Source organism: Phocoena phocoena, chromosome 3 (assembly GCF_963924675.1).
Source record: "Phocoena phocoena chromosome 3, mPhoPho1.1, whole genome shotgun sequence".
Taxonomy (NCBI): Eukaryota; Metazoa; Chordata; class Mammalia; order Artiodactyla; family Phocoenidae; genus Phocoena; species Phocoena phocoena.
In genome coordinates, this window is record NC_089221.1 from 98981054 (window position 1) to 99125232 (window position 144179).

The window sequence follows — 144179 nt, forward strand, 5'->3', positions numbered from 1 at the left end:
ATATTCCATTGTGTATATATATATATATATATATATATACCATACCTTCTTTATCCAGTCATCCGTTGATGGACATATGGGTTGTTTCCATGTCTTAGCTATTGTAAATAGTCCTGCTGTGAACACTGGGGTACATGTATATCTTTGAATTAGAGTTTTCTTCAGATATATGCCCAGAAGTAGGATTGCAGGATCATACGGTAACTCGACTTTTATTTTTTTAAGGAATCTCTATACTGTTTTCCACAGTGGCTGCACCAGTTTACATTCCCACCAACAGTGTAGGAGGGTTCCTTTTTCTCCACACCCACTCCAGTATTTATTATTTGTAGACTTTTTTTTTTTTTTGTGGTACGCGGGCCTCTCACTGTTGTGGCCTCTCCCGTTGCGGAGCACAGGCTCCGGACGCGCAGGCTCAGCAGCCATGGCTCACGGGCCCAGCCGCTCCGCGGCATGTGGGATCCTCCCGGACCAGGGCACGAACCCGTGTCCCCTGCATCGGCAGGCGGACTCTCCACCACTACGCCACCAGGGAAGCCCTATTTGTAGACTTTTTAATGATGGCCATTCTGACTGGTGTAAGGGGATACCTCATTGTAGTTTTGATTTGCATTTCCCTAATAATTATCAATATTGAGCATCTTTTCATGTGCCTGTTGGCCATCTGTATGTCATCTTTGGAGAAACATCTATTTGGGTCTTCTTCACATTTTTTGTCTGGGTTGTTTGTATTTTTGATAATGAGCTGTATGAGCTGCTTATATATTTTGGAAATGAATCCTGTGTCAGTAGCATCCTTTGCAAATGTTTTCTCCCAGTCTGTAGGCTGTCTTTTCATTTTGTTTATGGTTTCCTTTGTTGTGCAAAAACTTTTAAGTTTAATTTGTTTAGTTCTGTTTTTGTTTCCATTACTCTAGGAGACAGATCCAAAAAAGTATTGCTGCAATTTATGTCAAAGAGTGTTCTGCCTATGTTTTCCTCTAGGAGTTTTATAGTATCCAGTCTTTCATTTAAGTCTTTGATCCATTTTGAGTTTACTTTTGTATATGGTGTCAGAGAATGTTCTAATTTCATTCTTTTACATGACCAGTTTTCCCAGTACCACTTACTGAAGAGACTGTCTTTTCTCCAATGTGTATTCTTGCCTCCTTTGTCATAGATTAATTGACCATAAATGCATGGGTTTATTTCTGGGCTTTCTATCCTATTCCACTGATCTGTTAGTCTGTTTTTGTGCCAGTACCTTATTGTTTTGATTACTGTAGCTTTGTAGTGTGGTCTGAGGTCGGGGAGGATGATTCCTTCAAGCTCCATTCTTTCTCAGGATTGTTTTGGCTATTCGGGGTCTTTTGTGTCTCCGTACAAATTGTGAAATCTTTTGTTCCAGTTCTGTGAAAAAATGCCATTGGTAATTTGATAGGGATTGCATTGAACCTATAGATTGTCTTGGGTAGTATGGTCATTTTAACAATATTGATTCTTCCAATCCAAGAACAGGGTATATCTTTCCATCTGTTTGTGGGGTCTTTAATTTCTTTCATCAGCATCTTATAGTTTTCAGAGTACAGGTCTTTTGTCTCCTTAGGTTTATTCCTCTGTATTTCTTTTTTTTTTTTTTTTTTTTTTTTTTGCGGTACGTGGGCCTCTCACTGTTGTGGCCTCTCCCATTGCGGAGCACAGGCTCCGGACGCGCAGGCCCAGCGGCCATGGCTCACGGGCCCAGCCGCTCCGTGGCATGTGGGATCCTCCTGGACCGGGGCACGAACCCGTGTCCCCTGCATCGGCAGGCGGACTCTCCACCACTGCGCCACCAGGGAAGCCCTGTATTTCTTTTTGATGTGATGGTAAATGGGATTGTTTCCTTAATTTCTTTTTCTGATATTTTGTTGTCAGTGTATAGAAATGCAACAGATTTCAGTGTATTTGTTTTGTGTCCAGCAACTTTACCAGATTCATTGATGAGCTCTAGTAGTTTTCTGGCAGTGTCTTTAGGATGTTCTACGTATAGCATCAATCCCATTTACAAACAGTGACAGTTTTACTTCTTTTCCAATTTGGATTCCTTTTATTTCTTTTTCTTCTCTGATTGCTGTGGCTAGGACTTCCAAAACTATGTTCAGTAAAAGTGGTGAGAATGATCATACTTGTCTTCTTCCTGATCTTAGAGGAAATGCTTTAAGCTTTTCACCATTGAGTATGATGTTAGCTGTGGGTTTGTCATATATGACCTTTATTATGTTGAGGTATGTTCCCTTTCTGAAGTGTTTTTATCATGAATGGATGTTGAATTTTATCAAAAGATTTTTCTGCTTTTCTGAGATGATCATATGGTTTTTATTCTCCAATTTGTTAATGTGTTTTAGCATATTGATTGATTTGAGGATATTGAAAAATCCTCGCATCCCTGGAATAAATCCTACTTGATCATAGTTTATGATTGACAGTTTTATATCCAACTGAATTATCATTTAATACTGAGGGTGAAATGAAGATATTTTCAAGTAAAATAGTAAGAGTTTATCAACAGTAATCCCTGTTGGTGCTGCATTGTGTTCCCTCAAAATTCTTCTGTTGAAACCCTGACCCCTAGGACCAGAAAATGTGAGTGTATTTAGAGACAGGGCCTTTAAAATTAAGATTAATTTAAAATGAGGCTGTTAGAGTGGGCCCTAATCCAATCTAACTGGTGTCATGTAAGAAGAGGAAATTTGGACATACAAAGGAACACCGGGGTATCTGCTGCAAGAAAAGACCATGTGAAGACACAGTGAAAGGCAGCCATCTGCGGCCATTAGGAGAGGCCTCAAAAGAAACCAAACAAATCGACACCTTGATCTTAGCTTCCAACCTCTGCAACTGTTAGAAAATAAATTTCGGTTTTTTAAGTCACTAGTCTGTGGTATTTGTTATGGCAGCCCTAGCAAACTAATGAAGATTCTTATAAGAAGTACTAATACTTTAACTCCTAAATATTTTCAAATCGCAGCACACATATAAAATATTCCTGCAGTATTCTGACAGAAGTACACAGGGGTTGGGGCGCTGAACAACACAGGGGTTGAACAACCCCTTGAACAGCACAGGGGTTGGGGCGCTGACCCTCTGTGCAGTTGAAAGTCCTCATATAATTTATAGTTGGTCCTTCATATCCATGGTGCCACACCATGGATTCAACTAACCTCAGATCTTGTAGTACTGTAGCATTTACTATTGAAAAAAAATTCACCCATAAGTGGTCCTGCACAGTTCAAACTCATGTTGTTCAAGGGTCAACTCTAGATAAGAATGGTCACAGGTCAGAGATCAGCCAGGGCGTTCTAGCCATTCTGTTCTCCACAGCCGCACTAAGGGTTGAGGATATCAAAATTTCATGCACATCTGTAATCCATTCATGACACCTCATCTGGCAAGCTCTTTTCTAAAGGATAAACTTCAGGAAGAAGTAAAATGATCTCATAAGGAATGTCCAACATTCACGGAGGAAGTTTCTTTCTATGTATCAACTGAACCCCAGGCAGAGTTTCAGGATGGCTATTAAAAAAAATTGTTTTTTAACAGAAGGACACTAGCTGATGACTTCTCAGAGAGCTGAGCCCCAATCTCCTTTATCACCTTTACCTTCCAGGTATATTTTCCTGCTTCTGCACTTGGATTCCAGTAAGTTGTGAGGATAGATCTGTGAGTATAGCCCCATTCTCTGCTTTGGGTTTCTATCTGGAAATACAAAGATTTTTATTTGATCCTAGCTTTATAATTCTCTTTTTGTATTTTATTTATCATCACTATGTCTTTTTTAAATTTTTTAAAATTTATTTTATTTTTGGCTGCGTTGGGTCTTCGTTGCTGCAAATGGGCTTTCTCTAGTTGTGGCGAGTGGGGGCTACTCTTTGTTGCAATGCATGGGCTTCTCATTGTGGTGGCTTCTCTTGTTGTGGAACACGGGCTCTAGGTGCCGGGGCTTCAGTAGTTGCAGCACGTGGGCTCAGTAGTTGTGGCTCGTGGGGTCTAGAGCACAGGATCAGTAGTTGTGGGGCACGGGCCTAGTTGCTCCACATCCTGTGGGATCTTCCCGGACCAGGGCTTGAACCCATGTCCCCTGCATTGGCATGCAGATTCTTAACCACTGTGCCACTAGGGAAGCCCATATCATCACTATGTCTTTTGGACAGAGATAGTATATTGAGAGTGTGAACAAATGGAGACTTAATCAGAAACCAAACATAGCTATTACTCAAAAAGTTTCAGATTCCTCTTTGCCTAAGATATTGACTTATGAGACACCACATGAAGATTCGTATGTTCAATTCAGTTCTGTTAAAATGCGTGACAATATCCAAAATGAAATTTCACGCTTGAAAATTGGACACCACTGAAGCTATTTAGTAACTATTTAGAAAGCATTATTTTCACCTTGGAAAATAAACATTAAAGTTTATATTTTCTAGTAAAATTATGTTTCCAAAAATGTTACTTCTGAGGCTTAGTTTATCTTATTATAAACTAGTTGTTCTCATTCAGGGATTATCCCCACCCCACCCCAACTGAGGACATTTGGCAATGTCTGGAGGCAATTTTGATTTTTGTGACTTGGGGGGGTGCTACTGGCATCTAGTGGGTGGAGGTCAGGGATGTTTCTAGACATCTTACAGTGCACTGAACAACCCCACATAACAAAAAAATTATTGACCCCAAATTTCAATAGTGTCAAAATTGAGAAAACCTACATCATTTGACTGTACTCACCATCCAAAAGCAAAAATCATTTAGGAGCACCTGTTGACATTTTTTTGTCCCCTGAGATTCTGTTACCAAGGCTGTTGCCCCAGAATCATATCCCTGCCCCTCCCTCGAATGGAAACCAGTTGTTCTTATCTAAGTTTAGGAGGAAGCTGCAAAGAGAAAAGCAAGGACTGGTTAGAACAACTAGACTCAAGATGACAGAAGATTTGACTTCTAGTAGACCTTGATCCTCATTATATGCGTTAGCATGCTAAAGGACCCATCCACCAGTACCATGACAGGTGACGATCGCCTTGACAACATCTGGAAAAGCCCATACAAGGACTGAAAAAGTGTTGCATCAGTTCTGTGTCCAAACCACAACCCTGTTCTCAGATAAGACGTGAGTATGCCTCCCACTCTTTCCAGATCCCTCCCTTTTACCTCGGCCCTCCTAAACATATGGTGTCTCTGTCCCAATTGGGTTGTGAAGTTGATTTGCGAACTAAATTTGCGCTTCTCCATTCTTTGGCCGTTAATTAAAGCTTCTGCTGTTCCAGTCTCAGCATAGGTTTCATGATTGGCTGTGCGAATCTGAGCGGAAAAAGAACCTCCCTGGGTGTCGGCGCCTGGCTAGGACTTTAGTGAGGGTCCATTGGTAACGGTTCCATTTGGGAGGTCAGCCTGGGGGCCCAGGACTCTGCGTCTTTCCAGATGGTTTCCATCCAAGAGATCCAAGGATTACATTCTAAGAAATCCTTTTTACCCCTTGCTATATATATATATATATATATATATTTTTTTTTTTTTTTTTTTCCTGCGGTACGCGGGTCTCTCACTGTTGCGGCCTCTCGCGTTGTGGAGCACAGGCTCCGGACGCGCAGGCTCAGCGGCCATGGCTCATGGGCACAGCCTTTCCGCAGCATGTGGGATCTTTCCGGACCGGGACACGAACCCATGTCCCCTGAATCGGCAGGTGGACTCTCAACCACCGCGCCACCAGGGAAGCCCACCCCTTGCTATTTCTGAAAGCTACTTAGGAATAGGGGCTGCATCCTCGCCTAAATCCAGAAAACTCTTGTTGAGTGAATGACAAAACGATGGATGAAAGTATGAATGAAGTTAGGGTAGTCAATCATTTTACTACACAGTTCCCAGCAGCTCCCATTACTTCCGGCCGCAGAACTGGCCCTTTCAAGCCAAGCTTCTTGGGCAGGCTCTCGCCGCGACTGGAGGCATGCTGGACTACATTTCCCAGAGTTCCAAGGGATCGCTGCGCAGGCGCACTTGGAAAACTTCGGCGTTTCTCTCCTCCGCAGAAACTGGCAGGTCATTGCCGTCCTGACCCAGCCTTACCTCCTGTCCTCCTTGTCCCGCAGTCTGAACTCCAGTAGTTCTGCTAGTGTATGTGTGTCGCTGCAGGCTGGACTTATGGCCGTGCCGTTGAGGTTCGACGGGCGGGTGGTACTGGTCACCGGCGCGGGGGGAGGTGAGTACGCGAAGGCTGGAGGGCCGGCGTCCTCCAGCTCGCTCTCGTGCTGGGAGTCCCCCTTTTTTGGTCTGGAATCTGCACGCAGGCGTAGTTGCGATCTCAGCATCTGGGCTGCGGGCAGCGGTGGCGGGGCGGCTTGGGGAGCGAGCGACTGGACTCGATGGGGTTGAGGGTGGGAGGACAGACAACGATTGTTCTCCGGGCGCCTAATCGGCTGAGGATGGAGAGAAGGGGCTGGCCAGCCTTGAGTGGGGAGCCAGAAACTCCTGGTGCTGCCCACTTCTCCACCCCCCCAACCCTGTGGGAGCTTCTCAAGGCTTCAGGTCATGAGAGGAGAGAGGCCGGGCTCGGCTGCGGGTTGCAAAACTAGGTAAAATTCATCCCGACGCCCGTCTGTGCGTATCGATTGCGACTCTTCCTGTTAATAGACTCCCTAGGCCTCTGTCAAGTGTTTTAAACGTGGCTGAAAAGCCGTCTGGGGACTGGAATCACCCCCGCAGGAGTAGAAATGTCAGCCCCTTGCCTTTGAAAAGTCAGTCATCTTTCCCTCTGTCGGATGATTTTAAGTTCTTGAGAGGGCCTTCTTTAAAAAAAGGCATCTGATAAGAGTCCTCCGTTTTGGACTTTGTGTGTTTATCAAGCGGATTGCAAACTCCAATGCCTGCAGGACTCAGGCAGGCGATAGAGGAATAAAATAAGAGTGGGGTGGGGGCAGTAGGAACTGGAGAGCAGAATGCCTGCAGGACTCAGGCAGGCGATAGAGGAATAAAATGAGAGTGGTGTGGGGGCAGTAGGAACTGGAGATCAGAGGCCTTTCTGAAGTGGACCAGATCTTCCTGTATTTCAGAAGCCAAGCGGAGATTGGTTATGTGAAATAACCCTATTTTTATTTCTATTTATTTATTTGTTTATGGCTGCATCAGGTCTTTGTTGCGGTGCGCGGACCTCTTTTTGCGGTGGCTTCTCTTGTCGCAGAGCCGGGCTCTAGGCGCTTAGGCTTAGTTGCTCCATGGCATGTGGGATCTTCCCGGACCAGGGCTTGAACCCGTGTCGCCTGCATTGGCAGGTGGATTCTTAACCACTGCACCACCAGGGAAGTCCCAGAGTAACCCTATGTTTAAAGGACAAAATTTAAGACAAACCACTCATACCCACACGGATGCTTTGCAGTGAGGTTTTACACTATTTCCCACCTGTCCATGATCTCTGTAATCTCCAAGTGCAGGGACCTTGACCTTATGGGCCTTTGATTACCCACTGGTAGTGCCTTATACCTAGAATGGACTTAATGCAGAATTAATTTGAATTATATATTAAAAGTCACAAACAGTGGAATTCTGACAGTTAATTCATACGTATTTTCATGTCTCCATTTATAAAATGGATTCGCATGCTTCCTTTCAGAAAATATCTTTAGTATTAATTGGTGGCCAAATGTTTTATATCCATAGCTATATTTATTCTAAAATGATTATGTTTTGGGGAAAACATTTTGTTTACACTTTGCTTTTGATGGAAATAAGTAATGCACTCATGTTTTAAACCTCTTTTGACAGTGAGTGATTCACAGTATGAAATACATTTTATACCAAGACCTGGTATACGCACACACACTATATTTGAAACAAGCTCATGACACGGTACATAGTAAATGCAGTGCACTTTGAACTTTTCTATTCTTTTTCATTAAGTAAATGCAGATTACAACCCACTAAGTTGATTTTGTGAAGTATTAATGGGTTGTGACTAGACAGTTCTGAATTTAGCACCTCCTGTTCATGAACTGATTCATATTTTAAAGAGCCTGGATTATGATACAATTACTAGCCATTAGATTTGAATACTGATCTGGGGCAGATATAATTTTGTGGTAAAGTTGAGACTGTCATTAGGTCTACAGTGGGCCATCATTATGAAAGAGAGATTGAGATCTAATTCCAGTCCTATCATGAAGACTGTTGTCCTTGAGGTCTTGGGGTTCTCATTTAAGGATACATATCTGTAGAATTGAGGCACTGCTAAACATCCCAGGAGGGTGTCCGTGAATGCCTGCCAGGCCTGTGTCTGGGAATTAGTCTGACTCCAACCCATGCGTGTTCTAGAGATGAATAGAAATATCTTTGCACTATTCAGGTGCTGTTGTTTAGCTTGGAATATTGAATAGTTTAATGGGAGACCTGGAAGGAGAGGTTTAGAATTGTCTAGGATTAAGGTAAACAATTTTGCCATGATGGGTGGGATAATGGGAATTCGTATTTATTAGCTGATTGTAGTAGTTGCTGGGGATGTAGTTGTGAGAGTGGTGGAGGTGGGCCATGGAAGAAGGGAGTCTGGCCATTGTGAATTTGAGATGGTTATAAAATAGCAAGCTGTAGATCTGGAGATAGTGAAGTGAGAAGTGTGTGAGTAGTTGGAGATTCTGGAGTCAGGAGAGGTTTCGAAGTCATTTGACTTCCTTTGATTGGTAAAGCTAGAAGGTGAAATAGTCCAGGAAGCTAATCTCAGAGGCTCTGTCAACTTGAAGCAGAGAAAAGTCTAACCCACTGAAGAGAGCACTGAACAAGCACTGTGAGAAAAGAATCAACTGATATTTGACAATGCTAAAGAAGTTAAGGTCTGAAGAGAAATGGGGAAGAGAGGACAGTTGACAATGAACTTAGGTGTGGGAGAAAGTTAAGACAGGATTTAAAAGAGGATTAAGAGAAAATAGAGGCTCTTGGATTTAACTTTTTGTGCATTTTGACTGTAAAGATGTGCTGGGCATTGTGGGAAATGTAAAAGAAGGACATAATCTCAACCTACAAGGATCTTCTAGTTTAGTTGGGGAGACAGACTAAGACACATAAAGTATTTAAATAATGTTTATGTAAGCACAGATATAAAAACATGGGAGGACACTTAGCGAACCTGTTAATGGACAAGTGGTGTTACAGGGAAACAGGGAGGAGAATGTCACTTTTAACTTTATATACAGATTTGTGTACAGTTTGCATGGGCCTTTATGGTAAAAGTAGATTACTTACATATCTTTTCAGAGTATTGTATAGCTTGGTTTTGAGATAATTCTCTGATTAACTTAGATCAATCTGTACTAGAGACATACCCCATTTCTTTCATCTGATGATTTTCCACTTTACCATTTTTTTTTTTTTTTTTTGCGTTCTGGTTATGAGTATTTGATTTCTCTGAAAACCTCATGTTTAGAGCAAATGCTTCAGCCTAGATCTGATAAAATATGAGGAGACGTGAGTTATTATATTGGGTGGGTTCTCTCTCATCCATTCAGAGTGGATTAAATTTTAAAATAAATTATTTGGTGATCTTTTAGTTTTGGAAAACTTTATAGTTTGGGTTCTTTTTAGAAGAGCCTGATAATTTAGCCATCTCAATATTTGTTTACTTGTTTATCAATTCAAATTAAATTAACTACCAATTAAATTTATCAATTACATTTTAAAAAACGTATGCATGTTAAAATGATTTAAACAATACAGAAGTAAGCTTTCCACCCCTTGTTGCTAGTTACACAATTCTGTTCCCCAGAGGTAACCACTAATTGCCAGTCTCTTATATAGTCTTCCTGAGATATTCTCTGCCTATAAAATTTATATAGGCACGTATCCATTTTTGGATGTATAAATTTACACCTCATACCTTTGAGTCTGAATTAAATATTTCCTGTGTTTGGTGATTATGTAGTCAAGGTTCTGAGCAGGATATAGAAACCACTAGATATTTGAAACAGGAAAGGACTTAATTTAGGCAGTTGGGTTTTAGGCAATTCCTCTTGGAATTCCTTGTGGAACAGTATAAAACTGGTCCATTAGTGGAGCCACTACCTCTGAGGCTACCATTGGAACTGCCACAGCCCAAATAGCCACTGGCCCCAGGGATCTAGAGAATGGAAGCTGCCATCCAGAAATTAGGGAGCTAGATCTAGAAGCTGCCACTATATCTGCTTAATACCTAGGTAGCCTCAAGAAATCACCTTCTTAACCAACAGTAACATCCAAAAGTCACAGTAAGGTGGCTTCTGCCTCATTTCCTCCTTCCACATTTCATGCAAATGCGTTTAATGGTGGAACCCAATTCACATCTAGCATCCATCCTAGAAGCTAGGTAGAATGATAGGAAATGGTAGGTAGAATAGGTGGAAAATACAGTTTTAAGCTTTCCAGCCCCTCAAAGTAGAAGTAGGTGAAGTAGAGGCTGAGAGTGCCAATGAAGGCTCTACCCTTGTAATGTAATTAATTGTTCACCAGTTACTTTGCAATAGGGATTGAGTTGAGAAAAATTATGCTAACATTTGCTCAACCTTCTGATTTTTTTCTTTTTTTTTCAATAGGATTGGGCCGAGCCTATGCCCTGGCTTTTGCAGAAAGAGGTGCATCAGTTGTTGGTAAGTTGATATATTTTTCTTTTCATTCAGTGGCTAGGAACTAAAATACACAGGTCACAGGTTGAGCCCATGTCTTCACAAGCCAGAGGCCTTTGTATTCACATCAAATAATTTGTCAAGGTCAAATTTCATCACTATTTTTTTCTTCTGCCAACAAAATTTTTTTCCCCGTTGCAGCTAACTTTGTAACTTACTTTTTAAAGTAAACTAGTTTCATAGAATTTGCAACTTAATAGAACTGAGAAAGATGAGCCGACATTCATTATATAACAGGAAATTCTTGAATTTGGTATATTGTGGGCTGTAATTTTTCGATGTAGAAGACTGGTGCAAGATGAATCTTTGTAAGTGTAAATATATTGATAAGGTAAGAAATAAGTGCATGTTCATAACTAAATGTTTGGAATCGGGGAATCCAAAGTATTATTTTTTAAATCTCTTTCATAAAAATTTTTCAAATGGAAGCTTTTATAACAGTTAAAATTTTTTTTAATTAAAGGGGCACTTGCATGAGTTTTATTGTGGGGGGATCAGTTGGAAGATGGTGTATTGAGGAATACACCAAAAGTGGGAGGTTTTAGTAATCTCAGTGGTTTGCCTGATGTACTTGGCAGTTGGTACGGACATAGGAGTGGATTTGTGTACAGCCAAGTCTTTGTGGGGAATATCTAAATGAGTGCGGGGTAGGTACGTAGGGCAGATGTATGGCCCAATATTTATTAATATCTTTCCTGGGCTAAAATTGTTGGCCCACATTGACCTCCCAATCCCAGTTTTCCTACATCTTATCAGGGAATACAGAGAGACAAATTTCTCCCAATTTGTTTACGGAGATGTGTAATAAAATACTGAACAAGCAGCCAGGTTTTCTAAACAAAGAAGACCTAAGCAGGATATTGAATATACTTTTCTTCCTCAGCATATATCTTTTTTTTTTTCATTCATGAGATATTTATTAAAATAACAAATTTAGGGAAAAAAATCAATACAATTGTATACATCATTACTGAAAACTGTATATCATCATACAAAAAAGGATTTTATTTTGGGAAATCAATTCCTAATTTATGGCAGATTTTACTTTCAGAAATAAAACCACAAAACAACACAATCTAATTCAGTCTTAAAGGCTGGCATGCTGAGCAAGGAATGTTCTTATTCTTTGTAGGAGCTCTTTCTTTACACCGTCAGGTACCAGGGCTCTGCCTCTTGGTGTGATTTCAGCCACCAAGTCATCAACAGCAACGTGTTCTAGTCCTTTTTCTTTAATTACCTTTACAGTGTGCCTTCAACTGATCCTTCCAGCCACGTTCAATTAATTTAGCTCTCAGCAACTCTTTGAGGCGTTCTCTTTCTCCAGTTTCTATCAACTTTTGGTTAGTTGCTGCTCTCTGCGCATCTTTGTTCATCTTGCTAACCACACTCTTCGGCTGTCCAGACCTAGCATATATCTTTATGGAAGGGACACAGACTTTGGATATTCCTTGTTTAAGGTCATAGCCATTCTCTGTTAATCCAATCTACTTCTTGGGGCAAGGACAAATTTTGATATTGTGGTATTTGGTCAGGGGGTGTATAGTTCAGGCCTTTTTTGCCAGATTTTCCCCAAAATATTTCATGTCAGGGCCTAAAGGCACATGTTGTAACTTTTTTTTTTCCTTTAAAAAAAATATATTGCTATTTATTTATTAATACTTACAACTTTTTATTTATTTACATCTTTTCCACTCAATTCCGTAAATGCAAGTATCTCATTTTATCTTTTGTATCTCCTAAGGGACCTAGAATATTGCCTTTTGTAAAGAAGGGACTTTGTTCATTCGTTCCTTTATTGTTTGATGTAGCCCTTTTTGGGGGGTGGGGTGGGCTGGGGAGTGGTTGGTGTGTCTTTGAGATTGGTTGAATAAATTCCTGCTGTTTTTGTTGTGACGAATTTATAATCTTAGTTTATAAACTTGTTTTGTAAAACCTTTTGCAGCAATACGTGTTTATGTGGATCAGTTTTCCTGTATTTATTACCTTTGAATTTGTTGAACTCAGATTGGAGTTTTTCAGTTCTAAGAAAAAGGTAAACAGGGACAGTGTATCTGTTTATTTTGTCATTGCCTCAGGGATGGTATTGCAGCCAGTGCTTGTGAAAGTCCCAAAAGGCAGAAAATTAGTGTTTTGGGAAAAATATTTGCCAAACTTGGCTGGAGAGCCAGGTTTAGTTTAGTTTAGTTTATGTGAAAATGTAGAATTTTTCACTGATATTTTCTACCACTTTTTAGCCTGTGACCTAGCTGTGAACTTTCTAGGCTACCAATGGGTTTTGTTCTTCCCTAACCACCACTACCCTCTGCTTTAACTTTTTTAAAACACAGATGCCCTGAGTTCAGGTTTTATCATGTGCACTAACATTTCTCCTGCGTTAATTTTGTTCTGGTCAGCATATTTTTACCTGAGTAAGCAAAAAATAGTAAAGAGGAGTAAGCAAACCTAGGATTTATAACATTGGAGTATCTTGTTTGTGGAAAAATTACTAATCAGTTAATCCTATGACTAGCTCAGAGGCCAGTAAGAAGTAAGACCTTAAGAAATGGAGTACCTTGTTTCTCGTATAAGTCAACTTTTACTAGGTTATGCTGAGTTAACAGACAAATCTCAATGGTTTATAATAATAAAGGATAATTTCAGGACTTCCCTGGTGGTGCAGAGGTTAAGAATCCACCTGCCAATGCAGGGGTCACAGGTTCGAGCCCTGGTCTGGGAAGATCCCACATGCCGCGGAGCAACTGAGCCTGTGTGCCACAACTACTGAGCCTACGCTCTAGAGACCATGAGCCACAACTACTGAGACCATGGGCCGCAACTACTGAAGCCCACATGCCTAGAGCCCATGCTCCGCAACAAGAGAAGCCACTGCAATGAGAAGCCCACGCACCGCAACGAAGAGTAGCCCCCGCTCGCTGCAATTAGAGAAAGCCCACTCACAGGAGGGAAGACCCAACACAGCCAAAAATAAAAATAAATAAATAAAATAAATTTATTTTTAAAAAAAAGGGTAATTTCATACCTACCTGACCTTTCAGCTTCTGGTCAGCTGTGTCTCTGCTTTATGTGTCTTAATAATTTCAGGATCCCAGCTGAAGGAGCAACTTTCATCATGGCTGTTCTTCCGGCAGAGGGAAAATAAAAATGGATCCCCTTGGTGTCTCATAAAGCTTCTGTTTAGTAGTGGCGTGTCACTTCTACTCACCTTTCATTGGCCAAAGGAAATCACCTGGCCAAGCGCAAAGTTAAGGGTATCACTTAAGATAGTCTCTTCATGTAAATATGATTGCTGTGTTTTATATTCCATAATATAAAGCATTATGGGAGATTTAAATCTGGATATAAGAACTGCTAAGCCTTTGGCTGATAATTACAACAAGGGACATTTGGTTTCGTACACATTACATCTTTCAAGAAATGTTCGCACCTATCTGAAGGAAATGTTGGGAATGGAATAGGTTTGAGGTTTCCTCAGTAGGTGAGCTGTATCGAGTTCTCTGAATATTAAGTTTTGTCTTGAGGGCGTGAACACAAAGAATATCGAAGTGTTCCAGCAAGGAGAACCTCTTTTTTGGACAGTAAGAAAGGCAGAATGCTTTCTATTCTTGAACTGGAGGAGTAGCACTTTTGGGTAATTGAAACTGCAATCTTTTGAAGTAAGATTGACATGATTTCTTTTCTGTACTGCAGTTGCATAATAACTGGTAAAGATGAGTTACAAGTTCCTGTGGTCTGATGCCAGAGCCTGTGTTTTTAACGGCTGTGTGATCCTGACAGCCAGAAGGTGAACTGCAGTGGGGAAAGTGAATTGTCTTTGAAGTTAGGTCAGGCTATAAATCCTGTTTCTGCTGTCTAATTACATGACCTCTCTGAATATTAGTAGCCACCTTACCTAATAACTTCCAGGATTATGATGGGGATTAAATGACATCAAGAATTAAAACCTTTTGTAAAGGGGGTAAAAAGCCAATAATAGTGACTGTGTGCTGGGCACTGTGCTCAAGTTGATGTCAAAGTGAGCTTAGGGGGCATCCCAGGCTGGAGTGAAGTCATCTAGGGGAACAGAGTGAGAGATGAGAGATCACAGGAGGTCAGGTCATGTAGGACCATTTAGTTCAGAGTAAGGACTGGCTTTTGCCCTGATTGAGATGGGAAGCCATTGGAGAGTGTGGAGGAGCAACATGACCTCATTTAAGGTTTAAATGGCTCATTCTCAGTGCTGTGTGAGGAATAGGTTCTAGGGGAGCAAGAGTGGAAGTGGAGAAGTATGTTGGGCATATTGGAGTTTATTATCCTATTAACTCTTCTTGTCCACACTTGTAATTTTTCATTAAAAAAAAAGAAGTGAAAGCAGAGAGATCTGTCAAGTTATCGCAGTAATCTGCATCAGAGATGGGGGTGATTCAGACAGGTGGTAGGGATGGAGGTGGTGCAAAGAAGTTAAATTCTGGAAACATTTTGAAGGTCGCTATGGCAGGATTTGCTTATTTGCTGATGTGGGTTGAAAGGGAGAGAGAAGGATAAGGTGGTGGTTTACCGAGATAGGAAAGACTGGAGGAGGGCCGGATTCACAGAGAGGGGACATTCCCAGTAGATGTTCAGATGGGGATAGTAGGTAGGCAGTGGGGCATAGGACTCTGTAGTTGGGGGGACAGGTTGAAGCTATATAGATCTATTTTCAGTTTCTAGGTGGTATTCAAAGCCAGGAGACTGGATTGGATTACCCGGGTGGTGAGTGCAGATAAACAGGAGATGGGGTCCCAGGACTGAACTCTGGAGGGGACTCAGTCTCTCATTTTCAGTTTCTTCTCCCTTTAAGGAGACCTTTGATGCTTTCTTGTTGTTGAGACAGATTAAGTCCCTTAAATTAAAGGGACCTAATTTAAGACGTTGCTTTCTAAACTATCACAACATTTTGGAGGCCTTCAAATATTTAGATACATTTATGGCCATTCTGGAAAAGACTCTGATGAACTGGGGTGATTGTGTCTTTCTACCAAACAGTGAAAATAGTATGGCAGCTCTGTGTTTTCTGCCTTTTCTTTGGCTGTCAAGAAGCTTAAGGGTAAACCTGACACTGTCCCCAAATAGAGTAACTACCATTAGCATATGCTTTGAGTAGGCTTCTCTTTCTCTGATGTAACGTTTTCTTAATTTTTCCATTTTTTAATAGTCCTTGCACATTTAAGGCATCTTAAATACTTTTTGGTAGCAGTCAGGACATGAACAGAATACAGGAAGAAATCCCCATTGGGCCCACAGCTCTAAAATCAATGAAATGATTCTTAATGCTGTTGTTTGCTGTCGGAAACTTTATCAAAATAGGAGGAAAGGCATCAAGCATAGAAAACAGAAATGTCTGGAAGAACATCCAAGAGATGGTTAATAGCAGTTACCTCTGGGATAAGACAAGGATTAAAGACTTTTTAATCTGCGGGGTTTGAATTTCTTGAAAGCATAAAAAAAAAGTAAATAACCTCTCCAAAAAATAAGTACACTTGTAGTACAATATTGCCCATGTCATATATATATATATTTTTTGCGGTACGCGGGCCTCTCACTGTTGTGGCCTCTCCCGTTGCGGAGCACAGGCTCCGGATGCGCAGGCTCAGTGGCCATGGCTCACGGGCCCAGCCGCTCCGCGGCATGTGAGATCTTCCCAGACCGGGGCACGAACCCATGTCCCCTGCATCGGCAGGCAGACTCTCAACCACTGCGCCACCAGGGAAGTCCCTGTGTCATCTTTTTATATGCTTCTCAGATTACTCATTGTAAAGGATGTCACAGAATCAATACATATGAAAGTTATTTTGATTTTGTAGATTTGGAAGCACTATTTTACTTTGGAAATAAAAGTCGTTTATAGATATGTCATTGGTAGTGGATATGAATCAGCTGGTGTCAAACCCTTGGATTGAATAAATATATGAACAGGAATATGTGTAAGCACAGTTATAAAGCACTCTTCAAATACAAAGCATTATAACATTACTCTTGATAATTAAATGGCAAGTTAGAAACTGCTATATAAGCAATTTCCCTCACTGAGCTACAGCAAAAAGGGTGAACTTCTTATAGTAAAGTGAAGCAGTAAAGTGAGGGCAGACTTTAAGGGATCTTGAAAGTTAGGCAGTGAATAACAGGGTTCCACTGCAGATTTTGAGCAAGGGGATGACTTAGTATAAAGGCTGCCTTTGGGCCATTACCCAGCAACAGTCTGCTGATTGCCTGGAAATATTAAGATTGGAGGCAGAAGACCACCGGCAAGGCAACTGTAGTAATCTGGGCATGAAATTATAGAATAGGAAAGAAATGGCAGTAGACGATTCCTCGAAAGAACTGGAAACTCCTCAGTGCACAAACTATCTACCTTGTGAGCTCAAAGCACCTAGCACAGTGCTGGATACAGAGTGGGAACAGAGTAAACATTTGAAGAATCATAATGAAATTGATGTCAAGCCTTGATGGCTAGTGACATGTGCTGTTCAGAAACGGGAGAAAGGAAAGAGTACCTGGGAAATAACTCACCCAGCAAAGTGATGTTGAGAAGGTGGGACAGTTTGAGGAAGATGATAATCAGTTTGATTTGCATTTTTTTTTCTTTCTGTCAAACTAAAAGTGACATATATTCCCTCAGCTGGTTTAGCAGCCCTGATATCAGGAGACCCAAAGCATGTTTCTTGCTCTAGTCTTTGGAGCCAATAGTCAGGGCTGAAGGATAGCAAGAAAGAACAAGAAAACCAACTTCTTAGAGCAAAGTCCTGTACACAAATAGGATTACTAAAGACAAATCCAGATTTCTCAGTCTGGTTTATGTAACAAAACACTGAAAAACAATGTAAGTAATGCTCATCAAATAATATTAATGCTCCAGTGTTAACCTCTGTTTCTCTTTCAACATTTCAATAAAGGAACTTATGATTTGCAACACATATGATATAGAATTAAAATCTTTTATAAGTAAGGGACACGTACACATCTGTAAGAAAGAAAAGCACCCCAAATGAAATGTGATTTAAGCAGGCAAAACAATAAGAAGTATAAATGACCAATAAGCCCATGAAAATAATGTTACCTTACTAGTGCTCAAAGAAATGTAAATTAAAATAATGAGCTACAACTTGTAATCATTTAATTGTTATACTGAAAAGAATGATGATGTCCAGTGTTGGGAGGATATGGGGAAACAGGCATTGTCACAAACATGGTTCTGTTTTCAGGCTTCAGTAGCTGGTAACCTGGTACTTTGTATTTAGGTATCCATTTACCTATTAGTAGAGTACTTTTACAGGCTCCAAGTGTGTTTTAGAATTCTCTGGATTCTTATATCCCTGCTCTAGTGGTTAGCATATTGCAGGTATTTAGTAAAATCTTGGGGTGGATTTTTAGTAAAAAACCTTATGTAGTCTTTAATAGACCATCCAAGTCATTGATTTATTTAAAATGACAGAAATAGGAAAAAGATTTTACATCTTAAAAAAACCCAAAACTCTTCAGAGCTGTAAACTGGATTTTATATGGAGGATTTACAAATATATCACTTTGGGGGATGTTTTGATGGTTTTAGCTGAGAAGACTCTGTCCTTAACTATCATAATCTTAACCATTTTTACTCCCTATTTTAAAGCTATTTGTTTGACTGGGGTGCCTGATTTACTGTTCCTTCTATATTCTCCCCAAGCACATGTGATTTTTTTTTTTTTTTTTTAGTGGAAATAATTAGGATAAAAGAAACTTGTTTGCAGCATTAGAGGAGCAGAATGGTATTGTGGTAGGTCAAAGTTCTAGTCTGAATTTTGCCATTTCATACAGCCTTGGAGCCTGGACAAGCTTTGGAGCCTGGAACAAGTTACATAACCTTTCCTAAACTTTCCTCTTCTGTAAAAATAGGAACAACTGTTTCTGCCAAACTCCTAAAAAGCTGTATGGAGATCAAATGAAGCAGTGTACATAGATGGGTCTTTGAAAATGCAGAGTATATACATACCAGTATAAGGCGGTAATGGTATTTTAAAATATTATTGTGATTAGGATTTTAGTCATATATTTAAGCGGAACAGTGTCACATAGTGTGGATACATTTCTTTTTGTATACAGTCTGTTAACATTGTTGCTATCCAAGCCCTTCAGTGTGTAACCAGTGCTTTTCTAGTTAAGCCTGTAATCCCTGTGGTTTAGCTCTGGTGATAGCAGGATAACTGAGTGGGGTCAGTGTTAAGTTTGTACTCTCTACTCTCAAGACTTGTCTTGAATAAATCTATTCTGAAACTGTTTCACTACACATCATTGATCTCAATAATTATTTATCCAGTCTTCAGTTCTTAACCTTTGATTGCACTTGGTTGCACTTTGAACAGTTTCCACTTGGGGTAGTGTTTCATTTCACAATTGAACAATTCTTTCTTAAGTATGGCCTTTGCCAGTTTGTTCTTGAACTTTCCCTTGCTTAGTTAAAAAGGGTCTTAAAAGACTGTTAGCAGCATGTTTTAAAATCTTGATTTTTAAAAATTGTTTCCTGTCATTTGAGTAATTGTACAGAAATAATTAAGAGGAATTTAGTCTTGAGAATCTTAACACTTTTTTTTTTAAATGTCGGATAACGTAAGCCTTTTCCCCATTATTTTATGTCTTTGCGGCATTTTTTATTTACAGTAAGGCTGTTAAGACTATATTGTTAGAAAAAATATATCCCAGTCCACATTTTGAAAAACTCATTTCCTTTAAGCGTAAAAGCACATTAGGCTAGCTTTGCTCGGTATCATCCCTGTATCTCCCTTTACCACCCAACCCCACTTGCAGCCCTCACCCCAGCCCCCGCAAAAGAGAACCATTCTTGAAAAGAAAAAAAAATCTTGTGGGCTTTCTTTTTTCCCCAGTTATGGTAATTATCAATTTGGTAATATTAAGAGACTTTAAATTTTAGTATAAACCTCTATGTCATTTATTAATTAATAATTTTTAAATTCCACACAGTATGTGCAATAACCCTACAAAAATGATCACTTTGCAATGCAAATTAAGTCTTTGTCCCAGGTATTTGTTTTAAATTCTGTTTTTTCCAAGTTATTTGGCATTGATCTATATATCTTTTCATTTGTTTTTGCATGTTATTTTGTAAATAATTAACCTATTGTATAAATTACCTTCGTTATATTATTTAGTTATGTTGGCTTTTCTAAACTTTATGATGCAATTAGTGCATTATTGTAGTTACCACATACTTAACTTTCAGTAGATTATAAACTCTGAGGATAGGCACCATTCTTATACATCTGTAGATTTCTGTAGCTTTCCTTGCAAGTAGTAAATGTGCAATTAATGTTTGTATCTATATAATTGGATATAGGGAGATGTTATGTGGTAAGTGTGGTCAGTTGTTAAACCTATAAATTACATATATGGTATAAATTAGTGACTGAACACATATTAGTTGTGTATGTAAGTTTTGACCTCTTTCAATAAATAGTTTTTATTTCTTTTTTTGGTAGACCATGACACACTATGTTTTATAAAAATTCATGTGTGCTTCTCCAAGAGTTTAATACTGTGCTTGTTCTGTATCACCATTCCTGTAAAGAAAGTCTTTCTTGACATGGAGAAGATATTTCACATTGTGTATTTAACCTTTCTTTGTTTCTTTTTTTTTTTAAATTATGGTAAGAACATTTAATATGAACATTTAACAAATTTTTAAGTGTGCAATGCAGTATTATGAACTACAGGCACTATGTTGTGTGGCACATAAGATCTCTAGAACTTAATCATCTTGCATTATTGAAACTTTATGCCCACCGATTAGCAACTCCCCATTTTCTCCTCCCCCTAACCTCTGCAACCACCATTCTACTCTCTGATTCTATGAGTTTGACTATTTTACGTACTTTGATGTAAGTGGAATCATGCAGCATTTGGCCTTCTGTGACTGGGTTACCATATTATCTGCAAGGCTCATCCATGTCGTTACATATTGCAAAATTTCCTTCTTTTTTTAAAGACTGAATAATAGTACATTGTATTTATGTACCACATTTTCTTTATCCATTTTTATCTGTCAGTTGATATTTAGATTATTTCTACATCTTGGCTGTTGTGAATAGTGCTGCATTGAACATTTGGAGTGCTGTTATCTCTTTGGTTGCTGATTTCAATTCTTTTGAATAAACACCTGGAAGTGGGATTGCTGGATCGTGTGGCAGTTCTATTTTTAATTTTTTGAAGAATGTCCATACTGTTTTCCTGTGCATTTAATCTTAAAAGTGATCTTTAGGTTTTTTTCTTTTCTTTCTTTTTGCTAAAAGTGGGTTGAATCATGGTATTTTTCTTTCCAAAAAAGGAGAAGCATTGCACAGTTAAAAATTTCATGACATGAACCTGTGTTTAAATATTTTTGCTGCTTCATATCTGTATTTAAAAGCAAAGAGGCATGTTTTGAAAGTACGTATCTCATGGTGTGTTCAGTAAGATGGGAATATGGTAATAAGGAATTAGGAAGATGACTGAAGAAATACACTAATAATATAATTTCATTTCCAACTCATATTTTTAAGGTCTAGAACTGAATTCTTATTTGTTTATTTTTACATTGCAGTGAATGATCTAGGAGGGGACTTCATGGGAGTTGGTAAAGGCTCCTTAGCTGCTGATAAGGTTGTTGAAGAAATAAGAAGGAAAGGCGGAAAAGCAGTGGCCAACTATGGTACAGTATTTGAGAGAACTGTACTGCTTCTTTTATATTTCCTCAACTAATGCTGTTTCTCATGTTAATAATTATTGAGTAAATATCTTGGCATTCTAGTATAATTATGAAATTAGATTTTATCTAAGTCTGCCAAAGATGTTTAGTGACGTATTTTTTAAACTTTTGATGTAGATTATTTTATGAGTCTAACTTTTATTCAGTTGTTTATTTAATATTTTTAATAATGAGCACATGATATAATCAGTACATTACTGTAGATGTGGATATGAATATGCTCTTTTTTTGAAAGACCTGTCTTAGCTAAAAGGTCTTATGTGTTTCTTCAGAGTTCTTCTTTTTAAAATTGCTTTTAAAAAAAATTTCTTAAAGTAATATAGTGTAAGAAGTGAAGTGCCCCCCTTCTGTACCCAGCCTTCATATTCCATTCTGCACAGGTAATCATTGCTGTATGTAACTTTCTTATCTTTATGAAAATGTAAGAGTCAAAGTTAGGCATTAAAAATAAAGAAAAAATAACGACAGCAAATACAACCTTTATGTTTGATGTATTGTTTCTAATAGTATTTGTAAGGAATCTTCTTGAATAGATTTACTTTAAAAAGATAGTGCTTACTGACTTTTCTGAAAATTAGATTGTTTTTATGGGCCAGGGAGAAAATTAGATTGCCAATGACTTTATTCTGAAATTTTAGAGGAAAGGAAATAGGCTATGATTTGTTTTGAGAGTTCAAGGGAATAATGAGACAGACATTTTAGTATCTTATTTCCACATTGAGAGTCTAGAAAAATGTTTTCAACTTAAAAAAAATTTCTGGGGTTTTAAAACCTATTTTGTAAAGATAAAGATTTCGGATTCTCTGCCCTGCCCCTCACTTTTGATATTCAACCTGTATCAATCAGGATTCAGTCAAGAAAACAGAAGCCCCTCTCGGTTTTCCAAGTGTGAAGGGTTTTATACAACGAATTAGAGACTTACCATTGGAAGGTCTGGGCAGGTGCATGTCAGGGAAACTGTCGATGACCGTCTCAGCCTGTGGCAGGTGGTTTTCAAGAGCTCACCTAGATGTGCTGTCAGTCTCACATCTGCAGCCTGCTCACAAGATTGCCTGCATTTACAGTCTCCTCCTACTTTTTCTCCCTTTAAGCGAGTATCTCTTTTTGGCAGATCTAACTCAGGACCTTATGGGTCCCAGGGAAGGGACCTGGCTCCCCCTGTGATTGCAGAGGAAGTAGAAAGAGGCAGTGGTGATGTTGAGTCGACAGCTGACCATTTGACACACAGCTCTGGGGATATGAGCCCTTCTCCTGGGCTCATTAGCAGAAAATAACAAATCCATAATATTTCATTGAGCTTTACTTTTTGTAGTTAGTATTACAAAAACAGTAGGTTTGTTTTCCAAATGTAATGATACAGAGTTGAACATGCTTTTTCAAATTAAACACGCTCCTTCTTCCCTCTCTCTCAAAGTCTCATTTGCATCCTTAAGGGGAAGTGCTTATGTGGCTATTTAAAATTCAATAGAAATGAAATAAAATAGAATATTCCATTTGTCATACTAGCCACATTCCAGGCCACATTTCAGTAGCCACATGTGGTTCGTGGTTACCGTATTAGTGCAGAAATAGGGCATTTCCATCTTCACAGAAAGTTCTATTGGACCGTGGTATATTGTATATTATTTGTCAAATACTTCTCATTTACCCCCTCTCTTTTTTTTTTTTTGTAGGTTAAAGGATTGTCTTAGGGACTGAATTTCTTTTGTAACATGTATCATTTATATTTTAGTTTTTTATGTGCCTGCAATATGAATGTATTTTCCTTGGAAACAGGTTCTGTTGAATGAATAGTATCTGTCATGTGCTCTGAGCCACAGAATCTAGAAGTCATTTGTAAGGGATATTACTGAAGTTTTGTCCTAATTTCCCTTTCCCTCAGATTCAGTGGAAACAGGAGAGAAGGTTGTGAAGACAGCACTGGATGCTTTTGGAAGAATAGGTAATGTTTCTTTGCATTTATGGTACTAACAGAGCAGCTTCTACCTTTCTAATGAAATATTTTTTATTTCCCTTTTGTTTATTAAAAACTCATTTTTGGTAATCAAATTTTTAGATTTGTTTTAAATTTTAATTTTTTTTTTTTTTTTTTTTTTTTTTGCGGTACGCGGGCCTCTCACTGTTGTGGCCTCTCCCATTGTGGAGCACAGGCTCTGGACGCGCAGGCTCAGTGGCCATGGCTCATGGGCCCAGCCGCTCCGCGGCATGTGGGATCCTCCCGGACCGGGACACGAACCCGTGTCCCCTGAATCAGCAGGTGGACTCTCAACCACTGCGCCACCAGGGAAGCCCCCAATTTTTTTTTTTTACATACCCTAATCTTATTCCACAGAGGGCTTGAGGTGACAGTTTTTATGCATGTATGTGTTGAGTTTGTTTTATATTTTTTTGTACTTTAAGAACCTTTAAAAAAACTTGTAAGTATTTTCTAAGTTTCCTTTTTATAATAATTTAATCATACCCCAAATATATTTAGAAAATAAAAAATAAATCAGTATTTTGGCAATAGAAGACCCAGTGGAATATTTTAGATAATTATAATGATTCAGATTAAAATGATTCAGTATCTTGCAAATTAAGATGAATTATATAAAATAAAAATCTTCATTTTTAAGAAGCATTTCAAATATATTGTTTAATTTTCCTGACTTAGTCCCATACATTGTTAGTAAAAGGTTATTGGATTACTAGAGGGAAACTACTGCAGATAAACCCAACATGTTTATAATCTGAAAAATGTTAATTTTTGTAGTTTGAATGTGTTCCCCTCCCTCCCCCTTTTTTTGGTCTAGCGTATATATGTTTCTAGATATATTTGGTTGAGCTTATGAGAGATGTGTTCACATAGTGTCTGACACAGGGATAGAGACCACAAAGTTTTGAAGTCATAAGGTGAAAATAGCCACAAGATGGTGGTTGAACCTTAAGAAACAATCCCTTTTTTTTTATAGTGAGAATGCAGTTATGTATTAAGATAGGCCATCAGTTTCTAACTCTAATGGTTTCCTTTCTGGGCTTTTGACCTTTGAGTGGCAAGGAAAAATCTTTTAACTTTCCCAGTGAATTTTGAAGTTAATTGAGAGATGCCTTACGATTACCACTGAGTTCTAAGAACCTAAGAGTTGTGTGACTGCTAATTCTGTAAATAAGCTCACAGAATTTTGGCAGAAGGTAGAGGTGGAAACATTTAGGTATGTAGACTTGAGAGGAAAGCACTGATATAATGGGGTATTTATTGTGCTTTTGTGAACCAGATTTTGTTTTGCTATAGGTATAAAATTTTGTTCTGCTAGCACTTGTTACCTATTATATCTACTTTTCCATGAGCGGGGGGCAGGCAGGGAACACTTTTGAAAGAAATGTGAGTTGTAAGCAAAGGCAAATTAATATACTTGCTTTTATATTTGTGACTTGAATATTTTTATATTGTAGATGTTGTGATCAACAATGCTGGGTGAGTATTTCTTTTTAAATTTCCAATAAAGTAATGTACATGCAAACTTTTTTTTTTTTTAAGTGTTGACTTTCTCTTCTCAACATACGTAATATCAATTTTTTAGAATTTTGAGGGACCGTTCCTTTGGTAGAATAAGTGATGAAGACTGGGGTAAGTTATTTTAAATATATGTTCTCTGGAACATACTTATCCATTTAGCCTTCTAATATTTGATATATTTATACACTTAAGGAAAAACTTGCTTCTACCTATTTTTGCTTCTGCTAATATAAGTGATGAATAAGCTTTAAAACTGAAAATGAACAGTTGGCAGAAAAGGCTTTTGTGACTTTCGTCTGTTTCCCTTTTTCTCTTTGAGAGATTGTCAGCATTTTCTTGCAGTATTAGCTGTTTCTAACAGCCTTTTGCATGCTTGTCTGGCTGTATGATTCTTATTTCAAGAGCAAGAGCAGGCTATGGAAGAGAGTCTGAGGCACTAAAAATGATGGAGATCGGAGAAGTGGGTGGGAAAAACCTAGATATAATTTTGAAACTTCTAATAAGTAGGAAAAATTTCCATTAGGAATGTCATGTTGGAAAGATTGAGTTTAGATGATGAACAATCACAGTTATAAAATTTTTTTATCCTGTTTGCTCTTTTTTGCCCTTACTTTCACTGGCTATCAGAACTAAAACAAGCATTGGTGGCTGAGATGGTGGCAGGCATAGTAACTGAGATGAATTACATCATTGTTTATAGAGTGTGTTTCTGGGAAATATTGCCAGAAGTTCTTTTGGAAGAAGCAAGATATCTTTCTGACTTAGAAGTAAGCAAAGACAGGCTTTTAGTTTCCAATTCCCTTACAATAACTGAAGAAAAAAAGGAGCTGAGAAAGATAGAATTTGTTGGCAGAGGAGACTTAAGCTGGTGCTTTGCTTTGAGCTCTCATGGGGCTGGAGTGTGTCCTCTTCTGGTTTCATCAGAGTAAGATTAAGTCTAGAGTTGTTTGTTTATCTGAATCATCCTCCAAGTTGTCTGTTCATTAGATTGACATTTCAGAAAGCAGGCTTCTCTGTCTCTTTTTTTCCCTCTTCCCCTCCCCCTCTTTCCTACACCTCCGTGCCCCAACCCCCAGCTCTCTCAAACTCATTTGCAAATCCTGTTAAAAATAGGGATTTAGGGATATACTGAACATTTTATAAACATTTCTTGATGAAGAACTGAGTGGTTTTTGATTATGCTTTAACTCATGTTTGTGTTGAGTCCCAATTATATATGTACAATTCTTGGTTATTTGTATTAATGAATTTTTATATAAAATAGGCAAAAATTAAAGATGGCATTGTACTTAGATGTGCATAGGCATCGTATTTAGGTGGCATTGTATTTATGATAAAGTTAGCTATATTAGATAATAATCTAATCATAAATTATAGGCAAAATGGGTATGAATTATTGGTTGGTTATGTAACTGGAACTAAAGCTAAAATGATTACTCGGAGTGCAATGTGACAATAGTTGATTTTAAATGCTAGGTATAAAATGAACATCTTTGTATAAGTAAGTCATTGCTTATGTTGATTCTGAGATAGCTCTGTCTAAATTTGACAATATTCATGATAAAAATTTCTTATTTTAGATATCATCCAGAGAGTTCATTTGCGGGGCTCATTCCTGGTGACCCGGGCAGCGTGGGATCACATGAAGAAACAGAAATTCGGAAGGTAGAGTTGTATGTGGCTGTCAAGGGGGATTGGAGATGCCGTGTGTGGGTTCTTATGTACAGAGGAAAAGAATTGCTTTGACGTTGAAAAATACACCTTCAGATATGCACAGGCTTTTTAAATGTAGTTTTGGCAGATGCCTCCCCGTTACACTGGTGTCAGTCATAGATTAACGAGCTGGACAACTTAGTATTTCTTTTTACCTCCTACTTTTCATTATTAATGATTCTCCTGCTATTCTCTGATATTTTAGCAGTACAAACATTGAGGATTCAGCAGTACTTTATTCTCTAACCAAAATATCATTTTTTGTGTCCAGTGACCAACTGGGGAGAGATGAGTGGATGTTTTCTACTAGCTGGCACTGGTCAGACATGAGTTAGTCTTTGTAAACTAGGAACGGTAAGACTCTTATAGTTGCGTCTGTGTGACTCAGACGTGGCAGACCTAGTAAGTGGCCCTATGTGCTCTAATGTAAAAGTTATTCCTGTTAACTTAGGGTTCACACGCATCTACTAGATGTAAATTGCGTGTGATAGCTGTTCTTATTGGAGAGTTCTAGTATATCCTGATACTAGCAGTTTCTGAAAGTAAATGATAGGATTTACTTGTTCTACTAAGTAGAGTAAGTGAGATTAGGTCAGGTTATGAGATGGTATTGTTTTAATATGAGGCATTTAATATTATCCAGAAAGGGAAAGGAGCAAAGTGATGAGGACTAAAGAATTAGAACTTCATGATCTAATACTTCTTACTAAAATTTTAACTTGTAAATTGGCAGTTTATTTTGTGTTTATAAATACTTATTGTTTTCAGTAGATAATGAATATACATTCTTACACTTGAATTCATTTGATACTGACCAGGGATTCTTTCTAAAACAATAAAATCTTGCAGTTGAATTTTGAGAGATTGCTTTTATTATTTATATTAATTTAGATATATGAATCATGACTTTAAGAACCTAATGGCAGTATACAGAGTTGCTTTTGACAGATATAATAGTAATGAAAAAGAAAAAAAAATGCTTAGAGTTGCAACGTTATCAAAATATAGAAAAGAGGATGGTGAGAGATTGATTTTCCTTTTAGGATCATCATGACTTCATCGGCTTCAGGAATATATGGTAACTTTGGCCAGGCAAATTATTGTGCTGCAAAGCTGGGTCTTCTGGGCCTTTCAAATTGTCTTGCAGTTGAAGGCGAGAAAAGCAACATTCATTGTAACACTATCGCCCCTACTGCTGGATCACGGTTGACCCAGAACATTTTGCCTGATGGTAAGTAGTTTAGATTTTTTTAATGCTGTTCCTCACATACCTGTGTGGTGTGAGCTTTGTAAAAGTATTTAATTTTTTGAGTAGCTAAAAAAATTTCCTTACAACTTAAAAAAGCATTATGTGTAGTTTATGTTCATTATAGAAAATTTAGGACAGCACAAACAAAATATGACCCATAATTCTACCACACTGAGATAAACTTTCTCTTTGTGTAGGTAGACATACATACATTTTTTCTTTACAGAATGAGGTAATAGCATTCTTACTGTTTTATAATAATAATTATTTAAAACAATTAATAGATTATGTTTTTTAGGGCCGTTTTAGGTTTATAGAAGAATTGAGCAGGTAATAAAGAGAGTGCCCGTATACTCCTCCTCCCACCCAGTTTTACATCAGTGTGCTACATTTATTATAATTGATGAACCAGTATTGATCAATTTTTATTTATTTATTTGGCTGCATCGAGTCGTTGAGGCATGTGGGATCTTTCGTTGTGGTGCGCGGGCTTTTCTCAAGTTGTGGCATGTGGATTTTCTCTCTCTAGTTGTGGCACATGGGCTCCAGGGTGCGTGGGCTCTATATTTTGTGGCACACTGTCTCTCTTGTTGAGGCATGTGAGCTCGGTAGTTGTGGCACCCGGGCTTAGTTGACCCTCAGCATGTGGGATCGTAGTTCCCTGACCAGGGATCGAACCTGCATCCCTGCATTGGAAGGCGGATTCTTTACCACTGGACCACCAGAGAAGTCCCTGATTGATTATTATTAACTATAGTTAATAGTTTACTTTAGGGCTCGCTCTTTAGGTTGTATGATTATATGCGTTTTCACAAATGCATGATGTTATGTACCCATGATTATAGATCATACAGAATGGTTTCATTCTAAAAATCCCCTGTGTTCCATCTCTTCATCCTCTCCTCTTTTTCACAAATGTCTGGGAGGATTGAAGCTCATTTCTTTCTATCACTACATAATATTACATGGTATGTAGGTGCCACAATTTTTTTTTCATTCACCTATTGTGGAACATTTTGATTGTTTCCAGTTTTTGACAGTTGTGAGTGAAGCTGCTATAAACATTCATGTGCAGGTTTTTGTGTGGACGTAAGTTTTCAACTCATTTGGGTAAATATTAAAGAGGATAATTGCTGGATTGTATGGTAAGACTATCTTTAGCTTTGTAAAAATTTCCAAACTGTCTTCCAAAATGGCTGTATCATTTTTCATTCCCACTAGCAGTGAGTGAGAGTTCTTGTTGCTCCACATCTTTGCCAGCATTTATTATTGTTAGTCTTTTGCATTTTAGTTCTTTTAATAGGTGTATAGGGTATTTCATTGTTTTAATTTGCAGCTCCCTAATGACTTATGATGTTGTGCATTTTTTTCCTGTGCTTATTTGCCATTTATTTGTCTTCCTTGATGTTTCTGTTCTTATTTTTTGCTCATTTTTAAATTGGGTTCTTTGTTTGCTTTTTTTGTGGGGGGTTCTTTGTTTTCTTGTTGTTGAGTTTTAAGAGTTCCATGAATATTTTGGAAACAAGTTCTTTATCAGATATGTGTTTTGCAAATATTTTTTCCCAGTCTTTAGCTTATTTTTTTATTCTCTTTAGTCTCTTTCACTTTTTTTTTCGCCCCCCCACCCAGGTTTATTGAGATATAATTTAGTCTCTTTCACTTTTGAAGGATAATTTCACTGGGTACAGAATTCTGGGTTGGTAATTTTTTTCTTTTAGCACCTGAAATCTTTCACTCCACTCTTCTTTTGCTTACATGGTTTCTGAAGGAGAGTCTGACATAATTCTTCCCTTGTTTCTTTATGCATAAGGTATTTTTTCCCTCTGTGTTCCTCCAAGATTTTCTCCTTGTTTTTTTCTGCAGTTTGAATATAGTATGCATAACAATAGGTGTAGATTTTTGGCAATATTCTACTTGATGTCTTCTGAGCTTCCTGTATCTGTGATTAACTTTGGAAAATTCTCAGCCATCACTACTTAAAATATTTCTTCTGTTGTTTTCTTTTTTTCTTCTACTTCTGGTATTACCATTATGTGTCTGTTCTTTTTATTTTAATTAATTGATTAATTTATTTGGTTGGGCCGGGTCTTAGTTGCAGCAGGTGGGCTCCTTTAGTTGCAGCTCGCGGACTCCTTAGTTGTGGCTTGCAGGCTGCTTAGTTGCAGCACGTGTACTCCTTAGTTGTGGCACGCAAACTCTTAGTTGTGGCATGCAGACTCTTAGTTGCAAGATCTAGTTCTCTGGCCAGGGATTGAACCCGGGCCCCCTGTGTTGGGAGTGTGGAGTCTTAACCGCTGTGCCACCAGGGAAGTCCCAATATATCTTTTGTAATTATACCACAGTTCTTAGATATTCTATTCCCTTTTATTTTTTTGTCCTTTTTTCTCTTTGCATTTCATTTCAGTTTGGGAAGTTTCTATTGACATATATTCAAATCAAGCTTACTGAGTTTTCTTTTTTCATTTCAAAATGTTTTATATATATATATACATATATATATGTATATATATATATATACATATATATATGTATATATATATATATATATATTTTTTTTTTTTTTTTTTTTTTTTTCCCTGCGGTACGTGGGCCTCTCACTGTTGCGGCCTCTCCTGCTGCGGAGCACAGGCTCTGGACACGCAGGCCCAGTGGCCATGGCTCACAGGCCCAGCCACTCCACAGCACGTGGGATCTTCCTGGACCGGGGCATGAACCCGTGTCCCCTGCATCGGCAGGCGGACTCCCCACCACTGCGCCACCAGGGAAGCCCTGTTTTTGTTTTTGAGCATTTCCTTTTGATTTTTTTAGCATTTACTTCTGTCTGCTTACAGTAGTCATCTGTTCTTGTAAGTTGTCCACTTTTCTCCATTAGAGCCCTTAGCATGTTAATCACAGTTACTTTAAATTCCTAGTTTGATAATTCCAAAATCTCTGCTATATTTCAAGCTGGTTCTGAGGCTTGCTTTGTTTCTTCAGCCTGTACTTTTCTTGCCTTTTAGCATGCCTTGAAATTTTTGTTGAAAACAGAACATGATGTATTGGGGTAGTAGAAAGTGTGGTATTCAGAGCTTTATTGTGAGGTTTCATGTTTATCTAGCTAGGAGTTAGGTTGCATTTATTGGTTGCTGTAGCTGTTGGTGTCAGAGGCTACATTTTCCTCTTTGTCATTGTTTTTGTGTCCCCTGTTGTCTTTGGGTTTCCCTAGGTACTCTGTGTTTGCAGCTCTCTCAGTTGTAACCCACTGTTGTTATACTGGAGCCCTGTTGAAGTGGCTGTAAATTATGGTGAGGGGAAGTGTTCTATAATCTTATGATTAAATCCCCATGTTTTTTAGCAGATCAAAGTCTCTGGACTCTCACCTTCAGTAGAGTTTTTTAACCTTTTTTTTTTTTTTTATCCCCTTATTTGAGACAGGAAGGCTAGATGGGTTCCACTAGTCTAATTGCTCTTCCCTTAAGTCAGATAAGGCTCTGGTAGCTTCCCTTGAGGATAGGCCTTTGTTAAGGAGAACAGAATGCTCTGGGCATATTTCAAAATGATTTTGTTTTATTGATTTATTTTGTTACCCTCTCCCTTTTTCTCTGTAACATTTCAAAGCAAATCTTAGATGTTGCATCTCACCTAATAAATACTTGGAAATGTGTCTCTAACAGATATGGACATTGTAACCACACTGCCAATATCACACCAAATAAAATAATTCATTAACATTGTCTAATACCAAATTTATATGAAAACTTCCTCATTATCTAAAAAATATCTTTTTAGAGTTAGTTTATTCCACAGTGATCTAAACAAGGTTCACAGTCGTTTTGTTACTGTATCTCTTAAGTTTTATTTAACATATAATAGCTCATTCTCCTTTTTAAAAAAGTGCCAATTATTTGTGGAAGAAACTGCGAGTTCATTTGTCCTGAAGACTATTCCTCATTCTTGATTTGGATTGCCTTTGCACTTTTGTGGAAAATCAATTGACCATGTATGTATGTGTGGGTCTATTTCTGGATTGTCTGTTCTGTTGTATTGATCTATGGGCCTGTCCTTTTACCAATACCATGATGTTTTAATTACTATAGTTTTACAGTAAGTCTTGAAATCAGGTAATGTGAGTCTTCCAACTTTGTTCTTTGAAAACATGAAATACAGAGTTTTAAATTTAAAAATTTAAATGTATGATTGAGAGCCAATGCTTATTTATTTAGTTATATAATAAATAGAATACTTGACTGGTGGAAAACTGTGTACGGTTTTTGATACTCCTGGTTTTAACATATTTCTAAAAAGAAAATATCTATAATACTTTAAAAGTAGTTTCTGTGAAACAGTACAAAACAGTTGATGAGTGAAATTACTTTAGAATTAGCTACTTCATGGCACACAAATGCTTTTTCACAGTACCATTTCACTTTCCACGTTTGAGCTAACGTTCATTTTAGAACTTGGAATTTGTAATACCAAACAAGTATGTACTTGCTAGCTTTTCCTAAGAGCTGTGCCTAACCAGTTTGCTTTAGTGTAGAATAGCTATTTGTACCTGAGATCTAATTTTTTTCCCTTTTCTTTTGTCAACAGGGCCATTTAAAAAAGTCCCTTATTTTAAAAACTCTTATACTCTCATATCTTATTGAAGGAATTCTTGTTAAAGAACTGGATTATTTAAGTATAATACTACATACATATGCACAACAGTGTAGGTTACTGGCAAGAAGTAAAGCATCAAAATGTAATGCATAGGGGCTTCCCTGGTGGCGCAGTGGTTGAGAGTCCGCCTGCCGATGCAGGGGACGCGGGTTCGTGCCCTGGTCCGGGAGGATCCCACATGTCGCGGAGCGGCTGGGCCTGTGAGCCATGGCTGCTGAGCCTGTGCGTCCGGAGCCTGTGCTCCGCAACGGGAGAGGCCACAGCAGTGAGAGGCCCGCGTACCGCAAACAAAAAAAAAAAAAAAAAAAGTAATGCATAGTCATGAACTCACTGCGCAACCCAAGAATTGGAACATTACTTGCATCTAACTTTATACCTTCTATTCTATTCCTCTGCTTCATGCCAAGAGACAACCACTATTTAGAATTTTATGCTTATCATTTCTGTGCTAGACTCCTACCTAAGTCACTTTTTGCCATTGGCTGTAGACTTTCTTGGGGAAGCAGCAAGTTTTCAAGAAAATATTGAAAACTTCAGCTTTTAAATTTGCTTTCCTTTGAGAATGTAACTTCCATTAATTTTGACCTCTAGAGATGTTAAGTCACTGTTTAATGTAGTATCTTTTATGCCCACCAAACCCTAGTCTAGTGAAAGATGTTTGGAGAATAAGATGTACTTTAGACAAATAATTTAATCTTTCTGGACCTGCTTTCTCTTCTGTAAAAGAAGAGAGTTGTTACAGATCATTTTTAAAAGCCCTTCAGATTCTGAATTTCTGTTATTTTAAATTTTGGTATTTTATTACTTGTTTAGAAAAAGCTGAAAATTTATTTTGCCTCAGCATTTTTCCTCTTTTCCTCTGAAATACTAACTTACAGGCTGTTAAAGGAATTATTTGTTAAAGAACCAGGTGTTAAGAGTAATGTGTGGAGACATTTGCAATTTCTTTTCCCCCTTTGAAATATATTTGAAAAATGGAAAGTCATATATGTGACTTACATGTTTCTTACATGAAATGAAACATAATCTTAGGATGAATACTCATGAACTAACTTCCCAAGCTGTATTAGTTATTTACTGCTGTGTAATAAATTACTTCAAATTTTGTGGATTCAAACAACAAGTATATATTATGTCACAGTTTTTGGGGTCAGGAATAGTGTAAAGTGAAAGGTTTTTAGAGCTGCTCTTTAATTTACAGGGACTGTAAATGTCATCTTTGTCACTTTAAAATATAAAACTATATTTTGCCCCTTCACAGTTAAAATTTACATTTATTTGATTCTTTAAAGATTATAAGATGTATTTACAAATCGTGTCTCATTTGAGCCTTGCAACAACTTAGTAGAATAGGCAGGTAATGCATTTTAATTACCATCTTACAGATACGGACACACCTCCAAGAGAGTTGAGTGCTGTGCTCAATGCCCTAAACTGCCTACATGGCAGGGCCAGCAGTAAAATCTAGGTGTTCATGCTCTTTGTGTAGTACATTTCTGCTCTGTTAAGTTGCTCACAGAAAGTATGCAACAGGAAAATAGTTCTTACACTTTGTGACTCATCAGTAATGGTTGCAAGGTCCATTTTACATCATCTTACTGTCATTACAGTGGTCAAGGCTGTTTTGTACTGTTCTAGCTTCTGGGAGAGCAAAATAGTTTTGGGAATGAATGGTACCTAAGTTCATTATGCTATGTATGCCTTTGCTCACCAGTCTTTGCCAAGGCAGCTTTAATATGTCTTCTAAACTGTACGTTACCCATCTTGGAAAGGTATATCTGATGCCTTCTATGTTAGAAGCCTGAATGTCTCCATTGGGATGAAAAGATTCTTCTAAAAGCCTTGGATGTTCATACTAATTAATTATGTATATCTAATTTTTTTCTTGTTTATTTAAAAAGTCTCTGAACCTATAATTTTATAAGTGAGGAATTTTCAGAAAGTAAAATGATTGATTGAATATGTATATATTCTTGTTGATAGATTTTTTTTTTTTTTTTTGGCTGTTTATTTCAGATCTTCTGGAAGCTCTGAAGCCAGATTATGTGGCACCCCTGGTCCTTTGGCTTTGCCATGAGAATTGTGAGGAAAATGGTGGCTTGTTTGAGGTATTCTGCACCTTTGCACTTTCTCCCAAAGCAATATTTGTGTAATTAAATATAAAAAAATGATTCAAAAATTAGTGTTTTCCAATTGTTCACATTTGTAAAAATCTGCATCAGTTGGTATCACTTGTATATTTTTTAATATTATGTATATGTTATAATTAAGGAACAAGTATGACTAATGTCCTTTTTTGAGAAAGTAACAGCAACTTTGTAAATTGTTCTTCCCTAGTTCTTCATTTCTGATATTCTTGTCAAATGAAAATGTGACTGACTGGTTTGATGTGTTTAGTCAGATACAGAAAGTCTCATTTGGTTAGAGATGCTGAGTAGTAAAGTGGAAGGACAGAGGTGATGGTTTAAAGTCAGCCAGGCCAGGTTTTGATTTCTTGCTCTGGTAATTGCTGGCTCGCTGGAATATTGTACAAATTAACCTCCCTGAGTTTTAGTTTTCTTGGGGTTTTGTTGTGAGAACTGGAGATCATATTTTTAAACTCTTAGCATACAGAGCAGTCACCCCTCAATTTTAACTATTATATCAGTATAGCAGGAATTCAGTCTGGGTATGATAGATCAGTAAACACAACTTATTATTTGTATTAACTTTAAAAATAAACTTTGCTGTTTCCCTGTTGCAAAGCTTTACATGTTTGCTATAAAAATAAAAACCACACATAATCCTACCATCCAGTGAGGTTCAGTTTTCACTCTATAATCAAAGTCCCTTTAGATCTCCTTATGCTGACTTATACATTTTTTAGTCCTCATTTGAGTTTGATCTCTTTTTTCTTTTCTAGCATGAACTGTTATATTTTAGACCACCCCCCTTTATTTGATTCTCTGTGGTAATATAATAATAAACCTGTTGCATGTGGAATACATGACATCCAAAGATATTTCTTGGTAGCAAAATTACCTGGCTCAGTTTGAAGTGAATGATATATATTAGCCTGATTTATTTGAATAAAAAGCTGTTTGGTAAATGAAAAACAGTCCACATATGTCTATGCAGAGATAGGTGCATCTGCTTTCTTAATCACAGTCGTTGATTGTGAATTGTGGAAAATTAGAGGTGGAAAGAACTTTACAACTCTAGATTTACAGAAGAGAAATTTAATAATATCAAGCCATGTGGAGGTCAAAATTTGGTCTGCCTGTCTTTTTATCTCATTAAGGAATTTTTAAAAAATTCTTTGTCTTTTACATTTATGTTTGTTATTAATTCTGTGAACAAAAATAATATATGCTTTTGTAGAAAACTTCAAATATATAGGGGAGTATATAGAGGAAAATAAAAATCACCCACATTACCACTATCGAGAGATAACTCCTATTAATATTTTTGTGGATATTCTTTTCCAGTCTTTTATTAGATGTGCATTTTACACGAATAGGCTTTTTTTTTTAGGTATACAGTTTACACACACACCCAAACATACACAGATAACTAGGATAATGCTGTAGATGAAGTTTTGTGTGTTGTTCTTTTATTTTACTATATTGTGAACATTTTTAGTAAGGGACATTTGCTGTGTGAGATTGAGTACAAAATACAGTAAGAGAGGTGTGTAATATCCTGACTTAAACCCTGAATGTAAATTAACACTTTGTTTGCCAAGTTTTGATAGATATCTAGAGTGGCAGATAGAGATTTTTTGGATCGACTGGAGCTGTTGTTTCTAGCACCTGTGAGGAGTTTGCAGCTTGTTGCTTCACTCCCCAAGTATAGTAAAAGATGATATTTTTCTTGCCTGTTATCAGTACCACTGCCACTTCAACTACTCTGACAGCATCAAGGCCGATTGTCTGTAAAAGAATGAGTGATTAAAAAGCCATACCCTTGAGCATAGAGCCACTGAGAAGTGTGCTGTCTGCTGGTACAGTTTCTTCCGTTATATGCATATGGAACACTGTAGTTGTGGTATTTGAAGATATGACAAACAGATTTTCTTACATCAGACATTTTCTTCTGAGGATTTCCTTGAATGGCTTCTAGAAAAAATGTCATCTTTCTGTACGGTGATTAATGTATTTGGTCATTTTCCTTATTTCTATATAAAGGTATTTCATTAAAATTAGTATATGTAGTTAATTAAGTCAAACCCTGGCTTTATTTTTCTTTGCTTTTTATTTATTTTTATTCATTAAGTCTTTCTAGAAGACCATGTATTTCAAGTGATGTGCTGGGCAGATTTGGTATTTATATTGTTTAATCTTCATGGTTACTTCATGAAGAGTGTATTATTATCCTGATTTTACATAAGGGGAATCTTGAGTTTAGGGAAGTCAAATTATTTAACCAGGATCAGACAGCTAGTCTGTAGAAGAACTGGTATCACACCTTGGTTTCTGTGCAAAGTCATGCTTTTCTACTACATGCATTTCTGCTATATTGTGTTGCTTTATTTTTCTACTCTGATAACATGAATAGTGCAAAGGCATGCGGGCCAACGGACTTTTGTAGAGCTGCATTATTTTCATCCATTGTCATCTAGCATTCTGATACTCGTAAAAAGATAGCTGCCTGTTTTGTTAATTTCATAAAAATTTTATTAGTAATTTCACATTAGATGGTATAACTTCTTCCTCCTCTTTTTGGTAGGTTGGAGCAGGATGGATTGGAAAATGTAAGTCTCTTTTGGTTTTTGGTTTGCCATACATTATTTCCATATCTTTAAAACTGCATATCCGGGTAGAGCTGGATAAAGACCTTGTCAAATGCTGAACCATTGGATTTAGTGCACGCATAATCAAACTCAAACATTGTTACAGCAACAGGTCTTCTAAAACATGGAAGTTGCCCTGCAGGCCTGTGGTATTTTCAAGGATCTTTTCAATTTTTTTCCTATTAGCAGTGCTTATTCGATATTTGTTGTGTCCTATTCAGAACTGGCTGTTTCTTCAGACAGCACAGTCTCTCTTTATATTGATGTTTGTCTTCCCATGTCTCCGACACCCCACATGCCTGTTCAGCAGAGTAGTGAGTGGGAGGGAGGGCATTTTTTGAAGATGGGAAGAGCTGTGTCCTAGGCAAGTTCTCCAGTTCTCTCAGTGATTCTTTTCTTCCTTGGAGCATGAGACATCAGGAGGAGACAGTGGGAAATCACACTGGACAGCTTTCTAGAAGCGAACTTGCAGCTGAGCTATAGAAATTATTCTCCTTCAGCCCAATAGTAAATTCATCTGGCTTAAATCCTCTCTTCCCCCAGTTCTTAAACCTTGTGAGCTCCAAATTGGATAATTACTGTATGGTGTTTAAAAAAAATTGTGAACATTCCAGTATCCCAATTCAAGTTTTCAGTTGGATGCTGGTATCAAAATTAATTGAATTATTTAAAAGGCTGCCATTACTGGATGACATTGTTACAACATATTGTATAGTATTATTAATGACTGTTCTCTAAGTTATGAAGTAACTTACTCAAACATTTTTAAGTGTCTTGTGACATCTTTTAAGAAAGGAAGATCAGTTGCAATAAAAGCTGTATATGGGACTTTATCAATAGGAAATCTCTAGAAGCTTCTGTCATTCCCCAGGACAAACCTTCAATTTAGTAATCATCAAAGTCTGACCATTCGGGGCTTCCCTGGTGGCGCAGTGTTTGAGAGTCTGCCTGCCGATGCAGGGGACGCGGGTTCGTGCTCCGCTCCGGGAAGATCCCACGTGCCGCGGAGCGGCTGGGCCCGTGAGCCATGGCCGCTGAGCCTGCGCGTCCGGAGCCTGTGCTCCCCAATGGGAGAAGCCGCAACAGTGAGAGGCCCGCGTACAGCAAAAAAAAAAAAAAAAAAGTCTGACCATTCTGTTTAAATAAGATTCTCTTTATTCCTCAGGCTTTTTAAAAAAGAAACAGTGTTAAAAATTATCTTCATGGAACTTATGCAGCAATGATGATTTTTGTGAATCTGGGCAATCTAGTTGACTTCCCATGGAAAAGGAGGAAGAGCAAAGGGAGGATAAGGGAGAATTATGTGGGGTTTTCTGGTATATTAATTTGATTATCTGGAGTCTTTGACCTGTTATCACCACTAGTTTTCAGTTTGCTATTCAACAGAGCTCTATTCTGTTCTGTTACCTTGAAGTGTATTATCTAAGTGATCTGTGGTGATGAAGACAGTCTTTTGGTGTGATTATATATAATTTAACTTTCTGAGTCAGCATTTCATCCTACCTTTAGTAGTATCTGGCATAGTCAGAGGAGAGAGAGGTTTTCCATTCAGCTTCAAATATTAGAAAAAGAAATTTGACATCCTAATGGGTTTGTTATTTTTTTTTAAATTTGTAGTAAAAATCTTTAGAAGTTAGAATCTTTTTTCCAAATTCCGTTTTTCTTGATGTTAAAAAAAAAAAATTCAGGGGACTCATGAATTCTACTTTCTGTGTCCCTCTTAAACTATGTGTTCATTATCTTGGTTTTGTTTCTATAACCAGTACGATGGGAGCGGACCCTTGGAGCCATTGTAAGACAGAGGACTCAGCCAATGACTCCTGAGGCGGTGAAGGCTAACTGGACGAAGATCTGTGACTTTGATAATGCCACCAAGCCTCAGAGAATTCAAGGTAAAGAGTCCCAAGTCAGTTTAGTCCTGTTGGGTAATCAGAGGCAACAAAGCATTCTCTTCTCTTATGGAATTGTCTTCTTAATTGTGATAACTTAGATGCTCAAATCATCAAGAGCACATTTTCTGCTCCAGTAGGTATTAGAACTCTCCAATTTAAGGTATGTATGTTACTCCCACTGTCAGTTTTTCAGTTTTCTTATGATCCTGATTTTTTGGTATATGTGTGATTGAGGGGACGGTAGGAGGTGTTTACCCATTTGTGCTCAATGCATCTATTCCCCATCTGATGGTTGGTTTCAAAGACTTGCCTTATCTAATCACATACTCCTTATCTGATCTGATTTTTCTTTATTTCCCCAAAAGTTTATTTAAGTCTTATATTATTTAGGCTTAGGTCTTTTCTCTCTAGTGAATAGATTTTGCTTTGTTTTAGCACTTTGTCTTTGCTACTGTTTCTCTGCCTTTCTAAGATGCCTCTTATTCCTTTTATCACCTCTGCTAATCTCGGTGCTTCTTTAGAAAAACTCAAGCCCCAGATGTTCAACAAAACCTCCCCAGATATTCTGGGCTTCATGTTCTGGGCTTCAGCTCTTTCTTAGCTGAACTCTTACCACTTGAGCATCTCATCATGACTGCTTTCCACTGCTTTTGTTTCATAAGTGTGTGGTTTCTTAACTGCATAATAAGTTCCTTTGGAGGCAGAGAATGTATCTTGTATGTCCTTTTGTATTTGGTGCTAGCATAGTGCTGAACTCATAGAAAGGATTTAGTAAATGCTTGTTACCTTGCATTATTGAATCATCTATGATATGCCACAGGAAGAGATGGCCAATAAAAGTCACATTATTTTTTCTAGTATAACTCACATATGTATATAGTATATGAAATTTAAAGGACCTTTCTGGGAAGGATCATGAATCAGGATTATTTTACAGAAAAATCTTTTTTTTCCCTTCCTAGTATTATATTTAATGTTTGATAGAAGAATATATCTGAAAAATGACTGTTTTTTTTTTTTTAATCCCAGTGTTACTTTCCTGTCTGCTGGTACACTCACTGAAATTTTCATTATACTTTTCTCAGTCAGAGGATAACATGATTGTTATGTCATTAGCGGTAGCATTTTCTGTATTCTTTTTTTTGTTATTTGAGGTAAATTTAGTCTACGAGTAGCAGTCACCTATCAATGAAAATTAGGAAAAGGAAAAAGGAAGAAGTATCTTAAAAATTCTTCTCTGGGGTCAGAATTCCATTTTATTGCCTTAAAAGTATTAGACTAATATAAAGAAAAAGCTAATGATGAATTATATAGTTATAAATGAAAAGATACCCCTAGTATTTGAAGTACAGTTAGAAAAAAATTCTTACACTTTCTGTAGAATCACGACTTTCCAAGCACTCATTTCATCATTCTCATTTTACAGATGATGGAACTAAATCCCAGAAAAGCTGAGTAAGTGGCCCAAGCTTTCTCAGTGTTTGAGCCAAGAGTTAACTCAGGTGGTCTGTCTTTGAGTGCAGTACCTCCAGCCTGTACCGAGGTTAACTTTCAGTTAAATAGCCTCCCATCTAGGCAGCAGCCTAAAGGGGGTGGTAAGAGGAGGATTGGTAGGCAAGAAACCTACCTAGTGTCACCAGGAATGGCAGAGAGCCCTGGTCATCTCACATTCTGTAGTTTAGTTATAGTTTTTGTCTGAGTTTAGAAGGAGGCCCATATATCTAAGGTTTGTTAGAAAGGCCCCAGAGCTTTTGGAACCTTATGGCATATGTGGATACTCTGTGAATCTCCTTTATTAACATTTTAGGCTCCAGAATAGCAGCTTCTGAATTCTGTCTGTAGTCACTGGTCATGACGGTGGTTTTCTCTGGAAGAATTTTTAGTAATGTTTTCTGAGCAGTTACCTGTACAGAGACCTGGGGGGTAATCTTGACATTGTTGCATCCTGGAGGAGGGGTGATGGTGGGGAGAGAAGGAAAATTAGTTGTCCCTCCACCAGATGGAAATTGAACATCTGTGGACAAGGATCTGACTTTACAGAGTTGTAAAATCACTCAAAGACTTTGCAAAGCTCAGAGCCTCTTTGGAATCATAACGTGGGGAGAGTATGTTGGAAACACCCAGTTGTCTTTGGTCTATTCAGAGTCTTTCACGATTTTTTCCTGCAATAGCCTGACATCATGCAGTCAGTTCACGAATGCCAGTGAAGGTTCTGCAGCAGGCTTGCTGGATGAGATAGGAATGATTGTCCAAAGCATTGTAGCTTTTCTTAGTCACGTCTGTAACAAAAGCTTTTTTTTTTTGGAAATAGCTTACATTTATTTGGATTTCACCAGGGGAGTATTAGCTCTTTAGGATATTTGAAAGATGATGCTTTTATGATCTTTATGTAATAGGTTTACCAAAGCACTCTGTCTTATTTAAATTCCAGTGATCCTAAAGAGAAAATTCAATTCGTTCATCCTTATTTATCCTGAAGTTGATTGACTTGAATCATTCATGATTTAAAATTTTTTTCAGTACAAATGAAATATAGTTCAACTATATAGGAAAAATCTGGAAGTTTGTCCTGTAGGTCACTTTAAATAGCACTGTAAAATAACTGGCTAGATATTTCACATATGCAAATTGCTCTTCCCACTCCATAGTGGGACTGATTTTTTTTTTTAATTAATTTTTATTGGAGTATAGTTGATTTACAATGTTGTGTTAGTTCCTGCTGTATAGCAAAGTGAATCAGTTATACGTATACATATATCCACTGATTTTTAGATTCTTTTCCCATATAGGTCATTATAGAGTATTGAGTAGAGTTCCCTGTGCTATACAGTAGGTTCTTATTAGTTATCTATTTTATATATAGTAGTATGTATATGTCAATCCCAGTCTCCCAATTTATCCCTCCCTGTCTCCCTCCCCACTTGGTAGCCATAAGTTTGTTTTCTACATCTATAACTCTCTTTCTGTTATGTAAATAAGTTCATTTGTACCATTTTTTTAGATTCCACATATAAGTGATATCATAGATATTTGTCTTTCTCCTTCTGACTTAACTTCACTCAGTATGACAATCTCTAGGTCCATCCATGTCACTGCAAATGGCATTATTTCATTCTTTTTTTATGGCTGAGTAATATTCTATTGTATATATGTACCACATCTTTATCCATTCATCTGTTGATGGAAAAAGCATTATTATTGTTATTTATTCCTTTTTTTAGAATCAATTGGTGGTATAATTGAAGCTCTAAATAAAATAGATTCAGATGGAGGAGTTTCGGCAAATCATACCAGTAGTGCGACATCAACAGCTACATCAGGATTTGTAAGTGGAAGAGAAAGCCTAGCGCTTTGCCTTCTCTGGAGACTTTTTTCTTTTCTTTCCTTTTCTTTTATGCAAAAAATACTTTTCCAAGCTATTAATTTATTGTTAAATAGGAAAGGTGAGTGACCATAAAACTTTATAGAACATGTACTGAATGTTTATAAAATTTGAATGAACATAAGGCTAAAATATTAAATGTAACTTTTACTTTCTCTTCTTCAGTGTAATAAACAAGTGTCTTTTTTGTGTTTTGGAGCATTTTTGAAAATCATCCTTCAGTCACTTTCTAACTCTTTAGAAAAGTATATTTAACTTAGTGCCTCTTTTGAGTCATTTCTTTTAAGGAAAAGCATTGATAGATTGTATTTTGGAAATATTTCAACATGGCTGCAAAGTAAAAAGTCTCCCATTGTGTCAGAAATTCTAGTAGAGCTGTGGTTATAGCTCTTGTGAAGTTTGCTGATTACCTATCTCCAGTACTTCTTTTTTTAAAAAAAAAATTATAGTGCATAAATAATAAAAAATAAGTCATTTGACACATTCAGTTATGGTGTTTGACTCAGGGGAGACATAGTGATGAAATAAACAATCTAATTGTAACCCTGAGAATATGATCAGTTTATAAACGTGATTTTACTTTAGAGTAGGGGTTGGCAAACTTTTTTGGTAAAGGGCCAGATGGTAAATATTTTAGGCTTTATGGACCACGTACTGTTTCTGACACATAATCTTCTTTTTCTTTTTTTAGACCACTCTTAAAAAAATGTAAAAACCATTTTTAATTCTCAGCTGTTGTTTGCTGACTCTTGCTTTAGAATGAAAGTGATCAAAAATTGGACATGATTCTTTTATAACCTAACATATGCTTCACAAATTGGCTAGGCATGTCATCACTAAATAGAAAAATACAATATCCAGTTAGATAAAGGACAGTCCTAGGTAGGAGCTTACAGTAAAATCTAATTATAACCAAAACCATTATGAGGGAGTCTGATTTACAAGCATTAAGCAGTGTTTTGCTCATCTGTTTATACTGACTTTTATAAAATAGATCTTATAGAGCCATTCATTATCCCTGTTTATAATAATTTTTTTATTTTTTGTAATTTTGAGTAGCTAACAGTCACTGTATTAATAGGCTTTTCCATCATCAGAGACAGGAAAGTTGAAAATGAGATATACTATCTGTTAACAAGAAGTGGACAAGAAAAAAGTACTTATTTGTCAATTAAGTCTTTTTCCATACAATTGATTTTATTAAGAAAATATAGTGAAACAATTATGATACCCTATCAGATTCACTAAAATGACATTCTAGTCACAAAGCTAAGTGTGTAGCAGTTAATAGTTTTGAAAAGTCAGAAATTTAAAGATTTGACAAGAATATCAGTGAAAAAATAATTTTCTACAATTGTTCCATAGGCTGGAGCTATTGGCCATAAACTTCCTCCATTTTCTTCTTCTTATACGGAACTGGACACTATTATGTATGCCCTTGGAGTGGGAGCATCAATCAAGGAGCCAAAAGATTTGAAGTTTATTTATGAAGGGAGTTCTGATTTCTCCTGTTTGCCGACCTTTGGAGTTATTCTAGCTCAGAAATCTATAATGGGTGGAGGATTAGCAGAGATTCCTGGGCTTTCAGTCAACTTGGCAAAGGTATGCATAATACGAAACCTTTATTTTGCTCTTCTTCTCTTCCTTTAAATATGATTGGTAAATGTCACATACTCTGTGTGTGTGTGTGTGTGTGTGTGTGTGTGTGTGGTGTCTTAATACAATAGTTTATAGTGGTTGATTCAAGAATAAAGATTTAGCATGTCTTTCAATTTTTCTTAAAAAGAAAAAAAGGGTAGAGAGTTCGTTGAAAAGGCAAGCAAAAAGACGGCAACAGTAATTATGTACAGTCCGTAACCCTGGCATGTTATTAATTCTCTCTCTGCCATTACATGCTATTTGACCAAGAGTTAATAACTTCTCTAAGCTTCAGTTTCCTTATCTATAAAATGGGTATGATAATCCTTACCTGACGATAGTGATGAAGGAGCAAGAGCGAAGAATATTTGAAGCAGAGAGAACAGGTGTAAAGGGCCCCGAGGCAGGTGCACACTTACCTTGCTTTTGGTTGATACAGCTATAGAATGAGCAAGGGGGCAGCGGTAGGAGAAGAGGGCCTTGTAGTCATCATAAGAATTTCAACTCATACTCTGATTAACATGGGAGGCCATTTATAGTGCTTTGAACTGAGGAGTGGTATGATCTGGCTGTGTTCACTCACAGGCTCATTTTTGCTCCTCTGTGGAGAATAGATTTATGGGAGCCAAGCATGGAAGCAGGGAAACCAGTTTGGAGTTTATTATGGTAATTCCAGCACTAGTCTGGATATGCATGGAAAGAAAGAGGAGTCAAGGCTGAAGGTTTTTGGTCAGGTTAACTGGGATGATATATATGCATATATACCCGTATATTCATAATTAATTATGTACAATGTATTTAATATGTATAGTAGTTACATATGACATATTACTATGTATAATAAAATAGATACATACAATCACTTTAAGGTGGGGATGATCAGGAGTTGGTTTTGGACAGATCTGAGATGCCTATTATACATTCAAGTGGAGATATAAAGTGGGAAGTTAAATGTGTGAGTTTAGAGTTTGCGGGAGAAGCCCTACTGGGATTTGTAGCATTTAAGTGAGATTAAAGACATGAGACTGGGTGAAATCACCAATGTGTGAATGTAAGTAGCGAAAAAAGCCTGAGTTTGGTGAGAGGTTGAAGAGATGAGAAGGAGTTAGCAAGAGAGACTGGGAAGGAGTGGCCGGTGAGGTATGAGGCGTATCAGGAGAATGTGGTATTTGAGAAGCAAAGTGAATAAATTGTTCCAAGGAGGAAGGAGCAAACAACTGTGAGAAGGCTTTGGGGTTATTTTATTTCTTGAAGTAAGGGTCAGGCCATGAGTCCAGTTGATAACTGTTGAATCGTAGACTTTTGAACTGGTTTCTGTGATTTTGACTGATTGGAGAACCCATTTACTGGAGGATTGATTAGCTCATTGCTGCTCTGAATCTATGAGAATCTCCGGTTATTTTATTAAAGTATTCGATGAAGTAGGGAGGGAGGCAAGAGATAGATGCCAGGCAGTTTGTCGCTTTAGTCACTCTCCCGTGGTATTCGTTGCATACAGTTCTTCTGTTTGGGTAATGTCGGTACAAACAATTAAAGTAAATGTTTCAGAATTCTTCCTCAGAGTTGGAAGGAGTTGGAAATCATGAATAGTGTTCAAAATCTGTCCCTGGGAATGATAGCCGTCTTGGGATCTGAATCCCAGTCTTCCTAACCTTGAGCTTCCAGGTCGTATCATAGTGAGGCAGTCCTTCATTTGTCCTCCCATCACTACCCTCACCCCTTTTCTTTTTCCCTTCTGGGTTCTGAGGAAGACTGGGAATTAAACTGTCCCGTAGCAGTTGAGTGTGGTCATTCGGATATATGGGTCAGGTTTTGTTTTTACTGTCCTGTAGTATTCCTACATATATTTTTATATTCTTGCTTTGATACATTGAGGTTAAGTGGCTATGAAGTTGCACAGGGTCTTTAGTATTTACTCCTACACTAAGGAAATGTTGACATTGCTTTTACTTGAATGTGGTTGTAAGATTTATATTAATGTTTTGGTTGTGTCATTTGTATTTGGCAGGTGTGACCTGAAATTACTTTTTTAGTACTGACCTATTTGTTCATTTTTATTCAATAGATATTTACTGGATACCTGCTATGTTCCAGGCACAGTGATGAACACTGGAAATACGCCTAGTTTAGTGTCTCCATTGGCAAATAATCCACAGTTATCAGTCAACAAAAATTTATGAATGTCAAGAAAGAACACAAATGTATCTCTTCTATTCTAGAGAGCTGACAGTCTTTAGATTGGGGGACTGATTATTTCTGAATCATATAATTAAGAAGTGGGAGCCAAATTGAGACAGATAATTTGGGGGAAGTAGTAACGTGGACAGTGAAATGCCACTTGTGATTAGCGGTATCCACAGAAGAAGCTGTGGAAGAAGAAAGTCTACTAATAAAATTTTGCTTACCCTAACGCAGGTTCTTCATGGGGAGCAGTACCTGGAGTTATATAAACCACTTCCCAGAGCAGGTGAGTTCTTGATCGTTTTATTTTCTGACTAACCTTCCAAACTGTGTCAATGTGTTAAACTGGCATAGAGCAACCTAAATAAACTATAAGTTATTTATGTGCATGTCAGGCATATACCATGCCACTCCCTTCTGGCCTGCAGAGTTTCTGCAGAACAATCAGCTGATAGCCTTATGGGCATTCCCTTGTATATGCTCTTTGCTTTTCTTTTGCTGCCTCTAGAATTCTCTCTTTAAGTTTTGCCATTTTTATTATGCTATGTCTTGGTGCGGGTCTGTTTGGATTCATCTTGTTTGGGACCCTCTGTGTTTCCTGTACATGGATATCTGTTTTCTTCTTCAGACTTGGGAAATTTTCAGCCATAATTTCATTAAATATATTTTTACCCCCTTCTCCCTTTCTTCTCCTTCTGGGACCCCTATAATGGAATGTTGGTATGCATGATGTTACCCCAAAGATCCCTTAAAATGTTCTCATCTTTTTTCTTTTTGCTGTTCTGATTGGGTGATTTCCATTTTCTATATTCCAGATCACTTATGTGTTCTTCTGTATCACCTAGTGTGCTGTTAATTCCTTTTAGTGTGTTTTTCTTTTCAGTTGTTGTATTCTTCAGTTCTGATTGGTTCATTTTAGAATTTTGTAGTTCCTTGTTAAAACTCTCACTGTATTCAGCTATTCTTTTCCCTAATTCAGTTAGCATTCTTATTACTAATGCTTTGAATTCTTTATCTGGTTAATTGTTTATTTCTGTTTCATTAGTTGTTTTTTTCAGGAGTTTTCTCTTGCTCTTTCAGTGGAAACAGATTCCTCTGTCTTTTCATTTTGCTTATCTATATCTTTATCTATTGAAATTTGGTGAAATAGTTACCTATGGTGGTCTTGAAGGGGTGTTCTTTTGTGGGCGTGTCCCTATACAGTCTGCGTGTGCCCAGTGGCATTGATGGGAGAGCTGGATTTGATGTGAGCACAATTTATGTCTTTTCTCAAGGTGTGCTGGCAGCTGTCATCTTGGTAGGGGGTGGGGCTGGAGATGGAGGAGTAGGGCCAAGCTAGATGTTAGGTAGAGCTTCCCCTCTGCTTAGTGGCTGTTACCCCACTATTTGGTGCGGGGGCAGGTCCCAAGTTGCTGGAGCAGAAGCCCTGAGGGTCGGGTCTGAGCTGGCTAAATTTCCTTTAAGTGTGTGCTTTCCCCCCCTCCCAGCACTCTCACCCTTACCCCAGAGGGGAGCAGTGGTGGAGCGAGAGGGGCTGGGGTGGGTAGTCAGTGAGGGTCGGAGCATGGATTTTGTTTGGCATGGCCACCATCAGAGATCTGGAGCCCCTGTGCAGTCACCAGTAATGGCTGCCCCCTCGCCACTCAGTTGCCACTTAGGGTTTGAACCTCCTCAGTGTCTCATGGCTGAGCCTTTTCCTCAATCACGGCAGCCCAGAGTGTGAAGCTGCAACACGAGGCAAATGGTGCTGGTGTGTTCTCTCAGCTCAGGCTGGGGACCAGGGCAGTTGTAGGCAACCAGTCAGCTACCCAAGTGGTTTCAGTCTGCCCTCTCTGCCCTGCCTCAGGAGCACGTAAGTGTTCACATGCTCCCGGAGTCCAGGCTTCCCACAGCCCTCCTGTTAATCTCACTGGCCCTGCAGCCAGCCAAGGGGACTCGTGTTCCCTCTGTTGGACACCAGGGCTGGGGTGCCCAATATGTGGCTTGAAGTGCTCACTCCCCAGGGAAGGTATCTTCCTGTGTAATCTCCTTTTTCCTCTGAGTCCCCTCTCAGGGGCACAGGTCCTGACCTGCTCGCTTTTCTTCCCTTTCTACCCAGTTACCTGTGGGTCTTTCTTACAGTCTTGGTTGTACAGGTCTTTCTGGTAGTCTCCACTTAATTTTCAGGGAGAATTGTTCCACGTGTAGATGTATTTTTGATGTGTTTGTCGGCGGGGAGGTGAGTTCTGTGTTCTCCTGCTCCACCATCTCAGTTTGAGTCTTCCGTTTAGTGTTACAGCCTAAGTTTTCACGGAGCTCTTTTTTATCTGAGGCAGTGTGCAGTGTGTGGTCAGGTGAAGAAGTCTGGCTTTTATTTTAAAGACAATAGATAACCACTGAAGGACTGAAAGGAGAGAATTATATGATCAAACGTGGATTTTAGAAAGCATCAACTCTGGCTCATGTTTGTAATGCTTGGATTCTAAGGGAATGAGATAGAAGGAGATTTTGTAAGAGACTGTTGTAATAATCTAGGTTAGAGACCGTGGTTGATTGAATAGGATTGTGGGCATGAGGATGGATATAAGTGGAGAAATTATAGCGATATGTAGGGAGTGGGCTTGGTGTTTCATTGGATGTGGAGTTGATCACCTGAAGAGATCATCAGCAATTTGACAATTATTTATTGATTACTTCCTAACTTCTAGGCTTTCTGCTAGGGTTGTGAATAAATGGAGAATGGAAGCAAATCTGGACTCTGCCCTCATGGAGCATATAACCTAGTTGGTGGGGAGGGCAGCCAATAATCAAAAAGCCACACAAATAAATGTACACTTGCAACTATATGTGCTAAACATTACAGATGAAACATACATGATACCATTAGAACTTAAAATAGAAGGATTTGGCATAATCAGGTTGGTAATCAGGTTGACTTTGGGAAAAAATAACTTCAGACATAATAGGAGAGCAGGTTTTAAAGTTGGTCAGAGTGGACATGCAGGTACCTCGTTAGAAGTCTGTTGTGGTAGTTCAAATGAAATGATGGTAGCTTAGGCTAAGGTGGTGGTGGAGAGATGGAGAGAAGTGGGAGAAGCAGAGAGAGATTTAGGAGGTGAAAGTGACAGCAATCTATTTATCCTTAGCGTTTCTTTTACCATCTTTCACACCTAGGCAGGTACCAAGTTCTTTGCTTCTCTCCCTTCAATACATTTAGAATCCTATTTCTGTCCACCTCACTTCGACCACCGTCATCTCTCACTTTCTAAGTGTTCTCTCTGCCTCCATTCTTGCTCCCTTCAGGTCTGCTCTTCTCACTGTAGCCAGAATATTATTTCCAAAATGGAAGTGTATTTGTCACTTCTCTATTAAAAACCCCAGATGGCTGTTCATAGACTTCAGGATGAAATCAGAAACTTTTCATATAATCTAGTTTCTCCCAGTCTCTGCATACTCAAGTCTTGCCACATACTTAGACACTATTTTATGAGGCTGGGGTCATGCTGAAGTTTCTGGCTTGGCAGTTGGGTGGATAGTACCATTCATTCGTATAGGGAACAAAAGAGAAAAACAGCTTGGAGAAAAAGATTATGAGTTCACTCCCAAACAATTGTTAATCCATCAAGATTTAACATTACCAGTTAAATAATGGGACAGTCCCTAAAAGAACGGAGTAGTTAGAAAGAAACACTGTCTAATTGAAGCCCGTAGAGATTTGAGAAGGAATGGGGTAGATGGTGTTGGCTGTACGCTTAACAAGTGTTCATTGAATGATTGAAAATTGTTACTTTTTACAACCTAATTTATCAGAATTATTGATGTTTCAAATTTGGTGATTCAGGTATTCTGATTGCTTTTAATGTTTATGATTCAACATTATATTGAAAATTATTCGAAATCATGATTTTTTAGTTTTGCTGAACTTACAGTGGAAGTTATGTTAATTTCTCTCATGTCTTCATATAACTTACGGTCTTTAAAACAGTCTCCTTATTTATTTATTTATTATTTTACTTTCCATTTTAGGAAAATTAAAATGTGAAGCAGTTGTTGCTGATGTCCTGGATAAAGGATCCGGTTTAATAATTCTTATGGATGGTAACTCATTTCTAGTTCTTATAATAATATCGTTAGATTCATAGACTTTGTATGTAATACAATACTTTATCACAGAAGTTGATGAATAAGTTTCTATTTATCTTCCAATTGTGAGAAAGCAAGATTAGTGTTCTAAAAATTCACAAGCTTTTTTAGAAAATAAGGGAAGAGGGGGTGGTCCAGAGAGTGGGACATTTCAGGGGATTTGTAACAACATAACCAAAGCACAGAGGTGAGAAATGTGGCTGGTATAGCAAGCATAGAGGAGAATTATGCTTCCTAGATTATGTTTTTGGCAGGAATGAATACATAGACTGCCCTCAATTGATAATTAGGCTATGTTGTAGATACTCTTTTCTATGTTAGCTCTTTGGAACTTGGAACATATTTGACCCCTGAATCATTCTTATAAATTGTAGTTAGGTTCTTAACCTTGCACATTCAAACCTATTGAACTTATAATGTGGTTTAAACACCATAGCCACATTTTATTTGCAGTGGAAAAAAAGATTATAGTAGTTTAATGAATGTTGAAATACTAGTATTTAAACATAAGCTAAAGATACATTGCTTAGAATTTATTTGTTTTAAAGTTTAAGAACAATAGAAATAGATAAGCATTATAAAAAATTTTGGAAATAGCAGTGGAAAGTTTAATATTGTCTGGTATTTGGAATATAGGCTTTATAATTTTTGTTCTAAATATACAGGAGGTTATACTGAATATGTTGTTTTGGAACTTGCCTTGTTTTTACTTAATAATATATTGAGAACATTTTTAATGCTCTTAAATATTTTTCTACTACATTGTTTTTGTTAACTCATAGTTTACAAAGTAAACTATGTATTTCATCATAGACACGTAGAACATGTGTCTGTTCTCTCTCTTTCCCTCTTCCTCCTTATCCCTCTTCTTTCTTTTTTAAGATTGTTGTATTTTCTAACCATTTCAAATATTGGCTGACATTTGGCTGCAACTCACCCAGTTTTCTTTTAGTCTTCTCACCATTCTACCAAATGTCTACCACAAAAAAGTTCTGCAGTAACCTTAGCTTTAATTTTTACTCCTCTTTCTTGATCTACTCCATTTATTTAGCTACAGCTTGGTAATGGATAATAATGTATTAGAATCTGTAGATAAAATATAGATGGAATTAGATATCCAATTTTCTGTGTAATAAGGGTAAAAGTCTTATTTTAAATACAAATCACCATGACTTCCGTTATTTTTTGTTAGAATTATAGTTTTCCTTATTATACAATTCAAAATCATATTCCTAGTTTTACAGTGCTGGTGATTTAGGTGATGCTCAAACTGTCACCAGGAAAGTAGTCAGTGGAAAGAGGGACAGCTGTCTTTCATTCATTACTTGCTTACTTATTCACTAACTTGCTCAATCACATCGTTTGTTCATTGATTTACTAATTAATTTAATACCTATTTATTAGGTGCCTTTTCTGTCCCAGTTACTGTTCTAATTGCTGGGAATATGATGGTGAGCAAAAAAGCCATGATCCTGCCCTCCTGAAGCTTATACCTTCATTCTCACTTATTTCTTCTTTTACATTCCAGGCTCTATTGAGGACTTCAGCAGAATGTTTGAAAATTTGGGAGTGTGGTTATCTGTATTTTATTTTAATTTTTAAATTTTATTGAATTTTAGTGGATTTACAATGTTGTGTTAAATTCTGCTGTACAGCAAAGTGATTTAGTTATACATATATACATTCTTTTTCATATTCTTTTCCATTATGGCTTATCACAGGATATTGAATATAGTTCCATGTGCAATACAGTAGGACCTTGTTGTTTATCCATCCTATATATAATAGTTTCCATCTGCTAATCCCAAACTCCCAATCCATCCCTCCACCACCTTCCTTTCCCCTAGGCAACCACAAGTCTGTTCTCTATATCTCTGAGTCTATTCCTGTTTTGTAGATATGTTCATTTGTGTCATATTTTAGATTCCACATATAAGTGATATATGGTATTTTTCTCTTTCTGACTTCTCTTGGTATGATAATCTCTAGGTGCATCCGTGTTGCTGCAAATGGCATTATTTCAGTCTTTTTTATGGCTGAGTAATATTCCCGTGTGTGTGTGTGTGTGCGCGTGCGCGTGCGTGTGTGTGTGTGTGTATCACATCTTCTTTATCCATTCATCTGTTGATGGACTTTTAGGTTGCTTCCATGTCTTGGCTATTGTAAGTAGTGTTGCTATGAACGTAGGGGTGCATGCATCTTTTTGAATTATAGTTTTGTCTGGGTATATGCCTAGGAGTGGGATTGCTGGATCATATGGCAATTCTATTTTTAGTTTTTTGAGGAACCTCCATAGTGGCTGTACCGATTTACATTCCTACCAACAGTGTAGGAGAGTTCCCTTTTCTCCACACCCTCTCCAGCATTTGTTATCTGTAGACTTTTTAATGATGGTCATTCTGACCAGTATGAGGTGGTACCTCATTGTAGTTTTGATTTGCATTTCTCTAATAATTAGCGATGATGAGCATCTTTTCATGTGCGTTAGTCTGCATTTTATAGTGGAATTGTTTGAAAGGTTTGAGGAGGAGAGAATTGAAATATGAAAGGCAGTTGGGGAACTTTAAGAAGAGGTGAGATGAACTGCTGTTTCATAGTCAAGAAAGGATTTGTCAAGATCCTCTTCTCTCTGCCTTCCAGAGACTGGTAGTGAGTGATTAAAATGAGTGCTCTGTATCCCAAACTTGGGCGTCTTTAAATTGCAAAGCCTTTTAGTAATTGGATTTTGTTTCTGAAACTTTTCAAAGGATTGTTGATCATATATTGGGTAACTAGTTATGTCTTTTGGTAATAACCTCTTTTCTTTTTTTCTTTCATTTACTTTTCAGTCTACTCTTATTCTGGGGAGGAACTTATATGTTATAATCAGTTCTCCATCTTTGTTGTTGGCTCTGGAGGCTTTGGTGGAAAACGGACGTCAGACAAAGCTAAGGTAGGCTATGACTTCATAAGCGAGATACATGTGTCATTAAGGATCCTTATCTGTATTTTGAACTTACCATATGTGTAATTTCATAGAGTAGGGCTTCAGTAATCCACACTTCTTTGAATCAGAATGTGTTCCTTGGATTTGAAATGCTGTTTATATTTGTATATTTTAATATATAACATATGTTATATATAGAAAAGTCTGGCTGACGTAAGTGTAATGTAGCTGAGGTAACTATGGGAATATCTTTGCTTTCTTATGCAAACTTTGCCTGCATCCAAAACTCTTTAGAAAAACCTGACACATACAAGTGATCCTTGAATAAATGCAAATCATCATTCATTAAATGACTTGAGCATTTCTCTTGTATAAAACAATTCTAGTTACTCTTTAGTTCTCAAATTCTATCCAAAAACATATTTTTTTTTCCTAAAAATATTTTGTAAATTGGATTTTACATCAATTTAACCTAGCTTTTACCTCTGCCCTCAGTTCCCAGAATAGGGCCGCACTGTCTTCCTAGGAGGACCAGCCCACTCATTTTTCCTATTACCTCCACACCGGCTCCCCAGCCCCAGCTTGTGTTTCAGAAGCTCAATTCCAGGTAAAAGTGGCTGAGAGTTACGGGGCTGTCTTCCTCCACCCCGCCCCTACTTGTAGGGTGGAGACTGTGTTCCACCGTGGCAGGCTGAGAACACTAGTGCCCTGATAACTCTTGCCCAGCCTGCTCATAGGGTGGTGGTCCCCTGCTACTAGAGGCAAGCTGAGAAGACCAGAAGCTCCTCCCTTGCCTAGGACTCTTCTTGTAAAGTGAGGATGTCACTTGGAGAGAAGTGGGCCACGATGCTTGCCCTCATGTCCGTTGCAGTAGTGCAGAGGTTTGGCCTGGGGGGCAAGGCAGGCTATAATAATATAGAGAGCTCTGAAGCTCTTCCCATGGAAACTGACTCATTTTGGTACCAAGTATTTGGAAGCTCAAAAGTAAGGATGGTTTCAAAAACAGTGTTACTTTAGTGATAATCAAGAGGAGGCTGGTAGCTCCATGAAAGCAGTAAACTAAACTAGTCCAACTAGAAATTTGCCAGAGAGAACCATGGAAAGACAACTAAGAAGAGTCATCATGGGATCATAACAAGCCTCAAGGACTGGCCTCAAAGACTACACCTCCAAAAAGGCATGACTTTAATTGGATCAGATTGTGGAACAATTTATGCCCCAGGGCACTGTTGAAAATAATAGAACAGTCATCTGTCAATTTGTGAAGCTGAACAGCTGGACAGTTTAACAGAGATATCAGGGAGAGACAGTCACACAGAGCCCTGCTAAAACCATTGTCATCCCAGGCTGACTGTGCTTGCCCAAGGCTGTACCCTCTGAGGAGCAACATCAGAGTCTGCACACTGTGGGGGAAATGAACTTAAATAGTCTAGCCAAGTCACTAAACAAATAAACAAGTTAACAATAACAACAAGCCCTGGAAGGGGAAAGGGGTCTCAGTATCCAGAGTTGCTGCAATGTGTTATCTAAAGTATCCAGTTATCAACAAAAATTACAAGATCTGAAAGAAATAAAAGAGTATGATCCATATGTACGAAAAAACAAAACAAAGCAGGCAACAGAGATTGCTTTTGAGAAGACTTAATAGGAAAAGACTTCAAAGCATTTATTGTAAATATAGTCAAAGAACTAAAGAAAACCATGCTTAAAGAAGTAAAGTGTGTAAAGAAGTAAAGTATGATGACAATGTCTCATCAAATAGAGAAAAATTGGGGAATTCCCCAGTGGTCCAGTGGTTAGCACTCCGCACTTCCACTGCAGGGGGCATGGGTTCAGTCCCTGGTCGGGGAACTAAGATCCTGCAAGCTGCGTGTTGTGGCTCAGAAAAAAAAAAAAAAAGAGAGAAAGAAATCTATAAATAGAAATTATATAAAAAAAGAACCAAATAGAAGTAGTTCTGGAACTGAAAGTACAATAACTGAAATGAAGAATTTACTAGAGGGTCTCAACAGTAGATTTGAAGTGGCAGAATTAAAATTAAAAAGCTTGAAGATCGATCAATCTATCTCTGTCTGAAGAACAGAAAGAAAAAAGGTGAAGAAAAAGAATGAAGAGGCTCAGAGAAATGTGAAATACCATTAAGTACACCAGCTTTTATGTAATGGGCATACCAGAAAGAGAGGAGAGAGAAAGAAGCAAAAAAAATAATTGAAGGAACAATGGCATTGATGAAAAACGTTGATCTACACATCCAAGAAGCTCAACTGCTCCAATTAGGATATAAATGCAAAGAGGAAGATCTAAATAGACATTTCTCCAAAGAAGACATATAGATGGCCAAAAAGCACATGAAAACATGCTCAACATCACTAATTATTAGAGAAATGCAAATCAAAACTATGAATTATCACCTCACTCTGGTTAGAATGGCCATCAACAAAAAATCTACAAACAATGAATGCTGGAGAGGGTGTGGAGAAAAGGGAACCCTTTTGCACTGTTGGTGGGAATGTAAATTGATACAGCCACTACGAAGAACAGTATGGAGGTTCCTTAAGAAACTAAAAAGAGAGTTAGCATATGATCCAGCAATCCCACTACTGGGCATACATCTGGAGAAAACCATGCACCCCAATGTTCATAGCAGCACTGTTTACAATAGCCAGGACATGGAGGCAACCTAAATGTCCATCAGCAGAGGAATGGGGGATTCCCTGGTGGTGCAGTGGTTAAGAATCTGCCTGCCAGTTCAGGGGACACAGGTTCATGTCCTGGTCCGGGAAGATCCCACATGCCGTGAAGCAACTAAGCCCATGCGGCACAACTACTGAGTCTGCACTGTAGCACCTGCGAGCCACAACTACTGAGCCCATGTGCCACAACTACTGAAGCCTGCGTGCCTAGAGCCTGTGGTCTGCAACAAGAAAAGACACTGCAATGAGAAGCCTGCACACTGTAATGAAGACTAGCCCCCGCTCACTGCAACTAGAGAAAGCCTGCACACAGCAACAAAGATCCAACAAAGCCAAAAAAAATAAATTAAATAAATTTATTAAAAAAAAGATTTATGCACTTAAAAAAAAAAGAGGAATGGATAAAGAAGATGTGGTACATATATACAATGGAATATTACTAAGCCATAAAGAAGAATGAAATACTGCCATTTGCAGGAACATGGATGGACCTAGAGACTGCCATACTGAGTGAAGTAAGTCAGATAAAGACAAATATCATATGATATCACTTATATGCAGAATCTGAAAAAAAATGATACAAATGAACTTCTTTACAAAACAGAAATAGAGCCACAGATGTAGAAAACAAACTTATAGCTACCAGGGGGGAAATGGTGGGGGAGTGATAACTTGGGAGATTGGGATTGACATATACATACTACTATATATAAAACAGATAACTAATCAGAACTTAACTATATAGCACAGGGAACTCTACTCAATGCTCTGTAAGGACCTATATGGGAAAAGAATCTAAAAAAGAGTGGAGATATATGTGTGTATATGTATATATATATATATATATAAAAAACTGATTCACTTTGCTGTACACCTGAAATTAACACAACATTGTAAATCAACTATACTGCAATAAAAATTAAAAAGAAAATAAATGCAAAGAGATCCACAATCTTGGTAAAGTGCATTTAAAGATTAAATCAATATGGATGTGAATTGTTTGTCTAATTCTTACAGTTACTGTCATCTTTTGCATTGGGAAAAGAGTCTTTACCTTTTTCTCCTCTGTGGCCTAGAGAATGGATCTGGTTATATAATTCCTTTCATTAAACAAGGTCATTTCAGGGAAATCTTAATGTAGATGAAGCTAGCAGTTATGAAATTTTAAATATCATTATGTGCTGAAAATAAAATATTAAACTTTTTTTCCAGCTTGCAGATTTTGTTATAGTCAGCCCTCCATATCTGTGGGTTCTGTATCCACAGGTTTGGCATCTGCAGATTGAATCAACTGTGGATCAAAAATATTCAGAAAAAAAATTCCAGAAAGTTCCCAAACTATTTACACAGCATTTACATTGTATTAGGTATTATAAGTAATCTATGGGCATCCTCCCAAGTATATGGGAGGACGTGCATAGATTATATGTAAATACTACACCGCTTTTATATAAGGGATTTGAGCATCTGCAGATCTTGGTATCCATGAAGGGGTCCTGGAACCAATCACCCTTGGAAACTGAGGGATGACTGTATATTGAAACATGGTTGTTTATCAAATATTAGTTTGGGTAAAGAGAATAACAATTATTTTGTTATTATTTAATGTGTAATGTTTTTTGATCTCAGGTAGCTGTAGCCATACCTAATAGACCTCCTGATGCTGTACTTACAGATACCACCTCACTTAATCAGGTAAGAATTTTTTTTTTTAACATCTTTATTGGAGTATAATTGCTTTACAATGGTGTGTTAGTTTCTGCTTTACAACAAAATGAATCAGTTATATATATACATATGTTCCCATATCTCTTCCCTCTTGCGTCTCCCTCCCTCCCACCCTCCCTATCCCACCCCTCCAGGTGGTCACAAAGCACCGAGCTGATCTCCCTGTGGTATGCGGCTGCTTCCCACTAGCTATCTACCTTATGTTTGGTAGTGTATATATGTCCATGCCTCTCTCTCGCTTTGTCACAGCTTACCCTTCCCCCTCCCCATATCCTCAAGTCCATTCTCTAGTAGGTCTGTGTCTTTATTACTGTCTTACCCCTAGGTTCTTCATGACATTTTTTTCCCTTAAATTCCATATATATGTGTTAGCATACGGTATTTGTCTCTTTCTTTCTCACTTACTTCACTCTATATGACAGACTCTAGGTCTATCCACCTCATTACAAATAGCTCAATTTCGTTTCTTTTTATGGCTGAGTAATATTCCATTGTATATATGTGCGACATCTTCTTTATCCATTCATCCGATGATGGACACTTAGGTTGTTTCCATCTCTGGGCTATTGTAAATAGAGCTGCAGTGAACATTTTGGTACATGACTCTTTTTGAATTATGGTTTTCTCAGGGTATATGCCCAGTAGTGGGATTGCTGGGTCATATGGTAGTTCTATTTGTAGTTTTTTAAGGAACCTCAGTACTGTTCTCCACAGTGGCTGTATCAATTTACATTCCCACCAACAGTGCAAGAGGGTTCCCTTTTCTCCACATCCTCTCCAGCATTTATTGTTTGTAGATTTTTTGGTGATGGCCATTCTGACTGGTGTGAGATGATATCTCATTGTAGTTTTGATTTGCATTTCTCTTTGGATTTGCATTTCTCTTTGGATTTATCCTGTATGGGACTCTCTGTGCTTCCTAGACTTGATTTACTATTTCCTTTCCCATATTAGGGAAGTTTTCAACTATAATCTCTTCAAATATTTTCTCAGTCCCTTTCTTTTTCTCTTCTTCTTCTGGAACCCCTATAATTCGAATGTTGGTGCGTTTAATGTTGTCCCAGAGGTCTCTGAGACTGTCCTCAGTTCTTTTCATTCTTTTTTCTTTATTCTGCTCTGCAGTAGTTATTTCCACTATTTTATCTTCCAGGTCACTTATCCGTTCTTCTGCCTCAGTTATTCTGCTATTGATCCCATCTAGAGTATTTTTCATTTCATTTATTGTGTTGTTCATCGTTGTTTGTTTCATCTTTAGTTCTTCTAGGTCCTCGTTAAATGTTTCTTGCATTTTGTCTATTCTATTTCCAAGATTTTGGATCATGTTTACTATCATTATTCTGAATTCTTTTTCCGGTAGACTGCCGACTTCCTCTTCATTTGTTAGGTCTGGTGGGTTTTTATCTTGCTCCTTCATCTGCTGTGTGATTTTCTGTCTTCTCATTTTGCTTATCTTACTGTGTTTGGGGTCTCCTTTTTGCAGGCTGCATGTTCGTAGTTCCCGTTGTTTTTGGTGTCTGTCCCTAGTGGCTAAGGTTGGTTCAGTGGGTTGTGTAGGCTTCCTGGTGGAGGGGACTAGTGCCTGTGTTCTGGTGGATGAGGCTGGATCTTGTCTTTCTGGTGGGCAGGTCCACGTCTGGTGGTGTGTTTTGGGGTGTCTGTGGACTTATTATGATTTTAGGCAGCCTCTCTGCTAATGGGTGGGGTTGTGTTCCTGTCTTGCTAGTTGTTTGGCATAGGATGCCCAGCACTGTAGCTTGCTGGTCGTTGAGTGAAGCTGGGTGCTGGTGTTGAGATGGAGATCTCTGGTAGATTTTTGCCATCTGATATCATGTGGGGCTGGGAGGTCTCTTGTAGACCAGTGTCCTGAAGTTGGCTCTCCCACCTCAGAGGCACAGCACTGACTCCTGGCTGCAGCACCAAGAGCTTTTCATCCACACGGCTCAGAATAAAAGGGAGAAAAAGTAGAAAGAAAGAATTAGTAGAGGTAGAAAGAAAGAAAGAAAGAAAGAAAGAGAAAGAACGAAAGAAACAAAGAAAGAAGGGAGGGAGGAAGGAAGGAAGGAGGGAAGGAAGGAAGGAAAAAAGAAAGAACATAAAGCAAAATAAGATAAAATATAATAAAGTTATTAAAATAAAAAAATAATGAGAGAAGATAAAAAATAATGGACGGATAGAACCCTAGGACAAATGGTGGAAGCAAAGCTATACAGACAAAATCTCACACAGAAGCATACACATACACACTCACAAAAAGAGGAAAAGGGGAAGAAAATCATAAATCTTGCTCTCAAAGTCTACCTCCTCAATTTGGGATGATTCGTTGTCTAAAGGAGGTAAGGAAGGAAAGAAAGAACGAAGATAAAGTAAAATAAAAGAAAGTTATTAAAATAAAAAGTAATTATTAAGAAAAAAACAAACAAAAAACGGACGGATAGAACCCTCGGACAAATGGTGGAAGCAAAGCTATAAAGACAAAATCTCACACAGAAGCATACACATACACACTCACAAAAAGAGGAAAAGGGAAAAAAAATCGTAAATCTTGCTCTCAAAGTCCACCTCCTTAATTTGGGATGATTCGTTGTCTATTCGTGTATTCCACAGATGCAGGGTACATCAAGTTGATTGTGGAGCTTTAATCCGCTGCTTCTGAGGCTGCTGGGAGAGATTTCCCTTTCTCTTCTTTGTTCTCACAGCTCCCAGGGGCTCACCTTTGGATTGGGCCCTGCCTCTGCGTGTAGGTCGCCGGAGGGCGTCTGTTCTTCGCTCAGACAGGACCGAGTTAAAGGAGCCGCTGATTCGGGGGCTCTGGCTCACTCAGGCCAGGGGGAGGGAGGGGCACAGAGTGCGTGGCGAGCCTGCAGCGGCAGAGGCTGGCGTGACGTTGCAGCCTGAGGCGCGCCGTGCGTTCTCCCGGGGAAGTTGTCCCTGGATCACGGGACCCTGGCAATGGCGGGCTGCACAGGTTCCCCGGAAGGGGGGTGTGGATAGTGACCCGTGCTCGCATACAGGCTTTTTGGTGGCGGCAGCAGCAGCCTTAGCGTCTCCCGCCCGTCTCTGGGGTTTGCGCTTTTAGCCGCGGCTCGTGCCCGTCTCTGGAGCTCCTTTAAGCAGTGCTCTTAATCCCCTCTCCTCGAGCACCTGGAAACAAAGAGGGAAGAAAAAGTCTCTTGCCTCTTCGGCAGGTCCAGACTTTTCCCCGGACTCCCTCCTGGCCAGCCGTGGCGCACTAACCCCCTGCAGGCTGTGTTCACGCTGCCAACCCCAGTCCTTTCCCGGCGCTCCGACCGAAGCCCGAGCCTCAGCTCCCAGCCCTGCCCGCCCCGGCGGGTGAGCAGACAAGCCTCTCGGGCTGGTGAGTGTGATCCTCTGTGCGGGAATCTCTCCTCTTTGATCCCCGCACCCCTGTTGCTGTGCTCTCCTCCGCGGCCGAAGCTTTCCCTGTCTGCCACCCACAGTCTCCGCCCGCGAAGGGGCTTCCTAGTGTGTGGAAACCTTTCCTCCTTCACAGCTTCTTCCCACTGGTGCAGGTCCCGTCCCTATCCTTTTGTCTCTGTTTATTCTTTTTTCTTTTGCCCTACCCAGGTACGTGGGGGGTTTCTTGCCTTTTGGGAGCTCTGAGGTCTTCTGTCAGCGTTCAGTAGGTGTTCTGTAGGAGTTGTTCCACGTGTAGACGTATTTCTGGTGTATCTGTGGGGAGGAAGGTGATTTCCGCGTTTTACTCTTCCGCCATCTTCCCGGAAGCCTCAAGAATGTATTTTTGAAAAGTGATAAAGCCACCTGACTCCTGACACTTTTTGATTTATAACTCTGATACCCTGTAAGTTTGTGAGTCCAAAAGTAGTGGCTGTGTTCTACGTAATAAAAATAACGGCATATTTCTATAGCTGACATTTGTTCTTTCTGAATTTTTACTTAGCAGTTTTTTTCTCCACTAGGTATCAAAAAAATGTAAAATGGCTTTTCATTAGTCAATTGAAAAAGCATTATGCTTTGTTGGCGGTGGATTGCTTGCCTTAAGGAGACTGCTTAGCTTAGTAGTGAAGAATTTCATTGAAGCCTTAGAGAGCAGGATAAAATAAAAGGCAAATTTCAGTTATCCTTTCTTCTACTGGAAAAGAAAACTGAGCTACATTGCTTCGAGAGAGATTATTTTATGCTAACTTTAGTGGACAGGTACAGTAAAGCATCTGAGGAGTAGATGATTTAATCTCTTTTGTTTGGCATAAATAATATGTTTTCTGATGGAGGAGTTAAAATGCCCTGTCAATTAACAAATTCTGTAAGCATGCAAAGATTTATCTAAGAAACAAAAGGTGACCATAAAGATGAGAAAAGCAACTTTGTTTTTGAGAGACCTGAAGATTCTTCCCTATGATGGCCAGAATACTAACCATGCAGATATAGAACAGAATATGTAAAGCTCTGAAGTTATGATGTGAATAAGCAGGTAATGACAGCACATTATTTGTAAAGTTCACTTATTTTTTGATACTAATTTTGATATACTTGATATGAGAACTTCTGCAGGATTTATGTGTGCTGGCAAATAGGAATATAATTTCATGAGCCAGAAACAATTAAGTTTGGAACATATTGTATTTTTTTATACACTGTATAATTGGGTGATAGAACAATACTTTCTACCTCAGATTAGTTTTTGCCTTTAAATGTTCTTCCTATCCCTATTTCTTATCAGTTTCTTAAGAGAGCACTCATATTTATGTTTAATTAAAGCTTCATAGTGAAATTAATTTTATTAGCACACTAAAGAACAGAAGACTTCATGGTTTCATGGTTCAGAAAACCCAGAAGTGCTCCATTATTATTCTTGTGTTACTGAAATAATAAAATGTATCTGCTGTAGATAAGAAAAGCTGAATAGTTTCCGTGGCTTGAATTTGTTTATACAGTAAGCAGAAAGATTTTTTTTTCTTTTTTCAGATGTATAGAACTTTTTGTTAGCTTTTAGCAGACTTGAGTATTTGCTGTGTGACAAAGGACAGTTTATAAGTTAACAAATATTTTTTGTATAAATAATGGACACCCATCATTTGACAGAGGTTCCTGACCATTTGTATCATATGGTCACTCGAGAATATGATAAAAACTACCGACTGTTTCTTCAGAAACATTTTGCATAAAACTTTGCTTAAATTTCAGGGGATTTGTGGGCTGTTTTAAATTGGATCTGTGCTACAGGAGATAAAAATCAAGTAGAAGAAGTGTAATCTATTGACAAGGAACTGAAAGGATAGTTAGATATAAGGTGTAGATGTCTTAATTTCTGGGGCACCTATTCTAAGCAACGAATGATTAAATACAAGCCTTTGAATTGTAGAGTAAGTGCTGTAGACATTCTGAGATGAGCTACTTATTAGAGAATGACATACAGAAGAGTTTGGTAGGAAAGATGGGACTTCGGAACTAAAATGGTGTATAGATATTCTCTCTTACCAGGGATGTAAGGCTTGCAGTATGGCCTGGAAGGGGATAAGAACTTAGTAATGATAGCAGAAAAGAGCATGATGTATGTACAAGGAGTAAGAATTAGAGCATTCACACTGGAGAGTGGTGGGAGATGATTGTGGACGAACAGACCTTTAAGGAGAAGTGGAAATGGAACAGATTATGTTGTTATAGCATAAACATTGTGCCAGGTATTTAAATTAAGTAACTTCTCAATCAGTAGGGAAACTAGCAACCATCGCTCTACCAATATCACTTCTGGAATATTTTGTTTTTCATGTCTTTAGGAGAATTTCTTCATCTTCAAACTGGTATGATATTACAAGTATACTTCATGGTTTTTCATAATTAATAAAGAGAAAATTCATCCCCAATAATCTAGAAAGACCAAAGAATAAATAGGTAACAGGTGTTAGGCTTTGTATTTGAGGAGAATGAAAACAAGTATCTTTAGTTTCCCCAGATACATATCTCATACTACTTATTCTAACAATTAGGATTTTAGCTACCATCATTGTTAAATAAAGTTAATCTTTGGAATATTGGTTATACTCCATTAAAATATAATTCTTTATTATATTACCATGTGTATTATAAGTACTTTTAAAATTTTGTTTTGAAACAATGATTTATTATTTTGCATGACTCTGGGTTGCCTGGGCGGTCCTTGTGCTACAAATGGTGTTGGCTGTCACTCATGTAGCTGTTCTGAGATGGCGGCTAGGTGGGGCAGGAAAGTCCAGGATGGCCCTTTCACAAGTGCAGGGTCTTAGTGCTCCCTGTTGGCTGGCGTGCCTCTAATCTCCACCTGGCTTCTTCTTCACGTGGTGTCTCATCTTCCAGGGACTTTCTCTGTGGCACTCAAGGGGACTTCTATTTAAATTTCTGAAACTGTTTCCTGTGTAGCTTCCTCCTTTTCAGTACATCTACATTCTAACTGCCCATTCTCCCAGAACTCTGATCTTTATCTCTTTAACTCTTTGAGACTGTTTTGCTATGTTTCTGTTTCCCTTTTTGCACTGCAGTCTAGAAAGTGCTGTCAGGCAGAGCGCTGTGGCCGTTGTATAGTCCATCTTGTTTGTTTCTTTCCTATCAAAAATCATAATCCTGTTCTGCCTCCTGTCCAGTGTCTAAGAACAGTATCTCCCTCGCCCACTTAAAAAATTTTTTTTCCTAATTGTTTACAGTGGAAGAGTAAGTTCATTCCACTTATTCCATCTAGGCCGGAAGTGGAAGTCCTATACCTTTTTATATGCCCATAGTGCCCAATTTTCTCATTTATTACTATTTGTTTTTTCAGTTTTTATTGCTGTGCTTTGTTTCCTACTTGTTTCTAACAATTAAAGAGCCTATTTTATTTTCTTGTTTCTCTTTCCCTTATAGTTCACATTTTGGGGAATGCATTAATTTTACTTTTTCAGAACATTTTAACATTTATATATTATTCTTCCCTCTCCCCCACCTTTGTTTTAGTCTTAGATTTGCAATTGAATATATATCAATCCTTTTGCCAAAGGTTCTCCCATATCTCCTGGTTGGATAAAGCTCCTCCTGTGGTAGGTTCCCCAAGAAGGCCTCGTGTATAGTATTCCTTTGGTTCCTATGTATTTATTTATCTTATTATTATTTTTAAAATAAATTTATTTATTTTTGGCTGCATTGGGTCTTCTTCATCGCTACGCGCGGGCTTTCTCTAGTTGCAGCGAGCGGGGGCCACTCTTCGTTGTGGTGCGCGGGCTTCTCATTTTGGTGGTTTCTCTTTGTTTCGGAGCACGGGCTCTAGGCGTGTGGGCTTCAGTAGTTGTGGCACATGGGCTAAGTAGTTGTAGCTCGTGAGCTCTAGAGCGCAAGCTCAGTAGTTATGGCGCCTGGGCTTAGTTGCTCCGTGGCATGTGGGATCTTCCTGGATCAGGGCTTGAACCCATGTCCCCTGCATTGGCAGGCGGATTCTTAACCACTGCGCCACCAGGGAAGTCTGGTTCCTATGTATTTAAAACTATTTTTCTATACCCTGGATACTTGAAGGACAGCTTGGCTGGATATGAAATCTTGAGTTTCTTAAAATGGTGTTCCATTGTTGCCTGGCTTTCTATATTGCTGTTTAGAAGTCTGATGCCAGTCATTATCTTCCTCTAAGTTACTTGATCTTTATCCTTGAGGGCTTTAGGATTTTTTTTTCCTTTATCTTTAAAAATCTAATAGTTTTACTAGGATAAGTCTCAGTGTTGCTTATTCCAGGTCAGTTTTCCCATGTACCTGGTGGGCCTTTTTAATATGTGTGTTCAGATGTTTTATTTTCAAAATGTTTTCTAGGGTGATAATTTTAAATATTAGCTCTTATTCATTGTTTTATTTTTATTTCTTCAGGTACTCTTTATGTACATTGGATCTTTTTCTATCTTTCTTCCAACCATTTTCTCTCTTTCCTTTTCTAGTTCTTTATTAATCTCATTTCCATCCTCTTGGTTTTTTCTTTTTTTTCTTCTGTGCACCTTATTAAAATTTTGTTTGAATATGTTCTCCTTTGAGAACATTATAATTTAGTCTTCAATTTCTAATATGATTTTGATTTTTCTTTTATTTCTTTCCCAAGTTTAATCATCTCTTACTTCATTTCTTCATGTTTGTTGTCCATTTATATTCTTGGTTTTTGAATTTCAGATTCAAGATGTTTATTTCCTATCCCCAAATGCTTGAGTATTGTGTTATCGTTTTCTTCTGTTTGCTAGTTGTTCTTTTTGGGAAATTTTTATTTATTATAATGTTTTGGCTCTTATTTTCTTTTTTAGTCTTATTGTAGCTTTGCACAGATGGAGATTACTTACCTATATTCATTTTGTAGGTAAAGTTAGTAGTTTGGGACTGTTTACAAGATTCTTTCTTAAAGAAATTCAAGATTGTCATCTTCTGTCAGTATAGCAAAGTGCCTTTTCTTTCATGGATGGCTTTTTGGAGTAGGGCATAGTGGGGAAGTGTTTTATTAAATTTTTTTTAGTTCTCTTTATCCTGCAGGATCATAAATTTCCCCTCTTGCTTCTTTTTCTTCACCATTCAGTCTTCAAAGGGGACATCTTTGTTTTATCCTCTTCTCCCTCAGAAGTATTGCCTTTCTAGGACTGCCATTTGGAGGCCCATGCACTTTTAATTCTTTGCTCAGTAGTCAGTATTCTGATCTTCCAGAATTCTTCTCACTATTTTTGTCCTCGAGGTAGACTGTCTGTCTTGAAGTGATTTTTCTTTGTTTCCTTTTTTCTCTTCCATGAGCTTCTGCTATACTCCCCCTCCCCACCCCTACCACTCTCTCTAGTAGTTTTGAGAGGGTGCTCAGAAGACAATGCTGCTGGATATAGGTGTTTATTTTTCTACTTATAGGAATTTGAAGTTTGTGGTTTTTCTCTTCTAGTTACACTGTAGGCCTGGGATCTGTGTAGTTTTACTTGTTTTTCTTGTTGACCTGTTTGCTTTTTTAGGGGATGTGAGGATTTGGGAAGAACTAATTCCTGACCCTTTTAATTTAGCATTTAGTTTAACTTAATGGTACACTTAAAAAAATTACTTATTTATTTGGCTGCATTGGGTCTTAGTTGTGGCACGCAGGGTCTTCGTTGCGGCATGCGGAATCTTTCACTGCGGCATGTGGGCTCTCTAGTTGTGGAGCATGGGCTCAGTAGTTGTGGCACGCAGGCTCTCTAGTTGTGGTACGCAGGCTCCAGAGTGTGTGGGTTCAGTAGTTGTGGCGTGTGGGCTTTCTAGTTGTGGTGTGCGGGCTCTAGAGGGCGTGCGCTCAGTAGTTGTGGCACAAGGGCCTAGTTGCCCCTTGGCATGTGGGGTGTTACTTCCCTGACCAGGGATCAAACCCATGTCCCCTGCACTGGAAGGTGGATTCTTAACCACTGGACGACTAGGGAAGTCCCTACTGGTACACTTTAAATAAATAAGACTAAGAACTAATTTACTCATATATGGAAGATCCTCCCACTTACATTTAATACTCAAGTAAGACAATATAGAGCTATTTTTCTTAGTTTGTATGTGTGAATTTTAGTAATTTTTACATCTAGGCAGAAATGAAACAACAAAACACAAAGCTTTTTGCTTTTCTTCTGAAATATGAAAGTCCTTCAAGATATTCAGAAAATAAACCTTGATAGTGTTCTTTATTGTTTGGAGAACGGTTATTTTGCATTATGATTGAATTTAGTTAAACATCCAATCAGTTGACTTTAGTCATTTCTCATGACAGATCTTTTATGTCTTTGCTAATTCTGCCTTCTGTTGGAAGCAATGCTGTCATTGAAATAATATGAAAATTTTCATATTCCTTTAATATGATTTCTTTAGAAGAGTTGTTTCTTTTCATTTATAGGAATAATATCTGTGGGGTAAGAACACTGGCACTAATCTTAAAAACTTGATTGTCTTATACTGTTGCTGAAATCTTTTAAAATAATCATAATAGTTCACATTTATTGAGGTATTAATATTTATCAAGGATAATGCTCTGTAAGAGTTTGATTCGCCTCTCAGTTTTTTAAATGAGAAGATTGAGGCTTAGGGTGATGAAGAAAATTGCCCACTAATGGCAGAGCTGGATTTGAACCTAGGTCTGTCTAGTGCCAAAGCCTATGATCTATTATGTGTTTGACACCTTCCCCTTTGGACCCCGAAATTCGTCATTTTTTTTTCCATTTGTATGCAACGTGATGATGTATATTTGCCTAGTGTTTTATTTTTTTTTAAGTGCTTTCTAAAATTTATCATTTAATCCTCTACCATCTTATACAGAGTCTTAAGTCACATCTATTTGATAATTGTTGATTTGATTTAATTATTTTTAGAAGCCATATAAAGGGAAAAAATACTGAGTCATTAAAAAAGTGAATAATTTAGAAAACTATCATTTAGAGTGATGGGAAAGAGAAAGAGCTTATTAAAATTTTACAAAACATTAAAAAGTAAACATTTTCCTATGAATTAGAGGAGATGTTATTTTCTGTAAATAAAATTTGTTAAAAAAGAATAATCAATAATTAAAAACAACAAAAACTCATTAAGAAAGTCAGGTATGCTGACATGGCTAGTCTCTACACAACATTTTAATAGTCTTGGAAAGCTTGACCTAGCAGTTGATAAGAAAGAGAAGTCTGGAGGCATCCCCAAAGTTAATACACAGATACATTAAATACTTACTGTTAGCTATTTTGTGAATTTCTTCCCTTCAGTACTGAAAAGTACTCTCTCATTTGACCAATGCACAATTTAAATGCTGGGAAGTGTGGTGACTTTTTTCCTATTGTTATCTATATCTTTCTGCTAATTCTGCCTTGTCTAAGTACAGAAGTGATGTGAGGATCTGGAGTAAGCAGGAATATAATCTTAACGGCAAGTTATTAGTCTGTTTTTTTGCAGGATGAGCTGATCTCAGGATTTAGTGTACCCAGTAGAATGAAAGTTTGTGAGGAGTGTGTGATGTTTATATGTCTAGTATTGGGTTACAGGCTTCAATTTAAAACACCCCATTAAGTAAGTTGGCATAAATTTTGCTTGGTTAGAAGAGGCTATAAACATTTACACCTTATCTTCACTGTGTGTTTTTTTTAATGTTTCTTTCTTTTCTTTTTTTAAAAATTAATTAATTTTTGGCTGCATTGGGTCTTCGTTGCTGTGCGCGGGCTTTCTCTAGTTGCGGTGAGCGGGGGCTACTCTTCGTTGTGGTGCACGGACTTCTCATTGTGGTGGCTTCCCTTTGTTGCGGAGCGCGGGCTCTAGGGCATGCGGGCTTCAGTAGTTGGGGTGCTTGGGCTTCAGTAGTTGTGGCTCGCAGGCTCTAGAGCGCAGGCTCAGTAGTTGTGGCACACGGGCTTAGTTGCTCTGTGGCATGTGGGATCTTCCCAGACCAGGGATCAAACCCGTGTCCCCTGCATTGGCAGGTGGATTCTTAACCAGTGCACCACTAGGGAAGCCCTTCATTGTGTTTTAATGAGAGTAGATTGATGGATTCCTTTTTGTGAATTTCTCCTTAGGCAGTGGTAACCAGTGTTGTTCCCAGATGTAGTTCTTGGTTCCCTTCCTATTATTTGACGGTCCTCACCCCTTCTGATTTCAGTGGCAGGTGTTACAAAAAGCATTTGATTTACACTTAATCTTTTTTTGTTAGAAATAGTTATTTTTTAATCAGAGCTACTATTAGGTACATTATAATGCATTTCTTATGCAATAACCAGCCATATTTCCTGTTTTTAGTTTAATGTATTCTAAGAAGGCACTGGGTGCTAGTTTATTTTATAATTCTTTCTCCACAGGCTGCTTTGTACCGCCTCAGTGGAGACTGGAATCCCTTACACATTGATCCTGACTTTGCTAACTTAGCAGGTGAGTTGCTAATAATGTGAGCCAATGAAAATATTAGCTCAGTTATCTAAATAATAATTAAAGATGTCGCTACTTATGACTGGAAGTTTGAGTAACATTTAAAAAATAGCCCTCTCCTAATATGTTTATGCAAAGGACATGGAAAGGTGGGAAGTAGTGTTCAGAGATTGGTGTACGTGAAATTCAGATTATGGTGGAAGGTAGCTCCTGCTAGTGCAAGGTCTAGGATAGGACCATGGGGATGGGTGTCTGAGTTATCATGAAGGTCGAGGCCGTTGGAGGGGAGAGCAAAGAACTGAAAGGTTGAAGAAGGATCATCTACATACATGGATATTGAAATCACTGTGGATGATTTCATGGTTACAACCAAAGCTAAACAAAATAATTATTTGTGTCCCCAGATCTCTGACATTCCTTTCTTTTTTTTTTTCTTTTTTTGTTTATTTCATAATTTTTCTCCCAGGAAGTATTATTTATAAAATATTTTCCATGTTTCTTAACACATTATTGACCGGAGATGTATTAACGCCATAGGCGTTAGTTTCTGCAAAAATCCCCCCAGTCAATAATGTGTTAAAATAGATGGTATGATTCAGGCTAATGCAGTTTAAAAATGTATTTTTCAAGTCCTGAATGAACTGTTCTTGGTTTTTAAACATGAAATGTGCCTTTATCTAACTAAATTCTCTCTCTCATTTTTAGGTTTTGACAAGCCCATATTACATGGATTATGTACATTTGGATTTTCTGCCAGGCATGTTTTACAGCAGTTTGCAGATAATGACGTGTCGAGATTCAAAGCAATTAAGGTGTGTGTAAATTATTAATAATTTAACTACTTGTTCCTTTTTAGTTTTAGAGGAGTCTTAGTGACTTCACTTAAAAATAGGCACTATACTGAAATTATTTTTATTATTTCATTGACTGGGCAATCGGCAAGTTTTCTTTTTGTAGCTATAAATGCCTCTATTACACATGCATCATGAAGGATATTATATACAGTTATACTTTTAACAGATTAATTTGATTGTTTTATAGTTAGGGACATACATATAGCAGCATATATGCCTTAACAAAAACTCGAGATTTACCTTTAAAAATTTATTTATTCATTTTTTACTGTTTTATAATTTGCCTTAACTTAATTGAAAATGTTAAGTGGCTGCATTTGAACTCTAATAAACATGCACCTATATCAGTATGTTGGCTGCATATTGATTTTAGTTTTGCACTTTTTTTTTTGTGGTCACTTTATTTATTTTTGGCTGCATTGGGTCTTCCTTGCTGTGTGCGGGCTTTCTCTAGTTGCGGTGAGCAGGGGCTACTCTTCGTTGCAGTGCATGGGCTTCTCATTGCGGTGGCTTCTCTTGCTGTGGAGCACAGGCTCTAGGTGTGCGGGCTTCAGTAGTTATAGCATGTGGGCTCAATAGTTGGGGCTCGCGGGTTCTAGAGCACAGGCTCAGTAGTTGTGGCGCACGGGCTTAGTTGCTCTGCGGCATGTGGGATCTTCCTGAACCAGGGCTTGGACCCGTGTCCCCTGCATTGGCAGGCGGATTATTAACCACTGTACCACCAGGGAAGCCCTAGTTTTGCACTTTTAAGTTGGCTTCAAGTTTTCATCCATTATAAATTACAAAGAAAACTGACTCTGCATAAATCGAAAGACATATACTTAAAAAAAAAGGAAACAAAACTTTAAGGCAGTGTCAAATAGCTCCAAAAGCTTTTATCAGTTTGTGATCCATGCAGCAGTGGAAATTTATTTTCTGATGTCTTGCCTTTGATAACACTGATTATTCTCATTATTATAACTATTTTATAGTTATTATTATAATTATTTTAAAAATCAGCCAATAATATGTATACAGAGCAAATAAAATAGTATAGAAAATTAGGAAATAAAAAGTGTAATTATTCTGTCCTATACAACAACCTCACATCCTATTCCTCAGACTTAATTAGTGCCACTTTTAACTGCTTCTGTTAAATTGTTCTGGTGGTTACCTATATAACTCTACTTAATATGATTATTCTTCTGTGTTTTGATTTGTCAAGATTAAACTATTTATTGGTTCTATACTTTGAAAGACAAAGAATTAACTTTTACTAACTATATCCTTTCTCTACTAATTGTATCATATTACTATTTTTATGAATTTAAGTATAGTCCAGTCTCTGTTTCTTCCTCTTATGCTCTCCAACCTCCTCCTCAAATTCCACCCCCCCTGCAAAGTGGAAAAGTTTCATATTAAAACATTTTTAACCCTAAAACACATTTTTTTTAAAGGTTCGTTTTGCAAAACCAGTATATCCAGGACAAACTCTACAAACTGAGATGTGGAAGGAAGGAAGTAGAATCCATTTCCAAACCAAGGTATGAATAATGTAGTTAGAGGTACATTGTTTTGTTACCCTCTTCACTGTATCCTATAATTATGTTCCATCCTAGCATACTTTTGGTTATTACTATGGATATGATATAAAACTTAGAAAGTTTTTAAAAAAAAATCAGTGGTAACTTTTAATTGAAAATAAGATGCCTCTGTACCTTGCTTTTTATTTTCTGTTTTTTTTTTACAGTCCAGGTTTTTTATTTTCTTTACCCCCATCATGTCATGAATTCATAGGGAATGGGCTCCAGCAGTTCAGGCTCTTTTCCATTGGTTCTCATGAAGTGTGCTTCCCTGGGTGGAGCAGGCTGGTGCTTCAGCTGAACCCAAGTACCTTTCTCTTTGACTTCCTTCTTTTTCTGATCATTTTCCTTCACTAGTTTCAGGAAGCTATCTTGGCTCTTAGAGTGCTTAACATGCTCGATACGCACATTAATTCTCTTGGCAAGAATCTTGCCCTTAACTTGTTTGTTTACAATGATGCCAACAGCATGCTGGGTAACATTGTAGACTCTCCCAGTTTTGCCATGGTAACATTTGTGGGGCATTCCTTTTTGAACAGTGCCCGTTCCCTTGATATCTATAATACCACCTTGTAGATTCGCATGTATGTGGCCAAAGGAGCAGCTCCATGTTTTCTAAATGTAGCGGGTGCCCCTCCTCTTTCCCTTTGTGTTGGTCATTTTGTTGAATTACTGGAAGATGGCTGTTCTGGCCGAAAAGAAGCTATTTTCTATTCTCAGCTAAATTGGTGCCTGTCCTACATAGCATTTCTGAAAACCCAACCAACCATATCTTTTTGGCTCAACCCCTCATTCAAGTTGTTGTCAGAATATAATCTTCAGAAAATTAAAGGCATGACTCTCAGACAGATATAAAATGAAAATGTGATGAAAATTTATTTAATTCCTTAACAAGGGAGCTAGCAAGATGATAAAACTGGTTCAGAGGAGAACTAGAACAACAGGGTTTATGTGGTCCAACAGGGAAAGCATTCTAAAATAATTTTGCCGAGTTAGAGACAAAACTAGTCAATTGTCCTATAAAACAGTAAAACCATATCTGTTATGGTTATATTTCCTACTGGACAGAAATCGGGTGCATTTTGATCACACAAAAACCCACAAATTAACATCTTAGGTCACAGAGTCTGGGCTTAATTAATAGTAACAAGACAGTATATCTCCCTATAGAGTTAAATAATTTTGGGGTGAGGCTGTTAGCAGTGCTCAGGTAAAATACTAAAAGGATGTGCAATCAGCCTTTTATAAGTTTTTTACAGATTATTTTTGTTAATACAATTGACCAGGGTGATACTTTTTGGCCTGATCATTTGTACTACATTGATGGTTTGTGTCGAGCAGTTTAAGTACCACCACCAACAATAATAACAGTTTATATTCCATTGTATATATGTGGCACATCTTCTTTATCCATTCATCTGTCGGTGGACACTTAGGTTGCTTCCATGTCCTGGCTATTCTAAATAGTGCTGCAGTGAACATTGTGGTACATGACTCTTTTCGAATTATGGTTTTCTCAGGGTATATGCTCAGTAGTGGGATCGCTGGGTTGTATGGTAGTTCTGTTTTTAGTTTGTTAAGGAACCTCCATACTGTTCTCCATAGTGGCTGTACCAATTCACATTCCCACCAGCAGTGCAAGAGGGTTCCCTTTTCTCCACACCCTCTCCAGCATTTATTGTTTTTGGATTTTTGATGATAGCCATTCTGACCAGTGTGAGGGGATACCTCATTGTAGTTTTGATTTGCATCTCTCTAATAATTAGTGATGTTGAGCATCCTTTCATGTGTTTGTTGGAAATTTGTATATCTTCTTTGGAGAAATGTCTATTTAGGTCTTCTGCCCATTTTTGGATTGGGTTGTTTGTTTTTTTGGTATTGAGCTGCATGAGCTGCCTGTGTATTTTGGAGATTAATCCTTTGTCAGTTGCTTTGTTTGCAAATATTTTCTCCCATTCTGAGGGTTGTCTTTTCATCTTGTTTATGGTTTCCTTTGCTGTGCAAAAGCTTTTAAGTTTCATTAGGTCCCATTTGTTTATTTTTGTTTTTATTTCCATAACTCTAGGAGGTGGGTCAAAAAGGACCTTGCTGTGATTTATGTCGTAGAGTGTTCTGCCTATGTTTTCCTCTTAAGAGTTTTATAGTGTCTGGCCTTACCTTTAGGTCTTTAATCCATTTTGAGTTTATTTTTGTGTATGATGTTAGGGAGTGTTCTAATTTCATTCTTTTACATGTAGCTGTCCAGTTTTCCCAGCACCACTTACTGAAGAGGCTATCACTTCAGTGATATCACTTCAGCTATCACTTCAGGCTATCGCTTTATCAAAGATAAGGTGACCATATGTGTGTGGGCTTGTCTCTGGGCTTTCTATCCTGTTCCATTGATCTATATTTCTGTTTTTGTGCCAGTACCATACTGTCTTGATTACTGTAGCTTTGTAGTATAGTCTGAAGTCAGGGAGCCTGATTCCTCCAGCTCCGTTTTTCTTTCTCAAGATTGCTTTGGCTATTCAGGGTCTTTTGTGTTTCCATCTAAATTGTGAAATATTTTGTTCTAGTTCTGTGAAAAATGCCATTGGCAGTTTGATAGTGATTGCATTGAATCTGTAGATTGCTTTGGGTAGTATAGTCATTTTCACAATATTGATTCTTCCAATCCAAGAACATGTTATATCTCTCCATCTGTTTATATTATCTTTAATTTCTTTCATCAGTCTCCTATAGTTTTCTGCATACAGGTCTTTTGTCTCCTTAGGCAGGTTTATTCCTAGGTATTTTATTCTTTTTGATGCAGTGGTAAATGGGAGTGTTTCCTTAATTTCTCTTTCAGATTTTTCATCATTCGTGTGTAGGGATGCAAGAGATTTCTGTGCATTAATTTTGTATCCTGCTATTTTACGAAATCCATTGATTAGCTCTGGTAGTTTTCTGGTAGCATCTTTTCTGTGTATAGTATCATGTCATCTGCAAACAGTGACAGTTTTACTTCTTTTTTTCCAATTTGTATTCTTTTTATTTCTTTTTCTTCTCTGATTGCTGTGGCTAAAACTTCCAAAACTATGTTGAATAAGAGTGGTGAGAGTGGGCAACCTTGTCTTGTTCCTGATCTTAGTGGAAATGGTTTCAGTTTTTCACCATTGAGGATTATGTTGACTGTGGGTTTGTCATATATGGCCTTTATTATGTTGAGGTAAGTTCCCTCTATGCCTTGTTTCTGGAGAGCTTTTTTCATAAATGGGTGTTGAATTTTGTCGAAAGCTTTTTCTGCATCTATTTAGATGATCATATGGTTTTTCTCCTTCAATTTGTTAATATGGTTTATCACATTGATTTGTGTATATTGAAAAATCCTTGCATTACTGGGATAAACCCCACTTGATCATGGTGTATTATCCTTTTAATGTGCTGTTGGGTTCTGTTTGCTAGTTTTTTGTTGAGGATTTTTGCATCTGTGTTCATCAGTGATATTGGCCTGTAGTTTTCTTTCTTTGTGACATCTTTGTCTGGTTTTGGTATCAGGGTGATGGTGGCCTCATTGAATGAGTTTGGGAATGTCCCTACCTCTGCTATATTTTGGAAGAGTTTGTGAAGGATAGGTATTAGCTCTTCTCTAAATGTTTGATAGAATTTGCCTGTGAATCCATCTGGTCCTGGACTTTTGTTTGTTGGAAGATTTTTAGTCACAGTTTCAATTTCAGTGCTTGTGAATGGTCTGTTTATATTTTCTATTTCTTCCTGGTTCAGTCTTAGGAGGTTGTGCTTTTCTAAGAATTTGTCGATTTCTTCCAGGTTGTCCATTTTATTGGCATAGAGTTGCTTGTAGTAATCTCTCATGATCCTTTGTATTTCTGCAGTGTCAGTTGTTACTTCTCCTTTTTTATTTCTAATTCTATTGATTTGAGTCTTCTCCCTTTTTCTCTTGATGAGTCTGGCCTAGTGGTTTATCAATTTTGTTTCTCTTGTCAAAGAACCGGCTTTTAGTTTTATTGATCTTTGCTATTGTTTCCTTCATTTCTTTTTCATTTATTTATGATCTGATCTTTATGATGTCTTTCTTTCTGCTAACTTGGGGTTTTTTTGTTCTTCTTTTTCTAAGTGCTTTAGGTATAATGTTAGGCTGTTTATATGAGATCTTTCTTGTTCCTTGAGGTAGGATTGTTTGAAAGATCTTTTTTTCTGAAGTATAATGGGGAGTAGTCAAGGGAGAATGATCTTCCTGATTGTTAAAAGTCAGTTTTAATAAATGCTGCCTTAAGTTTTAGACATTGTCCTATATATTTGTAGCAATACCATACTTTTATGAAAGAATACCACTGGAATAATTTTAGTTGATGTATTAGGAATTAGAATTAGAGTTCCTTTAATATTTTATAAAAAGGCTATTTAAGTATTACTTTATACTGTGTACACTTCCTTTTTGAAATAAGAGCTAGAATTATTTCTTTGAAAAGAGTGTGGTCTGTTCCTACCCAATTTTATTCTATGTTAACCGAACAAATACACTTTATGTACCCCTACCTCATGTGGATTTTGTGCCATGCCTTTTACTATTTATAAGAATTAAGCAATTCTCACCCTGGCTCCCCATTAAACATACTTATATTGGAAAAAAAAAAAATCCCACAAATACCAATGCTCAGGGTCCACCTCAGACCATTTAAATTGGAATATTTGGAGATGGGACCTGATCATAAATATTTTTTAAAAGGGCTCCAGTTGATTCTACAGTTAGGGTTAATTAACACTTGTATTAAATCAGTAAGCTTTCATGTTTATTTCTCTTGATATTTAATTTATGAACTGTTTATTTAATTTGGATTATTTTCTTTTTCATATGAAGAAAAATGTAAATTTCTTTTAAAAGACTTTATACTGTTTCACAATGAAATTGTATTTTCTTTGGAATCATCGGAGTGAACTGGTTGTTTTTTTTTTTCCTCTTGTACCTTTATAAGATCCAAGGAACTGGAGACATCGTCATTTCAAATGCATATGTGGATCTTGTGCCAACAGCTGATGTTTTAGCTAAGACACCATCTGAGGTGGGTTATAACCACTGACATCCAAGTCATACCCTGATGTATGAATTTCAATTAAGATCACTTTAAGAATATTCAGTCTACTTTAGTAAATTAAGAGCTATGAAAGATTCTTAACTCTTGAACTGGAGAACATTAGTTTAAAACTGCTTGGAGAAAAAGGAGTATTTTGACAACTTACGAATTTTATAAAAAACTTTTTTGTGGGGATACTAGGGTATCTTTCAAGAGAATATAAGTAATTTTCTAGTTTTAGAGTAAGTAAATCAGTTGTTTAATGAGAAATCTTAAACAGTATTTGGGAGAAAAATATATTAAAAATTTAAATATCCTGTACCTTTTTCTTGATTTAAAGATTTGTATAATGCTTTGAATGCAGATATAAAAACAGTAGCATGTATTATTTATTAAAACATTTGTGTTATTCTGTATTAACATGCTGAGACTTTTAATAAAAATATATTTTCTGTCTCCAAAATATTCTTTGTAATGTCGAGGTTTTCAAACCCATGATCTTTGTCTTTCATTCGCCGTATTATCATATAACTGAATGAAAATTAAAATCTCTTTAAAGAGAATCTAAGATCAAAAACTTAAGAAATTTTAGAGCTAGACAGAAATTCAGGCTTCGTGTAATCTAGTCCTATTTTACAAACAGAGAAATGAGACCACAGTAGTTGACTGATTTATGCAGTATCTTCCTGCTGAAGTTAATTAGGATATAAGTTATCCAGTTAGTTCCTAGTCTACTTGTAAAATATTATTTCTGAATTTTGATAAAAGTAAAATCCTTTTATTAAGAGGAGTGACGTTCTGGATGACATAAATTAATATAAGGAAAGGTGTGAAAGAAACCTAGTGAGAAAAAACTAGTTTCCCTTATTTATGTGCAGGTTTTTCAAAAAAAATCACGTTGTTGCACTTTTATTTTGTAATAGTTTTATCCCCTTGAGTCATTTTTACAGAACTTCTAAAATTAAATTAACTTTTCTCTTTTTGCTAGGGTAGGGAGCTTCAGAGTACCCTTGTGTTTGAGGAAATAGGTCGCCGCCTTCAGCATATGGGGGGAGAGGTGGTGAAGAAAGTAAATGCTGTGTTTGAGTGGCATATCACTAAAGGTGAAAATACTGCAGCTAAGTGGAGTAAGTCATGTCCCTGGCTCTATAATATTTTAAGATAACTCTTAGTCAATAAAGATAAAGTATCCTTGTTATAACTAAAGCCCATCTCTTTGAAGGTAGGTAAATCTTAACCTTCTTTGGTAAGTTGTTTTTTTATGGGAAATAACGGGTTCCATGGCACCCAAAGCCATGCATGTTTTTTAGAGATGAAGGGAATCAATTAAAATGAAAATATCTGTTTTAAAGATTTCATTGTAACACCTGAAATTAGTACTTTAAACAGTCACCTTAGCCGTATGCTTCTTTAACTAATCTTCAAATTCCTCTTAAATGTGAAGAAAGTACATCAGGTTAAATGAAATATTTTAAAGTTTTGAGTAATTCTCATTATATTTTAACAGCTTTAAAAATATTTTCTTCATTCCCTCCAAATTAACATTTTGGATTATCACCTTAACTATCAGTATATAATCATAATTATTTTCTTCATCTATACAGATGGCAATCAAAGGTACTAATTTTATCTAATCTAGGGAAGTTATCTACTAGAGTGCCATGTTAGCAACCTGGCAAGACATCCAATATAAGCCAAGTTGCTGCAGAGAGAAAGCAGTCACATTTCCATTCACTTCTGTGGAGTTCCAAAAGGACTCTGGTACCATTTTAAGAAGAAAGAGAAGATAAAAAGGGAAAGGGGTAAAAAAAATTCTACCATGTCTTTTTTATCTGTTGTGTAACTACATTCTTAATCATGGCACAAACTTTTCTGTGCTGTGGTCTCTTAAAAGATTGCAGTGTCCAGTTTTAATTTAATTCTTAAAGTGAAATGGGGGAAGGTAAGATGAAATTACTAAAGATGAGTAAAAAAAATTTTCTAGATCAGAGAATTTTCTTCTTTTTCTGTCTGCATAATAAAAGCACTAGCACTTTTGTGGGCTCACTTTGCTAATCAACCAGATCTGTTAGCAAGTTTTTAAGTATCCAGTGTCTATATGTCTTGACAGAAAAATATGTGGCTTTATCAGATTTCACTGTGCTGTTTCTATATAGGTTAAGGGAAGTGAGTATATATCCATTCTCTTTCTTCAGCATCAGTCAATTATAGATTGCGAGGCCACTGCTTCTAACAATGAGAGTGTCTTTGTTCAGTTTGCTATAACAAATATACTATAGACTGGGTAGGTTCAACAACAGAAATTTATTTTCTCATAGTGTGGAGGCTGGAAGGTACAGTGTGAGGGTGTCAACATGTTTGGGCTCTAGTGAGAACCCTCTTTCTGGTTTGCAGATGGCCGCCTCCTTACTGTTTCCCCGCAAGGCAGAGAGAAAGATCATCTCTCTCATGTCTGTTCTTCTAAGGACACTAACCCCATTATGGAGGCTCTACTCTCATGATCTCACCCATACCTAATTACCTCCCAAAGGCCCCATTTCCAAATACCATCATTATTTGGAGATTAGGGCTTCAACGTATGGATTTTGGAGAAACAAACATTTATTCCATAGCTGAGCGCTATTCATATTTTGAATCATGAAGCATGCTATTAATGAACGCTGACCATCATTTCTTTACCTTTATATTATAAAGTGTTCTAGCCTTACTTTGACTGGTAGAATATTCTTTCTTTATAGAGTATTCTAACCTTAGGTTTATGTTATAGAGTATTCCGATCTCTAGAGTTGTTGGAGAAAAATGGTGTATCAGTGAATGTTCACTGAAACTTCTTGATTTCTCGTGTTTTTTTGTCTTGAGGTCCCAAGGGACAGGATCCTTTCATTTGTAGTCAAGCAGCTGTGGTCCCTTGAATCTGTCTACTAATGTGGTACAGGGAGTATCCAGTATAGTTTTTAGCTCATGGATTTTCCCCATCCTTCATAACTGTGAAGTACAATGGGATCCTGTGTAGTTAAGGTTGGCCAAGAGTCCCTGGAATGCTGAGGGACTCCTGGAAGTGACATGTGATTGGCTTACACTCCAGGACCATGTTAACTTTCAGGCCCATCTCAAACCTGGTTGTAATCCTTCTCTGGGGACTGTAGGCTAGTGTATGAGATGTAGTATACTATGGTGGTACCTGAAAGCAAGGATTGTAGGCTGTGCTTCTCAAGTCCCACAACTGATGGTATGAACCATCTTCATTCATTATTTGTATACCACATATCATGCAGATAATCTGTCTATACAGACGACTTTTTAAAGGAAAAAATCTTTAGGTTTGTGATTTTACTTGCACAGTAGAAACTACTGTTTTGTAGATTTTCATTATTTTTATTCTGAGATTACTATTTTAGAGTGCCTAAGTACCTTGTAAATCAGACTTTTTTATTTCTCATTACAATTAAAGATCACTGTAAATGCTCACTGAGACCAAAAAAATTAAAATGTATCTCTAAATCAACTAAAACTTTTTGAGACCATCTTCTATTACATATTCCTAGGAAACATTTTGAAGTTTTGTTCAATTGATTTTGGTTTAATGTAAGTTTCTTTTTAACATAACAATTGCTATTCCTTTTAGGGAGTATATTTTCATTATATAAAATTTGGTATATAAAAGTATAGAGCAAAAAAAAAAAAAAAAAAGTATAGAGCAGAAAATAATGATGTATAATCCCACTACCTACAGTTAACAGTTTGATGTTTGTCCTTCTGGAGGACATTTGTGTTTATAGGAGGTTAATTCAGAAGGGGGTAAAGGAAGCCAAAACATGTAATATGTATTTAATTACCCAAAGTTCAAAGTGTCCATTTTTTTTCCTAAAAAACTTCATAGATTAACAGTGATATGTAGGTATCATCACTTTCTTTCTATTTTCTGTCCTTCCTTCTTTCTATCTATTCATGATGGAATTCAACGTTTTCCCCTATAGATGAAACTATATTAGAAGTTGAGTTATAAATATAAAACACAGGATTTTTGAGGATACTGGTGAAGGAAAGGAATGCGATCTATAAGAGAAAAAACGTGATGGAATTATGTGTCTCACAGTAGGCAGAAAAGAACTCTGTAGAGATTTGTAAAGTATACAAGTGATTCACTCTGGCAAATAGCGTAATTTCCTTCAATATAGTGTCAATAACCAACTAAGATTTTCTCCTTATCTTAGTATCACTTTCCTTGTAGAAAGTATTAGAAAATGTGCTTACATTTAATAATTACCTTTAATTAACCTAGGCAAAAGGTTTTTTCTTGTATTTTCACCAGAAAAATGGGAATATTAGAAACCTGTTAATAACTACTTGTAATTGATGCTTGTGGCTTTTGTTTGTTTTATCATCTCTTCTTCAGGTCCAAATTTATCAAAGCTAACAATCAAATTGGATCTTGAAGCTTTCTCTGAAAGGGTTCATCATTATCTTTGGTTATCTGCCTGTCTTTTATTTGAGCTGATTCTCAGCTGTGTAACTTTTTTCAATTCTGGTTGTTTTCTCACCATCTTTGTGTCACTGAGCTAAATCAGAGTAGCTGGCAGCAGTAGAAAGTATCTAGGTGTTTGGCTTATTTTAGAAGATGATTCCATGTTGGTATCCCTCTTTTGCATCTTGGTGCTTAATGACATAAAATAGATGATTGAATGCTCTGACTTAGGGAATACCTAATTTTTTTTTTTACAAGCAGTTTTAAAAATGTTTTGCTGAACAGTTAATCACCAAATTCTTGGTATTTTAAATTGCTGTTAGTTGTCCCAGTCATGTTTGCATTATGGCAGATCCAAACCTGTTTACAGAGAGCAGGCTCAGCTCCTTAGTTCACCTATGGAACTGGAGTTACACAAGTGATAGGCCTTGAACAAGTCTAGGAACCAAGGGGTTTGGGCTCAGTGGCCTGGAAGATGCATGTCAAACCCAAAGATCCTGGACCGTGCCCATCTTCCCTGCTCCTTCCCCTATCTTGCCATCCAAACAACACCAGCAATGAATCTCTGGGCAGAATGTGTGTCTGTGTCAGGATTTTTAAAAACCAAATTAGTGTGAGTCTAGAGAGAATGGGGAGAGTTCTGGTGTCAGTGTTGGTTTTGGCTGTGGAGGAGGAGGAGTCTTAGCTGTGTCTTTCGAGGTTAGGCCTCTCTGAGGCCTGTCATGCTTGATCATCTAGGAGCAGGAGGGCTGCCTGGGCGAGGACCCTTCCTCTTCTCTGGGGAACAAGAGTGTGTAATGGAGAGATGTAGCCCCTTGACATGCATAAGAAACCAGAGGGTGGGCCTCAGTGAGGTGCTTTTGGGAAGGAAGCCCAGATCTTGGAATGCTCACTTGCACCTTCTTATCCATACTGATGTGCAAAATATTAATGAAATAAAAAAGAATCAGAAAGAGAGACATTGTAGACTTCTTCAGCTGTTTTGGGAGCTGAAATCAGAATATTGTAGCAAGGTCGTCCTGTTGAGTAAAATCTATAACACTATCTATTATTTATTATAAAATAAAATTTTTTTATTGAGGTATAGTTGATGTACAATATTGTATAAATTTCAGGTTTACCACATAGCAATTCACAACTTTTAAAGGTTATATTTCATTTATAGTTATTATAAAATATATTTCCTGTGTTGTACAATGTATACAATAGATATATAGCTTATCTGTTTATGTATTTATTTATTTATTTAATACATGACATCCCTAGGTTAGTTTGTTTACTGGATCTATACTTTTCTTTTTAATTGACATACAGTTAATTTACAGTGTTGTCTTTCTGGTGTACAGCAAAGTGATCCAGTTATATATATATATATATATATATATATATATATATATATATATATATATACACACACACATATACATATGTATATACACATATATATATTCTTTTTCATTATAGCTTATTACAAGATACAGAATACCGTTCCCTGTGTGAAAGAGTAGGGCTTGTTGTTTACCTATTTTATATCTATATGTTTGTATCTGGTAATCCCAAGCTCCTAATTTATCCCCTCCCCTCTTCCTCGTTTGGTAACTGTAAGTTTGTTTTCTGTCTGTGAGTCTGTTTTTGTTTTGTAAATAAGTTCATATTTTGGATTCCACATATAAATGATATAATATGATATTTGTCTTTCTCTGTTTGACTTACTTCACTTAGTATGATATTCTCTAGGTCCATCTATGTTGCTGCAAATGGCATTATTTCATTCTTATGGCTGAGTAGTAGTCTTTTGTGTGTGTGTGTGTGTGTGTGTGTATGTGTGTGTGTGTGTTGATGTGTGTATATACACACACCACATCTTCTTTATCCATTCATCTGTTGATGGACATTTAGGTTGCTTCCATGTCTTGGCTGTTGTAAATAGTGCTACTATGGATATTGGGGTGCATGTATCTTTTCCAGTTAGAATTTTTTCTGGAATTATGCCCAGGAGTGGGATTGCTGGATCATATGGTAACTCTATTTTTGGTGTTTTAAGGAGCCTCCATACTGTTCTCCATAGTGGCTGCACCATTTTACATTCCCACCAACAGTATAGAAGGGTTCCTTTTTCTCCACACCCTCTCCAGCATTTATTATTTGTAGACTTTTTGATGATTGCCATTCTGACTGGTGTGAGGTGATACCTCACTGTAGTTTTGATTTGCATTTCTCTAATAATTAGCAGTGTTGAGCAACTTTTCATGTGCTTATTGGCCATCTGTATGTCTTCTTTGGAGAAATGTCTATTTGGGTCTTATGCCCATTTTTTTGAATTTTTTTTTTTTTTTGATATTGTATGAGCTGTTTGTATATTTTGGAAATTAAGCCTGTCTATCGCATTGTTTGTAAATATTTCCTCCCAGTGTGGAGGTTATCTTTTCATTTTGTTTATGGTTTTCTTTGCTGTACAAAAGCTTATAAGTTTGATTAGGTTCCATTTATTTATTTTTCCTTTTGTTTCTTTTGCCTTGGGAAACTGACCTAAGAAAACATTGGTACAATTTATGTCAGAGAATGTTTTGCCTATGCTCTCTTCTAAGAGTTTTCTGGTCATGTCTTATACTTAAGTCTTTAAGCCATTTTGAGTTGATTTTTGTGTATGGTGTGAGGGTGTGTTCTAACTTCATTAATTTACATGCAGCTGTCCAGCTTTCCCAACACCACTTGCTGAAGAGACTATCTTTTCTCCATTGTATATTTTTGCCTCCTTTGTCAAAGATTAATTGACCATAGATGTGTGGGTTTATTTCTGGGCTCTCTTCTGTTCCACTGATCTGTATATCTGTTTTTGTACCAGTACCATGCCATTTTGATTACTGTTGCTTTATAGTATTGTCTGAAGTCTGGGAGGGTTATGCCTCCTGCTTTGTTATTTTTCCTCAGGATTGCTTTGGCAATTCTGGGTCTTTTATGGTTCCATATAAATTTTAGAATTATTTGTTCTAGTTCTGTGAAAAATGTCATGGGTAATTTGATAGGGATTGTGTTAAGTCTGTAAATTGCTTTGGGTAGTATGGCCATTTTAACAATATTAATTCTTCCAATCCAAGAGCATGGGATATCTTTCCATTTCTTTAAATCATCTTCCATTTCCTTTATCAGTGTTTTACAGTTCTCAGCATATGAGCCTTTCACCTCCTTGGTCAGGTTTATTCCTAAGTTTTTTATTTTTTTGATACGATTTTAAAAAGGATTGTTTTTTTTTTTTACTTTCCCTTTCTGATATTTCATTGTTAGTGTAAAGAAATGCAACTGTATGTTAATCTTGTATCCTGCTACCTTGCTGAATTTGTTTATCAGTTCTAGTAGTTTTTGTGTGGAATTTTTAGGGTTTTCTGTATCATGTAGTATATCATGTAGTATCATGTCATCTGCATACAGTGACAGTTTTACCTCTTTCCTTCTAATGTGGATACCTTTTATTTCTTTTTCTTGTCTGAATGCTGAATAGACTTCCAGTACTATGTTGAATAGGAGTGGTCATCCTTGTCTTGTTCCAGATTTTAGCAGGAAGGCGTTCAGCTTTTCACCATTGAATATTATGTTGGCTGTGGGTTTGTCATAAATAGCTTTTATTAAGTTGAGGTATGTTCCTTGTACACCCACTTTGGTAAGAGTGTTGTAATTTGTAAGGTATATATTCTAAAACCTTCAAAGGTCTCTAAGTCCAAATATATGTTCTCATTTAACACCTTTCTCTCCCCCATTAAATTCTGTAAAGTATAACTGAAATTTTTTGGACTTTTTCAGTGCATTAATGATTATATAAATACTGAGCTAAAATAATTCATAAAGCTTTTAAAATACATTCTGACACAAAAAGAAAATACATATAGCTTGTTTCTTCATTTCAATTAGGTTACCCATGACCTGACAGGTATCTGTAAACCTAAGGTGATGGTGGTGGATGATGATCCTCCCACAGGAGCCATTTGTAACCATGACTTGAGTCACTGTGGAATGGGGAGTTTCACTCCTTTACCCCAAATTTCTGTATTCTTGCTAAGAACTTCCCCCTTTTAGCCCTCTTCTCTTTTACCAGCACTAGTTATTAGCTTTCCACAGAAAAAATGTTTTATTGCTTCATAAGAGTCATGGCTGTGAAGCAGCACGTAAAACCAAGTGAGTGAGAGGGCAGGTAGACAGCCCTTCATTAGAAGGGCCTTCATTAGCTAACAGACTTATTCCACACTGAAGTATTAAGATGCGTGAGTCCAGTTTTATTCCTGAGCAAGACTAGTACATACAGTGGTCCTTACACTTACTTGTGAAGGATTAAAATCATGTCTGTTGAATGCCAGAGGTTTGCTTTTCTTTAGTCTTTCCTTTCTGCCCTCTGACCCCCGCCCGTTATTCTCTCCCTGCTCCCTCCCTGCCTGCCTTCCTCCCTCTCTTTTTCTACCTTTCTTTTTAACTATACAAATAATACATAAAAACACATTTGTAATATGTGTGCACCAATAAGAACAGAGCCTTTGTTCTTCATGCCTTACTTTTAGTACCTTGTACATTGTCTGACACCCATGAAGTGAGTGAATGAAGCATAAAAAGCAAAAAGGTCTTCTTCTCACTCTTACTCCTTCCTAGGTAACCGTCATAGTCATGTTATTATTTTTTAGTTTAGTTGGCAAGATTCTCTGCTTTGGACAATGGGAGTGACTTAATTTTCTCTTTGGAGTAGGGCTTGGCTAAGCAGAATGCATGGTTTTGCTTACGTGTGTGTAGCTTTTCCTTGGTCCTAAATTGGGAGTTTCCTGACAGTCTTAGGGAGAGTGATGCAATCATAGCTTCTTCGCAGTAGCAGAGAAAGCACATTCAAGAGGCTGAAGCTGGATGAGTGGAATTACCTTCCTGGATGACTGGTCTCAGTCATATATGAGACAATTAAAACTTTCTAAAATGTAACTTTAACATAAAGCTCTGTTAGAGAGCAATGAAGGCAAATCTAATAGTTTTTCCAGTTACCCAGCCTGTTTCTGGGAGACTTAATCCTTCTGTCAAAAACATTTAAGGGAAAAGATCTTAATTTTAACGTTTCTTCACAATTAGGGCAATAAACATTTTATAAATAAATTATAGCAAACTAATTAGAATACTTTTTAAAATTTAATTTGATTGTCGTTTAATTCATATGACAGAACTTTTGATGAATTCAGGTTTTTGAAAGGTAATTAGAGTGTGCGTTCCCTTCCCCCACCCCAACCAATATGCAGTTGTTTTAAAATTCAGTTTTCTTCCTTTGTTGACTACAGAGTCTTTATTTGAATCTAAAGGCCTTAACCATATAACTTCCAACCACTTAACTTCCTTATATTATTCTACATTGATTCACATTTCAGATATATCTGTTGTGTAAACTTCTTCAATAAAGAAAGACTATTATTGATTTGACTATTTTGAAGATCATATTCTTTATAAAGAGGACATCTCAAAAAATCAAGGATTTAAAATTTTTTTCTAAGTGATAGGTAATATATAATGTATTGGGTTGGCCAAGAAGTTTGTTCGGGTCTTCCATATCTTACAGAAAAACCCAAACGAGTTTTTGGCCAACCCAATAGAATAAGTACCACAGTAACTTGGAAACTATAAAAATGTCTGCATTTATTTGGTTTATTTTATTCTCATATTGTGAAGAAAAAAATGACAGACATTTGTTTCTTCCTATTTTTCCCAGCTATTGACCTAAAAAATGGTTCTGGAAAAGTGTATCAAGGCCCTGCAAAAGATTCTGCTGATGTAACCATCACGCTTTCAGATGAAGATTTCATGGAAGTAGTCTTGGGCAAGCTTGATCCTCAGAAGGTAAAGTTCTTAAAATGTTCATTTATTTGTCATTATTGCTTCCTATTTGACAATTGCAGTTTTTTGGCTGACTCCAAAATTCTGACTTACAAGACAGATATCTTGCAACTCTGAGGAAAGACAGAGTTGATAGCAGTATTCAGATTGACAGCTCATATATTTTTCTAATGGAGTTTTTCAACTGATTTTTAAAATTAAATTTTTAGATGGAATTCTTTAGCAGATAAACAATGTAAAACCCACATCTAGACCTTTTAATATATTGTTAGTTCAGAGTTGAAAAACCATATGATATTTCATAAAATTAGACATTCTTTCCTGATATATAAAATTAACAACTTGTCTTAATCGTCATTGAAAACTGAAAATAGAAGGATGGAACATAATAGCCAGTGTCTTACTGAAGGTAAAACATTTAGAGACATTTCAGTGGAAAATCATGATTGAAACAAGAGTGCCTTTGCTGGCCATTATGAGGTAATATTGTTCTGAAACCTATGGCTAGTCCACAAACACACAAAATTAGATGTAGCAATTTGAATGGAGTAGAAAACATGAATGATTATGTAGCTAGAAATCCCACGAGAATCAACTGATTGATTCTTAGACCAGAAGATTTCAAACAAGTGGTTGAATGCACAATAATTATTTAAAAATAGCTTTCACATAGCAGCAAAACCAACTAGAGGGTATAATTTAAAAAATTTGTTTGTAATCACTACCCAAACTACAAAGTACCAACGACTACCCTAACAAGAAAAAGCACAGGGCTTATTTGCAGAAAACTGCAATTTTACAAGGAACAGAGCAATTTGAATAAGGGAGAAAATGTTCAATTTTCCTGGATAAAAAGACTAATTTTAAAAGAATTGTAAAGTAGTATAGTGGTTAAAAATACGTTCTTTGGCATCAGATAAATCTAAGTTTGAATCTTAGCTCTGCCACCTACTCTCTAAGCCTTAATTTTCTCATTGTAAAATGAATTGTGATAATCCCATAGGATTGTTATGATAACTAAATCCAATAATATACATGAAGAGCTTAGAATAATGCGTGGTGCTGAGTGAGCCCTCAGTTAATTCCTTCCCAGGAATTTATTTCGTACCTCGTTTTATTCAGGTGCTAGATGTGGCTGAACAAGACAGTGCCCCTTCTGGGTAGAGCTTAGTTCTAGAGGGAAATGGAAAAGAAGTATAATTTCAGGTATGAAGAAAAATAAGTCAGAGTAATGGGTTATCGCAGTGGTTGGCAAACTTTTTCTGTACAGGGTCCCCTAGTAAATATATTCTAAGCTTTGCAGGTCAGATGGTCTCTGTTGCACCTACTCAGTTCTGCCATTGTAGAGTTAAAGTAGCCATGGATAATATGTAAACAAATGGATGTGGCTGAGTTCCAGTAAAACTTAGTGTACAAAAACAGGCAGCAGACTTGTTTTGGCCCCTAGGCTGTAGTTTGCCAACCCCTGGATTAGAGTGTAACAGGATAGAGGAACTATTTTAGATCGGATTGTCCAAAAATGCTTGACAGAGACCTGAACAAAGTGAGAGAAGGAGCCATAAGGCTAAAGAAACAACTAGCACCAAGGCTGGAGGCACCGGTAGCTCAGCTCATTGGATACTATAACTGTGAGGAGGCCAGTGGGGAGACAGGCAGGAGGCGATCAGGGAGAGGTAGGCATGGCATAGATCACACAGGACCTTGTAGATGTTGGCAAGACAGTTTAGATCTTGTGTGATAGGAAGTATTGAGCTGTGGAGTGACATCTGATTTTTAAAGGTCATTGTGGCTGCTGAGTGGCTAATTAAGAGTTCTTTTTTAAGATATATTTGAGGTGCTTATACATAAAGATTAAATGTAGGATTTACAGAAACATTTATATAATTGCTAGGAATATCAGACCTTTTGGGGGGGAATGGATTATTCAGTGAATGGTACTGGGCAGTTGCATAGGAAATGGTAGTGCTTTATGTCATTCCATATACCTTAGTCAGTACCATATAGGATGGAATTAAATGTAAAAATATTAAAGCAGAAGCAAAACTTGATGAAAACCTAGGTGTTTATTATTCTTGGTGACAGTCCTTAGAGAAGTTCTAATTTAATATTAGGGGTTTTCTAAACTCATTTTGCTCAATTACGTCCTGCCTCACCTCAGTGCTATCTGTCATCACTATTCTTCAGTTATTAAAGACCTTATATCCCAGTGTACAGTCTCTCTCTCTCTGTCTCTCTCTCTGCATCAACTCTTGTCAACCTTGATGGCTTCCTTCAGGATTTGTAAAAGTGACTTCTCTAACAGATGACTCTTAGTTTATTGATATTATTTCTAATTTTACTCCATTCTACATCAGCTTTATTGGGAGCATAATATGTACAACTTCCAGTATCTGTTACAGAACATCTCCATTTTCCAATGCCGTCACCTACAGTTTCATTAACTTGTTTTGTTATTCCTGCTACTGCTGTTGAGCTTCACAGAGACCTCCGGTTTGTTGACAACACCACTTTCTATCCATCAGCTCCCTTCTGTCTTCTCTTCTTGTTCAGCTTAGATTCCATGGTCCATCGGAGTGTCTCCCTTGAAAATACCCTCATCTCCCTTGTACCTCTCTCATCTTATTTGCCTGGAAAACTCCACTCTATTTTAACCCTACTCTCTGCCATCTTTGCATCTGTACCTGAATAGATGAAGACGCCAGGAGAAAAGCCATACAACTAGACAAGTTGGCTTCCCTTTAAAATTTTGATTAGAAGTCTCAAATAGTCTCTACACACCGTCTAGCAATCTTACTGTGATTTTCCACTAAGCCTCCATTCCTGTTGTCTGAGATGAGTATTTCATACCTGTCTTCTCAAAACTCCCCCATGCCTACCTCTCTTTCATTTTCAGCTGATGATCTTTCTCATGTTCTTTGGGAGAAAAAAAAGACTTTCAAATGAAAATATTCACTTTCCCATCACCAGATCTATTTCGTCAGCATCTGCACCTGTCTTCTTTTCTTCCTATACATTACACTGAAGGAAGTCTCCCTCTTCCTGTCAAAGACTTCTTCACTTCTCATCCAGGTATCTACTCAAAGTCATTGCTTCTTCTCCTTTCCACTTTTTTCTGCATCATTCTCTCCTATTCTACTACATAATTGTCCTACAGCATAGAGGCAAGCTAACATCTTGATTTTAAAGCAAACACTCTGTCTTGATATCAGATCCCCATCCAGCATACCATATCATTTCTCTGTTCCTTTTCACAAAAGAATTGTCTAAACCAGCACTGTTGAATTGACATAGAATGTGAGCCACATAAGTAATTAAAAATTTTCTAGTAGCCACATTAAAAAAAAGGTTACGAATAAACTCAAAACGGCTTAAAGACTTGAACATAAGATGTGACACCATAAGACTCCTAGAAGAGATCATGGGCAAAACATTCTCGGACATAAATTGTTCCAATGTTTTCTTAGGTCAGTCTCCCAAGACAATAGAAATAAAAACAAAAATAAACAAATGGGGCCTAATCAAACTTACAAGCCTTTGCACAGCAAAGGAAACCATAAACAAAACGAAAAGACAACCTACAGAATGGGAGAAAATATTTGCAAATGGTGCAAATGACAAGGACTTAATTTCCAAAATATGCAAACAGCTCATACAACTCAACAACAAAAAACAAACAACCCAATGGAAAAATGGGCAGAGACCTAAATAGACAGTTCTTCAAAGAAGAAATACAGATGTCCAACAGGCACATGAAAAGGTGCTCTACATTGCTAACTCTTAGAGAAATGTAAATCAAAACTACAGTGAGGTATCACCTCACCCTGGTCAGAATGGTCATCATTAAAAAGTCTATAAATAACAAATGCTGGAGAGGGTGTGGAGAAATTAGAACCCTCCTACACTGTTGGTGGGAATGTAAGTTGGTGCAGCCACTGTGGAAAACAGTATGGAAGTTCCTTATAAAACTAAAAATAGAATTACCATATGATCCAGCAATCATGCTCCTGGGCATATATCCCAACAAAACTATAATTCAGAAAGATTCATGCACCCTTATGTTCATAGCAGCACCATTTACAATAGCCAAGACATGGAAACAACCTAAATGTCCATTGACGAATGGATAAAGAAGATGTGGTGTATACAATGCAATACTACTCAGCTATAAAAAAGAATGAAATAATGCATTTGCAGCAACATGGATGCAACTAGAGATTATCATACTAAGTGAAGTAAGTCAGAAAGAGAAAGAAAATACCATATGATGTCACTTAAATGTGGAATCTAAAATATGACACAAATGAACCTACCCATGAAATAGAAACAGAATCATGGACATAGAGAACAGACTGGTGGTTGCCAAGTGGGAGGTTGGGGTGAGCAGATGTAAGCTATTATATATAGAATGTATAAACAACAAGGTCCTACTATATAGCACAGAGAACTGTATTCAATATCCTATGATAAACCATAATGGAAAAGAATATATAAAAAAAAAGAATGTATATATATGTATAACTGAATCACTTTGCTGTACAGCAGAAATTAACATAACACAGTAAATCAACTATACTTAAAAAAAATCAAAACAAATTAAAACTTGAAACAGGTAAAATTAATTTTAATATATTTTATTTAACCTAATACATTCAAATATTTTAACATGTAATCAATATTAAATATTAATGGGATATTTTATATCCTTCTTTAAAAAAAATCTTTAAAATCCAGTGTGTATTTTATACTTACAATACATCCTAGCCAGGGCTAATCATATTTCAAGTACTCAATAGCTGCATGGGCTAGTGGCTACTTTAGTGGGCAGCAAAAGTTTAAAAATTCTGTCTTGACTGCTCTTCTGCCTTCTCTTATCTGACTTCCACATCTGTTACTCCACTGATAATGTTTTTGTGAAGTTCTTGTGATAACCTATATTGCTAAATCCAGTAAATATTTCTCTATCTACATCTTTCTCAGGCTTTCAGTAACATTCAACTCAGTTAACCACCAACTTCTTGAAATAATCTTATCCCTTGGCTTTCATGATACCTTATTCTCCTGTTTTGCTTTCTCCACCTTTGGCTCTTCCTAATCACCTTTGGTGTTGTCCTCTTTTACCCCCAACTGTTGAGTTTTGGTGTTTCTCAGGGCTCATTTCAGGGCTCTTCTCTAACTCTCTTCTTAAATGAGTCCATCCATCCTGTGGTATTTAGAGTCATCTACATGCTGACAACTTGCAGATTTAAATGTCTCACTCAGCATCTTCTCTGAGTTCCATAGTGGTATAACCAGCTCTTCACTTGTGTCTCTGATGGCACATCTTACTATGTCCAACTTTGAACTTGTGATTGAGCTTTTTTCCCCCATTCTTTTTGTTTTCAGGAAATGGCACCATGATCTATCTACCCAAATTAGTATGCTCAGTAATGTAAGAATTGTCTTGGCTTCCTTCTTCACCGCTATCCTTTCTGTCCTTAATCCTGCTTGTTCTTTCTCCAGAACGCATCTTGAGTTCATTTTCTTCTCTTCATCACTAGGGTTATCATCCTGATCCAAGCCTCCATCATCTCTCACCTGGCTTCCTGACTGGTCTTAGTGCTTTTAGTCTTGCTTTTCCACCAATCTGTTCTCCATACAGGAGCTGGAGTAATCTTTTAAAACTGTGAATCAGGGCTTCCCTGGTGGCGCAGTGGTTGAGAGTCCGCCTGCCGATGCAGGGGACACGGGTTCGTGCCCCGGTCTGGGAGGATCCCACATGCCGCGGAGCGGCTGGGCCCGTGAGCCATGGCCGCTGAGCCTGCGCGTCCGGAGCCTGTCCTCCGCAACGGGAGAGGCCACAACAGTGAGAGGCCCGCGTAACACATAAAAAAAAAAAAAAAAAAAAAAAAAAAAAACTGTGAATCAGATTATAGGTCATTCCACCTGATAAAAACCTCCAAGATTTACTTTTGCACTTGGATAAAATCCAAGCTACATGTTATTATATTGTATGTGAAGTTTCCCTTGCTTATCTTCCCAGCTTCATCCTGCACTGCTTGCCTCATCACTTACAATGCTAATTCAATTTACGTTGCCTCTCCTCTTAGTTCCCATCAATGTTTACCCCTTCAATGTCTATTTATTTGCCTTTTCTGGAATTTCTATTCCCATCTTTTTGCATGGCTGGCTTTTGTTTCATCCAAAGTAGTTCCCTCCTATTATATTATCTAAGTAGCCTCCTTCATAGCATTTATAACAGGCTTTAATTACTTGTTTACATTTTACTTTTTGACTCTCCTACTGTAATGTTAGCTCCATGAGAACAGGGAGAGATGTCTCTTTCCTAGCATAGAATATTGCCTAGTGTAATGTAGATGCTCAATTAATACTTGAGTAGATTAAAGCAAGGATATAAGGAACATAAGGAACATAAGCTCAATAGCAGTAGTTTAGGCTACGTAGAAATTAAAAACTTCTGCATGTCAGACTCCATAAGATGTGCCATAAACCTGGGGAAAAATAAAATGATACATAGTATATTGGTGTTAATAACCTATAAAAATTCTGGACAACACAAAGACCTCAATATAAAGAATGGGCAAATGACATGAACCAGTAATTAATGAAAGAAATAGGTATGACTAACATACATGAGAAAAACTATTAATTTTTCCCAGTATCTAAAACATGCAAATTAAAGCATGTCATTTTTGCCTCAGATTTTCAAAGATTAAGAAAGCAGTATTATTAAGGTTGGGATAAGGGGATTCACACGTAGCTAGAAGGAATATTAATTTAACAGTCTTTCTGGAAAGCACTATGGCAGAGTTTCACTGACTTTCTTCCTTTATGGCCACTTACTGCCTCAGCACTTTTTGCGTGGCACTCCTAGGCCAAAAGAAATACCTAATGGTTCAGTTTATTAAGTAGTTAGATCCAAACAAGGGTAGTTTTCATGTTGTGTTTGACCAATGTCACTGTGTTTCCTTCAAAAATTTAAAATATTCTGTAGTGTCTGTTGGAGTTTGGTGTAGTGCCCCAGTGCACTGAGGTGCACAGTTTGGAAACTGTGGTGATATGGAAGCATGGTCAAGAAACTTATTTAAGAAACGCCATGATTTAGTAATTCTTCTTCTAGGAATCCTAAGAAAACAGATAGGAACAAAGATTTATGTACAAAATTCTTCCACTCAAATAACAACCATCAAATATTGGTATATTTACTTCAAGGAATTTGTTTTGTTTTGCTGTACGCGGGCCTCTCACTGTTGTGGCCTCTCTCGTTGTGGAGCATAGGTTCCGGACGCACAGGCTCAGCAGCCATAGCTCACGGGCCCTGCTGCTCCGCGGCATGTGGGATCCTCCCGGACCAGGGCACGAACCCGTGTCCCCTGCATCGGCAGGCGGACTCTCAACCACTACGCCACCAGGGAAGCCCGGAAGTTGGTGTTTTTATTTTAGGTTGTACGTCCCTCTCAGACTGTAGCACCTGGCAAGCCCGTCTAAGAACTGACTCTGCAGGAGTCGCAGACCATCATTTCTGTAACTGTACCGTGAAAGCTGTCTTAGTTTTAAAATTCCAGTCTCTAGTTTGAATGCTTAGCACTTGAACCTGAGTGAATGAAATTCTCCTGCAGTATTTTTGGGATAAAAAGTTTGAGCAGTTTTTGCTTTTCCTGCAGTCGGTAAGGATTCACTTCTGAAATTAAGTTGTTGCTAGTTAATAAGCAGGAGATATTATTAAGCAGAGAACACCCGTGTTTAGTCCTGGCCCACTTTTTGTTGGCTCTGTGGCCTTGAGTAGGTTTTTAAGCTTTTGAATTTCTCTTTTGCTGATATGCCCACTTCAGGTTGATGGCTGTGCTTCTCAAGTGATATTTTATTTGTGAGGCTGCTTTGTAATGTTACATGTACATGGATATTACTATTTTTTCAATCTAGCTAAAAATCTAGAGACTTCTTTTTCACTTCATATTCTGTATGTTACTTTCTCAGTAAGCTATATTGTGTTTTATCATTTTAATCTTACTGATAGGGAACTTGACACCGGGGGGAGAACTTGCACAAGTTTCTATTGTCAGGTCAGAAAAAAAGTGGTACAGGAGCTCTTAATGTTTTGACATTATAGTCTTTTGCTTGGTAATAATGAGCTTAATAGCTCCTTCCACATGTCGAATGCTAGGCTAAGCTCTTTTCACACTGTTTCATTTAACTCATACAACAAAGTGCTATTTAGGTGCTGTTGTCATGCCCTTTATAGATAAGGAGGCCAGAGCTCAGAGAGGTTAAGTAATTTGTCCAAGCTCACCTTGCATTCAGTGGCAGAGCCTAGATTTTAACCCAGGCATTCTGATGCTACAGCCCAGGATCTATTCACTACTTTGTTACACTATCTTATTTTGCCATTATATGGCCTTCTGTTTCATGAAGATATAATAAATATTTAAATCTACTTTTGGAAGTTCTGAACTCAGTGTTTTTATTGTTAGTAATACAGTAAAGCCTTTTATTCATATGGTCTTAAATTCACATTTAAGAATATAGGCTAGGGCTTCCCTGGTGGCGCAGTGGTTGAGAGTCCGCCTGCCGATGCAGGGGACACGGGTTCGTGCCCCGGTCCGGGAAGATCCCACATGCCGCGGAGCAGCTAGGCCCGTGAGCCATGGCCGCTGAGCCTGCGCGTCCGGAGCCTGTGCTCCGCGACGGGAGAGGCCACAACAGTGAGAGGCCCGTGTACCGCAAAAAAAAAAAAAAAAAAAGAATATAGGCTAAAGCCAGAAGCATAGGTTGAAGCAGAATTCCCAGATCTGTCAATTCAGATAAATTATTCTATGGTTTTCTAAAATACACAAGGAGTCTTTATTTTTTCTTAGATATCTAAAACTACGGGTGTTATCTATAATCATTGAACTATCATTGCTAGATAAAAGTTGCCTTTGTTGTCCAGAGTTATTAACTCAGTTGTATTCAGTCTAAGCAATGATCTTTTTAAAAAAGAAATACAATGTGACAATGTAAAGGTTGGTTCTGTCTTTCCCTCTCTCCTTTCCAGGCATTCTTTAGTGGCAGACTGAAGGCCAGAGGGAACATCCTGTTGAGCCAGAAGCTTCAGATGATTCTTAAAGAATATGCCAAGCTCTGAAGGACATACTACGTTATTAATTACAATAGAAAAATTAAATGCTCTCTTCAACTAAATATGCAAAAGTGATTCAGCAAAAATGGTCAAAATTAAGTTACAGGGGAAATTGCTTAACCTTTTCAGATTACAGATCACTTTTCAGATGTTCATTTTCTACTAATTTTTCATGTTATTACTTTTACAAGGAACTGTAAGCTGGTACATGATTATCCTTCTGTTCTTAGACCTATGTCTTCATAATAAAAAACTTTCACTCAAGTCCAGTCTCTTCAGAATTGTGATGGCATTTATAAGTTGTAAGGAAAATGAAATGAGTAGAGGCCACTTTGATGCCTTTTACAGTTTGTTTTGTTATTTTCTCTTCTCTTTATTGATATCCCAATTTTAACATGAATTTTCATATATTTATTCATTTTCATACTTTGCTATGATAGTGTTCTGCTTTAAGGCAAGATAAAGGTCTTTGTGTTTTCAAATAGTTTTCTTTCTTCTCCCTTCCCGTTGGCTGGAAATTCTTTACTTTCATATGATGCTTGGAAATCTACCAAATATATAACTTTCTTTTTTTCTTTTTTTCAAAATTTAACTGTAGTTGAGTTACAATATTATGTTAGTTTCAGGCATACAGCTTCAGATTCTTTTCCCTTACAGGTTATTACAAGATATTGAATATAGTTCCCTGTGCTATACAGTAAATCCTTGTTGTTTATCTGTTTCATATATAGTGATATGTATATGTTAACCCTGTGCTCCTAATTTGTCCCTCTCTCTCTCCTTTCCCCTTTGGTAACCATAAGTTTATTTTCTATGTCTGTGAGTCTGTTTCTGTTTTATAAATAAGTTGATTTGTATTATTTTTTTAGATTCTGCATATAAGTGATATTATATAATATTGTCTTTCTCTGTCTGACTTCTCTCAGTACGATAATCGCTAGGTCCATCCATGTTGCTGCAAATGGCAATATTTCATTCCTTTTTATGGCTGAGTAGTATTCCATTGTGTATATATTCACATCTTCTTTGTCCATTGATCTGTCGACAGACATTTGGGTTGTTTCCATGTCTTGGTTATTGTGAATAGTGCTGCTATGAACATTGGGGTACATGTATCTTTTCCAGTTTGAGTTTTTGTCTTTTCTAGATATATACCCAGGAATGGGATTGCTGGATCATATGGTAACTCTATTTTTAGTTTTATAAGGAACCTCCATACTGTTTTCCATAGTGGCTACACCAGTTTACATTCCAATCAACAGTTTACAAGGGTTCCCTTTTCTCCACATCCTCTCCAGCATTTATTATTTGTACACTTTTTGATGATGGCCATTCTGACTGGTGTGAAGTGATACCTCATTGTAGTTTTGATTTGCATTCTCTAATAACTAGTGATATTGAGCATCTTTTCATGTGCTTATTGCCCATCTGTATTTCTTCTTTGGAGAGCTGTCTCTTTAGGTCTTCTGCCCGTTTTTCGATTGGGTTGTTTGTTTTTTTGTTGTTGAGTTGTATGAGCTGTTTGTATATTTTGGAAATTAAGCCCTTGTCGGTCACATCATTTGCAAATATTTTCTCACAGTCTGTAGGTTGTCTTTTCATTTTGTTTATGGTTTCTTTTGCTGTGCAAAAGCTTGTAAGTTTGATTAGGTTCCATTTGTTTATTTTTGCTTTTATCATAAATGGAGTTTTTATCATAAATGGATGTTGAATTTTGTCAAATGCTTTTCTGCATCTATTGAAATGATCATATGATTTTTATCCATACATTTTGTTAATGTATGGTGAGTCACGTTGACTGATTTGCAGCTGTTGAACCATCCTTGAATCCCTGGGATAAATGCCACTCAGTCATGGTTATAATCCTTTTATGTATTGTTGAATTTGGTTTGCTAATGTTTTGTTGAGGATTTTTGCATCTGTGTTCATCAGTGATATTGGCCTGTAATTTTCCTGTGCCATTCTTGTCTAGTTTTGGTATCAGGGTAATACTGGCCTTGTAAAATGAGTTTGGAAAAGTTTTCTCCTCTTCTAATTCTGGAAGAGTTTGAGAAGGTTTGGTATTAATTCTTCTTTGAGTGTTTGGTAGAATTCACCTGTGAAGCTGTCTGGTCCTGGACTTTTGTTTGTTGGGATATTACTAATTCAGTCTCCTTACCAGTAATTGGTCTGTTCAGGTTTTCTATTTCTTCATTATTCAGTCTTGGAACATTGTGCATTTCTAGAAATTTATTCATTTCTTCTAGGTTATCCTATTTATTGGTGGTATTCATAGTAGTCTCTTGTGATCCTTTTAATTTCTGTGATATCAATTGTAACATTTCCTCTTTCATTTCAGATTTTGTTTGTGTTTTCTCTCTTTTTTTTCTTGGTCAATCTAGGTAAAGTTTTCTCAATTTAGTTTGTCTTTTTAAAGAGCCAGCTCTTAGTTTCATTGATCTTTTCTGTAGATTTTTTTAGTCTCTGTTTCCTTTATCTCTGTGCTAACATTTGCTATTTTCTGTCTTCTACTAACTTTGGGCTTCATTTGTTCTTCTTTTTCTAGTTCCTCGAGGTGTGAAATTATGTTGTTTGAGACTTTTCTTGTTTCTTAAGATAGGCATTTATTTCTATGAATGTCCCTTTAAGAACTACTTTTACTGCATCACATAAATTTAATTTAGGGTGATTCATTGTTATGCCAGTTGAATTTAAAAAAACCAAATGGCAGTCTTTTAATGTTTGTCTTTTATAGTTGCGCTTGGAACAGCTTAGTGTCTTTCCAAATAGAAATAGCATAGTAAAGTTAATCAAATGCCACTACATATTAATGAATGAAATTGTTGATTATATACCCTAGATGCTTAAAGCATATTAAGAAAGTGACCTTTTAATTACCTTACTAACCCATCTCTGTCAATCTTAATGGTCAGAGAGCTACTGGTATCCAGATTTAGTAGCTTCCTATTAGTCCTCATGCTCCTTAACCTTTTTGTAATATTTAATATTATACCATGTTGCGTACCATCATGTTGAGTGCACCATCTTTTTTTTTTTTTTTTTGCGGTACGTGGACCTCTCACTGCTGTGGCCTCTCCCGTTGCGGAGCACAGGCTCCGGACGCACAGGCTCAGCAGCCATGGCTCACGGGCCCAGCCGCTTCGCGGCATGTGGGATCTTCCCAGACCAGGGCATGAACCCATGTCCCCTGCATCGGCAGGTGGACTCTCAACCACTGCGCCACCAGGGAAGCCCACACCATCCTTTTTAATTCTTTATTTCCCTTTTATTCTCTGGTGAGAAATATTTTACCTTCTTAAATGAACCTATGAGTTAATCTTCCTGACTCTGCTTGTCTCTTTGGTAATTTCCTCTGTCTACCTGTCTTTACAGAATTTTTGATTGAGGTTTCAGCCCTCTCCACTTTTTGGTAGGTGTTTTCTTCCTGGGTGATTTCATTTACTGCCTTTTCTTCAACCATCACCTGAGTATTCATAACTCTGAGTCTATTATCTTCAACTCTGATCTTGCCATAATTCCATAGTTCCACCCACAGTGCCAAATGATTACTAGACTGTTGTCATATATAGTTGACCCTTGAACAATGTGGGTTTGAACTGCATGGCTCTACCTATACTCGGGTTTTTTTCAATAAATGCATACTACAGTACTATTCCATTTGTATAGTTGGCTGAATCCACAGATATGGAACCACAGATATGGCGGGCTGAGGGCCCACTGTAAAGTTATATACGAATTTTCGAATGCATGGAGGGTTGGTGCCCTTAACCCCCTTATTCCCATTGTTCAAGGGTCAAGTGTAGTTACTGCAGATACATGTTCAAAATAAACATGTGATCTTCCTCTCCACTCCTAAATGTGCATCTTTTCTTATTTTGTCTTAGTTAAGAACATCACCTTTTGCTGAGTTAAACTAAGAAACCAGAGTTATCCTTGATTTTTCTCTTCCTCACACCCCATATCCAGTCCTTCACCAACTCTTATCACTTCTATTTCCTGAATATTTAAGGATTTTACTCTATGCCACTCCTACCCAAGTACTTGTACCCTAGTACCTTGTACTTGATAGCTTATTTTAATGGCTTTCCAACTGCTTTCCAGTCTTTCATTACCACCGTCTTGCCACCCACTTCCCTCCAGAGGTTAACACATCTGAACATGTGACTTCCCAACTTAGAAACCTGCGATGATTCCTACTTGGTCATCTTACTGTCAGACTGTTTAGCATGGTTCAAGTTTGCATCATTTGGGATTCTTTCAGTGGCAAGTAATAAAACCAATTCAAATTGGCATAAAACTTTTTCATATAACGGAAAAAAATCTAGATGGGTAGATTTTTGAAGGGGGATCATTGAATGAGTCAGTGTTATCCAGGCCATCTCTCTGCCCACTTTATCCACAGGCTCCATGTGGTAACAGCCCTGGCAGCTCCAAGTTATTCTCATTGTGGTCACAAGATGGCAGCCAAGAGGTACAGCCTCGTGGTCGCATCTCAAATCAACCAGCAGAAGAGAGACCACTGGGTTCTACCAAAAGCCCCAGTGAAGACCTTACCTGCTCTCACTAGCTGTCATTGATTATAAACCAATCCCTGAACTCATCACTGTAGCTAGAGATTGTGGGTATGCTGATTGGCCTGCATCTATCAGGGTACGTACATGTAGCAAAGGATAGTGTGTTGGGGAGCCCCAAGGCTTTCCCCAGATTTGGTGATTTGTCAGGAGGACCACAGAACTCACCATATAGTCATACTTATGACTTATGACTTTGATTTATTATATCAGAATATACAAAGCAAAATCAGAAAAGGGAAAAGCATTCATGAATAAGTCCAGAGGAAGTCAGGTAAAAGCTTCCAAGAGTTCTTTCCCTGTGGAGTCATCCAGGGCATGCTTAATTTTCCTAGCATCAAATCATGACGGCATGTGAAATGTCTACCAAGACTCGGTGTCTGAGGTTTTCATCAGGAGGCTGGTCACATAGGCGTCTTCTGCCAGAGGGCACACCAAAATCCCAGCCTTCTAAAAGGAATGCGGGTATTTAGCATCAACCACATTGGGCAGTTTGTGCGCAGGGAACCACTCTTCTCAGTGAGGGAACGTCGGGAAACTTCTCAAAATTTTAAGTTCCCACATGTCAGCGAAGGGCCAACCTTGCAGGCGAACCTTTCTAAGGATAGCAGTCTCAGGCCTGACATGGTAACTCTTCTGCACTGATAGGATCAGCCCCAGCCAGACCACAAGGCCTGAGGGTGAATCAGGTATGATACCAGAGGAAATTTAGAGTATGGAGAGCCAAATCTCAACAGTCTACCCTAAGGTTTCTTTGCCTTTTCACCGCATCACCTGGCAAAGTCCTCCGTATCCTTAAGCCTCCCCCGCGTGTTCCCTGTGCGAAGCTCTTTGTAACCCACACTGGTAGAACAGCCTCTGTTTGCTCCTCACAGGACTCTGTGTGTGTATTTTAAAGCAAACCATCTGAGAAAGCTGAATTCTGTGTTGGAGAGAAATAGATTTGAGTAATAATCTATTTAATAAGAATACTACCCCAACATTAACTTTATCCTTTAAGTCAACAACTATTGCAGCAAAACTGAACGATAATCCAATGCCATGGAGAAATTCTGAAGTTGAGAAACCTCAAAAGCTGAAAGCTAAGGAAACTGATTTTCTGAAGAGCAGAAGGTTTTAGGTCAGTGTGAACTAAGCTGTTTTAAGTGGGGAGAGGAAAGACAATAACCCACTTAAAAACCCATAGATAGGCAAAATAGAAAAACTGCAAGTGTCGACTGAAAATCTAGATTTATATTACATGTGTCTGCAGTATATTGGCTGAAGTTGCCTAGTAAGTGACACCCAGCTATCAGGGTTATCATAGCTTAAAAAATAAAAAGATATCTGAGGAGGTAAAATATTGAGGCACTAAAATTCAAAATTTGCTCATGGGAGAGCTGTTGATGGCCTCATCCAGAATCCGTCTTGTAGACAGTTTGGTTGCATAACTTTTGAGTCCGCAGCTGATACGAGTCAGAAAACAGAGAAGTAGAAAGTGCCGCGAATTGGGGCAGTGTTGGCCAGGGGAAGTTTTTGAAGGCAGCGTGGAAGAAGACATAAAATGATGTCTAAAAAGTATCACTTCAAGTGAGTTTTATGTGAAGGGAGATTGAACAGCTCTGTCTTCCTTAGTCTCTTTTGAAGTTACAAGCATGTCAGTAAAGAACAATGATGGGTTAAATCAGCCGTCAGCAAACATTTTCTGTAAAGGGCTAGAGAGTAGCATTCTAGGCTTTGTAGGCCACATATGGTCTCTGTAGCATCTTCTTTTGCTTAAAACAGCTTTGTAAAAAAAATGTAAAAACCTGTCCAAAACAGGCCAGGGTTGCAGGGGGCGGTGGTGGTGGATATGGGCTTCAGGCATAGGTGCTGAGAATGCCAGTTCAGAAAACAAAATATTGAACTGTCACCTTTATTTGAACAGTTATGAAAATATGAATTCATATGAATTATGAAAGTGTGAAAGGCCCTCTCCCACTCCCACACCCAGGCAGGTAAAACCACACGGCACACACAATGGCTGTGCCCCTACCAGCCACATGATGCATTCCCTGTGTCAGCGAGTGGCACCAACATCCGGTTTTCCAAACCAGCAACTCCAGTATCCCCTTGATCTTCCCTTTTCATCTCCATCAACATTCACGAATAACTACTCTCTACTTAAACACTACTGTTTTAGACATTTCAGTTCTTCTGAACTGTTTTCTTAGACAAAGTTTTAGGGGTAGGATTATTGGATCAAAGGGTGAGAGCAGCTTGTGACAGTCCTAGACAGCCAAGAAGTTTCATTTGTGCTTATCCCACTTTGGGAGGTGAGGAAAGGAGAGCAAACATGTCAGCACGTTTATGAATGGCGAGTTCTGTCATAAAAAACGAAAGTCTTATACAAAAAGCCTTATACAAGTCAATGCCTACAGACTGCAACAGTCCCTTAGTTCCCAATGTGACTAAATCTTGTATCGCCAAGCAAGAGAAAGCAATTGAAGCAATATGACTTAGACCTCTGATTCAAATGATGTGTCTGTGGAAGTAAAGTAGGCAGGAAGTGCGTACTGCTGTGTGCAGGTGCTGGACCAGGAGAAGCAGGCCCCCGCGTCTGATTGGGAACCCGTCATCATCCGAAGATACAGTCCTGTTCGCAGACTGTATCACAAGAAGGTGGGTAGTACTGTGTGTTTCAACGATCTGACTCTCTTGACTTTCTGAATAATCAACTGAAGTTGGGGTTCTGTGGCAACCAAACCACAGTCCAGAGTGAGCCATCACTTTGGTCCATGTCCCGAGGGAGGACACCTGGGCAGTAAGAGTATTTCACCTTAGATTTCAGACTGGGAGATTAGAGAGAGGGGCTTTTGGTACCACTACCTTCTGGCCCACTGTCCCCTGTAAAAATAGACGTGTCTTCTTTTTCCTCTGCCTGGTCTCAAGTTTATTGGCCTGTGGAGGTGAGTTAGGACAGATTGGAATAAACCATTTCCCCTCACTCTTCACCTTTCAGCCTAATGTGTGAGCTATTCCAGATACATGGTTTTTGCTACATGTAACCGTACTGATTCCCAAATAACAATTTTCAAGCCCACCAATGGATAGTCAGTTAATGACTGTTTATTGGACTCCTCATGTGCACCAGGCATTAAGGATTTAGATGGGAATAAGGAAGAGAGAATATCTGATCTTAAGCAGCTCACTGCATGAGTGAATCCAATTTTATCGTTACTTAAGGATTATTATCATTAAAAGGAATTCTTACTCTTTAGCAGATGTTCAGTGGTTTCTCTGGTTTGATTTAAATTGCGTTTTAAAATTAGAGAATGAACGTTTTCCCATCAGTTGTTTAAGGAGTGTGTATTTCTCCACGTGTGAATTGTCAGTTTCTATTATTTAGAGTTGACAATCGAAAAAAAAAAAATACATTTGACAGATGGCAGTGAAACTCCGAGAAGTTGATGAGTTGTCCCAGGTCATACTGGGAGAGGTGTAAGAGACCAAGAAACATACTCACCATCTCCTAGTTTGTGTTTGTTCTACTATGCATTCCAAGCAGTATCTCTAAACATATCTTTCCATCCCTATCTTTTAAGGTAATATGATTTATTGTAAAATAGACTCCTTAATTAAGGAGATTGGGCCTCTGAGAAGTGCTGTGTCTATAAAAGCTAGCAGTACTTTGCTCTGTAACTTTGGAATTATAGAAAATTCTTTAACTAAAGGTGAAATAAGAGAAGCCTGGGTATTGTATAATTAATTGGACCAGAGAGGCCAATCTTTGGCATTTTTTATTTCTAATTCTTACAGAGTTAAAAATATGCTTCTCACTTATACCTTATACCTCCTTTCTTTATGTATTAAAGTTTCATTCCCTAAGTGCCTTTTTACAAAACATTAGGGACTCATCTCTTTGGGACCTCCACCCCTCCTCCAATATCCAAACCAATATTCTTTGTATTTTTCTGATAAAATCTTGTAGTTGACAAAATCAAGTTCTTTCTTGAATTAATTAGGCTTATAACTATAACTATTATAAAAGAATAATACTTAGAGGCCTAAGACATGGTCTGTTAACTCCAATTACCATACAGTAGCTCATCTTTATCTTCTTTGTATATCTTAAAAGTAAAGTTATTACTATTGTAAACATATTGAATTGCTGTAGAACTATGACTTTATCACACAGCCATTTAAAAACTAATCCCGTTACAAATCTCCAAAATTAGGTTAAAGTGTTTAGTTGATTTTCATTTCATAAATTCAGTGAAAATTAGCTTAATTGCTTATTCAATAATTAGACTGCAAGAGAAACTATTGAAATTTCATATTCTTTGTAAAGGCATTGAATTTTGTAAATTGTGTTCACTTTAACTCACCTGAAAATCAGTTCAAGACATAGGAAAGCGAATGAAAACTTCAGAAGTTTTTTAAAATTTACTTTATTGAAGTATAGTTGATTTACAATGTTGTGTTAATTTCTGCTGTAGCACAAAGTGATTCAGTTATTCATATATATACGTTCTTTTTCATATTCTTTCCCATTATGGTTTATCACAGGGTACTGAATATCGTTCCCTGTGCTACACAATAGGACTTTGTTGTTTATCCATCCCATATATACTAGCTTGCATCTACTAATCCCAAACTCCCAATCCATCCCTCCCCGCCCCACCTTCCCCTTGGCTACCACAAGTCTGTTCTCTATGAAAAACTTCAGAAATTATGATAATCAAATGGGTCTGCTTTCATACTCAATTTCACTTTTATATGTCAAAGATTGAGTTTCATCATGATATTTTATTCTAAGAAGGTTAGAAAGTTATCTGATATAATAATGCATTGATTGGTGTAGTTGAAATAAAGAGATTATCTGTTGCTAAAATGGGTTAACTAACATCACAACTCAGGAATATATGCAGGCAACTAGTAATAGCTCCCTAGTTTTATGAGCCCCCTTACATACCTAGGCTTAATTTTATTCCCTTTCTGACTTGAAACAGCCAATGATAAGGAAGGGAATAGTTGCCCTTGGCTGAAAACTCAAGTCCATTTGCTGCTGGTAACTTGCATGAAAACCGGGCAAGCATTCTCTAGGCTGGTCTCCTAGTTGTTAAGAGCTTGAGCTAGGTAGGTCATCACCAGAAGGTCTTCTGGTTTCAAGATTTTAGGAGTCTATAAACATTAAAGTTCCAATCTTCGTTTGAAACCAATTATTTCACTTTATCAAGTAGGAATAATACTGTATATAGATGGCTAATGAAAACCAGTGATGAAAAAAGAGAATTGGCATAGTCAAGATGTCAGCAGTCTTGGTGGAAAGAAGGTGGGGGGGGGCAGGTTTTTCAGTCTCTTTGGTCACCTTTCATTTAATATTTAATTCAAAGAGTCTCCGTCCTGCTTACAATACGAACTCCCATGTCCCTACCAACATGTCCACGTATTCTTGGGGAGGGGAGCAGTGGTTAATAGTGTTTCTAGTCATCTTTTGATATAATTTTCTGACTCCATTGAATTAGCAGTCTCTCATCTCTCCTTATTCAGTTATTCCCTTCTTTTATCATTGCATTGAATCTAAATGCGGAACAGCATTCATTTTTGCTCATATTTTATCCCAAACCATTTACACAAGGTAGTTATGTGTACTAGACCAGGACTGAAGCATTAGGATTAACACAGAGGGTTTACCTCACAGCTTAGCTCAGTAGGCTACTTGTGGAATATACTAGATGCTCTGGTTCTTAGTAGTGCCTTTGCCACTCCCACTGTTGAAAAGCCCCAAATAGGCTGACTCATCTCACATCTGCCTTCCTTACCTCCCACGTCTCCATGCTTAATAAAGCAAATATACCTAATAGTTTAGCTCTGTTTCTCAACCAGGCCATTGGAGCTCTTTTCACAGCTAGGGAGGACTTCAGTGTATATGCCTAAACAAAGATAATTCTTTCTCTAAAAGGAATTCTGCCTCTCCCTTACAAGTATTTTTTCCTTTGGGGCAAAGTAGGATGGCAAGTTAGGGAGAAGTGAGTAGGGAAACTTGGAGGCAGCTTGGGAAGAGGATGCTGGGAAAGGGAACTAGCATCCCTGAGTTGCCCACCAGCTGCAGGACCCAGTGCCAAGGGTTTTACAAGTATTATCCCAGCTAATCATCACGACAAGCCTACGAAGTAGATAATATCATCATCCCTATTATAAAGACAAGGAGACAGGTTTGGGGAGGTTCAATAACTTGCTCAACAGTGTATAGCTAAGTGGCAGATCTGGAATTTGGATACAGGCAATCTTTGTAAATCACTATGAAACGCTGCTGCCTTATCCATTTTGCCGGTGCCCCACATACATGATTGCATTCTATTCCTGTGAGTTATGTGCAATTTTCATCATTTTTTCCAGAGAGTAAACTTTCCCAAAGTCACAGAGTTAGGATGTAGTGGCGCCAGGAATCAAGCCCAGCTCACGTCACTAATCTCCTAAGTCTGTGTGGCATGTTGCCTTGATGGGCTTTCCATTTAAAATATTGATATACCTATACTTTTCCTTGGGTTTAACAAGCAGAATTTGTAATGATACCATTAAAAATTTGCCAGGTTTTTTAGTAAACATCACAGAGTTGATGCCTAAGGACATTTATTTTCAAAGTTTGCAGTGTGAGCAATAGAAAGAATAGGAGAAAGTGCATCAAAGAAGATTAAAGAAAACACTTTCAGATAGTAAAAATACCATTGGGCAAGAAATACACACACTTAGGATTGTGAGGTATGGGTATTGTTCTAATTTTGGAATTCCAAACCCATGGATTCTGGTAAGAAACATTTTACCGGGTACTTCAACTTGTCAAAAATAAACGGACTGGCAAGTATGAAAATATGCATTGTCATTTATGTTAAACATTGCATTGAAAATACTGAATTTTCATTGTCTTTTAAGTTACTGTGCCCACAGAAATATTTTACACATAAAAATTATGGAAATGGTAATAGAGATGTTGAGTCTGTTTTTAAAAATGAGCTTAATAGAGAAATTAAGAGAATTTAAAATCAATAAAATGAAACATCAGTCAATATCCATCCCACTGGATGCTTGAATTCCTTTTTTGATGTACCTGGTGGGTATTTGTGCAGCCTTTTCTTGGTCACCTCTAGTGATAGAGAACTCTGTTTTTCCTAAGGCAGGGAGGGACTTCCTTAGGAAAACAGGCTGTGCTAAGTGTTACATAATTGAGTGTAATGATGTAATATGTTTTCTGGTATAATCTGTTGATTTTTGTTTTTGCTTAATGAAGCAGGAGAGATTACATTTCTCCTGTAGAGTTAGTTCAAATTGTTTTCAACAAACTTATGGTTACTGAACGGGAAAGGGGGGTAGGGGAGAGAGATAAATTAGGAGGTTGGGATGAACATATACACACCACTATATATAAAATAGATAACCAACAAGGACCTACTGTATAGCACAGGGAATATACTCAGTATTTTGTAATAACCAGTAAGGGAAAAAGAATCTGAAAAAAATAGATATATATGTATGTATAACTGAATCACTGTGCTGTACACCTGAAACCAATACAACATTGTAAATTAACTATATTTCAGTTGAAAAAAAAGATAACATTGTACAACGCAGAGAATACAGCCAGTATTTTGTAGTAACTGTAAATAGAAAGTAACCTTTAAAAAGTGTATAAAAATTTAAAAATTAAAATTTTCACAAGAACTAATAAAAATAAATACATACATAAATACACAAAATCAAGCCACTCCCCCCCCAAAAAAACCCCACAAACAAATCCTTTTCAAAAGGGAGGGAATATGAACTAAGGGGAGCAAAATGTTAACCTTGGAGTCAGGAGGCCAATCCCAGCTTCACACAATGGTGGGTCTGAGAGCCAGTCCTGTGATGCCTGAGCATCCCTCCTCTTGGCTATTTTTGTGGTGCATCTCTTGGGGTTGTTTTTAGAGTTAGATGAAAATGAATAATGTTTTTTTAAAATAGATCTTTATTGGAGTATAATTGCTTCACAATAATGTGTTAGTTCCTGTTGTACAACAAAGTGAATCAGCCATATACATACACATGTCCCCATATCCCCTCCCTCTTGAGCCTCCCTCCCACCCTCCCTATCCCACCCATGTAGGTCATCGCAAAGCACCGAGCTGATCTCCCTATGCTATGCTGCTGCTTCCCACTAGCTAACTGTTTTAATAAGACCACTTTATAGTTCTGTGCTTTATGAGTCATTAAATTGGGAGAGACAATGCTCTAAATGTAGTCAGATGAGTGTAGAGTTCAGTGATGCAGGTGCTTTGCTTACTTATACAGGGGTTGTCAGGGCCTGGAGCACTTGCAGGCAAGAGTTTGTCTGTGTGGGGTGTAGGGTGGGTCCTGGTTGTCAAAGATCTGATGCCAGGAGAGGGAGCATGTGTTCCAGTCTACCTGCAGACGGGTCAGATCTTTCTTTCGGGTAGGAGATGCTCCCAGCTTCCCTTCCCTGAAGCTCTCTGTCCCAGATTCATTCCATCAGCCCCTGGGGACCTCCTACAACTTATCGGCTGGTTCCCTTGAGGGCTGAGGTCCTGATCTGATTTCAGCAGGTTGATCATGGCTATGGGACCCCACCCAGCTCTGTTCACTTTTCCTAGGGTGAGACTTTACTCCTCATCTGATGGTGAAGGGCCTGCCCTTATGGGGCAGATTTCTGGGACTCACCCATTACCCATCTGCTTTCTAGTTGTCTCAACCATATCTTCTGTGTTTCGGATTGGATTCACCTAATACCAAACCATTTCCCAAACATGCCTCTGTTTTCTAGACTTCTGAGACAGTATGCCTTAGACCTGTGGTTTTCAAAATATGGTCTCTGCAGGCTCTTCAATAAGTGGTGCTGGGAAAACTGGACAGCTACATGTAAAAGAATGAAATTAGAATACTCCCTAACACCGTACACAAAAATAAACTCAAAATGGATCAAAGACCTAAATGTAAAACCGGATACTATAAAACTCTTAGAAGAAAACAGGAAGAACACTCTTGACATAAATCACAGCAAGATGTTTTTGACCCACCTCCTAGAGTAATGGAAATAAAAACAAAAATAAACAAATGCAACTTGATGAAACTTAAAAGCTTTTGCACAGCAAAGGAAACCATAAACAAGACAAAAAGACAGCCCTCAGAATGGGAGAAAATATTTGCTAACTAAGTGACCGACAAGAGATTAATCTCCAAAATATACAAACAGCTCATGCAGCTCAATATCAAAAAAACAAACAACCCAATCCAAAAATGGGCAGAAGACCTAAATAGACATTTCTCCAATGAAGACATACAGATGGCCAACAAATGCATGAAAAGATGCTCAACATCACTAATCATTAGACAAATGCAAATCAGAACTACAATGAGGTATCACCTCACACCAGTTAGAATGAGCATCATCAGAAAATCTACAAACAACAAATGCTGGAGAGGGTGTGGAGAAAAGGGAACACTCTTGCACTGTTGGTGGGAATGTAAATTGATACATCCACTATGGAGAACAGTATGGAGCTTCCTCAAAATACTAAAAGTAGAATTACCATGTGACCCAGCAACCCTACTACTGGGCATATACCCTGAGAAAACCATAATTCAAAAAGAGTCATGTACCACAATGTTCATTGCAGCTCTATTTACAATAGCCAGGTCATGGAAGCAACCTAAATGCCCATTGACAGACGAATGGATAAAGATGTCGTACATATATACAATGGAATATTACTCAGCCATAAAAAGGAACAAAATTGGGTCATTTGTAGAGATGTGGATGGACCTAGAGACTCATACAGAGTGAAGTAAGTCAGAAAGAGAAAAACAAATATCGTATATTAACGCATATATGTGGAATCTAGAAAAATGGTACAGATGAACTGGTTTGCAAGGCAGAAATAAAGACACAGATGTAGAGAACAAATGTATGGACACCAAGGGGGGAAAGGTGGGTGGTGGGATGAATTGGGAGATTGGGATTGATATATATACACAAATATGTATAAAATAGGTAACTAATGAGAACCTGCTGTGTAGCACAGGGAACTCCACTTCGCTGTACAGTGGAAACTAACACAACATTGTAAAACAACTATACCCCAATTAAAAACAAACAAAAAAACTAAAAGTAAAAAAATAAAAACAAAATATGGTCTCTGGACCAGCAGTATTAGTGTCTCCTGGGAATTTGTTAGAGAAGCAAGTTTTGGGGCCCAACTTCAGACCTACTGTATCAGAAACTCTTAGGATAGGGTCTCCCAATCTCCCTCCAGGGGATTCTGATGCACATTACTGTTTGCGCACCCCGTCCTGGACTGTCTGGTTGGCCTCCATGAAGGCAGATTAGGCCACTTCATCTCCCCCTCCTCCCTGTACTAGTCTGAGAGTAGAATTTCTGCCTGGGGTCAGGTTTCACTCTATCTCTACCATCCTGTTGCTCAAATCCATCAAAAGGATCATGATTATTTCTACATATAAATAGTCCAGGTTAAGATTACCATGGGAGCACAACGAGCCACATATTCTGGTGCTGTGATTTACAGACATCCATCCTGACCTGAACTAACTGGGTACTAATTCTGCTATGGCAGACAACATACAATTTTTTAAAAAACAAAAGAAATGCCACAGGAGGGAGTGGTGGGGATGGTGGAGGAGCTCAAGGGTTTGAAGTTGGCTAGAATATTACCCTATATCACACTCAGGATAACTTCCCTGTACTTCCTTTTTCTCACCTCTTTTTTTTTTTTTTAAACATTTCCTTTAATGAACTTGTAAGGGCTTGCTTTTTGCTTGTTAAATTTTATTTATTTATTTATTTATTTATTTATTTATTTATGGCTGTGTTGGGTCTTCGTTTCTGTGCGTGGGCTTTCTCTAGTTGCGGCAAGTGGGGGCCACTCTTCATCGCGGTGCGCGGGCCTCTCACTATCCCGGCCTCTCTTGTTGCGGAGCACAGGCTCCAGACGCGCAGGCTCAGTAGTTGTGGCTCACGGTCCTAGTTGCTCCGCGGCATGTGGGATCTTCCCAGACCAGGGCTCAAACCCGTGTCCTCTGCATTGGCAGGCAGATTCTCAACCACTGCGCCACCAGGGAAGCCCTCTCCTCTTATGTTTTCCTTCTGTTCTAGTTCTGATTTTCTTTCTTACAGGAACAGATGAGTAGTTTGACAATGGTACTAGCTAATGAAAAGAAGAGAGCATTACCTTATTTATAGACTTTGGGCATTACTACCTAGCAGCTTAAATGTGAAAGCTGAGGTATGTCTTCATGATTGCTACTTAATTATCTCAGGAATAACTAAGTGGGAGCTACAACATCTTTGTTTAGCAGCTATGGTTTTCATTAAATTTAATTAAGTCTCCCAGAAGCTTTAAATTTAGGGTAACTTCAAAATTCTGGTGGCTTCTGCTAAGTATAATTATATTCCCTTTACAGCTGCCGTGGTTTGGGAAAGTTGGCCTGTCAGACTTAAAAATCTTTAACAAGTTCACCAGTACTTTGGTTTCAGAGAGTCCATTTCCAAGCTCAGCCCTCCCTTCCCTCTCTCCTTTCCTCCCTCCCTCACTCCCTCTTTCTTTCTTCCCCTTTTTGCAGAAGGCTGAGGCTAATGTGAACTTAACAAAAGCTGCCCAGTTATGCTTACAACCTCAGTAATGAGTTGAGGTCAACATTTCTGAGGTTACTTTTGCCAGAAGAATTCTAAGACAGTCTTGGTTGACCACTGGGGTAAGTTGGGGTCCCTGAGTTCACTAGATTCTGTGTCCAAAGAACCAAGTGCACACAAGGCCTGGAGAGGATGAGAACAAGGGTCTGAGGCTGCCTTAACGGCAAACACTCACTGCCAGAGTGGAAGGAGACTTAAGTGCCTGGAGCTTCCCCCTCACCTTCTGTTTAATCCTTTTTCCTTTGAAATAAGTACATCCTTTTTAAATCTAGATTTAGAAAGGACTGTGCAAATTTGCTGTGAAGGTAGTGCAGTAACATTGCAGAAAGCCTTCTGATGTAACCATCAGTGTTTTCCAAATGACAAACTGTGTCATGAGAAGGAATTTGCTCCAGGTCGGTCTTCTGAGCCCTCACCTGTGCAGTCCTGCAAACTGAGGTGGGCATAGGGAGGAGGAGAAGGAAGAGGAGTTATTAAACAGCTACAGTGTGCAAAACTGGTCCTCCAGGCTCCAAGATTTTCATATGAAAAGAGTTCTTCCTCAGAGGTCCCAGAACAATTGCATTTTTGTACTGGTGCTGTAGTTTCATATCAGCATTTTTCTCACCTAGCTAAGAGTATAATGTATCATTGCAAAGGTAATGAGAGAAGGTTGTCAGGAGTTTGATGAAGTTCAAAATTTTTTTTGTACCCTTGGTATCAACTACACTTCCCTGGGTCTGAACGCAGATTATCCAGATCAATTCTATTTCTTTCGAAGTAAACAATTTTCAAGTTGCAAGCAGATTCCTGTACTACTTGTGTGCATTCTATTTGTTTCTAGCTGTAATCCTGGGCACATTTAATGACATGCATAATTGTTATGATGATCTGTTGTCACTGGGAATAAATATCAAGCAGTTGAATAAATTGCCTTAATTAGTATTGTTTTAATACAGCTAAACAAACCAAATGTTTTTAAGTTTCGTTTCCCTTTGATAGTTGTTCAGTGTCTATAATCATATTACTATAATCATTTTTTCTATATTATTTGTTTTCCTGCTATCCATACAAAATAAAATATTTCTCTCCAGTTCAGGATTGAATATGGACTGGATGTTAGATGATATCAAGGAATTTTATTAAGGGTAGCAGTGGTGTTGTGCTTATGTAAGAAAATGTTCTTATGTTATAGAAATGCACAGTGAATCATGTGTAGGACTGAAGTGATATGCTAGTTGATTATACTACTCTTTTGTGCATATTTGAACATTTTCATGATTAAAAGCTCATGGATTGGAAGAATTAATATTGTTAAAATGACCATACCATCCAAGGTAATCTACAGATTTGATGAAATCCCTATTAAAACACCACTGGCATTTTTCATGTGACTGGAATAAATAATTCTAAAGTTTGTATAGAAACACAAAAGACCCTGAATAGCCAAAACAATCTTAAGAAAAAAAGAACAAAACAAGAGGTATCGTGCTCCCTGAGTTCAAGCTAAACTACAAAGCTTTAGTCATCAAAACAGTATTGCGTTGGCACAAACACAGGCACATAGATGAATGAAACAGAATGGAGAGCCCAGAAATGAACTCACACTTATACGGGCAATTAATCTATGACAAAGGAGGCAAGAAGATAGAATGGGGGAAAAGACAGCCTCTTCAATAAATGGCGTTGGGAAAACTGGACTACTTTCTCACATCTTATACAAAAATAAACTCAAAATAGATTAAAAACTTAAATGTAAGACCTAAAACCATAAAACTCCTAGAAGAAAACATAGGTAGTATGTTCTTTGACATTGGTCTTAGCAATATTTCTTTGGCTATGTCTCCTCAGGCCAGGGAAACAAAAGCAGAAATAAACAAATGGGACTACATCAAGCTAAAAAGCTTTTGTACAGTGAAGGAAACTATCAACAAAATGAAAAGACTGCCTATTGAATGGGAGAAGATATTTGCAAACAATATATCCAATAAGGGGTTAATATCCAAAATATACAAAGAATTCATACAATTCAATATCAAAGAAACAAACAACCCAATTAAAAAAGGGGCAAGGACCTGAATAGAAATTTTTCCAAAGAAGACAAATAGATGGCCAACAGACACATGAAAAGATGCTCAACATCACTAATCACCAAGGAAATGTAAATCAAAGCCACAATGAGATACCACCACCTCACACCTGCCAGAATGGCTATCAAAAAAACAACAAATAAAAACTGTTGGCGAGGATGTGGAGAAAAGTGAATCCTTGTGCACTGTTGGTGGGGATGGAAATTGGTACAGCCACTATGGAAAAGAGTATGGAGTTTCCTCAGAAAAATAAAAATACTGTATGATCCAGCATTTCCACTTCTCGGTAGTTATTCAAAGAAAATGAAAAATTAGTTCAAAAAGATGTATGTACTTCACTGTTCATTGTAGCATTATATACAATAGCCAAGTTATGGAAGCAGCCTAAGTGCCCATGAATAGATGAATGGATAAAGAATATGTGGTATATATATATATATATATACAATGGAATATTACTCAACCATAAAAAAGAATGAAATCTTGCTATTTGTGACAACATGGATGGACCTAGAGGGTATTATGCTAAGTGAAAAAAGTCAGACAGAGAAAGACAAATACTGTATGATTTCCCTTTATGTGAAACCTAAAAAACAAAACAAATGAACAAACATAGCAAAACAGGAACAGAATCATAGATACAGAGAACAAATGGGTGGTTGCCAGAGGGGAGGGAAGAAGGGGGATGAGAGAAATAGGTGAAGGAGATTAAGAAGTATGAACTTCCAGTTACAAAATAAATGAGTCACAAGTATGAAATGTTCAATGTGGGGAATATAGTCAATAATAATGTAATATCTTTGTATAGTGACAGATGGCAACTAGACTTATTGTGGTGATCATTTTGAATGTATAGAACTATTGAATCACTATGTTGTGTAATGGGAACTAACATAATGTTGTAGGTCAATAATACTGCAAACCCAAACAAACTCATAGAACAAGAGATCAGATTTGTGGTTACCAGAGGTGGGGGCGGGGGAGAGGGGGCATCTGAAGGTGATAACAAGGTACAAACTTCTGGTTATAAAATAAATAAGTACTAGGGATGTAATGTTCAACGTGATACATATGATTAACACTGCTGTATGTTATATATGAAAGTTGTTAAAGTAAACCCTAAGAGTTCTCATCACAAGGAAAAATTTTTTTTTTATTTTGTATCTATATGAGGTGATGGTTGTCACTAAACTTATTGTGGTAATAATTTCATGATGTAGAAGAGGCAGATCTTTACGCTGTACACCTTAAACTTAGATAGTGCTGTATGTCAATTATATCTCAATAACATTGGAAGGAAAATAAAATTAGCCCCCTCATACGTGTGCACGCCATAATGCAAAGCTACCACCTTTGATCCGCACACATAGAGTGAACCCAACCCCCTCTGCCCAGTTTGAAAAGATAAGCAAGGAAGTCTAGAAAATGCTAGGGTTACTCCACAGTCCTTGTGACAACCAGAAACACCCCCATGTGTCCAAATGAGCCTAGGAGGCTGGCATCTGAGTACTTGGTGCAGAGCTGGGTGGGGTCAAAGGGTGGGAAAGGAAAGGAAATCCTCTGCATTCAGGCTGAGACTGCACGAGATATTCGTGCTGGGGAAAGAAGGGCTCCAGTCCCTGAGGCTGTGTTCCTGGGGCACTGCTGTCCTGTGGCTCTTGCCTCCTACCCATCACATTCCCCTCCATTTCCAGAAAGTGGTTCTTAGGTGCTCCCTACAAACTCCATCTGCTTGCTGATGGCTAAAATCCCCATAAGGGGAGAAAGCATTTCGATCTCTAATCCATGATAAGATATATAAAAGTAAACACCTGGTTGAGATGAAGCATTGGCATTCATTTACCCTGAGGTCTCATCAGTCAACAAGTGTTAAGTGTTGAAATGAGAGCTTTTCCTAAGGAGAGGGGAAGAAGGTGGTGAGGACGGTGCCTGGAAAGCGGAAGAGCCCGCTCCTGACTCATTCTGGTCTGTGTGTGGACTGACAAAGGCCTTTCTTGCTTCTGTGGCCTCTGGTGCCTGAGGTAGGGAAGACCCTGAGGGAAACCCCGAGGTGTGCTTTTTTTTTTTTGTGGTACGCGGGCCTCTCACTGTTGTGGCCTCTCCCATTGCGGAGCACAGGCTCCGGACGCACAGGCTCAGCGGCCATGGCTCACGGGCCCAGCCGCTCCGCGGCATGTGGGATCTTCCCGGACCGGGACACGAACCCGTGTCCCCTGCATCGGCAGGCGGACTCTCAACCACTGCGCCACCAGGGAAGCCCCCGAGGTGTGCTTTTGAAGCAAGAAGCCTTCCTGTTATATTTGGCCAATGGAAATCAATTTCATTGCTCTACAGTATGAGGTTTTCTTTTTTCCAAATGTGACAGGGGAAGAGGCCTTAGAGGTTCAGAGATGGCAAGTGTAAATTAGGGAGCTAAAACCAGACAATGGCAAGCATGGCTGACACGTGTTCTCTGTCTACTTAGGTGCTAGGATGGCCACACCATTTTGGATATTGTAACAACTGAGTTTTCCTCTCTGACTCTGTGACATGGAGACTGGGCTGCAGAAGTGAAACAGGTGATCTCTGATATCTAATACAGTGTGTTTTTACTTGTATTAACAAGGTACTTTTAAATCCTTGCTTTTTACCATAAATTAATTGTAGTTGTTAATATGCTTTGGCATTGTCTTAAATCATTGTGTTAGCTGTGAGAAGATCATTCAGAAAGGGTTTTTTGTGTTTTGATAAAGATTACTCATGACTGCTCCCTGAACTATCTCACATACAGTATTAGACATAAGGTAATCAGTACATGATTTTGCTCCATGACCAAAAAAAACAGTGCTGTGTGCAAACCTGCTTTGTGCCAGGGACTCTAATAGAGCCTAAGCTATGTTTTAAGTGTATTGTAAATGGCTTGGAGTGCAGAGGAATAAATTAAGATGACTGTAAGGGGATGTGAGTCCAGCCACATTCCCACCTTTCCTGCCCTTATGCTGTCTCCATTGCAGTCGTTAGTCTATGGAGGACGTGTTTTTACCTCTCAGAATTGTTCACAAGCTATTAAAGTGTTTGCAATAAGAGAGGCTAATACCAGATTGCCCCCTCCCTCTGAGTATGGAGAGGTTTTAAAATGAAGAGGGACTTACTGACTTGCTAATAAATGTTGAACTCTTAAAAGTGCTTTAGAGAAATCATGACCTGGTGAGCAGTTTGCATCTGCCTTCAGAAAAGGAGCCAAGTTTTTCCTTCATTGGGCTTTTATCCGAATCAGAAGATCAGTAACAGTAATGTGATCCTGAGACAAGGGCAACAGTGGTCTAGTAATGAAGCAGAGGGAATGTGGAAAATTCTGAAAATCTTGGCAAGGGAAAAGGATCCAGAATCCAGAAGGCCATAGAATCAGTAGCAGTGACTTTAGCGAGTGATTATGGAATCCAGGATCTCTAGAGTAGGTGAGGGCTGCAAACGAATTCTTGAGGGTTTTAGCTGTTTTTCTAATCTTTTTAACCTTAAAGTTGGTGTGTGTTGAGAAAAGTCAGTATCTTTCCAGACTGGAGGTTAATGCACAGGGATTTATGCAGCGGTTTTCAGATCATCGTCATGGAATCAGCAGCATCAGCGTCATCCAGGAAATTGCTAGAAATGCAAATTCTTGGGCCCAGATCAGACCTACTGAATCAGCAGTTTGTTTTAACAAGTTACCAGGTGATTCTGATGCCTGCTTAAGTAGGAGAGCCACCTGTCTACATCCTTTCAGTGGATCCCACCCATAGGTATGTGGGATTTCCAGAACTCTTTGTGAATTGGTGAGATTAGAGCTTGGTTTGTAAGCTCTCCTGTAGTGAATGAGTAAACAGGAGGTTGAGTTTTGGCAGCTAAAGTTGGCCACAGATTTAAGAACAAAATTTCTTTTCCTAAAAATCTTGGAGATATTTTGCCTCTTCAGAATAAAATATTCCTGAAGCTAAGAAGGAAAGTACTGACTTAAAGAGGAAAAGGAATAAAGGGTGATTCTGGGAAACACCAAGACACACACCTGACTGGTTATTAGTTGACAATATGAAAATCACTGTGCCCCAAAGAAAACTTATTTGATGATATTAAATGAAATTTTATCCAAATGAAAGCATATAAAAAGGAAATATGGATGGATAATTACCATGAAATTGTTGAATTTCAGTAACGGCAATTTTTCATTTGTAGAAATTACATTTTTAACTCTGTACCAGCTCAGAGAAACCATCAGCAGGAAGAGTCATGGGAGTTTTAGTCATTTTTAGCCTTGGATCAGTTATATAGCATGTTTGTGATGAGAATCAAATGGTATAAAGATTAAATATGAAGGCCCTCTTGCAAATCATTATATGTGTAACGTGTTCTTCACATTAAGGTCAGTTCATTCGGTAATATAAGGAATTCCAATTGGAATATGGAATTTTATGAATATTTTCTTTCATCAGTGTGACCAGAATTTAGGTGGCTACCATGTGGACAGAATAGTAATAGTGTTCTCACCCTTCCTCCAAATAATGTTAGGAAGAGTCAGCCACATTCAGGGGGTGGTGGGATGAATTGGGAGATTGGGATTGGTATATATACACTATGTATAAAATAGATAACTAATAAGAAAAAGTTGTATAAAAAATAAATAAAATAAAATTCGAAAATTCAAAAAAAAAAAAAAAGAAAGAAAAGAGAAAGAGTCAGCCACATTCATATGAAGGGTGAATAAGAATTTTTGACCGCAGAGTTACACCGCTATGGAAAAGATACAAAATTAAAAGTAACCGAATTTTACCTCAAGCCAAACCAAGGTTTTTGAAAATGAGAACCCTTATATGCATAAAGGAGAAACCATATACAAAAGTAAAAATATCACCTTAGGAATGCCTTACCTTTGAGATATGGGGCTCCTAATTTTCTAAAATTACCCCTTCCCTTGTGTGGATATTATATGCTGAGCTAACGATTCCCTATTGAGCATCCTTTTTGGCTGAATAGCTTCCCTATCAAACTATCCCAGAATGGTCAAGACTGAAATTGATTTTTAGAAGATTGGGTATATCAGACACTGACTAAAAAAGGATTCCCCAGTTCCTCATATGTCCACTCTATGACTTATTCTTCCCATTATATGTTTTAGAAATCAATTGTGAACCAGGTTTCTATGAGTCATTTTTGTAAACAATCTTTTGAATCTTTTTAATAAAATATGTGCTTTCTGCTACTAGATGTCTAGAAAAAAATGGAGTAATATATCTTCCTCGGAGCTCTAGCGATGATTCTTTTATGTTAATATTCTTTTAAACAAATGAAGCTTCAGGATAAAAGTTCATTCAGCAGTGTCTATGGGAAATAAATGATAAGCCACAGGCCGTATTCAGAAATGCAATCAGAGGGCTTCCCTGGTGGCGCAGTGGTTGAGAGTTCGCCTGCCGATGTAGGGGACACGGGTTCGTGCCCCTGTCCGGGAAGATCCCACATGCCGCAGAGCAGCTGCGCCTGTGAGCCATGGCCGCTGAGCCTGCGCGTCCGGAGCCTGTGCTCCGCAACGGGAGAGGCCACAACAGTGAGAGAGGCCTGCGTACCACAAAAAAAAAAAAAAAAAAAAAGAAATGCAATCAGAAAAGAAGGCTAGCTTTTAACTTAGGGCTGGTTTTTAACTTTGTGGGGCATAAAGTCATGCTAGAAGGCTGGCGATAGATAACTACATACATACATATTTACATATCTAACTAGGCAAAAGTACTTCTTCCCATGGCAGGCCAAACAAAGTATGGGAAGAAAACCTTCATTATATTTAAACAGTGAGAATATGTGAGATTAAGACTTTGGAAGGCAGAATGTGGGAGTAAACATTAAAATGAGAGGAGGAGGATCTATTATTTCAACTATAAGCCGAGTGTTTGTATACATTATATCATATAGTCCTCAAAAGAAGCTTCAGGGATAATATCTCCATTTTACAGATGAAGTACGGATGGATCAGGAATATCCTCAAGATCATGGACTAAAAATAGGGGTTTATTGCAGAAATCTTATTGAAGACCCAAATCTTCGGTGCTGGGATGGTAAAGTCCAGGCAATGCCAGAGCCCTGATGGGATAAACAGCTGATAAAAACATACATAAGCTGACTGGCACTATTCCTCATTTACTGCCTCCTCTCAATGCTGCTGTTCCCTGAGTTTACTCATAAAATCTTGGCCAAAGAAATTGTTCAAAGGAGGTGGATAAAAGTCCAGTATCCAGAATATATAAGTAACTCTTACAAATCAACAATAAAGAGACAAATAACCCAAATAAAAACGGGCAAAGAATTTGAATAGACCATTATCCAAAGAAGATATACAAATGCCCATAAGCATGTGAAAAGATGCTCAACATCATTTGTCATTAGGAAAATTCAAATCAAAACCATAATGAGATACCTCTTCATAGCCACTAGGATGTGGAGAAATTGAAACCCTTATTCATTTTGCTGATGGGGATGTAAAATGGTGTTGCCACTGTGGAGAAGTTAGGCAGTTCCTCAAATAGTTAAACATAGATTTATCACATGACCCAACCATTTGACTCCTAGTTATATACTCAGAAGAACTGAGAACATATGTCCACACAAAAACTTGTACATGAATGTTTGTAGCAGTGTAATTCATAATAACCCAAAAGTAGAAACTCAAATGTCCATCAACTAATGAATGGATGAACAAAATATGCTATATGCATGCAATGGAATAATATTCTACCATAAAAAGGAAGAGGCACTGATATCTGCTACAACGTGGGTGAACCTTTAAAACATTACGCTGAGTGAAAGAAGCCAGCCATAAAAGACTATATATTGTATGATTCCATTTATGTGATTGATCCAGGATAGGAAATTTATGGAGACATAAAGCAGATCAGTGAACAAAAGAAGGAAATGGAAAATGATGACTAATGTATATGAGTGCTCTCTTGGGGTAACAAAAATGTTCTGAAATTAAATAGTGATAATAGTTGCACATTCTTGTAAATATACTAAAAGACCAGTGAATTGTACACTTTAAAAAGGATGAGTTTGATGGTATATGAATTATATACTAATAAAAAAACCCTTTATAGCTCAATAAAGCAATAGAAAATTTAACAAAATCAAAGGCTGTTTCTTTGACTAGATAAATGAGATTGACAAACTCTAACAAAAGTGTCGAGGAAAAAGAAGGTCGATAAAATTAAATATGATACAGAAAGAGAATGGTCAAATAAATACAGATACAACAGGAATATTAAAAAAAAATAATAAAAGATTACAGAAACATCTCACAATAGTATGAGCTTGATATATCAGGATTGATGACGTATCCTGCCCGTGTTCTCAAATGGCTGTGGGCTTAAGGTTTTATCTTTTCTGGGAGGGCCATGTTGGGGGTGTGAGGGTAGGGTTGGGGGGCAACAGCAATCTTTGAAGGGGCCTCAAAGGGAGAAGGAGTCCCTTTAGGCCAAATCTGCAGCAATGGGCAACCAGCGAACTGGGAAATTCCTAGCATTTCTGCCAGTGACCTGAAAGTTTTGGCTAACCTGAGTCCTAGGCATTGTTACCATCTATAATGAAGCCCGAGTGGACAGTTACCACTAGATGGCATCATAATGCAGCTAGCCAGGATGAATTTGAACTGTGCAACTCTGCAACTCTCGGTCCCTGGTTATAGAAGCTTGTGCTGGACATTTCATTTAGTCTCACAATTAAACACCTCTTCATTTACATGGCTAATTTCTAATGTTTGCATTCTACTTATCCAATTATGGCTTTTTCTCTACTGTGAATGACTGTATGTGAGTGAACTCAAAATGTAGATGAAGTGGATACATTCCTTGAAAAATATCACAACTAGCACAAATATAGAAAACTGAAATAGAATCATACGTGTGAAATAAATTGAAATGGCATTTAACAACTTCCCCTCCCTGGAACCCCAAGCTTAGATTGTTTTACAGGTAAATTCTAAGAAACTTTCAAGAAACAGTTGTTTTCTAACCGACACTGGATATTCCAGACAATGGAAGAGAATAAAAACTGCCTGACTCATTTCATGGACCCAGAGTAAGAACTAAGCTTCACAGTGTGTCTATGAGCGCACCCTCTGCCAGGAGGGGCAGCTCCCTCAGCACCGGGCAGACATTGGAGCCTGGCCTTTGCCCACTGAGTCCAAAGATGTGCCACCAAGGTGCCAGGTTCCTCCCGCTCCCTTCTTCCTCAACCTTCCCAGCAGACAAGAGCTCTGTGTACTCAGGATTGGAGACCTCGGCTGGTATGTGGAGACTCAATGTCACACCAGGACCTCCTGATTAGAGGAAACTGAGGCAGAGAGAAGGGACTGCACCGCTCCCTCCTAGGGCAGCTGGGTGAGAAAGCCCTTCCTTGGTCTGAGTTGAAATCTGCTTCCCTGGGGCACTCCCTGAGAACAGGACCTGCTTGAACCGCTCAACTGGGAAGGTAAACAACTGGCTGGGAAGAAACAGGGTCTTCTGATCTATCTGTGGTGCTAGGGTTAAAGACTGAGGTCTAGGGAGGTACTGACTACCACATACTGGGGACCTGAAGCAGATGAAGGACAGACCAAGATAGTGAAGGGTCTTGACTGGAGGAGCCAAAGGCAGCTGGGTTAGCTGTTTAGCATACAGCTGCTGTGGCTGGATAGCACAGGATATGAAGGTGTTGGGAAAATCCCATATTAGCCAGAGGCTTCTCTGTTATACTGATATGATTTGTCTGTCAGTCCATATGTAGGAATTTCTGCAAGACAGACTGTATCTAGGAGTTAATTTATCCAAGACTATGCACATGCTCTATGGGGAAAAAATTAAAATGTAAAGAAAAGGCATAGAAGATGATCTGAATAAATGGAGAAACATTTCATGCTCTTGGATGAAATGACTAATATAATGAAGATGGCAATTTTCCCTAAATTATCTATAATTTCAATTCAATCCGGATAAAAATTCTATTTGGATTTTTTGATGAATCTGATAGCCTTTACTTGAACATTTATACAGAATAATGAAAGTCCACAAATAGTAAACCAATATCTTTTTAAAAATTGTAAACACATGAGATCTATGCTCCTAACAAATGTACGGTACAGTATTGCTAACTATAAACAGAAGGTTGTACAGCCGATCTCCCGAACTTTTTCATAGTAAGCCAATCTTGCAAAAGAAAAGTAAACGGAATAACATTCCCTGGCGGATGTTAAGACATGCTACAAAGCCATAGTAATGAAAACAGTGTGATATTGATACAAGGACAGACAGATCGATCAATGGAACAGAATAGAGAGCTCAATGTGATTGGTATATTGATTGGAAATTAATGTATCGTCAAGGTGGCACCACAAGTCAATGGGGAAAGGAAGGATTGTGTAGTATACTATTGGATGAACAGGCACATTATACAGAGCAGAATAAGATTGACCTTGTTATAACACCATATACGAAGGCAGATTCCAGAAGAATGAAAGACCTAAATGTGAAAGTTCAAACTATACAGTTATTAGAAGAAAATGTACAATTTCTTTGTGATCTTAAGGTGGGGAAGGATTTATTAACTAAATCCTCAAATGTGAAATCTTTAAAAAAAAAGTTGATTTCGATTACACCTGGGCAATGTTATTGTTGATACAAAGATTAGAATGTTAACGGACATTATAAATAAAGTGCTAATGCCAACAAGGGACTGATCTCTGAAAACTACTGCAAATTAACAAGAAAGAGGTACAAACTGTAGTGGAAAATGGTGAAGTATGGGAAAAGAAAATTTACAGGATACACAGAAAATTTTACAAGAACATATGCAACTAAAAGAATATACATTGTTTACGAAGAGGCAGAGAAATGCTGGTGGGCCATGGGGATTTACAAATATACATGTGAAGAGACAAAGGAGTTAATCAATAAATAAGAGAGGAGTCTGTGTGGACCAATAAACTGAGTCCCACCAACTGAGGCGTGTAATCATCTCAGTCTTTGAAGGAGACCCAAAAAGAAAAGGAAAGCAAAAAAATTGAAGATACCTGTCTTTTTTAAAGCTCCAAACCCACCCCTTCTTTCTAGTTTTATCCCTTGAGGCTCTGTAAATATCTTCTCATTAATTAGGTAACTTCAGAGGCTGTCTTTTTTTTTTTAACATCTTTATTGGAGTTTAATTGCTTTACAATGTTGTGTTAGTTTCTGCTGTATAACAGTGCATCAGTTATATGTATCAGAGGCTGTCTTGATGATTATCTGAAGTGATGTATGTAGGGCAGCTGGCACAGAGTACATACTCAAATGCTAGTTTCCTCTTCCTCACTTTAATGCTTTCTTTTTCATCGGCCTTCCCCCTACCAGTTCTTTATCTGAACCTTCAAAAATCTTTCACTGTTGGGTTCATTTCTCTCTGTTTTTCTCTATCGCTTTTGAAGCGTGGTCACCTATTCTCTCCTACGGGTGTGTCTCCTGATTAACCCTCTTCTGGAGATCTCATGTCTATGGATGCAGCCTGGGAGAGCACGAGGGGTTTCAGCAGCCACATCACCCTGATGACTCAGGTGGAGTTACTGCCCCCCAGCCCTCCCTCCCTACCCCAGAAATCTATCACGGAACTCCTGCTGCTAACGCCCTTTCTCTCCCATCCTCTCCTTGTGCTATACTTTCTTAGCCCCAAGGAAAAAAGTTTGTGGATACCTGTTGGATTTCATTTTGTTCAATTTGCCCTCAGCCTGTCAATTGTGCTATCAAAGCAGCTCTCCAGGTTTGTATCATTCCAGAATTTGATATACGTATTGGGTAGATTTCCATGGTGCTTCTGGGCAGAACAAGGACAAATTGAGGGATGGTACAAAACGCAGCTTTAACTTCAATGTAGGGAAAACTTTGAAAAATCAGAATGGTCTCAACAGGGAACAGGTTTCCATGGAAGGCAGTGAATTCCTTGTCAGTGGAGATGTTCCAATAAAGCTCCCTGTGCTTGTCCCTTTCCCTCATTTAGTCTTCTTTAATTGGTTCGACATGGGAGCCGACATCAGATTTAAAGCTTAAAACTCCCCAGGTGATTCCAATGTGCCCCCAGAGCTGAGAGAGTCTACTGTAGAAAAAAATTAAAGTTATGAAAGTTGGGTCTGACAACCTAAAACTCTTCCTTTCATCTTGGGAATGATATTATTTTAACTTCCTATTTGGTATTGAGTCGGTGCTTAGGTGCTTTTTGATGCTGAACTCCTTTTCCTCCCCATGTTTTCTTTAAACTAAGCTCTCCCCTGTGTCCACCCAGAACAGCTTTGTGGAAGGCAGGTGGCTGCCTCTCCTGTGGCTGCTCTTCCTCTTGGGTGCTGGTGTGTTTTGCTCCCTTTGAGATCAATTGCCTTAAAGTGCTCTGTTGCCCTCTCACACTGGAAATCACAGCACTTTCTCCAGAGGGAAAGTTTTCTGTAGAACTGGCTATTTTAAATAGTAGCACAAGATTGAAGAAAACACATTAAACTGTGAAAAAGCCATTGACAGTAGCCGTAAGTGTAAATTTTGTTTTTTGGGCCCATATGTTGAACTGGTTTAGAAAGCCCCAGATTCTTGTTAACTTAGTTGGAAAACACATTAAGGAATGATAACAGGGGCCTCCATTTAGGGGTGCTTGTTAATTACCTGCTTCCTGCAGAGAAAAGATGAGGTTGGGTGGAGGAAGGGCATAAGGGGGGAAGAGAGAGAGAGAGAGAGAGAGAGAGAGAGAGAGAGAGAGAGAGAGAGAGAAATCAACTGCAGGATCCCAGCCTGTAATAGAGGTAATGACCTGAAGTCCCCTCATCACAGAGTCTATATCCTGTTTTTCTGTCAAGGGAACGTATCTTGAAATCTGGGATGCCCCTTCCCCTCTGTCCTTTTCAGACTTGCTGTCTGCTCTTTTCCTTCTTTTTAGCTGCCCTGAAAGCACTGTGACACAGTGCCATTCTATAGAGTTAATTCTTATGTCTCTTGCCTCCTTTCAAGAAAAAGATCAGGACTTGACATTATGACAGGTCTCCTCAAAGACCTGTGAGAGGGTAAAGTTCTTTAAAATATAATCATTTGCTTCTAGGAGAATAGCAGCAATTCTTTTTCCCAAACTTTAACCTTCCAACCATTAAATGTTAAATGTAAACAAGATAAACCTTTATATTGCCTTAAATACCTTCCTTTAAAAAATTTCCTCTCAGATAAATTTTCCCACCTAGTTTCATGGATTTCTTTCCTTAACCCGACAGTTGGCCATATTTACTCCTTCCTAAATTCTTTTTTTTTTAATTGAAGTATAGTTGATTTACAATGTTGTGTTAGTTTCAGGTGTACAGCACAGTGATTCAGCTCTCTATTTTTTCAGATTCTTTTCCCTTATAGGTTATTACAAAATATTGAGTATAGCTCCCTGTGCTGTACAGTAGGTCCTTGTTGGTTATCTATTTTAAAATTTTTTTTTAAAATAAATTTATTTATTTTTGGCTGCATTGGGTCTTCGTTGCTACGCCCAGGCTTTCTCTAGTTGCGGTGAGCGGGGGCTACTCTTCATTGCGGTGCATGGGCTTCTCATTGCAGTGGCTTCTCTTGTTGCAGAGCACGGGCTCTAGGCACGCGGGCTTCAGTAGTTGTGGCATGTGGGGTCAGTAGTTGTGGCTCGCAGGCTCTAGAGTGCAGGCTCAGTCGTTGTGGCATACGGGTTTTGTTGCTCCGCAGCATGTGGGATCTTCCCATACCAAGGCTCGAACCTGTGTCCCCTGCATTGGCAGGCGGATTCCTAACCACTGTGCCACCAGGGAAGCTGCCATCTATTTTATATATAGTAGTGTGTACGTGTTAATCCCAGACTCCTAATTTATCCCCCCATCCCCTTTGGTAACCATAAGTTTGCTTTCTATGACTGTGGGTCTATTTCTATTTTATAAATAAGTTGATTTGTATCTCTTTTTTTTAGATGGCACATATAAGTGATATCATATGATATTTTTCTTTCCCTCTCTGGCTTGCTTCACTTATTATGATAGTCTCTAGGTCCATTCATGTGGCTGCAAATGGCATTATTTCATTCTTCTTTATGGCCGAGTAATATTCCATTGTATATATGTACCACATTTCTTTATCCATTCATCTGTCTATGGACATTTAGGTTGCTTCACTCTTTCCTAAATTCTTAAAATGGGGTGCATGGGAGAATAGTTTTTAAGCCACAAAGAAAATTTTGTTTGTCTGTTACCTCAGTGATAAGCGCTTCTGTTTTTGCTGGGTCGGCTTTATTGAGCTAAGGCTGAAACGCGATGCTCTCCACTCAGCCATTTCATTGCCCTCCTGGAACCGAAGTTACTACGTCACCCTTGGCAGGAACTCTGGATTCAGAGGAGGAGAATCTGAAGGATGGTAACAGGGGCTTTGTAGTTATGGAATTATACCCTTTCCTTAAGCGAATAGAGAAAAACACAAGCTCGTGTTTATGTTGGTCATTTTTAACTCATATCCTTTTTGGGGGGACGTTAAAATGCTGCTCATGAAACACAGAAGTGCTAGGCTTCAACTGTGTGCCTTCAGCACAGTTGGCTGACATGCAGTGCCCAGCAGGCCTCTAGAGCAGCGGTCCCAACCATTTTGGCACCAGGGACCGGTTTCATGGAAGACAATTTTTCTACGGACCGGTGGCAGGGGGGTGGGCAGGAATGGTTCAGGCAGTAACGTGAGCCATGGGGAGCAGCAGATGAAGCTTTGCTTGCTGGCCCAGCACTCACCTCCTGCTGTGAGGCTCGGTTCCTAACAGGCCACGGACCAGTTGGGGAGCCCTATTCTAGAGAACAAACCAGGATGATGGGGTTGAGGAGTTTCACTTTTGGCTTAGCTTTATTTGACATCCAAAGATTTCATTTTACAAGTTTGATGCCATAAAGGTCTAGAGATGGATAAATGTTTATGGCTCCAGGAAGTTCTCACCGGTTCTGAGCTCCCTTATGAATCATTTGGGTGACTGTAAGAAGTAGGCTTAAAGAACTTCCTAGGCAAAAGTCAGTACCCCTTGGCCTGGTGGAGGCTGACAATGTTGGCATGACCATGTGACAGATGCACCACCTCCTTAAAGCTTTTGGGAGCCTTACCTCAGTAGAAGGTGCTCTTACCCTGGAGAAATAGGGGCTATTAAATTAGGAGGAATTGTAGTGTCTTGGCCCAGCATCCAGTAAGAGGTCCTCAGAGCAGCGCAGCTACCCCCGCTCTGGGTCCTGGCTGCCTGGAGCTTTTGGTTCACTTAAAAAAAATGACCAAACAAAATCACACACACAAATTAGCTCATGCTGAATGGGTGGCAGCTGACAGGAATCATGTTAGCAGATATGATGGAAATGAGTTTTATTAATTACATAATTTTGAACTATCTGAATTCAGCTAGTTACACCAGACCCATCTGATGAATCAAGAGGTCATGAGTATGAATAATGCCTTGGTATACATTTGCTGTATTTCTGAGTAAAGTCCATGTTTATATGATAATCATTGATCTTCTCTAGCTACCATTATCAACAGTTCAAACAGTCTTCCCAGTTATGTTTTTATTTTCTTGTGACCTCCTTCTGAAAAAATGTAGATGCCTTTGATCTAGACTATGATGGTCTTGGACCTGCTCTGCCTGAGTTCCTTTTCTTTTGTCCTTCTGCTGCTGTGTTCTCTGTCACGGAGGGGCTGACCCACGAAGGCTGCGGTTTACCAAAGTCTTGTGTTTGCTAGCTTCTCACTGACTTTAGCCAGCGGAGGCACTGGTGAGAGCCCCGAGGGAGGCTGGGAGAAGCCAGGGTATCTTCCCTCCTCCCTCTGCCTTGGGCTGATGCTCTGGCAGCAGGTGAATTTATCACGCGGCTCCAGCTCCCACTGTACAGTCTCTGCGTGCTTCAGGCTTTGTTGGCTGATGGACTGTCCTGAGTTCCAGCAGTACCACCTCTTCTCTTTGTTCTCCACCCTAAAGGTGGTATTGGCTTCCTGTTGTTGCTAATATCTGCGTTATGACACATCATCACCTGTTCAACTCTCAGCTTCTCCATCACCTGTGTTACCCATTCTGTGCCTTCAATCCCCTCTGTTTTAAATACTTGCAGTGGTACCTAATCAACCTCCTCATTTTGTAAAGAGGAATTTGAAGTCCAGAGAGATAAAAGTGTGCTTCCTAAGGCTATCTGGAAGTCAAACTTCTAGCATTTCAAGCACTGACAATGAGGTTGAGAATCCAGCAGTAAGAAAACAGTAATTTCTTTGATGTGAGTAGCTATCTGAAAATTCTTACACTAAGGCCCAAACATCAGCCCCCCAAGCAGACACTCATTAAGCCTATTATTTCTGTTTTTTGGCAAACAATTATTCAAGTTGTTGTCACTAAAATTCTCCTGGGAAACTGGTGCTTATATTTGCCTGGTGACAACATTGCGCCCGGGCTGTTGTTTCATTGACTTAGAGCTCTCATAGCCTGGAATGGTGGTGAATGTGTCTCCCCAGGCACCTAATTTACTGTTAACTAGAGACTTGCCCAGTGGAATCTGAGTTGATAATTAACTGAAACCCCCAAACACAGGACTAAATAAATTAGTGGTTTCATTTTCCTGACACAATGAGAAGCCAGAAATGGGGAGTTGCCGGCAGTAATCCCAGCTTAACGATGTCAGGGCTGAGACCTTCACTGTGGTGCTGGCCATGCAGGTCTACCGCTTAGATCTTCCTTCAAGGAAGAATTTGCCATCTTGAGAGACTCCAAACGCAACGCTTTCAGGATCTGCCTCAGCTTTTGATGCAGGGCCACACTTTTCCCAGGCAGCCCCCAAGTAATGACTGAGCATAGCAGAAGACACTTGGGCATGGCCATTCTCTCTGATACAGGATTCATCAAATGGACAGTCTCTGCTCTGGAGGTTCCTGTTGGCTTTGCTGAAATTTTGCGAGATTTGCATCTTAATTCAAGGCTCCTCTTGTTCAGTACTGCCTTCTTCCCCCTTTCCTCTCATAAGCGTGGTCAGATTTTCAAGTCAGAAAATCTGAAGGCCTTTGTGGCCCAATCCCCTACCCCGCTCCAATACCACTTTTGATCTTTACCCTCCCAATAACGCCAGAGTTGCACTCCTAACTCTGATTCAGTGTCTGCTTCCTGGAGGTCCTGATAGCGCTTCTCTTGGCCCTTCCCTACTATTTTTTTTAAATTAAATATAGCTGATATATAATATTATATAAGTTACAGCTGTACAATATAGTGATTCACAATTTTTAGGGGTTATACTCCATTTATAGTTATCATGATATATTGGCTATATTCCCTATGTTGTATCCTTGTAACTTATTTTATTTTTCCATTAAAAAATTTTTAAAAATAAATTTATTTAATTTTTGGCTGCATTGGGTCTTTGTTGCTGTGCACAGGCTTTCTCTAGTTGCGGTGAGCGGGGGCTACTCCTTGCTGCGGTACACGGACTTCTCATTGTGGTGGCTTCTCTTGTTGCAGAGCACGGGCTCTAGGCACGCAGGCTTCAGTAGTTGTGGCACGCAGGCTCAGTAGTTGTGGCTCACAGGCTCTAGAGTGCAGGCTCAGTAGTTGTGGTGCACGGGTTTTGTTGCTCCGCAGCATGTGGGATCTTCCCGTACCAGGACTCGAACCCATGTCCCCTGCATTGGCAGGCGGATTCTTTTTTTTTTTTTTTTTTTTTGTGTGTGTGGTTGGTTTGTTTTTTTTTTTTTTTTTAACATCTTTATTGTGGTATAATTGCTTTACAATGGTGTGTTAGTTTCTGATTTATAACAAAGTGAATCAGCTATACATATACATGTGCTCCCATGTGTCTTCCCTCTTGCGTCTCCCTCCCTCCCACTCTCCCCTCCCACCCCTCCAGGCTGTCCCGAAGCCCCGAGCTAATATCCCTGTGCCTTGCGGCTGCTTCCCCCTAGCTATCTACCTTACTACGTTTGTTAGTGTGTATATGTCCATGACTCTCTCTCGCCCTGTCAAAACTCACCCTTCCCCCTCCCCATATCCTCAAGTCCGTTCTCCAGTAGGTCTGCGCCTCTATTCCTGTCTTATCCCTAGGTTCTTCATGACATTTTTTCCCCTTAAATTCCATATATATGTGTTAGCATACGGTATTTGTCTTTGTCTTTCTGACTTACTTCACTCTGTATGACAGACTCTAGGTCTATCCATCTCATTACAAATATCTCAATTTCATTTCTTTTTAAGGCTGAGTAATATTCCATTGTGTATATGTGCCACATCTTCTTTATCCATTCGTCCGATGATGGGCGCTTAGGTTCTTTCCATCTCCGGGCTATTGTAAATAGAGCTGCAATGAACATTTTGGTACATGACTCTTTTTGAATTTTGGTTTTCTCAGGGTATATGCCCAGTAGTGGGATTGCTGGGTCATATGGTAATTCTATTTGTAGTTTTTTAAGGAACCTCCATACTGTTCTCCATAGTGGCTGAACCAATTCACATTCCCACCAGCAGTGCAAGAGTGTCCCCTTTTCTCCACACCCTCTCCAGCATTTATTGTTTCTAGATTTTTTGATGATGGCCATTCTGACTGGTGTGAGATGATATCTCATTGTAGTTTTGATTTGCATTTCTCTAATGATTAACGATGTTGAGCATTCTTTCATGTGTTTGTTGGCATTCTGTATATCTTCTTTGGAGAAATGTCTGTTTAGGTCTTCTGCCCATTTTTGGATGGGGTTGTTTGTTTTTCTGTTATTGAGCTGCATGAGCTGCTTGTAAATTTTGGAGATTAATCCTTTGTCAGTTGCTTCATTTGCAAATGTTTTCTCCCATTCTGAGGGTTGTCTTTTGGTCTTGATTATGGTTTCCTTTGCTGTGCAAAAGCTTTGAAGTTTCATTAGGTCCCATTTGTTTATTTTTGTTTTTATTTCCATTACTCTAGGAGGTGGGTCAGAAAGGATCTTGCTGTGATTTATGTCATAGAGTGTTCTTCCTATGTTTTCCTCTAAGAGTTTGATAGTTTCTGGCCTTACATTTAGGTCTTTAATCCATTTTGAGCTTATTTTTGTGTATGGTGTTAGGGAGTGATCTAATCTCATACTTTTACATGTACCTGTCCAGTTTTCCCAGCACCATTTATTGAAGAGGCTGTCCTTTCTCCACTGTACATTCCTGCCTCCTTTATCAAAGATAAGGTGTCCATATGTGCGTGGGTTTATCTCTGGGCTTTCTATCCTGTTCCACTGATCTATCTTTCTGTTTTTGTGCCAGTACCATACTGTCTTGATTACTGTTGCTTTGTAGTATAGTCTGAAGTCAGGGAGCCTGATTCCTCCAGCTCCTTTTTTCGTTCTCAAGATTGCTTTGGCTATTTGGGGTCTTTTGTGTTTCCATACAAATTGCGAAATTTTTTGTTCTAGTTCTGTGAAAAATGCCAGTGGTAGTTTGATAGGGATTGCATTGAATCTGTAGATTGCTTTGGGTAGTAGAGTCATTTTCACAATGTTGATTTTTCCCATCCAAGAACATGGTATATCTCTCCATCTATTTGTATCATCTTTAATTTCTTTCATCAGTGTCTTATAATTTTCTGCATACAGGTCTTTCGTATCCTTAGGTAGGTTTATTCCTAGATATTTTATTCTTTTTGTTGCAATGGTAAATGGGAGTGTTTTCTTGATTTCACTTTCAGATTTTTCATCATTAGTATATAGGAATGCCAGAGATTTCTGTGCATTAATTTTGTATCCTGCTACTTTACCAAATTCATTGATTAGCTCTAGTAGTTTTCTGGTAGCATCTTTAGGATTCTCTATGTATAGTATCATGTCATCTGCAAACAGTGACAGCTTTACTTCTTCTTTTCCGATGTGGATTCCTTTTATTTCCTTTTCTTCTCTGATTGCTGTGGCTAAAACTTCCAAAACTATGTTGAATAAGAGTGGTGACAGTGGGCAACCTTGTCTTGTTCCTGATCTTAGTGGAAATGCTTTCAGTTTTTCACCATTGAGGATGATGTTTGCTGTGGGCTTGTCATGTATGGCCTTTATTATGTTGAGGAAAGTTCCCTCTATGCCCACTTTCTGGAGGGTTTTTATCATAAATGGGTGTTGAATTTTGTCAAAAGCTTTCTCTGCATCTATTGAGATGATCACATGGTTTTTCTCCTTCAATTTGTTAATATGGTTTATCACATTGATAGATTTGCGTATATTGAAGAATCCTTGCATTCCTGGAATAAACCCCACTTGATCATGGTGTATGATCCTTTTAATGTGCTGTTGGATTCTGTTTGCTAGTATTTTGTTGAGGATTTTTGCATCTATGTTCATCAGTGATATTGGCCTGTAGTTTTCTTTCTTTGTGACATCCTTGTCTGGTTTTGGTATCAAGGTGATGGTGGCCTCGTAGAAGGAATTTGGGAGTGTTCCTCCCTCTGCTATATTTTGGAAGAGTTCGAGAAGGATAGGTGTTAGCTCTTCTCTAAACGTTTGATAGAATTCACCTGTGAAGCCATCTGGTCCTGGGCTTTTGTTTGTTGGAAGATTTTTAATCACAGTTTCAATTTCAGTGCTTGTGATTGGTCTGTTCATATTTTCTATTTCTTCCTGATTCAGTCTTGGCAGGTTGTGCATTTCTAAGAATTTGTCCATTTCTTCCAGATTTATCCAGGTTTATCTATTTTGTTTATCTTCTCAAAGAACCAGCTTTTAGTTTTATTGATCTTTGCTATCGTTTCCTTCATTTCTTTTTCATTTATTTCTGATCTGATTTTTATGATTTCTTTCCTTCTGCTAGCTTTGGGGCTTTTTTGTTCTTCTTTCTCTAATTGCTTGAGGTGCAAGGTTAGGTTGTTTATTTGAGATGTTTCCTGCTTCTTAAGGTGGGCTTGTATTGCTATAAACTTCCCCCTTAGAACTGCTTTTGCTGCATCCCATAGGTTTTGGGTCGTTGTGTCTCCATTGTCATTTGTTTCTAGGTATTTTTTTATTTCTTCTTTGATTTCTTCAGTGATCACTTCATTATTAAGTAGTGTATTGTTTAGCCTCCATGTGTTTGTATATTTTACAGATCTTTTCCTGTAATTGATATCTAGTCTCATGGCGTTGTGGTCAGAAAAGATACTTGATACAATTTCAATTTTCTTAAATTTACCAAGGCTTGATTTGTGACCCAAGATATGATCTATCCTGGAGAATGTTCCATGAGCACTTGAGAAAAATGTGTATTCTGTTGTTTTTGGATGGAGTGTCCTATAAATATCAATTAAGTCCATCTTGTTTAATGTATCATTTAAAGCTTGTGTTTCCTTATTTATTTTCATTTTGGATGATCTGTCCATGGGTGAAAGTGGGGTGTTAAAGTCCCCTACTATGAATGTGTTACTGTCAATTTCCCCTTTTATGGCTGTTAGTATTTGCCTTACGTATTGAGGTGCTCCTATGTTGGGTGCATAAATATTTACAATTGTTATATCTTCTTCTTGGATCGATCCCTTGATCATTATGTAGTGTCCTTCTTTATCCCTTTTAATAGTCCTTATTTTAAAGTCTATTTTGTCTGATATGAGAATTGCTACTCCAGCTTTCTTTTGGTTTCTATTTGCATGGAATACCTTTTTCCATCCCCTTACTTTCAGTCTGTATGTGTCTCTAGGTCTGAGGTGGGTCTCTTGTAGACAGCATATATAAGGGTCTTGTTTTTGTATCCATTCAGCCAATCTGTGTCTTTTGGTGGGAGCATTTAGTCCATTTACATTTAAGGTAATTATCGATATGTATGTTCCTATTCCCATTTTCTATATTGTTTTGGGTTCGTTATTATAGGTCGTTTCCTTCTTTTGCATTTCTTATCTAGAGAAGTTCCTTTAGCATTTGTTGTAAAGCTGGTTTGGTGGTGCTGAACTCTCTCAGCTTTTGCTTGTCTGTAAAGGTTTTAATTTCTCCATCAAATCTGAATGAGATCCTTGCTGGGTAGAGTAGTCTTGGTTGCAGGTTCTTCTCCTTCATCAATTTCAGTATGTCCTGCCACTCCCTTCTGGCTTGTAGGGTTTCTGCTGAGAGATCAGCTGTTAACCTTATGGGGATTCCCTTGTGTGTTATTTGTTGTTTTTCCCTTGCTGCTTTTAATATGCTTTCTTTGTATTTAATTTTTGATAGTTTGATTAATATGTGTCTTGGCGTATTTCTCCTTGTATTTATCCTGTATGGGACTCTCTGTGCTTCCTGGACTTGATTAACTATTTCCTTTCCCATATTAGGGAAGTTTTCAACTATAATCTCTTCAAATATTTTCTCAGTCCCTTTCTTTTTTTCTTCTTCTTCTGGAACCCCTATAATTCAAATGTTGGTGCGTTTAATGTTGTCCCAGAGCTCTCTGAGACTGTCCTCAGTTCTTTTCATTCTTTTTTCTTTATTCTGCTCTGCAGTAGTTATTTCCACTACTTTATCTTCCAGGTCACTTATCCGTTCTTCTGCCTCAGTTATTCTGCTATTGATCCTATCTAGAGTACTTTTAATTTCATTTATTGCGTTGTTCATCGTTGCTTGTTTCATCTTTAGTTCTTGTAGGTCCTTGTTAACTGTTTCTTGCATTTTGTCCATTCTACTTCCAAGATTTCGGATCATCCTTACTATCATTATTCTGAATTCTTTTTCAGGTAGATTGCCTATTTCCTCTTCATTTGTTAGGTCTGGTGGGTTTTTATCTTGCTCCTTCATCTGTTGTGTGTTTTTCTGTCTTCTCATTTTGCTTATCTTACTGTGTTTGGGGTCTCCTTTTTGCAGGCTGCACGTTCGTAGTTCCCGTTGTTTTTGATGTCTGTCTCCAGTGGCTAAGGTTGTTTCAGCGGGTTGTGTAGGCTTCCTGGTGGAGGGGACTAGTGCCTGTGTTGTGCTGGATGAGGCTGGATCTTGTCTCTCTAGTGGGCAGGTTCACGTCTGGTGGTGTGTTTTGGGGTGTCTGTGGCCTTGTTATGATTTTAGGCAGCCTCTCTGCTAATGGGTGGGGTTGTGTTCCTGTTTTGCTAGTTGTTTGGCATAGGTTGTCCAGCACTGTGGCTTGCTGGTCGTTGAGTGAAGCTGGGTGCTGGTGTTAAGATGGAGGTCTCTGGGAGATTTCCACCGTTTAATATTATGTGGAGCTGGGAGGTCTCTTGTTGATCAGTGTCCTGAAGTTGGCTCTCCTACCTCAGAGGCAGAGCCCTGCCTCCTGGGCTGGAGCACCAAGAGCCTTTCATCCACATGGCTCAGAATAAAAGGGAGGAAAAGTAGAGAGAATTATTAGAAGTATGAGGAAAGAAAGAAGGAAAGGAGGAAAGGAAGGAAGGAAGAAAGAAGCAAAGAAGGAAAGAAAGGAGGGAGGGAGGGAGGAAGGAAGGAAGGAAGGAGGGAAAGAAGGAGAAAATGTAGAGAGAATTAGTAGAAGTTTGAGGAAAGAGAGAAGGAAAGGAGGAAAGGAAGGAAGGAAGAAAGAGGCAAAGACGGAAAGAAAGGAGGGAGGGAGGGAGGAAGGAAGGTAGGAGGGAAAGAAGGAGAAAATGTAGAGAGAATTAGTAGAAGTTTGAGGAAAGAAAGAAGGAAAGGAGGAAAGGAGGAAAGGAAGGAAGGAAGAAAGAAGCAAAGAAGGAAAGAAAGGAGGGAGGGAGGGAGGGAGGAAGGGAGGAAGGAAGGAGGGAAAGAAGGAAAAAAGACAGAAAGAAAGAAGATACAGTAAAAATAAAATAAAGTATAATATAGTTATTGTACTAAAAAATATTTAGAAAGAAACAAAAGAAAAAAAAAAAAAAGAACAGATAGAACCCTAGGACAAATGTTGGAAACAAAGCTATACAGAGAAAATCTTACACAGAAGCATACACATACGTGTTCACAAAGAGAGGCAAAGGGGGAAAAATCATAAATCCTGCTCCCAGAGACCACCTCCTCAACCTGGGGTGATTCGCTGTCTAAAGGAGGGAAGGAAGGAAGGAAAGAAAGAAAGAACGAAGGTAAAGTACAATAAAGTTATTACAATTAAAATTAATTATTAAGAAAAAAAATTTTTTTAAAAAAAACCATGGACGGATAGAGCCCTAGGACAACTGTTGGGAGCAAAGCTATACAGAGAAAATCTTACACAGAAGCATACACATACACGTTCACAAAGAGAGGCAAAGGGGGAAAAATCATAAATCCTGCTCCCAGAGACCACCCCCTCAACCTGGGGTGATTCGCTGTCTAAAGGAGGGAAGGAGGGAAGGAAAGAAAGAAAGAAAGAACGAAGGTAAAGTTCAATAAAGTTATTACAATTAAAATTAATTATTAAAAAAAAAAATTTTTTTTTTTTTTTTTTTAAAAAAAAACCATGGACGGATAGAGCCCTAGGACAAATGGTGGAAGCAAGAGTATACAGACAAGATCTCACACAGAAGCATACATGCACACATTCACAAAAAGAGGAAAAGGGAAAAAAATCACAGATCTCGCTCCTAAATTCCCCCTCTTCAATTTGGGCTCACTCCCTGTCTATTCAGGTATTCCACAATGCAGGGCACATCAAGTTGATTGTGGAGCTTCAATCCGCCGCCTCCGCGGCTGCCGGGAGAGACCTCCCCCTCTCCTCCCTGCTCTCACAGCTCACCGGAGCTCAGCTTTGTACCCGGCCCTGCCCCTGCGCGAAGATCGCTGGAGGGCGTCTGTTTTTTTGCTCAGACAGGACGGGGTTAAAGGAGCCGCTGATTCGGGAGCTCCGGCTCACTCAGGCCGGGGGTTGGGGAATGGGGGAAGGAGGGGCACTGCGTGCGGGGCGGGCCTGCGGCGGCAGAGGCGGCGTGACGCTGCGGCAGAGGCCGGCGTGACGTTGCACCAGCCTGAGACCCGCCGTGCGTACTCCCGGGGAAGCTGTTCCCGGATCCCGGGAACCCAGCAGTGGCGGCCTGCACAGGCTCCGCGGAAGAGGGGCGCGGAGAGTGACCTGTGCTCGCACACAGCCCCCCTGGTGGCGGCAGCAGCAGCCCCAGCGTCTCCCGCCCGTCTCTGGGGTCCGCGGTTTCAGCCGCGGCTCGCGCCCGTCTCTGGGGCTCGCGCTTCCCGCCACGGCTCGCGCCCGTCTCGGGGGCTCGCGCCCTCAGCCGCGGCTCGCGCCCGTCTCTGGGGTTCGCGCTTTTAGCCGCGGCTCGCGCCCGTCTCTGGAGTTCCTTTAAGCAGCGCTCTTAAAGGAACTCTCCTCGCGCACCAGGAAACAAAGAGGGAAGAAAAAGTCTCTTGCCTCTTCGGCCGGTGCAGGCTTTTCCCCGAACTCCCTCCCGGCTAGTCGTGGCGCACCAACCCCTTCAGGCTATGCTCAAGCCGCCAACCCCAGTCCTCTCCCTGAGCTCCGTCCAAAACCCAAACCCGAGCCTCAGCCCGCAGCCCCGCCCGCCCCGGCGGGTGAGCAGACAAGCCTCTCGGGTTGGTGAGTGCCGGTCGGCACCGATCGTCTGTGCAGGAATCTCCCCGCTTTGCCCTCCGCACCCGTCGCTGTGCACTACTCCGCGGTCCCGAAGCTCCCCCCTCCGCCTCCCGCAGTCTCCGCCCGCGGAGGGGCTTCCTAGTGTGTGGAAACTTTTCCTCCTTCACAGCTCCCTCCCACTGGTGCAGGTGCCGTCCTTATTCTTTTGTCTCTGTTTTTTCTTTTTTCTTTTGCCCTACCCAGGTACGTGGGGAGTTTCTTGCCTTTTGGGAGCTCTGAGGTCTTCTGCCAGCCTTCAGTAGGTGTTCTGTAGGAGTTGTTCCACGTGTAGATGTATTTCTGGTGTATCCGTGAGGAGGAAGGCGATCTCCACGTCTTACTCTTCCGCCATCTTCCCGCCGACCTGGCAGGCGGATTCTTAACCACTGCACCACCAGGGAAGTCCCAAAATTTTAAAAAATTTTATATTGGAGTATAGTTGATTTACAATTTTGTGTTAGTTTCAGGTGTACAGCAAAGTGATTCAGTTATATGTCTACATGTATCTATTATTTTTTAGATTCTTTTCCCATTTAGGTTATTGCAGAATATTGAGTAGAGTTCCAGATACAGTAGGTCTTTGTTGATTATTTTATATACAGTAGTGTGTATATGTTAACCTCAACCTCCTAATTTATCCCTCCCCTTCCTTTCCCCTTTGGTAGCCATAAGTTTATTTTCAAAGTCTATGAGTCTGTTTCTGTTTTGTAAATAAGTTCATTTGTATCATTTTTTTTAGATTCCACATATAAGTGATATCATACGATATTTGTCTTCCTCTGTCTGACTTACTTCACCTAGTATGATTATCTCTAGGTCCTTGTAACTTATTTTATACATAACAGTTTGTACCTCTTTGTCCCCTACCCCTATATTGCCCTTCCCCCTTCCCTTTCCCCAGTGGTAACCACTAGTTTGTTCTCTGTATTTGTGAATCTGTTGCTTTTTTGTTATATTCACTAGTTCATTGTATCTTTTAGGTTCCACATATAAGTGATATCATGCAGTATTGTCTTTCTCTGTCTGACTTATTTCACTTAGCATAACATGGACCCAAATCCATCCATGTTGTTGCAAATGGCCCTTCCCTTCTATTTACTTGAGGTTGTAGAATGGTGCTCCCACCTCCAGCATCTCAGCACTGTGCCCATGCTTCAGCAGAATGCAGCACTACCAACTGATTCTGTTCTTCTTTTAGGAAATTTTACTGCTTTCATTTCTTAGGCCAGAACTGTGTCGTATAACTATAGCAACCACAAGGGAGGTGGGGAAATGTTTTTTGTTTTAGCTGAACATATCACAGTCCCAACAAAATTGAATTCTGCTACTGAGAAAGAAGAAAAGAATAGGTATTTTGCAGGCAACAAGTAGTTTTTGCCCCACTTTCTTTTCATTTCTGGAAAACATTTTTTTTTAATTCAAACATAGTTGATGTATGCTATTATGTTAGTTTTAGGTTACTACATAATAATTTGACATTTGCATACATTATAAAATGATCACCATAACTCTAGTAACCATCTGTCCATGTACAAACTTTTTACAATATTACTAACCATATTCCTTATGCTGTATATTATATTCCTATGGCTTATATATTATATAACTGGAGGTTTGTTACCTCTTATCTTCTACAGCTGCTTCACCTCTCCACCCCTCCTTCTGGCAACCACCTGTTTGTTCTCTGTGTGCATGAATCTGTTTTCATTTTGTTTTGTTTGTTTTTGATTTTTAGATTCCACATGTAAGTGAGATCAGGTGGTATTTGTCTTTCTCTTTCTAACTTATTTCACTTAATATAATACCTTCTGGGTCCATCCATACTGTTTCAAATGACAAGATTTAATTTTTTTATGGCTGAGGAATATTCCATTATAATTTTGTAATATTCCACATCTTCTTTGTACATTTGTCTATGTCTATCTTAGGTTGTTTCCATACCTCGGCTATTTTAAATAGTGCTGCAATAAACATTGGAGTGCATATATCTTTTCAAATCAGTGTTTTTGTTTTCATTGGATAAATACCCAGAAGTGGAATTGCTGGATTGTATGGTAGTTCTATTTTTAATTTCTTTAGGAACCTCCATACTGTTTTCCATAGTGGCTGCACCAATTTACAGTCCCACCAATGAGGCGTGAGGATTCCCTTCCCATATCCTTGCCGTTACATGTTATTTGTTATCTTTTTGATGATAGCCATTCTGACAGGTATGAGGTGGTATTGCATTGTGGTTTTGATTTGCATTTCCCTGATGATAAGTGGTGTTGAGCATCTTTTCATGTGTCTGTCGGCCATCTGTTTCTCTCCTTTGGGAAAATGTCTATTCAGGTGCTCTGCCCATTTTTTTAATTGGGTTATTTGTTTTTTTGATGTTGAGTTGCATGAGTTCTCTGTATATTTTGGATATTAACCCCTTGTCAGATATATTGTTTGGAAATATATTTTCCTATTCAGTAGGCTGCCTTTTTGTTTTGTTGATAGTTTTCTTTGCTGTGCAAAAGCTTTTTAGTTTGATGTAGTCCCATTTGTTTTTTATTTATTTTTGTCTTTGTTTCCCTTGCCTTTGGAGACATAACCAAAAAATTATTGATAAGATCAATGTCAAAGAGCATATTGTCTATGTTTTCTTCTGGAAGTTTTATGGTTTCAGGTCTTACATTTAAGGCGTTAATCCATTTTGAGGTTATTTTTGTATATGGTGTGAGAAAGTAGTCCAGTTTAATTCTTGTTGCATGCAGTTGTCCAGCTTTCCCAACACTATTTATTTAAGAGGCTATCTTTTCCCATCATATTTTCTTGACTCCTTTATTGTAGAATAATTGTTCATATACATGTAGGTTCATTTCTGGACTCTCCATTCAGTTCCACTGATGTATGTGTCTGTTTTTGTGGCAGTACTATACTGTTTTCATTACTATAGTTTTGTAGTATGGCTTGGAATAAGGGAGCATGATACCTCCCGTTTTGTTCTTCTTTCTCAAGATTGTTTTGGCTATTTAGGGTCTTTTGTGCTTTCATACAAATTTTAGAATTATTTGTACTAGTTCTGTGAAGAATGCCACTGGTATTTTGATAGATATTGCATTGAATCTGTAGATTGCTTTGGGGAGCATGGTCAATTTAACAATATTCATTCTTCCAATCTATAAGCATGGTATATTTTTCCATTTGTTCGTGTTGTCTTCAGTTTCTTTCATCAATGTCTTACAGTTTTCCAAGTACAAGTCTTTTACGTCTTTGGTTAGATTTATTCCTAGGTATTTATTCTTTTGATGCAATTGTAAATGGGATTGTTTGCTTAATTTCTCTTTTTGATAGTTCATTGTTAGTGTATAGAAGCACAACAGATTTCTGTATATTAATTTTGTATCCTGCAACTTTACTGAATTTATTTATTAGTTTTGATTTTTTTTTGGTGGCATCTTTACGATCTTCTATATATAGTATTATGTCATCTGCAAACAGTGATAGTTTTACTTCTTTCTTTCCAGTTTGGATTCCTTTTATTTCTTTTTCTTGTCTGATTTCTGTAGTTAGTGCTTCCAATACTGTTGAATAAAAGTGGTGAGAGTGGGCATCCTTGTCTTGTTCCTGATCTTAGAGGAAATGGTTTTAGCTTTTCACTGTTGAGTATGATGTTGGCCGTAGGTTTGTGATATTTGGCTTTTATTATATTGAGGATATTCCCTCTCTACCTACTTTCTGGAGAGTTTTTACCCTAAGTGGATGTTGAATTTTATCAAAAGCCTTTTCTACATCTATTGAGATAATTATATAGTTTTTGTTCTTCAGTTTGTTAATGTGGTGTTCACCTTATTGATTTGTGGATATGGATCCATCCTTGAATCCCTGGAATAAATCCCACTTGATCATGGTGAATGATCCTTTTAATGTATTGTTGTATTTGGTTTGCTAATATTTTGTTGAGGATTATTGCTTCTATATTCATCAGTGATATTGGCTTGCAATTTTGTTTTTTTGTGGTGTCTTTGGTACCTGGTTTTGGTATCAGTGTAATACTGGCCTCACAATGAGTACCTTCCTCTGCAGTTTTGGGGAATAGTTTGAGAAGGATATGCGTTAACTCTTCTCTAAATGTTTGGTAGAATTCTCCTGTGAAGCCATCTGTTCCTGGACTGTTCTTTGTTTGGAGTTTTGTTTGTTTGTTTGTTTATTACTGATTCAATTTTATTCCTGGTAATTGATCTGTTCATATTTTTTATTTCTTTCTGATTCAGTCTTGGAGGATTGTGTGTTTCTAGGAATTTATCCATTTCTTCTAGGTTGTCCATATTTTTAGCATATAATTGTTTGTAGTAATCTCTTATGATACTTTTTATTTTGGTGATGTTTGTTGTAACTTTTCTTTCCTTTCTGATTTTAGTCACTTGGGCCCTATCTTTTTTTCTTGGTTAATCTAGCTAAAGGTTTATCAATTTTGTTCATCTTGTCAAAGACCAGCTCTTAGTTTCATTGATCTTTTGGTTTTTCAGTCTCTGTATTTCATTTATTTCTGCTCTGAGCTTTATGATTTTTTTCCTTCTATTAATTTTGGGTTTTGTTTTTTCTTTTTTTCGTTCCTTTAGGTAAAATTAGGTTGTTTATTTGAGATTTTTCTTGTTTACTGAGGTAGGCTTGTATTGCTATAAACTTCCCTCTCTGAACTGCTTTTGCTGTGTCCCATAGATTTTGGATCATTGTTTCCATTTTCATTTGCCTCCAGGTATTTTTTGATTGCCTCTTTGATTTATTCAGTGACCCGTTGGTTGTTTAGTAGCCTATTGCTTAGCCTCCACATGTTTGTGTTTTTTTGTAGTTTTTTTCTTGTAGTTGATTTCTAGTCTCATAGCATTGTGGTCAGAAAAAATGC

At 38.2% G+C, this 144179-nt stretch overlaps 1 protein-coding gene and 2 pseudogenes across 4 annotated transcripts; 1 reads left to right on the forward strand and 2 right to left on the reverse strand.

Moving 5' to 3' along the window:
• Positions 1-6025: 6025 nt before the first annotated feature.
• HSD17B4 (hydroxysteroid 17-beta dehydrogenase 4) lies at positions 6026-97191 on the forward strand. 4 transcript variants are annotated; one of them, XM_065873960.1, is made up of 24 exons: positions 6026-6208; positions 10557-10610; positions 21232-21339; positions 23279-23338; positions 24829-24850; positions 24957-25003; positions 26473-26557; positions 27649-27836; positions 34512-34603; positions 37203-37227; positions 39030-39158; positions 42380-42483; positions 43906-44142; positions 46594-46645; positions 50365-50436; positions 53310-53413; positions 57730-57795; positions 69600-69669; positions 70372-70478; positions 71957-72043; positions 77038-77124; positions 78125-78263; positions 87327-87454; positions 96483-97191. In XM_065873960.1, exons 1-24 carry the CDS (start codon positions 6151-6153, stop codon positions 96570-96572), a joined length of 2211 nt encoding a protein of 736 aa, XP_065730032.1. In that variant the 5' UTR covers positions 6026-6150; the 3' UTR covers positions 96573-97191. The 4 variants fall into 4 exon arrangements, with proteins under 4 accessions (XP_065730032.1, XP_065730033.1, XP_065730034.1 ...); XM_065873961.1 differs by lacking the exons at positions 6026-6208; positions 10557-10610 and adding an exon at positions 19618-19659 and having other exon boundaries at positions 21219-21339; positions 96483-96572; XM_065873962.1 differs by lacking the exons at positions 6026-6208; positions 10557-10610 and having other exon boundaries at positions 21240-21339; positions 26524-26557; positions 96483-96572.
• LOC136121449 (transcription and mRNA export factor ENY2 pseudogene) lies at positions 11734-12025 on the reverse strand (annotated as a pseudogene).
• On the reverse strand, positions 72278-72742 carry LOC136121616 (large ribosomal subunit protein eL21-like; annotated as a pseudogene).
• Positions 97192-144179: the final 46988 nt, after the last annotated feature.

Coding starts and splice junctions, on each gene's coding strand:
- HSD17B4 (XM_065873960.1), top strand. CDS start 6,151: ATGGCCGTGCCGTTGAGGTTCGACGGGCGGGTGGTACTGGTCACCGGC. Junction 34,604..37,202: donor AAAATGGTGGCTTGTTTGAG/GTATTCTGCACC, acceptor TCTTTTTGGTAG/GTTGGAGCAGGATGGATTGG. Junction 72,044..77,037: donor GAATCCATTTCCAAACCAAG/GTATGAATAATG, acceptor TACCTTTATAAG/ATCCAAGGAACTGGAGACAT.